Raw genomic sequence first — 144,179 nt, 5'->3', positions numbered from 1 at the left:
CATCTATACATTTCTCTCTGATTGTTCTCTCTTTATAGCCTTTTCACATATATGTGCCACATCCATATGTGTATTGTATAAAATGCATTGATTTTCATTTTTGTATTCTCTTGTATACTCCCATCACTTACCAAATTATTCCTTACATTTCCCTTTTCGTTAACATTTGTGTCTTTATTGCCTTATTTTCACTTATTTGACAAAGTGCTTCTAGTGTTGTTCTCTTGCTATTACATTCTGTCCTTATTGTTTGTCTTTCTATGTCTTTCACTGTTTGGACTACCTTATTATTATTATTATTGTTGTTATGTGGATAGTATTGAACAATTGTCCCAAGCAACAAAATATAGGTCCACAGGAAGACTCAACCAAGCTTCTAAGAACTACGGCACTGCGAGCGTCGTAACGGGTGACATTAGCTTACCTACGTACAATAGCAGTTGTCGCACTATACACTCCCACGCCCTACACAGCGGTCTTTTGACCTTGGAGTACACAAGGTCTAGGTTTCTGCTTTACACTAGCAGCTGATATGAATACATAGTCGGCATATTATGTTAAAGAAATATCTCACTGTTCATTAGGAATGTTCAACAAAAAATGTAAAATTGAAATACTATCGTGAAATATCTGTGTTCATTTCGCTCATACAATTACTTCAAATTCGGGGCTGCACAATCGACGTGGTCAATTTGCACTTGCAAGGATGCCTTGCCGACGTGTCCTCACCGGTTTTCAATATATGAGCAGAACATGATGAGATCTTTACCGGTTGAAATTACAACCCGTAACTCTCGCTCACTTTCGAGAAAAAGGAATTTAAATGTTTCGAGAGTTCTTCTGAGGACAACTCCAACACATAACATTCCCACAACGACCGCACAGCGCAGTGAGAAAGCTGTCAGTCAGTTTCACAAACATGTGATCCATGGATCGTATCTCGCCCCCGTAGTATTAATTTCTGGTTACTGTTTTTCACAGGTCCGAGGTATTCCTCACTCCTACTAGAAATTACAGACAACAAATGAAGGGTACAGGGGGAAAATAATGAATGTAAAAAAAAAATTGGAAAAATGAGATGAGTATGCACTCTATGAATAAAGGAGAAAAATTTTATTCTGGTATGGAAAATTATAAATGGCTTATGGTTTTTGGTGCCGGGAGTGTCCGAGGACAGGTTCGGCTCGCCAGATGCAGGTCTTTTGATTTGACACCCGTAGGCGACCTGCGCGTCGTGATGAGGATGAAATTATGATTGAGACGACACATACAACCAGCCCCATGCCAGCAGAATTAACCAATTAGGGTTAAAATCCCCGACCCCGCCGGGAATCGAACTCGGGACGCTAACCATTTAGCCATGGAGCCGGACTTTGGTGTGATAAAAAGAGCTAAATCCATTTTGGTCGTCCCAAAAATGAGGGTGAAGTAATCGGTGTGCAGGGGATGGAATAATGAATGGCATCATGTTGCAATGACATTATCTTTCTTCACTGTATAGTAATGCAACAATTGGCAGCATGGAATGTGACAGGAACATGTCTTTGCTGAACCAGAAGGCTAACACTGAGACCCCATCAGGGTGGAATGACAAACTTTTGAAAGCACGTACGAAACAGTGACCATTTAGGGTTGTTTCTTGTGAAAGCCAATACACATTTTTGTCGTGGATTAAATTTCTGACACCATTGTTCATAACAAAGTGTCCTTTCCCAACAAGACCAATAAGACGTTTGGTCATAAAACAGTACCAGCTGAGTTATAGTGGTGCACGTCTGACTGTAGCAATTGCTCCAAAGAAAAAACGCCTAAATCTCTGTGTTTCATCCTCATGAGTTCAGGCTGCTGGATCCTCTGTATGACGAACTCTTACCCATTACTAATGCCAAGTATAAGGACCTTATGGTGTTGAGAAACTTCTACGGCAACGATGCTAAACGCAGTTTAGAATTAGCATCATGTACCTCATTGTGGGCAAGTGCAAGATGACTGAAGATGCAGTTTCAACGTTCATTTCCAAACTTTCAATACACTGACAGCGTTATTAATCATTGTATTAGTATTGAATTCATTGTTTTTGTTCAGTTTAATGTGACATTCATTGTTTTCCCTCTTTACGATCCGGTGTTACAATGGATAAAACATTAAATAATACCTTATAAAGAGATTGTCGTTGTGTTGTCATCGCTTATTGCCGCTCTTCGTATTTAAATATTGCATTGTTGGCTACAGTAGTGGACAAAGGGTATAGTGTAGTCAAGAAACTATAAACAATAATTAGTTGATTCCTGTATTCCGATCATTTGTAGTTCTGAGTAGGTAGTTCAAGTTTCCGTAATTTATACTTTGCACCCGCGATCTTTCAGTATTAATAATAATAATAATAATAATAATAATAATAATAATAATAATAATAATAATAATAATAATATTTGCTTTACATCCCACTAACTACGTTTACGGTTTTCAGAGACGCCGAGGTGCCGGGATTTTGTCCCGCAGGAGTTCTTTTACGTGCCAGTAAATCTACCGACGCGAGGCTGACATATTTGAGCACCTTCAAAAACCACCGGACTGAGCCAGGATCGAACCTGCCAAGTTGATCTTTCAGTATTTAAGAGCAGTTAGCATGTAGGAATAAAACAAAAGGATTTACTTTTAACTACATTTCTGTTTCAATCATCTAATTTGTAATTAGGATACATCTAAACGCAGTTTAGAATTAGTATCATGTACCAATTATTTAGCGTTAACGCCAGTCCTATTGTTTCAGTTAAAACTGTTATAATTAGGATACCACACGTGCTTATGTTACTCTCTGTATCATTGTGTGATATTTGTCTAGTGGCGAAAATCTCTGTTCTGTTAGCACGTAGGTGCTAAACAAATAAACTGAATAAATAGGGCCTCTCAGGTAGTTTTAATTCCAGCTGTATTGTTTCACTTAAAAACCAAACCAAACCTCGTGGCACTACAGCCCTTGAAGGGCCTTAGCCTACCAAGCGACCGCTGCTCAGCCCAAAAGGCCTGCCGATTACGAGGTGTCGTGTGGTCAGCACGACGAATCCTCTCGGCCGTTATTCTTGGGTTTCATTGTTTCACTTAACCTGTTTTTAGAACTAGCTTAAGTGGAGTTGAGAATTAGTGTACCGGTACCGGTAGTTATTTTATTAGACAGTACCTTGCCTGCTATATTCGTGGGTTATTCTAGTGTACGATAACCCCTTCCGATATTTCAGCATTTAACTAACGGCAGTTTACATCTGAGGCGTTCGGTTGTAAAACATGGCAAGTATCAAAAAGTAAATTTGCGGGAAACATGATTCCAGTATTAGGGGAAAATATATACGTATATCACTTTCAGAATATTAGGTAGTGTTTTTCTGAATATATTTTCTATAAAACATGTAATATGAATAATAAGATTACTACTTTTTCCCAGAATGTGAAAGTTATTGTTTTACTTGCAGAAATAGGTCGCATCTTACCTAGTTATGTGCCACGTACCATGTTTTACATTATTACAAGTAGAATTACATTTACACAGACAAACCGTGACAGTTTGAGGGGATAATGTTAATGTTTTACTTTATGTGCTGAATGATCTAACTTTGTAATTAAAGGAACGCGCATGCTTCCCGCCGGGAATAGAATCAGTTTAATATAATGTAATAAATACAAATATATTTAAGCAGAACTTGTGACACGAACAAAAGGAAACTCTCTTAATTTACTTAGAAAACTACACTTAGAGAACAAAATAGTGAACTAAAAAACAGCTTGAGTGAGATTTGTGAGCTTTGTTGAAAGAGACCATGTATTTCTGGCTGCAATGGAGTTGTGTAGGGGCTAGTATGTGTTATTGGGGGCAGAGACCTCTATAGTAGCTATGATAGACCTGAGTATGTATTGCAACAAACTGAGAACATCATCCAATTTTTTCTTGTTAACTGGTCGAGGCCTGTTGTAAAGAGGTAGCAGTTCATAATTAAATTGTTGTAAAAATTCTTGTTGATCAAGAAGACCACCTTTCGTCCTTATTGAAACGTTTTCTCCCTGATCAAAGTATGTATTGCTGACATTAATGGAATTTGGATTGTCATAGGAGATGTACAGTTTAACAGCTGCTATACCAAATGAATGGAGAGTTGCTGTAGTAGCCCCTGTCTATAAAGGTTTGGTGATAGACATAAAGCTGAAAATTACAGGCCAATCGGTTTGACATGCATTGCATGTAAGCTTTTGGAAATTATTCTTTCTGATTATATTAGACATGTTTGCGAAATTAATAACTGGTTTGACAGAAGGCAGTCTGGGTTTAGGAAAGGTTATTCCACTGAAGCTCAGCTTGTAGGATTTCAGCAAGTTATAACAGATATCCAAGATTCAGGAGGCCAAATGGACTGTATTGCATTTGGCCTATCTAAGGCATTTGGTAGGGTAGATCATGGAGACTACTGGCAAAAATGAGTGCTATTGGACTAGAAAAAAGAGTGACTGAATGGGTGGCTATATTTCTAGAAAATAGAGAATTGGAGTAGGCAAAGCTTTATCTGACCCTGTAATAATTAAGAGGGGAATTCCTCAAGGCAGTCTTATTGGACCTTTATGTTTTCTTATATACATCAATGATATGTGTAAAGAAGTGGAATCAGAGATAAGGCTGTTTGCAGATGATGTTATTTTGCACAAAGTAATAAAAAAGTTACAAGATTGTAAGCGGCTGCAGGGTGACCTCGATAGTGTTGTGAGATGGCCGGTGGGCAATGGTATGATGATAAACAGGGTTAAAAGTCAGGTTGTTTCACAAATAGGAAAAGTCCTCTCAGTCTTAATTACTGTGTTGATAGGGTGAAAGTTCCTTTTGGGGATCATTGTAAGTACCTAGGTGTTAATATAAGAAATTGGGGTATTCACATAAATATGATTGTTAATAAAGGGTACAGATCTCTGCACATGGTTATGAGGGTATTTAGGGGTTGTAGTAAGGATGTAAAGGAGAGGGCATATAAGTCTCTGGTAAGACCCCAACTAGAATATGGTTCCAGTGTATGGGACCCTCACCAGGATTACTTGATTCAAGAACTGGAAAAAATCCAAAGAAAAGCAGCTCGATTTGTTCTGGGTGATTTCCGACAAAAGAGTAGCGTTACAAAAATGTTGCAAAGTTTGGGCTGGGAAGACTTGGGAGAAAGAAGACGAACTGCTCGATTAAGTGGTATGTTCCGAGCTGTCAGTGGAGATATGGCGTGGGAGGACATCAGTAGACGAATAAGTTTGAGTGGTGTCTTTAAAAGTAGCAAAGATCACAATATGAAGATAAAGTTGGAATTCAAGAGGACAAATTGGGGCAAATATTCGTTTATAGGAAGGGAAGTTGGGGATTGGAATAACTTACCATAGGAAATGTTCAATAATTTTCCAATTTCTTTGCGATCATTTAAGAAAAGGCTAGGAAAAAAACAGATAAGGAATCTTCCACCTGGGTGACTGCCCTAAATGCAGATCAGTAGTGATTGAAAAAAGCTGAAGCTATGACATTTTTGGTGACCTAAAAATTGCTTAAGTGAAGAAATTTTAAAGAAGTCCTTCCTCTGCATACGATACGCATGAAAGGGATGAGACTTTTGAGCATTCTTCAGTAGCTCTCCCCATTTCTCTGGAGAGTATACAAATTGTATGTGGTTCCTTACATATTGCTCCACTCTTCCGAAGTCCCTGCCTTATGGTAACACAGTATGCCCAACAGTGGGGAAGACATGTTGAACACTTTTCACTCTTCCACTTGCTAATAATTTTAGCCAAAGTGCGACAATAGCCCAGTTCTTATTTTGGCCGCAACAGTTGTCAGATATTACTACTGTATTAGTTTGTCACAATGTATGTTCTGCTCATCGAAGTGTTTGAAAATGCATCTGGCGATATCATCACTTCCTCTACTAGCAGTAGCTTCATCCCTGTAATAGAAATATCCTGTGTTGCGTGAGCAGTCGTGAATGCTACGGTTATAGCAGAAACACTTCCTTTTATAAAATGCAGGACCTGTTGCTAGCTTTGGAAGTGGAAGAGCTTGCTGTAAATCAAACGTAAGAACGAGAGCGTCTTGCCCTTTGGTGCATCTTGAATGAACTTAAACCCAGCAGCAGCCTTCAAGTGATGTTTCTGTATGCTTATACTGATTTCTTTTATTTTTGTTTCGTCTTTGTCCTTTTTCGTTTGTTCAAGATCGATTCTCATAGAGTCACAATCCTTTACATATATCTGTTTTTGGTTTCTTGAATCCGATATTACATTCTTTGGTAAATATTCTTCTAAATTTATCAGAAGATACAGGAATGTAACCAGCTTCGGAACAGAAAGTGGTGTATTCTTTAAAACATCGGTCCACAGTGTACTCCATGGACATGAACATTTTATAAGGGTTCTTGTGACGGGAATAACGACTTTCGTACTTTGGGAGTCTATCTATGAAGATATGAACATTATTTATATAAGTTTCAGTGTTTTTTATTGTGGTGAGTAGAGGAGTAGAGGATCCCTTGTTTTGTTTTTTGTAAAGTTTCAATTCTTCCCCGGTTTTTTTGTAAACCATGGATACTTAATAAGGCCTTTTTACAAACTCTAATTTCTGTATATCCACCTACCGGTATAAGGAAACATAAAGGTCCAATAATACTGCCTTGGAGAAACCCCTCTTACTCATTACAAGATCAGATAATCTTCATCTACTATACTTCTGTGAATGCTATGTTCTCGAAGTTTAGTCACCCAGTCAACCCAGTCTAATCTAGTCCAATACCTCTCTTCGTCACTAGTCTCCCACGATCTACCATATCAAAAGACTTGAATAGGTCAATAGCCTTACAGGCTATTTGAATTCCTGAATCTGAAATATCTGCTTCTCTGAATTAACATTTCCTCAACTCGAACTGCATTCTAACAAACGAGTTAACTAACTAAACTCGTGAGGTGGTACAGCTCTTTAAAGCCACACCCCCAATGGAAGTGAGCTGCATGTACCATTTTAACCTCATACCAGCCCTCCTGCCATTCTTAAATTTCTGGAAGTACCGGGAATCGAACCCGCGCCGCCAAGTACGGCAGCTAATAATGCTAACAGTTACGCTACGGAGGCTGATAACCACTTAGTAATTTTGCAAACATGTCTAACACAATCAGAAAGACAGCTTTCCCAGAGCTGACAAGCAACACATATTAAGATGACCGGCCTTATTATTAGCTTCATCACTCCTTTCTTTGTCCACTGGGGCAATTATTGCAGCTCTCCATTCATTTGGTATAGCTTCTTCCACATAAGTTGTGTAAGTCCGTTGTGAAATACCGATGTCTTGAAGCATGATCGTTGCAGTATAGAAGCTTCGTATAGCAACAGTCCTATTACATAAAAGACATCACTTGACGTAAGCGACTGAGATGTACTGTCTTGTAACTTTGGATATAGATACTATCCACGAAAGTTTTACTGACACTTCGTTTCAAGACGTTGAGGAGCAAGAAGGGAACTCAACTCTTCCAGTAGACCTGCCAAGTGAATGGAATTGAAATATGAATTGAATCGATAGTGTGATCGATATGAATTTTTCAAATCTTTATTGTCTAAAGTGCAAATTGCGTCACACACGCACACGCTCATATAATGTCTTGTGTGATATTTTTCTTCATTATCAATAATAATATCAATCACAGTGAAATAGAGTGGCCTACCTCTTTTTACTAGGGGTGTGTGGAGTGGCAGGAAATGTTTGAATTCATTTAACTGTAGAAACAGCCGTTTCCGTATATGCGGCAGATTGTTCAATCGATTTGCTGATGGGAAGAGCAACTGTTTATTTTCTGTTTCCTCTATCACAGCAGTCTTCTACGTCTGCTATTACTTGAGCTAAGCTGAAGGAGGTTATTTCAATTCCTACCTGCTAACACAGGCAGGCGGGCCATCAGCTAAACTGGTAGCTCTTAGGCAGTATGAAAATTCATTAAAATTATGAATCGTGAAGGAATGTGGAGGAGGTATGTATCGTACATACCAGGAATGGGAAGGAGTCTTTTAGAACGTCTGGCGAAGGGGCAACAGCAACAAGGGGGACCGAGAAAGAGACCCGCATCCCACCCCGGATAGGCAACCCCCACGAGACCCCGTTTGTTGGTAAAAGAACAAGATACATATATACATGCTTTAAATACAGCAAAAATTATTCTTGGGTATTCAATGTCCATAGAATTTCTATTCACACACAAATAAACAAAACCGTTCATCTTGATGTTAAAAGAAATATCAACACAAAACTAATCTTCTGAATGTGCGTTTCACTCGGTAATGAGTCCGAGTAAGAATGTAAATATTTACAAGAGAAAAAATATAACAAGAAACATGGGATATAAACCGCACGAAATAAGACGATGAAGAATACAACAAGTAAATAAAAATATAAACACAAACAATTGGAGTGCGTAAATCACAGCTTATTTAAAGCATTCTTGTGAGAGGTAGTTTTTAAAGTCAGCTGTGCTGAGAACTAAATATGAGAATTACGAAAAGAAATAATCTTAATAATATTAAACGGAGGACGAGATAAGCACTACACTTCAGTGCACTATCACAAGATGTAGAAGGCGCTTGTGACGCTGCTATTACTTGTCTGCCCTCGCTGTGTATTGACCGTGATGTCCTTTTCCAGTAGGAGTTCTAAGGTATTCATGTTATGTACTTGGATTCTCCTCAGCTATTCCAATAGGTTTCAAAAGTTCATTTTTCACCTACATTTCTTCACTTTATTGTAAAAATAACAATGGTACTCAAAGTTTGCGATTACACTGCCAGATGTCTTACGGCGATGCATAATCGATTCACTTTTGGTGTCATAGGTTGCCAACCCGTATCTCGAAGATAACCGAGGTCTACCGATTCAGCACTAGGGAGCCACAGTGTTACTAAAAGTTTCGCGGACAGTATGTTTTATGGATGGGGTGATCTGAAAATGTTCATTACGAAAGTTAGCGTCACAAAATGTGTGACGGAAGAGTAACCCTAGTAACTGTGCAAACTGTGATGATGTGAGGTATGAATGGATGGCCAGATAATGTTACCTAGCAACGTTGCAGGCGATATCTTATCTGAAATTAGCAGTCGTTTATGGATGGCCATGACCGAGAAATATATTTATGATTTTCGCAAGGGGAAAAGTGGTTTATTTTAACATAAATATATGTCTTATGGCTCGGAGTCATCCGAAAATATGTGTAACGTAACGCGAGAAAATGTGTAATGTAAGTGTAACCATAACAACCCTGCAGGCAGTGACGTAAGGTATGGATGAACGGTCAGTCAGTGTTACCTAGCAATCGTGCAGGCCAAATCGTATGGCTGTTGGACATTTGAAATTAGCAGCCGTTGATGGATCGCCATGACCAGGAGACATATTTATGATCATTTGATTTTGTCAAAGGGAAAAGTAGTACTTTTTATGAATTAAAAGAGTGACTGTCAGATACAAATGATCTTTATTTTGTACCCCTGGGGAGTACCTGCTGGGCCGTTCAGGAGTACGCGGAAAATAATCGGTAATGACGTTAAAAAATAAGTCAACAAATCAAATCCACGAAAATTATACGAACTCCAGAACATAAAAGAAGAAATGCCCAACATTTCGGAAGCAGAGTTACGTGTTAAAATGTGTTTACAGACTCTAAAACGTTTGCGAACGATGAACTGCTTCCAGGATTTCTGCCGTTTACTAGTACTGAACTAATGGAGACGGTTGTTTTTCTATACCGGCATAAAGAAAATAACTACTGCAACAAGTTTAATATACGTCCGGATTTAAGTCGGAACCTTGCATATTTTTAGCCTGATATCAAGAATCTAAGTACACCAAAGGAAGCCCATCGATCTCATTAATTATGTTTCCATTGCCTAGCCATATGTGCAACAATTTACAGACTTTTAAGAAAACACAAATTAATTGTATTATAAGAGTTTAACTATTTCATCATCAATATTTAATATGAAATTACAATTTTGTGTTTTGAATATTGAAAAAGTTAAGTCCATTGTTTGTACTTGCATTGTTATAATTCTCATTTCCCAACACATTTATTTCTACTATTTTACGTTAGGATAGGCACTGAACAAAAGTATCAATATGTAAAAAGCAACTGCTGTTTTTAAAAACAAAATTGCTTGTAAAGAGTATACAAGTGTGAAAAGTTGAGAAACACTGGCAAGGAGGAATAGGTATTCTGCTAGAGAACATCTTCTGATGAGCAGATCTGATAACTTAAAATGTCAACATTAAGCTAATTACCATGACTTTCGTGTACGTAAGTGATACCGAACATTACTGAGTTACTACACCGTGCATCAAACATGTGGAATTACTGCAAAGTTACGTGAACTCGTGGACATTAGGATCGGCATAGAATCTTCTCCATTGTGCCATTTGATAAGCTACTGCCTAATCGTACGACCTGAGAGGGAAAGCTCATTACGTCCCCAACAGCGAACGCTTGTCATTGCTTTCAAACACTTCTTTCCTCGCCCACTCCCGAAAAGAGCCAAGGAACGGATAGTGGGATCGGGATCGGCTTTCATTTGATAACTCTGATGAAAGGTGCACACAGGTAGCAATTGTGGACACTGGAGTACGTGAATGCGTAGACACGTTTGCTTATACAGTTAATTTGATTTTCACATTTCTGCTTTCACTTCGTTTAAACAAACTGTATGAAATGAAAACATTGTGTGTGTGTGTGTGTGTGTGTGTGTGTGTGTGTGTGTGTGTGTGTGTGTGTGTGTGTGTGCATCTTTCATCTGTTGGTAAGTGTCGTAACTACTTTGCTATAGTCCAAAGAGCACTCTAACGCCGAATCCTGTCACGGTGGTTTATTGCCACTTGAAAAAGTGATCAGCCAGGCGGACTGAACAGTGCCTCGTTAGGTTTCACCTCGGGACTTCACCTCTTTTCCTCGGTTCACGGTTAAAACCCAATTAATTTTCGGGGCCTAGGTGTAATACCTCAGTTAGAGGGATGTATCCCCATTTATTTTGGGTTGATCCCTTCACTTCGAGGATTCCATCTCTTCTTGCTGCCTAGGTTCGAGGGTAGAATCCCCATTTCTTCTTGGGTTGAACCCCCCACTTCGAAGCTCCCAGTTCCACTTTCGAGCACTTCTCCTCATTTGAGGACCGTTCAAGCTCCCTTCCATCAGTCGACGTCTTTGTTCAATATGTACCCATACCGGCCGCATTACCCGGTCACCTCGATCTCCACCATCACTATCACCACTTCTACTACCACTACAGTCACCACACAAGCTGTGGCAGACACAGCAGCTGTTGCTTATTGCACAGCTCTGATGTCCCCTCACACCAACCCTTCATATTACGCTCGGTATCTCCTAGAGGTACCGGCCCCCAACGTGACGACTCGCAGGTGCAATACAAACGCACCTCGTCACAGCTTTCCCGCGAAGCAGAGCCCGCTACACGTGCCTCGCCTTGGATTCTTCGGTGGCACTGGCCCCAGCCATCTCACCAGCTGAAGATCACCCTATGGCAGATAAGCGTCATTCCACCACTCCAATCCCTTCTGCTGCATCCGAACTCCCGATATCGGGAACACGCCACCCTATCTCAAACCCCTGTACTTTTCAATTAACTCCACAAGGCCCCCATTCCTACCTCTTAAACCCCACAGCAGAGTTCCGTTCACCGTCCAAGATATTTACTACACTACTACGTTACAATATGAGGAGGGAGGAGGTGGCTGACAGCCGTCCAACATCCAACGGCGTGATAAAGTCAACGGAGATGGTGCAGCCAAGAAGTTAACTCAATCGATAGGCTCAGCACACCTGGGCTCTAGTAAGGAATTCCCGCGAGGAAGTCTTTCCGCATAAAGAACAGCTCTGGGCCCACTTATATGGTCAAGATACTGCTTCCCACTTGTGAGGACCTTGACAAAGTTCTTGCGAGTGGGGTTGCAATTGATTGCCACCACCACAAGGTGGAAGCCTCTCGTGGACCTGCACTACAGCCTATTCGCTGTGAGCGCTGCCCATCTTACAACAGACATACCACATCACACTGCAATTCTGAACATCTTGTATGCGGTCACTGCACCCAGCGCCACCACACCTCTCAATGCCCTAATGTATCTCTATCTCCCCGGTGCAATACCCGCGGAGACCAACACGCAACTTACTCGAAGCGTTGCAAAGCCAGTCCTACCCCTCCCAGAGACAGAGCAGAACCCGTAGCGCCTATGCGTACCATTGACAAACCCACCGCCCCAACACGCTCATTGTTTTCTCCACCGACCATCGAGGATGTGATAAGATTTACAGGCAGCAGCCAACCAAACTTTGAATCTGCGTTTTCAGACATCGCACTCAGGACTGAATATACATTTCACTTTCACACCGCTTGAAACTATGGTATAAATAACTATCCCCAACCCCCACTACCTCCAACCCTTGCCCCTTCTGTCATAAATAAAGTTCCATACTTCTCCTCAGTCCCTCCTCTATACACAGCATCTTCAGCCATTCAAACATATATCCTTTCTAAATAAAGCGGGAAATCTGGGTGGGTTTTTTGTTATCAGCTGAGGGGACTTGGTTTGGTGGGTGGGAAGAAGAAGAAGAAGAAGAAGAAGAAGAAGAAGAAGAGACAAAATGCTCACTCGTTCCTACTTCTCACCTCCAGCCACATCCTCCTGATTCACCACAAAAGAATTATAATGCTGTAATAAAAATTGCCCTTCCATCTTTCATACTTCCCACTTCCAATCGTTTACCCCATATTCTTAGCATCCCCAAATTATTCCATACCACCACAACAGAAAAATAAATTAATTAAATAAGAAATAAATAAAATGATTTACCGCCTTTAATTAACTGATAAAATACAACAATACTTAGCCTAGAGGCCACATATCCCGTCCCATCTCCTAACTGTCCAAATCATTTACCACCGAACTCGATAGCTGCAGTCGCTTAAGTGTGGCCAGTATCCAGTAATCGGGAGATAGTGGGTTTGAGCCCCACTGTCGGCAGCCCGTGGTTTCCCATTTTCACACCAGGCAAATACAAAGATTTGTATGCTCGAAGCGGAACATCTATGATCAAGAAATAAGTTAATCCTTGTCTCAGCGCTTAGAGGCGAAGAAACGAATTAAATCTATTGATCAGGATAGTCTTGGAGGTAAACAGAAAAATAGTTTAAGTATATCCAGATCTTTACTTCAGGTTTCGATAGATGTTGCGAAGTTTGAAGTAAGTGATGATCAACTTTGACCGGGCGAGTTGACCGTGCGGTTAGAGTGGCGCAGCTGTGAGCTTGCATCCGGGAGATAGTGGGTTCTAATCCCACTGTCGGCAGCCCTGCAGATGGATTTCCGTTGTTTCCCAATTTCACACCAGGCAAATGCTGGGAGTGTACCTTAATTAAGGCCACGGCCGCTTCCTTCCAATTCCTAGGCCTTCCCTATCCCATCGTCGCCATAAGACCTATTTGTGTCGTTGCGACGTAAAGCAAATAGCAACTTCGTTTGCCCCCAATATCAACGAATGGCAACCACATCAGTTGAATGAATCACTTATGAATTTAAAGCAATGATCTAATACTAGAATAAGGCAGGAAAGCTCCGACAAAAACGCGAGACAACTGCGTTCAGCGCCTCTAGCGGCAGTGAAGTAGGGGTAATAGTTTGATAGCAGCCTACTGTGGATTGTGATGGTGATAAAAGTAGAGTTGTGTTTTTTGTAATTGCCGGGCTGAGTAGCTCAGAAGGTAGAATGCTGGCCTTCTGAGCCTAACTTGACATGTTCCATCCTGGCTCAGTCCGATGGTATTTGAAGGTGCTCAAATACGTCAGCCCCAAATCGGTAGGTTTACTGGAACGTAAAAGAACTCCTGCGGGACAAAATTCCGGCACCTCGACGTCTTCGAAAACCAATAAAATATAGTTAATGGGACGTAAAACCAATAACATTATTTATTTATTTATTTATTTATTTATTTATTTAATTTAATTTATTTATTTATTTATTTATTTATTTATTTATTTATTTATTTATTTATTTATTTATTTATTTATTTATTTATTTATTTATTTTAAATTTGCTTTACATCTTACTGACACGCATTGGTCTTATGGCGACGATGAGATAGGAAAGGGCTAGGAGTGGGAAGAAAGCGGCCGTGGCCTTCATTAAGGTACAGCCTGGTGTGAAAATTGGAAACCATGGAAAAACCATCTTCTGGGCTGCCGACAGTGGGATTCTAACCCACTATCTTCCGGATGCAAGATCACAGCTGCGCGACCCTCACCGTACGGCCAACTCGCTCAGTATTATTATTATTATTATTATTATTATTATTATTATTATTATTATTATTATTATTACCTCAGCATGGTTGGCAATATATTTTCAATGTATGAATATTTATATTATGGCCTAAAAATCTATTTAAATCTTATTTTCGTTTTCCAGAAGACTTGAACGGGTCCTACCTATATTTTACATATTACCTACACACATTTTCGTTATTCCTGACTGTCTGATATTGGGCTCTATTAACTTATATTTTATGCACCTGTTGGTTTCTTCAGCCAACCCCGCGATCTAGGAGTATCGTGCCTGCCTCTCAACCGGAGACCGGGTATCGATTCCCGTCAGGTCAGGGATTTTTGACCTGAAGGTTAATTCGAGTTGCACTTAGCCTACGTGATTACAGTTGAGGAGCTATATTACGGTGAGATGGCGACCCCAGTCTACAAAGCCAAGAATAACGGTCGAGAGGATTCTTCACACTGACCATGCGACACCCCCTAAACTGTAGGCCTTCGGGCTGAGCCGCGGTCGCTTGGTAGGCCCATCAGGGCTGTTGCGCCATGGGGCTTGGGGTTTATTTGTTTCTTCGTTTCTTCTATTTGCTCATTCAGAGGTAAATGAAGTCTACATTTATGTTGCTGGAAGGAATATATTAGTTATTGCGTGTTTCTGTGGTGGTTTGTGGTTTGATGTTTTGTATGTAAATAAGCATTAGCCAAGGAGACGGACTAGGCAACTTCATATTCAGTCAAAGAACACAGTCCAGAAAAAGACAAGTAATCTGCAGAAATGAATATTTATTCCCATCCCGTTATTTTGTGGTTATCATCTAAATTACAGTGAATGAAATAAATAAACCCCATTTCTTAAAGGTGAACCTACGAAGCGACCGCTGCTAAGCCCGAAGGCCTGCAGATTACGAAAAGATGCATGATCAGTGCAACGAATCCTCTCAGCCGTTATTCTTGGTTTTCTACACCTCTGTAGCCATCTCAGCGTCAGATAGCACCTCAATTATAATCACGTAGGCTCAGTGGACCTCGAACCAATCCTCAGATCCAGGTAAAATTTCTTGACCTGGCCGGGATACGAACCCGGGGCCTACAGATTAGAGGCAGGCATGCTACCCCTAGACAGCGAGATCGGCTAAAATAAATTTATAATGCCATTGGATCCCTTTCTGTTATATCCCTGAATCCTTTAAATGAAAAAATTTGTAATTAACATCCGTGAATTACCAGAATTACCATTATAGAAATCCTCTGGATGGCAGCTATCTGACGGTGAGATGCGGCCCCAGTCTAGAAAACCAAAAATAACGGCCGAGAGGATCCGTCGTGCTGACCACACGACACCTCGTAATCTGCAGGCACCGAGCTCGATAGCTGCAGTCGCTTAAGTGCGGCCAGTATCCAGTATGCGGGAGATAGTAGGTTCGAACCCCACTGTCGGCAGCCCTGAAAATGGTTTTCCGTGGTTTCCCATTTTCACACCAGGCAAATGCTGGGGCTGTACCTTAATTAAGGCCACGGCCGCTTCCTTCCAACTCCTAGACCTTTCCTATCCCATCGTCGCCATAAGACCTATCTGTATCGGTGCGACGTAAAGCAACCAGCCAAAAAAGAAAAAAAAATCTGCAAGCCTTCGGGCTGAGCAGCGGTCGCTGGGCAGGCCAGAGCCCTTTCAAGGGCGTTAAGTGCCGTGGGGCGGGGGGTATGTTCAGTTTACAAGCTAAAAGCCAATTTTCGACTTCTTAGTAAATCGATTCCACAAATCTGTTAGTTTTACAATTATGTCTGAATGTTTGTGTAGTTTATTGTCAGTTTCTGTTTTTTTTAATTTTTGTAAAAATCCCATGGATGGGGCTACGCCGCTGGTTTCTCTGTAGAGATCATCTGATTCTGTCATCACCACGTCAAGAATATGTTTCCCTCCAGTTTGTTCCATCACTCTCTGATTCAGTTGTCCTTGCCATATTAACTTTGTGGCGGCATTTTGTTAATGGTATTACTGTTACTATTGTCCATATTATCATATTATTGTCATCAGTAGTTATTATTAAGTGTTCTAGGTTAAGACTGGTTAAGTGTAAGAAAGGGAGTACATCCCTAACTTTGCCAGGATAAATAAAACATATTACTTACTTACTTACTTACTTACCCCATGTACAGAACGAAGGCACCATTGTGCACTATGTAATATTGCATCATGTTTTATATAGACTTTTGAACTAGAGTCATTCGGCTTCGTTGAGTGTGTCTGTGCTACACGTTCTCTTTTTGTCTGTGTATCCGATTCATCCTGCATGGCTGTACAGACTTCGTACGTGGTGACTACGTTGTAATTAAATCTGTTACCCATGAGAACTGATTCATTTATGGTGTTGCATTACCAAACATATTTAATTTTAATGAACTCTCTTCAGATTTAATATTTATAACAACGCCGAGTACGTGTCCCCTCCATAATTCAGCTTTCCTTTTAGAAAACTAACATAATTTGTTAGCAGCAGTCATTGCGTCCTGAGAGACATAAGCAGTAAGAAAGTTAGTACCGATAATTTGATCATCAATATCAGACAAATTGTCAGTTTTAGGAATTTCATCCCGAAATACACACACATAAATAATCAAGCATGCTTCGCCTTTGTCACGTAAGTTGGTAACTTGGTCCTAGAACCGCCTGTTAAATCTGCAGACCAAGACTCCAGAAAAAAGGCAAGTAATCTGCAGAAATGAATATTTATCCCCATCCCGTTATTTTGTGATTATCATCTAAATTACAGTGAATGAAATAAATAAACCCCATGGCTTAAAAGATGGACCTACGAAGACTTGAACGAGTCCTGCGTGTATTTTACATATACACACATTTTCCTTAATCCTGACTGTCTGACATTGCGATCTATTAACTTATATTTTATTCACCTGTCGGTCATGCGTTCTGTCGTTCGCATTTCCTTCCCAGTTAACATCTGGTAGGTTCAGATCACCCACTACAATAACGTTCCTTTCTGTATCGTTCCCCTACATAGCTGATTATCCTATAAAATAATTCTACATCAGTGACAGCGCCAAACACCCCCAAAACATCAAGTTGCCTATTATCTTTACAAATAAGTATTACACCTAGAATTTCATGTTCCTCACCCTTTTTCGTAGCTCACAAATTCTTTCACCAGAATGAATACTCCCCCTCTTGTCGTTCCTAATCTATCTCTGTGATAAACATTCCAGTTCCGTGAGAAAATTTCCGCATCCATAATATCACTTCTCAGGCATGATTCAATTCCTATTGCAACAACTGCTAAATATATATATTTCAAATTATGTAATTCTATTCCTTCTTTTACAATACTTCTACAGTTTAACACCAACAATTTTATGCCATTCTTACTTTACATCAAACTTCCTATTCTGTAGCGTATGTATTTTCACAAAAGAAACGACGTCAGGTTCTTTGAATAATATTTATCTAATTCATGTGTCGAGACCTACAAATTCCATTTTTATACCACAATCCAAAGATTTTCCTGTCAAATATTTGTAAATTTTCTTCACTTCTCTTTGTTAATGCCCATGTCCCAGACCCATTAATTAGGCCTACTCTAAACAATCTTTTAAATGGGTTACATTTGTTTTATTTGCAAGAAGGCGAGTTTTTAATAGTTGTTGCAGTCCATAAGAACATTGGTTGAACTTATAAATCACTTCTTCAATTGCCTTACCTATGTTGTTATTGAATATTATGTGAGAACCGAAACATGAATTCTTTCACCAGTTCTATAAAATATTTACTAATTAATGAATTAAAATTAATTAGTGTCTTCTATTTATTTATTTATTTATTTATTTATTTATTTATTTATTTATTTATTTATTTATTTATTTATTTATTTATTTATTTATTATGATTTTTTCAGAGGATCAACGTCTCGACGGAATTCAACTTAACTGAAGTCCTTTGAAAATTTTCCGAATGTGACTATTTGTGGGAGGAAAAAGTAGAAGATTGTCTTCGTATTATTTATGGAAGGAGCATCCACTGCTCTTGACACTGACATGAAGTGCCTGGCGGCTACAGTTGTTTACGCAGAAGCCATGTGGCACTTTCACTGCACTCAAACACACTGACGATACTTCCCAATGATAAGCTGACTGGCTTATCGCAGCTCTCATAGCGGTTACAAGTGAAGGACTTGTTTGTTGATAATAAAACATTAATTCCTGCAGTATCATAATACGAGTCATTCACTCAAAGTGTAGCATACGTGACTACTTAAGCCCGAATCAGAAACCTGTTAACTAGAATGAATAACCGATACTATGACGGCAGATGATGTCACTACTACTCACCCTAATAATAATAATAATAATAATAATTAGAGAGCTTTAATTGTATCGTATGTATCTAATGCCCAGATCCATCTCTGGCGAGACGCAGTGTGTTTTACTGTGTCTCCTGGTATGGGCTAGATCAAATTTGCTACTTTCATTTTCATGTCTCAGTCTCATCCTTGACTTTGACAGTATGAAAGTGACAGGTATGAGCGATACTAGTATTGCCATTCCTTATCAAGCCAGTGCCTGTGACGACAAATGGTGCGAGAGTGTTGTTCACAGGGTTGATTAGTGTATGTTTGTCAGCAGGCTTAGTAGGCTGATATGTGACGGCAGCGTCCAGCTCGGTGAGGAAAGCAACGAGAGAAACTACCTCACTTTTTTAAATACTTGTTTAACGTCGAAGGTTTTCAGCGGCGGAGGGATGGGAAAGAGCTAGGATTGGACCGAGGCCTTAATTAAGGTACAGTCCCAGCATTTGTCTGGTGTGAAAATGGGAACCCATGGATAACCATCTTGAGGGCTGCCGATGGTGGGATTCGATCCACTATCTCCCGAATGCAAGCTCACAGCTCCACGCCTAACTCGCTCGGTCTACCTCACTTCTGATGTCAGTACGCCTATGTGGTCTGACTCCGTAACGGTTGTACCAACATAAGAAACTGAATATGTTGGCGCTAAGCGTAGAGTGAGCGCAGGATCTTTATTCTGATAAATATGTGATTGATTTAGAGCACGTATGTTCAACGCGTCGATCGCGATCGCGTATGCCTGGTAGGAATTAAGAGTCGACAATGTTTGACCAGTGTGTATTTTCTCCTAAACGGGACAAGAGAAAATATATCGACATGTCCTTGAAACTTCTTGAATCATATTTTGCTGACTTGTGCCTATTGTTTTGTGCGACAACTAGTTTGGATGACGACCTCTTGATAATCACACAAACGAAACTCTTTAGCGTGACTTTGTTCGTGTTATTTATACCTAGTGATTTTAGTGTGCTATAGTACGTGATATTAAGCTATTTTTAAATTATTATTAACTAGCAAATGTACCCGTGCTTCGCTACGAATATCGAAGTACATTACTGTACACGCAGTACCTATATAAGATTTTTTAAAAATTGCATGTGTCTCGGTGTTATCCGAGAGACAGCATGGTGAAGTCCCCATACGTTGTTTCCGATGTAAAGTGCGAGTTGCGGAGTTGTGATGATAACGTCAGGCTCACTTGTCTACTGTCATTCACAATCGAGTAGAGAAGTTCTCATTATAATAGCAGGCCCCTTTGCCTACTGTGCGGTCACAATCGATATGTGGAGTTTTCGTTAAAATGGCAGCCCCCTTTCCTACTTCCAGACACATTACAGTTAAGGAGATTTTATTAAAATTGAAGGCATCTTCCGTGCTGCCAGTCAAAATTGAATTCTACTGTCATCATTATGATGACAGGCCCGTTTTCCTAATGCCAGTCAGCTTACTGCCAGTCACACTCGAGTTGGTGAGTTTCGATTATAACAGCAGGCCATTTTGCCTAATGCCAGTCACATTTTAGACGGGTATTCTTTTTTTTTAATGGCGGGCACACTTGCCTGCTGCCAGACACAATCGGGTAGGGGAGTTTTGAACAAAACTGCATGCTCTCTTGCCTTCTGCCTGTCGAATTGAGAAGGGAATTATCCATTACAATGGTAGGCCCTCCTTACTAATGCCAGTTACACAGAAGTTCGAGAAGGATCCCATTTCTACTGCCAGTCAAAGACGATGTGGGGAGCATTGATTAGCAGATGCACTCTTACTGGCAGTCACTGTCGATTTGAAAAGTATTAATTATAACAGAAGACATCCCCTTTCTTGATCGCTACGATAGACTTCATTGAACATTCGTATATAGATCGACATACGAGTATACAATATTACAGACTTTCATTTACAGATTAACTGCTGCTAAACAGTACGTCATATCGACTAACGGGTTGTACCATAAGACGCCACTTTTAGCGGTCTAAGTGGCTGATCCTATGACATTTCCTCGTACCTCCTGTATGGGTTAGATTGAGTTAGTAACGTTGAATAGGGAAAAATTTGGACAGACTTTTCGAACAGTTCATTACTTTTCCAATACATGTGTGACAGCCAGAAACATAGAATTTATCTCACATATGGCAACTGGGTGGGCCAGTGTTCGTGATGAATTCGATGCTTCTATTTTGACTATAGGTGTGTCAAACTATGAATTATACGTGTAAAAAAATGCAAAATTTACGTACAATCGAGAAATACATGCGTATACGGTATAGATGTGCGACAAAAAGTCATAGGACCAAAGTTGTAGATCATTCCAAATTGAATGGACGTTGTGCCATCCATTTTTTGATACGACTTACCGTTTAGCCACCAAATACCTCGAAACGAAGGTCTTTAAAATTGCCTCGATATTCCGGTATTTTTCGTGGGTAAAAGATGAAAAATTTAAACATCTCGTAATTTGTTGCCATTGTTGTCTCTGCGAAACGTATAGAATTTCCCCGCGAAACGTATAGAATTTCACCTTATTTCCTTGATACGTCATAAGCCCCAAAGCCTATATCATGTCTATCTCGTAACTTTTCGGTCGTTTACAGGCTAAAAGCTGTAATTTTGCCAAATTTCAGTTTTCTAGCTCGTCTGGCAGATTGTGCCGCCATCTTGATTTGGTGGTGGTGGGGGGTTAAAATGAGGACTTTCAGGAAACTTTTAAACCCATGCCTTTTGGATAAATATATCCGACTGCGTTCTTTTGCTGAGCCTCAAAATTGAAACCCCAGCGTAGCCCCCCTCAGGAATTTTGAGAATTTTCGATATTTCTAGGTATCCTGAAGTCATCAGCTTGTCTGTTATGTCTGTTATGTTTCTAAAACGCATGGAAATGCCTCATTAATCCACGTCTATTTTCATTTTTATACCTTAATTTATATATATATATATATATATATATATATATATATATATACAGTATAGTATATATAGATTGCTCCAAACCGACTTCCATTTATTAATATAGATTATTTTTCATCCCCTTCCCTAGGGGTTTTAGGGGTGTCTTATCCTCAGAGTATTTTTTCTAGATAGTACGTAATAATTGTACGCCCCCCGCCGCAAAGGGGCTGAAGTTGGACTTTAAAAATGTCCGGACTGTCACTAATCATCTCAGCGACCCCGAAATATATGGATTCGACACTATATCCGTTTATTTTTATATATCAGTCCCCCTCGCCTCCACCCCAAAGGCGGCTAAACTTGGAATTTTAAAAAATCCCGAGTGTCTGAACTCATCTCAATGACCCCGAAAACTACAGATTCGACACTATTTTCGATTAGTTTTATTTCTCACTTCCCCCCTCAACCCCCACCCAAAAGGAGGCTGAACTTCGACTTTAAAAATCCGAAGTGTCAATATCCATCTCACTATCTTCGATTATTTTTATAAATCAGTCCCCCATCGCCCCCCACCCAAAGGGGGCTGAACTTGGAATTTGAAAAATCCGGGGTGTCACTATTCATCGCAGCAACCCCGAAAGCTACATATTCGACACTATTTTCGATAATTTTTATATCTTACTCACCCCCACCCAAAATGGGGCTGAACTTGGACTTTAAAAAAAATACGGAGTGTCACTATTCATCTCAGCGACCCCGAAAACTATGGATTCGACACTATTTTAATTTATTTTTATACCTACCCCTCTTGGCCCCTCAACCCCTAATGGTGCTAGGAATGGTTCACCCCCACAGTGCTCGTCTCCAGATAGTAAGTCATAAGTGTACCAAGTTGGCTTGATATCACTCCAGTGGTTTTTTTTTTTTTGCTTTTTTTTTGTTTTTGCTAGGGGCTTTACGTCGCACCGACACAGATAGGTCTTATGGCGACAATGGGATGGGAAAGGCCTAGGAGTTGGAAGGAAGCGGCCGTGGCCTTAATTAAGGTACAGCCCCAGCATTTGCCTAGTGTGAAAATGGGAAACCACGGAAAACCATCTTCAGGGCTGCCGATAGTGGGATTCGAACCTACTATCTCCCGGATGCACTCTAGTGGTTTAGGAGAAGATGTGTCATATACATGCATGCATACATTCACTTTTAATTATATAGATTGTTTCAATACAGTGAACACGAGAAACCAAACCTTATCATTTTCACGACGAATGGGAAGGTGAGGGTTTTGTTTTTGTTTTGTTTTGTTACGTTACGGAGAAAGGCAAATACTGTTTATTTGATTTGTAACGCATCAGTAGGCCTATCCTTAAAAAAATGGAACGTCAATATAGTGTTACTCCTGTGGGTGGGGGGCGCAGATGAAGAATACGCCCACAGTATCCCCTGCCTGTCTTAAGAGGCGACCAAGAGATGATGGATCTTGATCCATGAGATTACCTGTGATTAGTACCATCACGAGAGGAACACCGTGCGTCGACTTTACTTACGATTAGTACCACTATGTGAGGAACACAATGGGTCTGTGATTAGTATCATCGTGGGTGAATCACTATGGATTTATAGTACCCTCGATTAGTAACACTATATGTGGAACACGACGGGTTTAAGTTGCCTGTGATTAGTACCACTATGTGAGGAACACTACAGGTCTGGGGGTTGCCTGTGATTAGTACCACTATGTGAGGAACACCATGGCTCTGCGTTACCTACGATTAGTACTGTTATGCCCGGCTCCATGGCTAAATGGTTAGCGTGCTGGCCTTTAGTCACAGGAGTCCCGGGTTCGATTTCCGGCAGAGTCGGGAATTTTAACCATAATTGGTTAATTTCGCTGGCACGGGAGCTGGGTGTATGTGTCGTCTTCATCATTTTTTCATCCTCATCATGACGCGCAGGTTGCCTACGGGCGTCAAACTTGTCCTCGGACACTCCCGGCACTAAAAGCCATAGGCCCTACGCCATTTCATTTTTTTAGTACTATTATGTGAGAAACACCACGGATCTGGGCGTTGACTGTGATTAGTAACACCACTATATGAACGACACCATGGGTCTACGTTGCCCATGATTAGTACCATTATGTGAGAAACATCACGGTTCTGGGCGGCTCCTGTGATTAGTACCACTATCTGAGGAACACCACGTGTCTGCGTTACCTATGAGTGGTGCCATTTTGTGAGTACCACTACAGGTCTGCGTTACCTATGAGTACATTACCTGTGATTAGTACCACTATGTGAGGAACACCATGGTTCTATTTTACCAGCGGTAAGTACCACTATGAGGGGCAGGTGACGTGGATTTTGGACTCCTTTCGACAACAAGCATCATCCATTTAGGATTTTGCTGTGGAAGCAGTCCCTTGTTCAGTTTATATCATTGTTTTAAGGCAGAGTCATCCAGTCATTGCGCTCAGGGAGCACTGGGCAGGCAGACTAGCGCTCCTTTCCCTACCACCACCACACTGTGGCAGCGTGGAGACCTGAGACAGATAGACGATGTTCGGACTACTATTATAGTAGATACGTACGTACAGTCGTGCGGCTGACGGCTTTTGTGGGATTCTGGACATCATATTGATCGGGCTGTTTTGCCATAACAAATACACCGCATATACAAATCGAATGGTACTCCGATGTATGGAATGTGTAGGAAACGAACTCAAGTATTAAGTAAAGAATAATGTGATTTATTCAAAACTGAACTTTGAACATATTTGAGAGGAAAATTCAATAAAATGTTACCAGTATGAACAGATAGTACAGACCTTGAGTGACTTTTGCTCAGTCGTTTTTACGAGCTTTCAGTTTCGGAGCAATATTTTCCAAATTGCGTACAATATTTTTGGACACAGCTATTCTTAAACAATTGCTCAAGTTTCTATCGCTCATCGTTGCACGATGTTTACTTTTGGTAAGCTTAGCAACCGAAAAGAAACGCTCACAAATGTACGTTGAGCCGAACATTGACAGAACTGTACATGCATGTTTATACACTGACTGACAGAGCAAATGCAACACCAAGGAGGAGTGGTTCGAAAGGGATGAAAGTTGGGAAAAAAACAGAGACGGCACGGACGAATAATTGATGTTTATTTCAAACCGATATGCAGGTTACACAATGCGCACGGCATCGACTCAGTAGGATGTAGGACCACCGCGAGCGGCGATGCACGCAGAAACACGTCGAGGTACAGAGTCAATAAGAGTGCGGATGGTGTTCTGAGGGATGGTTCTCCATTCTCTGTCAACAATTTGCCACAGTTGGTCGTCCGTACGAGGCTGGGGCAGAGTTTGCAAACGGCGTCCAATGAGATCCCACACATGTTCGATTGGTGAGAGATCCGGAGAGTACGCTGGCCACGGAAGCATCTGTACACCTCGTAGAGCCTGTTGGGAGATGCGAGCAGTGTGTGGACGGGCATTATCCTGCTGAAACAGAGCATTGGGCAGCCCCTGAAGGTACGGGAGTGCCACCGGCCGCAGCACATGCTGCACGTAGCGGTGGGCATTTAACGTGCCTTGAACACGCACTAGAGGTGACGTGGAATCATATGCAATAGCGCCCCAAACCATGATGCCGCGTTGTCTAGCGGTAGGGCGCTCCACAGTTACTGCCGGATTTGACCTTTCTCCACGCCGACGCCACACTCGTCTGCGGTGACTATCACTGACAGAACAGAAGCGTGACTCATCGGAGAACACGACGTTCCGCCATTCCCTCATCTAAGTCGCTCTAGCCCGGCACCATGCCAGGCGTGCACGTCTATGCTGTGGAGTCAATGGTAGTCTTCTGAGCGGCGGCCGGGAGTGCAGGCCTCCTTCAACCAATCGACGGGAAATTGTTCTGGTCGATATTGGAACAGCCAGGGTGTCTTGCACATGCTGAAGAATGGCGGTTGACGTGGCGTGCGGGGCTGCCACCGCTTGGCGGAGGATGCGCCGATCCTCGCGTGCTGACGTCACTCGGGCTGCGCCTGGACCCCTCGCACGTGCCACATGTCCCTGCGCCAACCATCTTCGCCACAGGCGCTGCACCGTGGACACATCCCTATGGGTATCGGCTGCCATTTGACGAAGCGACCAACCTGCCCTTCTCAGCCCGATCACCATACCCCTCGTAAAGTCGTCTGTCTGCTGGAAATGCCTCCGTTGATGGCGGCCTGGCATTCTTAGCTATACACGTGTCCTGTGGCACACGACAACACGTTCTACAATGACTGTTGGCTGAGAAATCACGGTACGAAGTGGGCCATTCGCCAACGCCGTGTCCCATTTATCGTTCGCTACATGCGCAGCACAGCGGCGCATTTCACATCATGAGCATACCTCAGTGACGTCAGTCTACCCTGCAATTGGCATAAAGTTCTGACCACTCCTTCTTGGTGTTGCATTTGCTCTGTCAGTCAGTGTACAAAAGGGGGTATTATTCTTGCGGAAAGCCGGCGTAAAATTATTCTACACTTCGTGACATTAGAAAGCGGTCTCTAAGACGAACATTGCACTGCAGTTCAATGAACTCTAATTGAAATAGCTGTGGAACACTGTCTGCATTAAGAGAAAATGGTCAAACATATACATTTAAAACCGCTTGGAGTTCTGATAATTCTGAAAATCTCTTTCCAAACTCTTCTTGTAATTGGCGAATTACCTCCAAGTACTCTTCAAAGTCGACACCTTCTTTCACTGTTTCAAGCAATGGAAAATGTCCTGTGTTCCTTGCACGCAAATGGTTTTCCCACAAAATCAATTTTCTTTTGAATACTTGAATTTTTGCCACCAAATCGCAGATATTGTGCTTTCCGCCCTGAAGCGAAGTGTTCCAAGTATTCAGATAGACAGTAATGTCACTTAAAGATGCCAAGTCCGCCACCCACTTAGGATCACGCAAAATAACTTCGGGCCGCCTTTTTATGTCACAAAGGTATCTATTGCTCTCCGCAAGCAAAGAAACACGATGAAGCACCTTCGCCTTGCTCACCCATCTTACTTCTGCACGGTACGGGATATTCGGATACTCCACTTGGATGTCAACAGATCTGCTAAAATGAAATGCAATCTTTCTGGTTTAGTGTTCTCTTTTGTTGGTTGGAATCGAACCTGTGATCATGGGTCGGACACCACCACTGATCTCCCGAGGAAGCTAATTAACCAGTGAACGATGGGTACGACCGCTGTAATATTTAATAATAATAATAATAATAATAATAATAATAATAATAATAATAATGGTGCATGGCATCTGTATAGGCCTAATGAGGATAAAATGAATTGCGAAGACGTCATAAACTCCCAGTCCCCAAGGCAGGGGAATTAACAGTGTGAGGGGCTTAATTCTGAAAATTGAACCGGAGCCATCAGACCAAACACAAGCATTCTATCCATTTAGCCACAAAGCCGGACTTCAATTTGCTAACCCTTAGGCTACATTCTCGACTGATCAGGTGTTGAGTATTGGCATAGGCAGAGATCTGCCACTTGTGAAGCAGCCTTGACAACACAGCAGGCTTCTCCATTGGCTATTGGCTGCAGCTCAAAATGCCTAAGACTCGACGTTCACTAAACCAACTATCGAAAAGGGGTAACGTAAGTCTAGTGATAGCCCACGTCTTTTTCCCAGTATACGCCACTGAGGTGGGGCATTGCAGGTTGGATTCATTGATTGTTTTAGGTTCATAATCATTGTTCATCATCGTCTTTTTGAATCCTAGTCAGTGGATGGATTCTGGAATTATTTTCTTCTTCCTCCTCCTCCCTTCTTCTTTATCTGCTTACCGTCCAAGGTCGGCTTTTCCCTCGGACTCAGCTAGGGATCCCACCTCTACCGCCCCAAGGGCAGTATCCTGGAGCTTCAGACTCTGGGTCGGGGGATACAACTGGGGAGGATGACCAGTACCTCGCCCAGGCGGCCTCACTTGCTATGCTGAACCGGGGCCTTGTGGGGGGATGGGAAGATTGGAAGGGATAGATAAGGAAGAGGGAAGGAAGCGGCCGTGGCCTTAAGTTAGGTACCATCCCGGCATTTACCTGAAGGAGGAGTGGGAAACCACGGAAAACCACTTCCAGGATGGCTGAGGTGCGAATCGAACCCACCTCTACTCAATTGACCTCCCGAGGCTGAGTGGACCCCGTTCCAGCCCTCGTACCACTTTTCAAATTTCGTGGCAGAGCCGGGAATCGCACCCGGGCCACCGGGGGTGGCAGCTAATCACACTAACCACTACACCACAGAGGCGGACTTGTAATTGTTTTAATTTTCAGTATTGTGAGTTGGATCCGCTGATTATTTTAAATTTATATTTATTCATTCTCATCATCATGTTTTGAATTCTGGTCAGTGGATGAATTTTGGAATTTTAACTGTCATTACATTTCCTCTCATCTCGTACCATTAGAGGCCGATGATCTGGATGTTAGGCCCTTTAAACAACAAGCATCATCATCATCATCATAGTGTTCTTCATCGTAGTAGTTGTATTTCCCACCCGGAAGTGAAATTTAAACTCGAAGTCAAAGACCTTAAATCGAAACTACTCGATAACACATGCTAGCAAATATATGCAACAATTTCATCCTTCAAAGTAAGCAATTTGATAGTTTAGAAATCATTCACTGGAAGGGAGTTGGTTAAGGCGTATTTTCTTGAAATCGCTGATGCTCTGTCGAAGGATTTAAAAAAGAACGAAATAACATAGGGTGCTGTCTCAGAAATTCTCTCCAGAAATACGGTCGTACGACGAATGAAAAAAGAAAGAGTGAAAATGAGTGAACAGCTTTTGAGAAATGTGTTCAGTTGCGTTGTATGAATCGACTGGTGTCAATGACACGGCACTGTCATTAGTAGTGCCCGGAAGTTCAGGCATTTATTTTGTCTAAAATAGGCAGGCAAATAAGCACTTAAAATTTATAAAATAAGAAGTAAAATATAGGCATTTATAATGACAAAAATGGGCACTAAAATAATGAAGATCGTTTAATGTAGGGATTAAGCTACGTAATGCACATCTGTATCCTATTTTACTGCTTAATTTTACGTCCCTCTCTGGGTGGGGGAGATAGAATAACATCAACGGTATCCCCTGCCTGTGGTAAGAGGTGACTAAAAGTGGCACCAGGAGCTCTCAACTTGGGAGTATGGGTAGCAATCACAGTTCCCCTAGGTCATTCTGGTGTTGCTTCCACTTACTTGTGTCAGGTTCCTCGCTTTTATCTTCCACACCCGAACTCCTTTGGTCAACTCTTGTTCTTTTCGGACCCCGTCGGTATTAGGTTTTCGACGATTGGTGAGTTATTCATTTTCATGCCCTTCGAGGTCTTTCCCTTTCTTTTGCCGATATCTTCATTTTTCGAAGTGTCAGACCTCTTCCCTTCTGATTAGTGTTAATAGAAGATGGTTACCAAGTTGCTTTTCCTCTTAAAACAATTATCACCACCACCACCACCACCACCACCGCTTAATCTTACGTAGCAGGGACGGGACCTGGCAACCCTCTCTACCATTTGGCTTGTGGAGTGAGTTTTCAATAGAGATTTGTGCGTGTGTGTATTTTTTTTTTTTTTTTTTTTTTTTTTTTTTTTTGGTATTTGCTTTACGTCGCACCGACACAGATAGGTCTTATGGCGACGATGGGATAGGGAAGGCCTAGGAATGGGAAGGAAGCGGCCGCGGCCTTAATTAACGTACATCCCCAGCATTTGCCTGGTGTGAAAATTGGAAACCACGAAAAACCATCTTTAGGGCTGCCGACAATCGGGTTCGAACCAACTATCTCCCGATTACTGGATACTGGCCGCATTTAAGCGACTGCAGCTATCGAGCTCGGTACCGAGAGATTTGTGTAATATTAAACTATCGTTTATGTAAATGTTATTTTTTATCTATTAAGTAAGATAGAGTCCGCCTCTGTGGTGTAGTGGTTAGTGTGATTAGCTGCCACCCCCCCGGAGGACCGGGTTCGATTCCCGGCTCTGCCACAAAATTTGAAAAGTGGTACGAGGGTTGGAGCGGGGTCCACTCAGCCTCGGGAGGTCAACTGAGTAGAGGTGGATTCGATTCCCACCTCAGCCATCCTAGAAGTGGTTTTCCGTGGTTTTCCACTTCTCCTCCAGGCAAATGCAAGGTTGGTACCTAACTTAAGGCCACGGCAGCTTCCTTCCCACTTCCTTGTCTATCCCTTCCAATCTTCCCATCCCCCACCAAGGCCCCTGTTCAGCATAGCATGTGAGGCCGTCTGGGCGAGGTACTGGTAATCCTCCCCAGTTGTATCCCTCGACCCAATGTCTCACGCTCCAGGACAAGTAGAGGTGGGATCCCTCGCTGAGTCCGAGGGAAAAATCAACCCTGGAGGGTAATTAGATTAAGAAAGAAAGAAAAATAGAAATAGTCTTCTGTACTATTGACACAGTATACTGGAATCATATTTTATTTTCTTCCAGTCTATTAATAAATAGCAGCAGAAAATATCCATAACTCAAAAAGGCAGAAAAGGCAAAAAAGGCAAAAAGGCTTAAACTATCCAATAAGCAACGGGAGCTAAAATAGGCAAGAAATAATATCTGGTCCTACCGAAAATATACGGAAATATATATTTGTTTATATTTGAAACTTGCAAATAAGAAAGGAATTTTGCCTAACTGGCTCTAGTCATTAGTTTTTATCCGAATGTGTTTTGAAGATTTCAATGTCAAAGAAGAACTTCTTGGGATGATTTCATTAAGAGGCAGAAAAACAGGTCAGGAAATATGTGGTTATTTCTATTGTTTTTCAGAAAGCTTGACCTACTAGTACATAATCTTGTTTCCATCTCTGCTGATAGAACAAAAGCCATGACAGGTCACGCTAATGGATGTATTGCTGTTTCAGGACATCATGAAGGTTCCCCTGGTTTCATTGCTTACCACTGTATATTTCAGTAACAAGTTTCGGCAAGCAAGATACTCAATACAAAAGAGTATCTGGGATATTACACTTAACATTGTAAATTATACTCATGCAATTATGGTAACTGACCTTTAAAAAAATGTTCACTTTCCCACCACGCAAGATTATCTCGAAAAGTGTCCTGAATTTAATTTTCAGACGCAGAAGTATGTAGTCAAAACAAGTTCTGTTGTTAAAGAGTTCGAAAAAAGCTTCTGCGATTCGCAAAATAATTGAAACAGTTGTTTACTACATGTACGAATATCCATCCGTAATATCCATTCAAATCAGATTTACAAGAAATTGCTGCTACTATCATTAACATTTATTCAATGAACAAGTTGTACCTTGAAAACAAAGATGTTCTTTCTGAAAGCCTGCACAGAATAAGTTTCATTTTGGAAGTTAGTGGCGAGAGAAGAATGTCCCAACTTGAGAAAGCTAAAATAGAATACTACGGTCGTGTTTCGGTTCAGTGTAATTGTATTTAAATTGTAACAGCCGCTGAAAGATTTTCTTTTTATAATTTGTTGTTTTACTTCGCACCGACACAGATAGGTCTTGTGGCGACTATGGAACAGGAAAGGGCTAAGCGTGGGAAGGAAGCAGCCATGGCCTTAATTTGAGGTAGAGCTTCAGAATTTGGCTGGTGTGAAAATGGGAAACCATGGATAACCATCTTTAGGGCTGCCGAGAGTGGGGTTCAACCCACTATATCCCAAATGCAAGCTGACAGCTACGTGAACCAAACCGTGCAGCCACTCACTTGGTACTGCTGAATGATCTGCAGACACAGATGTCGCAACTAATGTACAAGGTATGGATGCACATCCTATTCAATGCATGCTAATTTTATTACAATCGTTTTAGGTTCTGTAGTAAAGATACATCTCATTAGTTTTATCTGTATATATCTCTCTCTATTTATACAGTACTAAGGAATGATGAGGAATGTGGTACATCATTTTCAGGTTTGATAACAGAGAGTCGTTTACAGCTGTTCAAAGTTGGGCATGCCTGGTTTGCAGGAATAGCTTATTTTCAAACCGTCATTTTTAGAGAAGATTAGACACATTTAGGGCCGGCCCCACGGTGTAGGGATAGCGCGCCTGCCTCTTATCCAGAGTCCCCGGGTTCGATTCCCGGCCAGTTCAGAGATTGTATCTGGAACTGAGGGCTGTTTCGAGGTCCACTCAGCCTATGTGATCACAATTTAGGAGCTATCTGACAGTGAGACAGCGGCCCCGAACTAGAAAACAAATAATAAGGGCCGAGAGGATTCGTCGTGCCGACCACACGACATCTCGTAATCTGCAGGCCTTCGGACTGAGCAGCAGTCTCTTGGTAGGTCAAGGCATTTCGGGGCTGTAGTGCCATGGGGTATGTGATAGTAATATACTAAATGTTCACACGGCATACTTTTAAACTATTTTCCAGATGCTTCAGGGGGTGGTTTGGATGTAGGCAGTCGGGCAGTGAACCACACGACCCTCAGTCGCTGATGGACCGTTGGTCGCCAAGACGTCGCCTGGTAAGCAGGGTACCAGACACGCACCTTATGGCGCGTTTATCATTGTTTGACGCCTTAAAATGCATTTTCTTTATTTTTCTGCCGTCTACTAAGTAGTCATCGATATGCAAGATACTTCAGTAGGCCGATGTCAATTTCGAAACAAACAAATTATGTTAAAAAAGTTCTGCTATGGCATTGTCGCTATCAGATGTAGCGGGATGATTTGGACTTATCTTACTGCAAGAAGTAACAGGATGACACTCCGCCCCAACTCAACCACTGATTAATGTGGCTTCTGCTGTAAGAATAGATGAGTAAATAGATAACTAGGAATGAAGGGGGGACAAAAACAAAAACTTAAGAGCGATTACAAAACATCGCAAGAGGATACACTTGTGCCAAGAGTCCTAATCTCGATAAACATTATATCGTAGCTCATCTTAACGCGGGATACGTGCCAGCTGACACACGTTATCATCTCGACTACGGGTATCGCCAGGGGCGGCTGTCACATACCTTTCGAAAATAATGATCATAATGTGATGTTTAACCTCTACTAGGGGATATGCGTTCTTCTAAAACCTGTTTTATTGCACAGAATGACATGAATTTCCTTAGTGTATTCCCTATTCAAACAATACATAGATCTATCCATCATTTCAAAACGAGTCCTAAGAGATCGGAAGGATACGACAGCGGTGAGGTTACAGACACGACCAAACTTGGACGCGGTATATCGAACGACCAAAGCAAAGCCTCCGTCGGGCCTACAGGGCACAGGCACCTCAGCACCAAGTGGGATAGAGTTGTTAGCCCTATTCCCGGCCACCTTTGCTCCATGGAATTCACCTGGAACTCATATTCGATACAGGCTGAGCGAACCTCAGGGCCATGTACATCTCCAGAAGTAGAAATCTTGTTTCTATTTTTTCTTTCCATTTTCTGGTAGGGAATCGAACCCACTTCCTTTTGGGTGAACCGAGCACGCCTTTACCGCTAGTCAGTCCCTACATTGGACGAGATCTGACCAATTTTTTCAACCTTGAGGCCGGTTTCGGTGTAGGCTGCCTACCCTAGGAAGTAAAGGACAGCTCATTTCATCCGGAAAGACATAGGTTCGATTTTCCGGCACAGTGTCGACATTTTTAGAAATGAGATTTTTACTTCCGGAGATGCTGGGATTTCTGCAGTGGGAAATGTGTACCAGGTTAATTCTAGGGGGCAAAGATGGCCGATCATTGAACTAACCACTCTATTCCACACAGTGCCGAGGTTAAGGTTACGATTAGTGGAAGCCTTTTAAGTTGTACCGCTCTAGGGGCCCCCAATGGCCAGTTCGGAAATGGCTTTCTGCTCTCATAGGTGCCGCGTGTCCCATATATTACGGAATGTCTCTTAGTTATGATCAGACAAACCTGATCCATTCTGAACCTTTTCGGAGACTCAAGATCACGTGAAAATGGACGTATAAGAGACGACATGTTAATTACTTTCCTTATTTATATTGAAATGATGCTATGTACAGTTACTTCACTTTTAAGATGACAAAGCCGAGAACAAAATCTCACCTCATTCAATATGTGCAGGCCATAATATCTTCATTAGCTGCAGAATGTACGGCCGTGAACTAAGTGTCCTATTCGTTAGTTTCTTACAGTGGCGGCCGTGATTCAAATGCAGGTGGGATTTTCGAAATGGAAAGTCACATCAGATTCTACTTTAAACTGTAGATACCGTGGCTTATGGCTAAATATAAACAGGCACGTAATTCACCAAGCTAACAGCAGTCCAATGGACCTCTTCCCTCCCTTTCTTAAAAAGAAATATTTACAAATACTTCGCGTTGAAAGTCTAAGGCATTAGCTAATCAACATCTATCAGAATTGAAGGGTCAAAGAAGTACCTAAAATGAGATATCAGTAGAATGGGAATTACAAGATGCTCATCTCTCTATGTATGTATGTCCAGTCCGTCAGCGATGCCGCTGGTGGGATCCTCAACAGCTCTGCCATCAGCTGTCATAGATGGCCTAGGCATCACTGAAGAGGCGTACTAGGGAAATGAGGAGTGAGGTAGTTTCCCGTTGCTTTCCTCACCCATCTCTCTATAAACATCACATATTCTACAAAATCAGCCATAGTCACCGAGTTACAGGGGTATAGAATACTGTATTTCTGTAAAAACGACCAATGTCAGTTGGGTTTCCAGAAAGAGTAACCATAGCCCATGTTTTTGCTAGCAAGCCATAACATTTTCCGCCATTTTGTATTGTTGTTATTGTTACTGTTGCATTATGTCGAAAATTGGAGAGGGATCATGAGTGCAATGTAGCATGGCCACTAAACCTGTTGTATGGAAGTCTCATTCCTCTTCCACCAGCAAAGTTGCAGGGCTTCAAATAATTGCGTGCATTCCTTCAGAATCCAAAAAGTAGGCTGTTCTACACACAGCTGGAAGAGAGTCCAGAATGTAAGTTATTACTGATGGTGATATTGATGTAGATTGCAACACCATTGCAACACCACAGCGATGGATGCACCGAGTGAAAACGTTCTAGAGAAAAAAGACATTACTGTGACATATTCTTAATCCGTTTTCAATACCAATTCATGTAACAAAGAAAAAAGTAAGAAAACTACTAAAATATTATTATCTTTTCGTTACAATTTCAAGCAAAAATAACCAATGTCAGAATGTTTATTTTTAATATTTAAGAGGACTATTTAAACTTTCAACCTAAGAACTTCAACAAACTGTTTCTTTCTTATGAACAATGTATGAACATTTTGCCTGGTTTCATTGTAACAGAATCACATTTAGACAGTTTATTGTTTTTCCTCAAAATTTCATATTTTTGACGATGGTTGTGTTGACAGAAACTCTTCACTTAGCGCTGTCTGTATGATCATGTAACAATGCGTATCGTAATACATCTTTCTTTTCCTTTCTTAATCGGTTTACCCTCCAGGATTGGTTTTTCCCTCGGACTCAGCGAGGGATCCCATCTCTACCGCCTCAAGGGCAGTGTCCTGGAGAGCCAGACTTTTCAGACTTTGGGTCGAGGATACAACTGGGAAGGGGGCCAGTACCTCGCCCAGGCTGCCTAACCTGCTATGCCGAACAGGGGCCTTGTGGGGGGATGGGAAGATAGGAAGGGATAGACAGGGAAGAGGGAAGGCAGCGGCTGTGGCCTTAAGTTAGGCACCATCCCGGCATTTTCCTGGAGGAGAAGCGGGAAACCACGGAAAACCACTTAGAGGATGGCTGAGGTGGGAATCGAACCCACTTATACTCAGTTGACCTCCCGAGGCTGAGTGGACCCCGTTCCAGTCTTCGTACCACTTTCAAATTTCGTGGCAGAGCCGGGAATCGAAACCGGACCTCGGGGGGTGGCAACTAATCACACTAACCACTACACCACAGAGGTGGACCGAAATACATAATATTTAATTTACAGGAAGAAAAGAAATAGTGCGCCTATGTGGTGTAGTGGTTAGTGTGATTAGCTGCCAGCCCCGGAGGCCTGGGTTCGATTCCCGGCTCTGCCACGAAATTTGAAAAGTGGTACGAGGGGTGGAACGGGGTCCACTCAGCCTCGGGAGGTCAAGTGAGTAGAGGGGTGTTCGATTCCCTTCTCAGCCCTCCTGGAAGTGGTTTTCCGTGGCTTCCCACTTCTCCTCAAGGCAAATGCCGGGTTGGTACCTAACTTAAGGCCACGGCCACTTCCTTCCTTCCTTCCTTCCTTGCCCATCCCTTCCAAACTTCCCATCCCCCAGAAGGCCCCTGTTCAGCATAGTAGGTGAGGCCGCCTGGGCGATGTACTGGTCACCCTCCCCAGTTGTATCCCCCGACCCAGAGTCTGAAGCTCCAGGACACTGCCCTTGAGGCGGTAGAGGTGGGATCTCTTGCTGAGTTCGAGGGAAAAACCGACCCTGGAGGGTGAACAGAAGAAGAAGAAGAAATTGAGTTTAATACGGTCATAAAAACTCTCTACGGAGATTCATCTCACTTCATACCCTACTCCGTAGAGACACGAGTCAAGAGTTGGACACACGCACACACTGCTATTGCAGCGTACAGGGAGCTGGGATGGATAGGATCACAGATCAGTAAGGAGGAGTTAGTAAGGGCTGGGAAACATAGCATATTGCAAACTTTAATCATAGTAGCGTCTTGACTGGATGGTCAATGTAGTGGCATTCGGTTCAGAGTGTCCCGGATCGATTCCCGAAGATTCGAAGATTTTAATCTTAAACGACCAATTCCCATGGTTCGGGGACCGAGTGTTTGTGCTGTCCGTACCATCCCTGCAAATGAAATAGCGTATGGCTTTTAGTGCCGGGAGTGTCCGAGGACATGTTCGGCTCGCCAGGTGCAGGTCTTTTTATTTGACGTCCGTAGGTGACCTGCGCGTCATGATGGGAATGAAATTATGATGAAGACGACACATACACCCAACCCCTGTGTCCGCAAAATTAACCAATGATGGTTAAAATTCCCGACCCTGCCGCGAATCGAACCCGGAACCCCTGTGACCAAGGGCCAACATTTTAACTATTTAGCCATGGAGCCGGGGACACCATCCCTGCAACTCGTAGGTCTACATCACACATTAATACTAATGGTAGTAGTATTTATATGCAATTAATAATCATAATATGTCGGTGCTTGTGTACCCGTAAATCCAGGAAAGCATCGATATCGCAAGACACCTCACCCCTCCGAAACAAATTCCTAATACTTGGTCTCTGTGTGGCTGCCCATGAGGAACATAGGCTTGACAGCTTCCCTCAACGTTTAGGTCATTTATCTTGACTTCAGGCTTGCTATCCTGGAAAATATTTCCTCACACCACATCGGAATGAATTTCGAACCCCTCTCATTCCTTTAACAATAATGCATAGGAATTACAGATTTGTCCATTAGGGAAGTTTTAAAATCCAACTGCTAATCTCAGTGGCGCATCAGTCATTTGTTGTCCTTTTATTCCCAAGATAGCGGGTTCGATGCCGGCTGAGGTCATAGTGGTTGGGTGATTGGGTATAAACGTCCCACTAACTCACCACTCCCTCCCCGACTCCACGCCAAATTTCGGTTGGCCATTGATAGTACAAATCTATATATATAGAAATTTTGAGGACACATTTATATTATAATGTAAGGTGCTCTCCAAGGGAGGATTTTTGGATATTCCGTCGCTAAGGGGGTGTAAAGGGGGGTGAATTTTAAAATGAGTGTATCTATATCTCAAAACTTTAAAAGTTTACAGGTGTAAAAATAGGTATTTAGAATCTCCTTTAAAAATAAAGAAACACGTATTTTTAGTTTTCGGAAAATCCCACTAAGAGGGGTGAAAAGGAGTTGAATGCCTTTAATGAGGATACTTACTGTATATCTCAGAAACTGAAGATATTACAGACCTGAAATATGGTATTTGAATCTCCTTTAAAAACATAGAAGAACGCATTTGGGGGTGGGGGCCAAATCATCTTGGAGGACGGGGGTGAAAAGGAGTTGAATTACTTTTATGAGGACACATATCTCAAAAACTGAAGAGTTTACAGTCGTGGTAATTGGTATTTAGAAGATCCTTTACTAATAAAGAAACAAGTATTTTTTCCGGAAAATTCACTTAAGGGGGGGGAGGGTGAAAGGAAGTGAAAAAGGTGAATTCTTTTTATGGAAATACTTATATCTCAAAACTGAAGGTAACAGACGTGAACATTGGTATCTGGAATCTCCTTTAAACATAAAGAACCACGCCTTCTTTTTCTGGTGTGTGTGTGTGGGGGGGGGGAATCAACTTAACAGTGGTGGGGTGAAAAAGGAGTTGAGACCAATTGATTTTACTGTTCATAAGGTACTTGATTCTGATCATAAACCGACCATTTTTAATCTTTTCTGGGTTCGTTTTCAAGCGCCATCTTTTCATTTGGAGAACTTAAAGTTAGGTTACAATAGATTCTCTTCGCATATAAATAAAAATTTAAACACATTTGATATAAACGATAGGAATGATATTGACCGTGCAATTGTTCACTTCTATAACAACGTCAATAATGCATGGAAGCATATCATTCGTATCGCCAGAAATCCCGCTCACTTGCCTACGCGCGACAATGGTGCTGGTCACATTGTCAGCAATGACAATGGCAGCAGATGTAATTTACCGAAAATTAGCGGTCTTGCATCTTGCTGCGGGATCCAGAATAATAATAATAATAATAATAATAATAATAATAATAATAATAATAATAATAATAATAATAATAATAATAATAATTAGGGGAGGATTTCTATGACGAGTCACATTTTTCCCTTAACATTATATCTTATAGTCTTGTATTTTCAACGCGTTTCCAGGCATCATAATCAAAATTAAACAAGTTGTATTGGGCATATAAATGCATGTTTAGGCTTTCTTAAGTTTTATGGCATATTTTGAACACAATATCATTATAACGGCATATTTAAGTAATTTTCATTTGAATTTCGTCTTATAAAAATCAGAATAAGCTCTGCAAATTATTTTTCAGGATAGACTGGAATATACTACTGACGAACCATTCTAAAGTACTGTACGGAATGATTCTAACAGGTAGGAGCTATTGTTTGCTAGAAGGGTCAATTCATGGAAACCGGGCTATTGTTTACACGGAAGCAGAGGTAATTTTGCAGTTATTTGTCATTGTTCTTATCTCTCTCCTTCGCCCTTCCCTCTTCCACCTTCAACACACTGAATGACCTTGGCCATTAGGGAGCTTCAGTCATTCAGTTCCTTTCAATATGCCTAAAACGAAAGTTTCAATTTGTGGGAAGTTGCGAAGTTTTGTTTGCGAGTTCGGTGAAAACATATTCAGTACGGATGGAGTGATATTATTCTGTAAATTGTGTGAGGTAAAAGTTACTGCCGAAAAATGCTTCTCTGTGCAACAACACTGTAATACTGTAAAACATAAGAATTGTGTAACTAGATATTCTGCACTCGAAAATAGGCAACGTCTGCTATTCAAAATCCCGACATCAAGTTCACAGCGTTCACAATTTTCACAAGATCTCTGCAAGATGATGGTTTCGTCTAATATTCCTTTAAAGAAACTTAACAGCCGAAGCTTCAGACAGTTTCCTGAAAAATATACAAAGCATCCTGTTCCCAATGCATCTACTCTCAGGAAGGACTATCTGACCCCTTGTTGTGAAGAGATGTTGGATATAATAAGGCATGACGTGGGAGACAGTAAGATATGGGTTTCAATAAACGAGACCACAGATGTGGATGGAAGATATGTAGCAAATTGATCGTTGGCACGCTGACGGAAGACCGGCCTGGAGGTAACGTGAAGTGCTAGAGAAGACAAACCATTCCACCATTGCAGTTCTCTTCGACAATTCAATGAATCTGTTGTGGCCAAACGGGCCAAAGAGAGAGAGCACATTTTTCTATTTGTAACTGACGCTGCTCCGTATATGGTGAAGGCAGCCAAGGGACTTAGGCCCGGTTTCATCAACACATGTTAGTATTTAACAAGGTGTTAAATCATTTTAACATACGATTTAAGAAAATTTGCGTTTCATCAACAGCTGTTAACATTAACAAATGTTAAACTGCGTATTAACGTTAACATCAGCCATTTCCAATGTTAACTGGCTAACATTAGCATTTAGCAACCTGTTCCAAAATGGCTGCTGTGAATCTCGCTTTCGATGCGGAATTGCTCTATTTAGATCTTTTACAAAACAATCCTGATCGAAGAAGAGTTCAGCGACGTAATGACTTTTGAAAATTTGACGGATGCGGAATTTCTTCATAGATACAGGTTATCGAAAATAGTCGTTGCTAAGGTTGTTGACGAAATTCGAGTGAGGTTAGAATATCCTACGAAGAGAAACTTAACCTCTTTCTCCAATGTTGCAGGTACTGATAATATTACGATTTTTTGCTACTGGTTATTTTCACATAATGGTCGGAGACAATGCTGGAATTTCTAAAGCCACTGTTAGTAGAGTTGTTTGACGAGTGTCTGCAGCAATAGCATCCATGAGGAGGAGGCATATAACATTACACTCCCTTCAGTAGAAGAGCGTCAGCAAATTATCCGCGACTTCTATGAAATAAGCCGTTTTCCTAGTGTTTGTTCTAGGTGCAATAGATTACACACATGAAAGAATCCAATCATCTGGACGCAATTGGGCCGAAATATATCGTAATCGGAAGGGATATTTCTCTGTTAATGTTCAGGTGATTAATGAGCCTAACCTCCAAATCAGGGATATACTTGCTAGGTGGTCTGGTTCTGCACACGACAATACAATATTTAATAACTCCCATATCGGAGCACAGTTTGAAGTTGGACAATTAACGAAGTAATTTTGTTAGGTGACAGTGGATACCCGCTAAAAAAGTATCTGTTAACCCCATTGAAACCATCGCGGACTTTCTCCCACGCCTCGACCTTTTTGTTTTATCGTCAAGCCATCCGTGCGCTTGCACTCATTAACTTATATACATTTACTAACTAATTCAATTAACAACTCTTTTTTCGAAGGAGGAAAAATTAGAACTACGATTCCGTTTCACTTCTCGCGCCATATTTTACAGCTGTACGCAAACAAAAGCGCATCGGAGCGCACTGTAAAACAGCATGTTTGTACCATTGCCTCCTTGATTCGCACCAGTTCGCAATATTGTGAGAGTTAACAGTCGATTAGTTAACATTTCATAAGAAAAGTTTGATGAAACGCAAGAAACCCAGCAAGATGTTAAAATTTTAACTCCGTATTAACTAACTACTTGTTAGTATATATTTAATATGTGTTGATGAAACCGGGTCCTAAAATGCTATACCCGAAAATGATACATGTGACATGTCTTGCACATGCCTTGCATAGGGCAGCTGAAGAAGTTAGAAGCAGCTGTCCCGAAGTTGATACATTACTATTAAACTGTAAGAAAGTGTTTATAATACAAATATAAATGATCCGTTATTGGACATTTTTTTCCAGCTAACTCATTCCTGGGTGCCAGCGTTTTGGCCCCCATGTGCTAACTTGAGGCCACTGCGTAGGCTACTTGAAACCACCGACAGTGCCAATGCGCTATGAGAGACTTTGTCTCCTTACCAAAAATTGATGCCTGCTTGGCCATCAGATGATATAGATGCTGATTCCCATAGGGAATTTCAATTCAATGCACTAGCCTTGCTGGGTGTGCTAAGTACCAATTGATGAGCCCAACTTAGCACGTGGAGGCGAAACGCTGGCAACCAGGAATGAGTTAGCTGGAAAATTTATAATGTCCAATAACGGACCATTTATATTGGTATTATAAAAAATATTTCAGGTTCCCTATGGAAATCAACATCTATATCAAGAAAGTGTTTGTCAAAGCTCCACTTCACATTCAGAAATTTCAAGGAGAAGCGCCTTCACTACCTCTACCTCCCCAGCCAGTTATAACGCGATGGGGGACTTGGCTTGATGCCGCAGCGTAGCTACTACTGCAACAACTTAGATGTCGTGGAGAAGATCGTGAAGTCTTTTGTTCCTGCAGAATCGCCCTCGATAAAAACCTCTCAAGATTTATTTTCAAGCACCACATTAAAAGCGGAGCTGGCTTACATAAAGTCCAATTTTAATTCCTTATCTGGAGCAATCACGCAACTGGAAGTTTCAGGTGCAGAACTAAGCGATGCACTGGATGTTGTAAAGTGCATTGAACAGGAATTAAAGCATGCAAAAGGAACAATAGCATCTAGGGTGTGTAAGAAAATTAGAAAATGTACTGAAAAAAAATAGCAGATTTGTGTACCTGCGTGGAATAAGTGACATTCTTTGTAGAAACCCTTCATCTGCAGATTTCCAGGAATTTTCTCCAAGTGATTTAACTCTATTCAAGTACGCTCCCGTTACATCGTGTAATGTCGAAAGAAGTTTTTCTTGCTACAAGACGATACTCAGAGACAACAGGAGGGGATTCTCATTCAACAATCTTAAGATGCATGTGGTCATAAAGTGCAACAATTCTGATAATGGAGACTAGATTCATTCAAATAAATATGTTTTGTGTATAAATTAAAACTGATTGAATACTGAACAGTGAAAGTAACTAGTGTTCATGTCTTCCACAGAGTCTATCCTTGCCTAGGAGTATGCAGTATAACCTTAAAGAGTTCATGAAATATTCATCATTTTAGTTGAGTTTGGGTTAAAGATGTCAAAGAATTAAAACTTTTTAAACTCTAAATTAATTACAGCCTGTAGCAATTGTAATAAAAGTGTTTCTATGTAACATAGATGCTATTCATTAAGTCAAATTTAGAATTTTATAGGTCATACTTATATGTTTTAGGTCATAAATGCATACATATTTCATACATTTTTAGGTCATAGAAATCCCCCTGATAATAATAATAATAATAATAATAATAATAATAATAATAATAATAATAATAATAATAATAAGAGCCTCCGTGGCTCAGACGGCAGCGCGTCGGCCACTCCCCGCTGGATACCGTGGTTCAAATCCCGGTGACTCCATGTGAGATTTGTGCTGGACAAAGCGGAGGCGGGACAGGTTTTTCTCCGGGTACTCCGGTTTTCCCTGTCATCTTTCATTCCAGCAACACTCTCCATTATCATTTCATAGCATTTATCACTCATTAATATAAATCACCTTGGGAGTGGCGACCCCATTGTAATAACAGCCTATATATGTTTCATTCATTATATCCCTGACCCGGTCAATGACTGGAAAACAGGTTGTAGGTTTTCATTATCAATAATAATAATAATAATAATAATAATAATAATAATAATAATAACTTAAATTTAACTAATATCACCCACCCTAATAACAAGAATGTTCTGGACCGTCGTCAAATGTGTGGACCGCGCCGGAAACGGGTCCCGGTCGGGTAATGACTACGAATGCAGCCCGGCCGCGGGTTCAGAACCGCCAAGGCACCCAAGACGACACCACGCCGGATCTCCTCAAGGATTTGATTCATATTTAAAAATGCTTACAGGAAAAGATGGCAAAGATGTAGGGACCCAACTGACCGGGCGGAATACCTCGAGCTAGCCCGAAAAGTACGAAATCGATTGCTGATTGCTGGAAAGAAAGGTTGAAAAATGGGAGGAACTTTGCCGTCAGATCGCGAATTTTGGCGGATTATATATAAAATGTTAAGCATTCCATTATAAATTTCAGTACAATACCGTAGCGAAGCACGGGTATCTTGCTAGTTATAATACAATATAGCTAGGCAAAATTCTTACTCATTTCCCAGTCTTTAAAGAATAATATAACAACGAACATTGTGTTTCTCCAAATATATAAAACTTAAATGTAAAATTACATATTTATCGTGGTTACATACTGTTCCTTTTTTTTCTATTTGCTTTACGTCGCACCGACATGGATAGGTCTTATGGCGACGATGGGATAGGAAAGGCCTAGGAATCGGAAGGAAGCGGCTGTGGCCTTAATTAAGGTACAGCCCCAGCATTTACCTGGTGTGAAAATGGGAAACTACGGAAAACCATCTTCAGGGCTGCCGACAGTGGGGGTCGAATCGCTCCTTTCTTTTTTAGTCTATAGACCTACTAAACAAGATTCCCCCACCCTCGCCCCTGAGTTGGTAACAATACTGAGACCATCGCATTTTGGTATTATAAAACACGGTAGCCCTAAGAATTGCAGTATTTGGTAAATAAATATCGTGACGATTAGTTTAGATTGCATTGCTTCTCACGGGTTGGCAAAAATCTCTAAGAATGACATCATGAATTTGTTTGGCCTCCTCGTCAGGTTTTAGATATCTCGAAGATAAATAAATTAAGTAACAATCTTCCTAGCACACCAGCATAGCCCTACAGGCACCCTAGAATCCCTCGCCTCTCGACAGGGATAGACCTATGTTGTGAAGTCGTTCGTCTCGGTCTTTGCTGAAATGGGTCAAACACAGTGGCGTAACGTCAGGGAGCGCAGGGCCTGCAATTGAAGCGGACCTGGGCCTTTAAGAGCACCGCAGATTGCTCGCAAAAAAAAAAAAAAAAAAAAAAAAAAAAAAAAAAAAAAAAAAAAAAAAAAAAAAAAAAAAACATAAATTATATATCGGTCACTCTGCACAGAAATGATCAGGAAGGTTTTGTAGAATCGGTAAAAATAGTTGTTGCTTTTTGTTTCGTTTTTTACTATTTGCACGTGGAGGAATTGCCACTTGGTTGCATTTAGTAGCAGTTTATTGTGTTGAGTGTAACAATACATCACAGCTGTAAACAATGCTTGCCCTTGTCATCTCTTGCAACACCGCTATACGCTCCTCACAAAGGTAAGGTAAAGGTTATTCTGCCCGAAGGCAGGTCCAAACCTCTGCAGAGGTGTTCCTGAGCCGGAGTTTACGTGCGGTAGGGTGGCTAGTTCCTTTCCTCTCCTCCATTCCCTTACCCCCCACCAACAGCGCGTGGCAACCCATCCAACTCCAGACCACGCACAATGTTGCTTAACTTCGGAGATCTCACGGGATCCGGTGTTTCAACACGGCTACGGAGGTTGGCCTCCTCACAAAAGAACTCACTAAATTATTTCAACAACGAAAATTGGTACCAAAATATCATAGTTTAGTTAGAAAATTATACTTTATTAAAGTGTAGTGAACCTGATATCGTATTATGCACAATTTTTTCTGAGCGTTTAACTTTTGCCATACATTTATTCGACAAAAATGTAGATATAATAAGAAGTGGGGGGAGTAGCAATCAGTCAACTCAGCTTCGAACGAACTCAATCAATCAATCAATCAATCAATCAATCAATCAATCAATCAATCAATCAATCAATCAATCAATCAATCAATCAATCAATCAATACTGATCTGATTTAGGGCAGTCGCCCAGGTGGCAGATTCCCTATCTGTTGTTTTCCTAGCCTTTTCTTAAATGATTTCAAAGAAATTGGAAATTTATTGAGCATCTCCCTTGGTAAGTTATTCCAATCCCTAATTCCCCTTCCTATGATAGAATATTTGCCCCAATTTGTCCTCTTGAATTCCAACTTTATCTTCATATTGTGATCTTTCCTACTTTTAAAGACGCCACTCAAACTTATTCGTCTACTAATGTCATTCCACGCCATCTCTCCGCTGACAGCTCGGAACATACCACTTAGTCGAGCAGCTCGTCTCCTTTCTCCCAAGTCTTTCCAGCCCAAACTTTGCAACATTTTTGTAACGCTACTCTTTTGTCGAAAATCCCCCAGAACAAATCGAGCTGCTTTTCTTTGGATTTTTTCCAGTTCTTGAATCAGGTAATCCTGGTGAGGGTCCCATGCACTGGAACCATACTCTAGTTGGGGTCTTACCAGAGACGTATATGGCCTCTCCTTTACATCCTTACTACAACCCTTAAACACCCTCATAACCATGTGCAGAGATCTGTATCCTTTATTTACAATCCCATTTATGTGATTACCCCAAAGAAGATCTTTCCTTATATTAACACCTAGATACTTACAATGATCCCCAAAAGGAACTTTCACCCCATCAATGCAGTAATTAAAACTGAGAGGACTTTTCCTATTTGTGAAACTCACAACCTGACTTTTAACCCTATTTATCAACATACCATTGCCCACCGTCCATCTCATAACATTATCGAGGTCACGTTGCACTTGCTCACAATCTTGAATCTTGTACCTTATTTATTACTCTATACAAAATAACATCATCTGCAGAAAGACTTACCTCAGATTCCACTCCTTTACTCATATCATTTATATATATAAGAAAACATAAAGGTCCAATAATACTGCCCTGAGGAATTACACTCTTAATTATTGCAGAGTCAGATAAAGCTTCGCCTACTCTAATTCTCTGAGATCTATTTTCTAGAAATATAGCAACTCATTCAGTCACTCTTTCGTCTAGTCTAATTGTACTCATTTTTGCAAGTAGTCTCCCATGATCCACCTTATCACATGCTTTAGACAGGTCAATCGCCATACAGTCCATTTGACCTCCTGAATCCAAGATATCTGCTATATCTTGCTGGAATCCTACAAGTTGAGTTTCAGTAGAATAACCTTTCCTAAAACCGAACTGCCTTCTATCGAACCAAACATGTCTAATATAATCAGAAAGAATGCCTTCCCAGAGCTTACATGAATCGCATGTCAAACTTATTGGCCTGTAAATTTCAGCTTTATGTCTATCACCTTTTCCTTTATATACAGGGGCTAATATAGCAACTCGCCATTCATTTGGTATAGCTCCTTCAAGCAAACAATAATCAAATATGTACTTCAGATATGGTACTATATCCCAACCCATTGTCTTCAGTATATCCCCAGAAATCTTATCAATTCCAGCCGCTTTTCTAGTTTTCAACTTTTGTATCTTATTGTAGATGTCTTATCATATGTAAATTTTAATATTTAGCAATAGTCTCCTTCTCTATCTAGACATTATCCTTGTATGCAACAATCTTTACATACTGCTGACTGAATACTTCTGCCTTTTGAAGATCCTCACATACACACTCTCCTTGTTCATTAATTATTCTTGGAATGTCCTGCTTGGAACCTGTTTCTGCCTTAAAATACCTATACATACCCTTCCATTTTTCACTAAAATTTGTATGACTGCCAATTATGCTTGCCATCATGTTATCCTTAGCTGCCTTCTTTGCTAGATTCAATTTCCTAGTAAGTTCCTTCAATTTCTCCTTACTTCCACAGCCATTTCTAACTCTATTTCTTTCCAATCTGCACCTCCTTCTTAGTCTCTTTATTTCTCTATTATAATAAGGTGGGTCTTTACCATTTCTTACCACCTTTAAAGATACAAACCTGTATTCAAATTCCTCAAAACTTGCTTTAAACCCATCCCAGAGTCTGTTTACATTTTTATTTACCGTTTTCCACCGATCATAGGTAGTTACTTTTTAAAAACTGCCTCCTGCCTGCTTTATCAGCCATATGGTACTGCCTAAGAGTCCTACTTTTAAGACCTTCCTTTCTAACACATTTATTTTTAACTATGACAAAACCAGCTTCATGATCACTAATGCCATCCATTACTTCGGTTTCTCTATAGCACTCATTGTTTTTACCTGCAACACATCCAGGATATTTTTCCCTCTAGTTGGTTCCATCACTTTCTGAATCAGCTGTACTTCCCATATTAGCTTATTTGCCATTTGTTGGTCATGCTTCCTGTCGTTCGCATTTCCTTCCCAGTTGACATTTGGTAAATTCAGATCCCCCGCTACAATCACATTCCTTTCCATGTCGTTTCCTACATAGCTGATTATCTTATCATATAATTCTGAATCCGTGTCAGCGCTACACTCCAAAGACATCAAGTTGCCTATTATCTTTAGAAATGAGCCTTACACCTAGAATTTCATGTTTCTCGTCTTTAACTTTTTTGTAGCTTACAAATTCTTCTTTCACCAGAATGAATACTCCCTCTTCTACCATTCCTATCCTATCTCTACGATACACTCTCCAGTTCCGTGAGAATATTTCTGCATCCATTATATCATTTCTCAGCCATGATTCAACTCCTAATACAATATCTGGTAAATATATATCTATTAAATTAATTCTATTCCTTTCTTTACAATACTTCTACAGTTCAACACTAACATTTTTATGTCATCCCTACTTAACTTCCAGATCTCTGTACCCTTATCACCGCTTCTAGACAACCCCGTTTCCCTGAATGTACCTCCCTATTACCCCTCCAATCAAATTTCCTAAATTATACGCACCACTGCGGTTTAAGTGAAAGCCATCTGAGCGCAGATCCCTATCTCCTACCCACTCATTAGGATCTAGAAATTTCACTCCCAGTTTCCCACATACCCACTCCATAGTAGCATTTAAATCCCCAATCATCCTCCAGTCAGTATCCCTCCTACACAGTATTCCACTGATAACAATCTCTGCTTCCTTAAACTTCACCCGTGCTGCATTTACCATATCCCACACATCCCCAACTATATTGGTACTTATATTAGCTTGCCTTACGTTGTTGGTACCAACAAGAAACACTACCACCTTCTCCTTCCCCTCCTCCCTCTCTTCTACTTTCCTCAACATCTGCCTCAACCTAATTCCTAAACTCTCTCTGCCCGAAGGTAAAAATAGAATTAGGCGTATCATTTAAGCAGTTTGATACTTTTCAAACTTTATTATAACATTTTTTTTAAAAGAATAAATTATTATAACCGAGGCTAAGGTATCGGTTACGAATTAAGTACGAACATGTAAGTGGTGCATGCATATCCGACTCGTTGGCTTCGGTTCAGAGAGTCCCGGGTTCGATTCCCGGCCGGGTCGGGGATTTTAATCGCTTCTGATTAATTCTTTTGGATCGGGGACTTGGTGTATGTGTCCGTCCCAACACTCTCCTCATCAACTCATACAACATACCACACTACCAATCACCACAGAAACACGCAATAGTGATTACATCCCTCCATATAGGGCTGACGACAGGAAGGGCATCCAGCCGTAAAACAGTGCCAAATCCCCATGTGCTACGCAGTTCACACCCGCGACGCCACAGGTGTGGGAAAAGCGGTAGGAGAAGAAGAAGAAGAAGAAGAAGAAGAAGAAGAAGAAGAAGAAGAAGAAGAAGAAGAAGATGATGATGATGATGATGATGATGATGATGATGATGATGATGATGATGATGATGATGATGATGATGATGATGATGATGATGATGATGTAAGTGGTGCATGGTAGGCAGTTCAGCAGCTCAGCCCTTAAAACACGGAGGCAGTCAAATAAAACCTATTAAACATTATGTTTTAATAAGCCTTTGCTGGCAAGACCTAGTGTTTACAGTGCACTATGTCTTCTGGTATAGGCTAGAGCAATTTTGTTACTTTCATTGATCTGTCTCTGTCGTATACTTGGCTTTGACGATATGAAAGTGACTGAGGTATGAGCAATGCTAGTAATGCCATTCCTTATGCAGCCAGTCCCTGCTATGAATGGTGTGAAACTATTGCTCATAGGGTCGATTGGCGCATGCATTTCAGTGGGCTTGGCAGACTGATATGTAATAGCAATTTCTGGCTCAGTGAGGAAAGCAACGGGAAACTACCTCACTCCTCATATCCCTAGTACGCCTCTTCAGTGATGCCTAGGCCATCTATGACAGCTGATGGCGGAGCTGTTGAGGATCCAACCAGCCTTCGGGCTGATGACTAAACATACATACAATCTTACAATAACGAATAATTCCTTTGTTTATAATTATAAATTGCCAATATATTGCATTACTTCTACCTGATGTAATTAATGGCTTTTATTTGAGGGGGCCCGTATTGCATTCGTTACGCCCTAGTCAAACAAGTGAATTACAATTTCACTAGGATAATGACCGATGGTAGAGAACATTATTCAATTCAGTACCACATTCCGACTCAAACTCTTCTGACCTTGGACGATTACGGTAGACTACACGCAGCAAAATTTTGGTCACATGACGCCAAGGTTGATATACTTTTGTACAAACAAGTGATGAGAAAAGTACAAGGAAAAAGTAACTCGGCTGAACTGCAGTTGCCTGAGAAATATTTTACCCAAGTACAATTACAAATTAATTTTTTTACTTAGTAATCAGTAAAATTACAATTACTTCACAGAACGCCAGTCTTAAGGGCTTGGAATGACATCAAAGTTAGCAAAGAAAAATATTTTGTGTCTTTTTTAGCATAGAGGGTTTAAGTGGTTATCCTCACTAAGTGAGAATAAACGTGATGCTTCGGTACCGGTACTTTCAAAATGTTTTTTTCCCCCATAATGTTTATTTTAATTATTGACTTTTAGTATTGTCTGCTTCTGTGGTGTAGTGGTTAGTGTGATTAGCTGCCACCCCTCAGAGGCCCGGGTTCGATTCCCGGCCCTGCCACGAAATTTGAAAAGTGGTACGAGGGCTGGAACGGGGTCCACTCAGCCTCGGGAGGTCAACTGAGTAGAGGTGGGTTCGAATACCACCTCAGCCATCCTGGAAGTGGTTTTCCGTGGTTTCCTACTTCTTCTCCAGGCAAATGCCGGGATGGTACCTAACTTACGGCCACGGCCGCTTCCTTCCCTCTTCCTTGTATATCCCTTCCAATCTTCCCATCCCCCCGCAAGTCCCCTGTTCAGCATAGCAGGTGAGGCCACCTGGACGAGGTACTGGTCATCTTCCCCTGTTGTATCCCCCTACCCAGAATCTGAAGCTACAGGACACTGCCCTTGAGGCGGTAGAGATGGAATCCCTCGCTGAGTCCGAGGGAAAAAACGACCCTGGAGGGTAAACAGATAAAGTAGAAGAAGAAGACTTTTTGTATTTAAAATAATTTGCCATTTTTAGTTCTTAAAATTCTCATTGCTAAGCCTCGACCTCTTGGGGGCAAAGTACATCGAAACATTTGTTGAAACGACGCTCTTCAGGGGCACTTGAAGGAATGTCTGCATTTAATTTTCTTTGCTATTGGCTTTACGTCGCACCGACACAGATGTCTTACGGCGATGATGGGACAGGAAAGGGCTAGGACTGGGAAGGAAGTGGCCATGGCCTTAATTAAGGTACAGCCCCAGCATTTGCCTGGTGTGAAAATGGGAAACCACGGAAAACCATCTTCAGGGCTGCCGACAGTGGGGTTCGAACCCACTATCTCCCGAATACTGGATACTGGCCGCACTTAAGCGACTTGCAGCTGTCGAGCTCGGTACATTTAATTTTAAGAACGGTGATGGATATTGTTACATTTTGAAACATTTATCTATACTCATCGGAATAAGATTTAGTCCGAATCATATTTATGTTTTAAGTTTTGTAGGAATTATTTTTCTTATAACTTTTTAAATGATTTAAATGTTTTGTACCGAGCTCGATAGCTGCAGTCGCTTACGTGCGGCCAGTATCCAGTATTCGGGAACCCCACTGTCGGCAGCACTGAAAGTGGTTTTCCGCGGTTTCCCATTTTCACATCAGGCACCTTAATTAAGGCCATGGCCGCTTCCTTCCCACTGCGAGCCCTTTCCTGCCCCATCGTCGCCATAAGACCTATCTGTGTCGGTGCGACGTAAAGCAACTTGCCACTAAATGTTTTTGTAGCTTTAATTAAAGCTCACTAATGTTTTTTTTACAATAACTTCACAATCTGTTTCGAGTTCTTTACAGAAAAATATAATAGGTATTCACTGTATTGTGTATTCTTTGTCTTCGGTCAGCCTCTGGGTGGAGGAAGAATTTATAATAAAAAATAAGTTTGATATGATTTTTTCCCCTTTTTGCTTCCTTGCAATGTATATCGATTCCTATAAATTAAATATTTCAGTTTTATGTAAAGAAGTAAATTGAGTAAAATTTACTAGAAAAGTATTCAGTACAAGTACCGTAATTCGATTACTTTTACTCAATTACTTTAAACCCATTAGAGACCACGTCAAGTAACTATAACGCATTTCTGTAAGCCTTTTTTGCACCCCAAAACGTTGCATTCTTTCTCTGGCCGCCTGTCTTCTCTCTTCTATCCAGCCGCTGTTCTGTTTTTGCTCATCGTGGAAGCCCTTAAAGTTGTTGATCACTGATCTGAATTTTGATCGGTTAGAGATGTCCTGATTCAGTCCCATGTTCTTGAGGCCCTTTCATATTTCCGTGAACCATTTATCCGAGATATTACGGTATAATTTTGATTTCTCTGCAAATAATGAGTTCGTCCGATTCCTACTGCAAAATATAACGTAGCAAACCCGTGATTCAGTTTGGGTATCTCCTAGAATGCAAAAAGTGTCTGTGCGATTTATTCTTATTGATTGCTTCGAGGACTAACTTTAATATTTTCGCAAAATACTGTGTATAAACAAATTAAGTACTCGACATAATGTGCTATATTTAATTTATGAGAATGGCCCGAGCGCCGGTTCCGCGTCCCGCTTATCACTTCAACATCGTACCTCATCATACCCGCCCTCGCTGGCCTTCATTGATGAAAGCTCGAAACCTAGCTCGAAACCCGCGCTGCATTAGTTGGATATCTCTCGCTAGTAGCGCGACAGTGCTCAGTGCTCCTTGATGCAAAACTAACTATTCGACTACAGCTGAAAACGGAAGCTCGGCATTATTACGTAATTGAGATTCTTTGCAATTTCATGACATTTCCGGCCTTTTAATCAAAATTTTGTATTGTAATATGGTAAAACTGCAAATGTTACTTCTGAGCTGGGAAATTGCGATACCGAATTGGGCTTTAGAGCAAATAAATTAAAATACTTTGAGCTCATTGAGGACCACGTTTATTTGTTTTCTGATCAGGCATAAAGTTTATGTTCGCCGTGACTTGCTGAACATTTTCCTTCACTCGTCGAGTGTGGTGGTTAGGTGTCGACCTACATTTAGGTATTAATGCTTGTGTAAGTGTAAGTGACAGTAGTTGTTGAAAGGCAGTGCTCAACAAAGACATATTCAGCGTGTCAAGGGAAGTGTCAATATTTCCAAAACAGACTATTATGGACATTGATGAATATGAAACACTTCCAACTAAGAACGTTACTGTCCATATGACGGCGGGCGCTGTGGCTGGTGTAATGGAACATTGCGTAATGTACCCGCTCGATTCTGTTAAGGTATGGTTTAGTGTCACTCCCTTTGTTGATGGCACATGAGGCATTTAACAACAGATAAATTTCATAGGATTTCATTAAGTCGTTTTCAGCTGTTATGCGTGGTGATTTTCCCTTGATATCCTTCACACTGCTACCGTAGTGATACCCATGTGACAACTCATATTTTGAAGTGTTTACATATTGTATCTACATCTTCCGTCATTATGAGAGTTTTAATACATATCTAATTGTTTGTAGACGCGGATGCAAAACCTGTCACCATCTCCAAATGCTGTGTACCGAGGAGTTGGAGAAGCTTTATTTCGTATGGTGAAACATGAAGGTGTTTTAAGGCCTGTTCGTGGAATGAGTGCAGTTGTCATGGGCGCAGGACCTGCCCATGCACTGTATTTTTCATGCTATGAGTTTTCTAAAGACTTTCTAACTCAGACGTCGCTAAACAATCACATTGCAATTGGTGAGTTAATCACTGAAGTGTGCAAAGTAAAATGATTTTAATTGCTTTAGGTGTGATTTTGTGAGTGCATACTACCGCTTATCCCTTTGCCCTGCGGAAGTTATTTTTAATATAACCAAAATTCTTCGATCTCAGATCTGTGGTTGGTGGCTAAACAAGGTTTAAGGATAGTGAGGTTATTAAGCTAAGGATATTTAAAGGTAAGTAATAATTTTGTTAAACCTTGTGTTTAATTATAATTATTTGTGGGGGGAGAAAATGAGAGAAGGTGTATTTATGTTACATTATGAAAACGAAAATCCGCAGCTTGTTTCCAGTCATTCGACCAGGTCAGGAATGGAATGAATGAAGCCTCCATCTAGCGGCGAGGATAGGAATTGTGCCGGCTGCCGAAGCCTGTCGCACTCCTCTGGGGCAATGATTAATGAATGACAGATGAAATGAAATGATAGTGGAGAGTGTTGCTGGTTTGAAAGATGACAGGGAAAACCGGAGTACCCAGAGAAAAACCTGTCCTGCCTCCGCTTTGTCCAGCACAAATCTTGCATGGAGTGACCGGGATTTGAACCACGGAACCCAACGGTGAGAGGTCGGCGCGCTGCCGCCTGAGCCACGAAGGCTTCTTGTGTTACATTATATAGAGCAAGATTTTATTTTGATACCATAAGAATATGTAACTCTTGGCACTTTACATGTTAGGTGCAGTTTAAATATTTTTGCTATTTTGCTTTACGTCACACAGACACAGATGGGTCTTATGGCAATGATGGGATAGGAAAGGCCTAGGAATGGAAGGAAGTGGCCGTGGTCTTAACCCTAGAATGCTTACCTGTTTCTGCTACTCATGAACGCTTACCTAGGGTAATGCGTCACACCATTAGTTTCTTTACTGTTTCTCAGGTATATGAACATATTTTGTTCTATGCACTTGCATATAATTTACACAGAACCCATAGAGCAGTAGGGTATGATGGGTGAAATTAAATAGAAATCAGGAACACAATCAATACACTGGAAGGTATACTTCCTTTTAATCTACTAAAATTCACACCTGCAAAATTCTTAATACTTCGAATAGTGTCAGGCACTCTAAGAAAGGTTCCATACCCATAAACTCTAATTATGATAACTATAATAAAGCATACTGAAACACAATCTTGGGAAATAGCAGTATGAAATTCAGGGGAAAAAGGACTCAAATAGCTCTACTCGTTTCACAGTTTCCATATACGTAAGTCCGGCATTCTAAATGTACCTCTGGTAAACTGAACAAAAGTCACGTTTTCACCAGTAATCGAATTATTCATTACCTTTTGCTGCACATTTTGTACAAATGTCACCCTGTGCTGGGAGCACACATGTCTGTCACATAAAACACAGCTGGTTTTCGTTTTCCTGTCTTGAGCTCGTGGGGAGATAGCTCAGCACCTTTGTTTTACTTCCTTTGCTTTCAGTCGTGGTTCTGTGTCAACCATTTCTGCACCTAACACAGTTCTGATAATAGTAGCGAGCTCTTTAGAGATTGCTTGAGTCAGTCGTCGTCCTATATAGGACCTAGCAAGTTCACTTCCAAGAGTTTCTAAGTAGGAACGGCTGTTCAGCTTCTCTGTTCGTTTTGCATCAGTAGAGTACAACAATATTGCGCGCAGCAGTTTGGGTCCGAGGAGGTGGAGTAGATGACCAAACGTGACCATTCTTCCCCTTCAGAACAGTCCCAGGAATGTCAGTATCACCGTCAGAATCCTCTGACGCGCTAGTTTCAGTACGATTATCGGAATCCACCTCAACATTATCTTCTGTCTCACTTTCCTGAAATTCACTGTCATTTTCACCTTCACTTTCTTCATGAAGTATGGCGAGAACCTTATCAGTTAAGTTAGTGTCAGTCACACTAATTTCCATTACAAAGACGGTTATTACTTCCAATGCAGTGAACAATATATCATATACGTAAACGCTTACCGGGGTGGCTCGTAACCCCACAACGCACCTCGATTTAATTACACTCAGTGCGTGCCTACGCAACACTGATGGTGTCTCTCGGCTTGCCTTTATTAGAGACTACTGAGAAAGGGAGAGTCCAGTGCGTAAGTGCAGCCACGCAAAACAGAATAAAAGAACACATTGGGGTGGCGCGCACCTTGGTAAGCGTTCTAGGGTTAATTAAGGTACAGCCCCAACATTTGTCTGGTGTGAAAATGGGAAACCATGGAAAACCATTTTTAGGGCTGCTAACAGTGGGATTTGAACCCGCTATTTCCCAGATGCAAGCTCACAGCTGCGCGCTCCTATCTCCCAGTTTAAATATTAAGGACTGACGTATGTAAGTTCTCACTGATAGTATTATGGAATAATAAAAGGTAAGGTTTTGGGTACGTAACTCTTTTCGCTTACTCTGATTTAGGGTGAATTATGGCTTGCACCATATTTAATATCGAAATGTACTTTACTGCTCGTATGACCTGCACCTGGCGAGTTGAACATGCCCTTGGACACTCCCGGTACTAAAAGCCGTACGCCATTTCATCTCTTAAATTCAGCATGTGTAGTTCCAAGGTGTGAGCTTGAATTATTTTAAAGAAAGCAAGTCAGTTGCATTGCGTTCATCTAGCTTGTTGATGACATTCATCGTTAATGGTGTGGTGTAACCTGATATGGCCGATTTTAATGAGAGTTATAATTCAACATGTTGCTGGCAATCGTATGTTGCAGTACCACTGTATATTGTAGCATCCTTTGCCTCAGTGGCTCTTAACTTGGGAGCGTGGGTTGGCGACCATGGGGCCCTTAGCTGAGTTCTGGCATTGCTTCCACTTGTGACAGGCTCCTCACTCTCACCTATTCTATGTAACCTCCCTTGGTCAGCTCTGGTTCTTTTCTGTCCCCAAAGGTATCAGCTGTTTAGGCCTAGGAAGTCTTTCATTTTCATGCCCTTCGTGGCTGATACCCTCATTTTTCAGAGTGTTGCTGTTGCTCACACTGATTTAACTCGCACTCATCACCAACTCATTTTTCAAAGTGTTGCTGTTGCTCACACTGATTTAACTCGCACTCATCACCAATATGATTACTGCCATAACTTTTTCCGTCTGATTTGTGTTGGTTGAGGATGGTTGCCCAGTTAAAGAGACTAAGAAGGAGGTGCAGATTGGAAAGAAATAGTTATAAATGGCTGTGGAAGTAAGGAGAAATTGAAGGAACTTACTAGAAAATTGAATCTAGCAAAGAAGGCAGCTAAGGATAACATGATGGCAAGCATAATTGGCAGTCATACGAATTTTAGTGAAAACTGGAAGGGTATGTATATTTATTTTAAGGCAGAAACAGGTTCCAAGAAGGACATTCCAGGAATAATTAATGAACAAGGGGAGTGTGTATGTGATGATCTTCAAAAGGCAGAAGTATTCAGTCAGCAGTATGTAAAGATTGTTGGTTACAAGGATGATGTTGAGATAGAGGAGGAGACTAAGGCCAAAGAAGTAATAAAATTTACGTATGATAACAATGACATTTACAACAAGATACAAAAGTTGAAAACTAGAAAAGCGGCTGGAATTGATCAGATTTCTGGGGATATACTAAAGACAATGGGTTGGGATATAGTACCATATCTGAAGTACTTATTTGATTATTGTTTGGTCGGAGGAGCTATACCAGATGAATGGAGAGTTGCTATTGTAGCCCCGGTGTATAAAGGAAAGGGCGATAGACATAAAGCTGAAAATTACAGGCCAGTAAGTTTGACATGCATTGTATGTAAGCTTTGGGAAGGCATTCTTTCTCATTATATTAGACATGTTTGTGAAATTAATAACTGGTTCGATAGAAGGCAATTCGGTTTTAGGAAGGGTTATTCCACTGAAGCTCAACTTGTAGGATTCCAGCAAGATATAGCAGATATCTTGGATTCTGGAGGTCAAATGGACTGTATTGCGATTGACCTGTCTAAAGCATTTGATAGGGTGGATCATGGGAGACTACTGGCAAAAATGAGTGCAATTGGACTAGACAAAAGAGTGACTGAATAGGTGGCTATATTTTTAGAAAATAGATCTCAGAGAAGGTGAAGCTTTATCTTACCCTGTAATAATTAAGAGGGGAATTCCTCAAGGCAGTATTATTGGACCTTTATGTTTTCTAATATACCGTAGGCCTATATAAATGATATGAGTAAAGAAGTGGAATCAGAGTTAAAGCTTTTTGCAGATGATGTTATTCTGTATAGAGTAATGAGTAAGTTACAAAATTGTGAGCAACTGCAAAATAACCTCGATAATGTGAGATGGACAGTATGCAATGGTATGATGATAAATGGGGTTAAAAGTCAGGTTGTTTCACTAATAGGAAAAGTCCTCTCTGTTTTAATTACTGTGTTGATGGGGTGAAAGTTCCTTATAGGAATGATTGTAAGTACGGTAGCTAGGTGTTAATGTAAGGAAAGATCTTCATTGGCGTATAATCGCATAAACAGTATATTAAATAAAAGGTACAGATCCCTGCACATGGTCATGAGGGTGTTTAGGGGTTGTAGTAAGGTTGTAAATGGAAGGGTATATAAGTCTGGTAAGACCCCAACTGGAGTACCGTATAGTTCCAGTGTATGGGACCCTCACCAGGATTACTTGATTCGAGAACTGGAAAAAGTCTGAAGAAAAGCAGCTCGATTTGTTCTGGGTGATTTCCGACACAAGAGTAGCGTTAGTAAAATGTTGCAAAGTTTGGGCTGGGAAGACTTGGGAGAAAGGAGATGAGGTGCTCGACTTAGCGGTATGGAAAATTTATGTCTAATACGGGTCCATTTATATTGGTATTAGTGAAATTTTCCGAGCTGTCAGTGGAGAAATGACGTAGTAGACGAGTAAGTTTGAGTGGTGTCTTTAAAAGTAGGAAAGATCACAATATGAAGATAAAGTTGGAATTCAAGAGGACAAATTAAAGCAAATATTTGTTTAAGTTATGGATTCGAACAACTTACCAATTTCCAATTTCTTTGAAATCATTTAAGAAAAGGCTAAGAAAAGAACAGATAGGGAAACTGTCACCTGGGCGACTGCCCTAAATGCAGATCAGTAGTGATTGATTGATTGATTGATTGATTGATTGATTGATTGATTGATTGATTGATTGAATATTCTTCACCACCACCTGTAGCATCCTGTAACCAACAAAGTATGTCACGTAAATGAAAGTTGGTCTTGAGTTTTTGCGAGATACAATCGTGTATGATTGGTGGCGTCCCTTTGTTCATCATTAGCCTCACTGTTCTACACTATTTTAATGCATACGCTTTGGTTGAAGAAAGGTAGGCTATGGTCTCAGCATTAGACGGCCATAAGCAAGTAGCTCTTTTGTTATGTTAAAGATAGGGCACTATGAGCAGAGGGTGGCTTATTTTGTGATAGAAGTTGCAGTGGTAAATAGAAGCAATTTTCAAAGCTCAATCAGAAACTTACCGCATTGTCCATCAAATAGGTGAGTTCTTCAGATAAAGGATTTTATTTTAAAATTATTCCATTCATATAGAGATTTTTTTCTTTTTGAAGCTTCTGGAATTGTCATTTGGTGTTGGTCAATATCTTTAACTTAAAACGTGCAAGCAAATTATTAGGGATGTTGAATTTGTCTCTAGAGCAAATCATTTCAGTCTTGCATTAAAATTTTGTACAGTTAATTAACTATACTTGATCTAATTAATTTATTTAGCACACAGGGGCGAAACGCTGGCGTCCAGGAACGAGTTAGCTGGAAAATTTATAATGTCAAATAACGGACCATTTATATTGGAATTATAAATTTACTCATTCGGGACAAATATTTCTGATTCCCTATGGGAATCAGCATCTGTATCATCTGATGGCCAAGCAGGCATCAATTTTTGGTAATGGGACAAAGTGTCTCATAGTGCATTGGCAGTGCCGGTGGCTCCAAGTAGCCTACACAGTGGCCTCCACGGTATGCACTAGCCATGTGTCTTGGTAGATGTGCTAGGTACCAACTGATGAGCCCAACCTAGCACACGGGGGTGAAACGCTGGCATCCAGGAATGAGTTAGCTGGAAAATTTATAATGTCCAATAATGGTATTATAGCCTACAGAAATCGACGGAGAGAGCAAGCAGAGAGCTGAACATACCACAGCCGATCGTTTGGAAAATCTTACGGAAATGACTAAAGCAGAAGCCTTACTGCTTACAATTGCTACAAGCCCTGACTCCCTATGACAAAGTCAAACACATTGAATTTTCGGCGCGGTTGCAACAGTGTATGGAAGAGGAAGAGTTTAGTACGAAAGTTGTCTTCAGTGATGAAGCAACATTTTTTGTTAATGGCGCAGTGATCAGACACAATGTGCGAATCTAGGGGGTAGAGAATCCTCACGCTATCATGCAGGACATTCAAAATTCACCGAAAGTTAATGTATTTTGTTCAGTCTCACGGTTTAAAGTGTACGGCCTTTTCTTCTGCAAAAAGACTGTTGCAGGACACGTGTATCCGGACATACTAGAAAATTGGCTCATGCCGCAGCTGGAGGACAGCGAGGACTTCATCTTCCAATAGGATGGTGCTCCACCCCACTTCCATAGTGATGTTCATTAGTTCTTAAACAGGAGATTGCCAAACTGATGGATCAGTCATGGTGGAGCTGATGATCAGCAATATATTTCATGGCCTCCACGCTCTCCTGACCTAACCCCATGCGATTTCTTTGTGTGGGGTTACGTGAAAGACTCAGTGTTTACGCTGACTCTCCTAACAAACCTGCCAGAACTGCGAGCTCACATCAACCATGCTTTTGAATCTATTGATAGGGACATGCTGCGCCGAGTGTGGGACGAACTTGGTTATAGGCTTGACGTCGGCAGAATCACTAAAGGGGCACATATCAAACATTTGTAAATATCAACACAAAAAAAACTTTATGGAGTTTTTCTATGTGTGTGTGCAAAGCCTTGTGACAATTTGTCAAATAATAAAGTTATTGTACAGCTTTGGAATCTGTCAATCATTTGTAATAACCCTGTACATACTAGACTGTAATGTGCACATGTCAAATACAAACAGAATTGTTTCCTAAGGAAGAATTTTTAAGGCCTTCAACTTGGAAAAATCTTACCTACTTAACTGCTTCCTGCTTGCTTGTCTCGTACTGGATAATGTAGAGGCAGCAGCGGCATGTCTTCTGACTCGTAATTAGTTCATTGCCAGAAAGTTAGGACGTACCGGTATATTGAGTATTCAGCCCAAAGGCTGGTTTGATCCTCAATAGCTCCATCAGCTGGCATAGATGGTCTAGGCATCACTGAAGAGGCATACTAGGGAACTGAGGATTGAGGTGGTTTCCCATTGCTTTTTTTTACCACGTCAGAAGTTGCTATTAGGTACATATCAGAGTACTAAGCCCACTGAATGCACCCACCAACTCACCCTTTGAGCAACATTTTCATACCGTTCATAACAGGGATCGGCTGCACAAGGGATGGTATTACTAACATCGCTCATACCTCAGTTGCTCATGTCAAAGTCAAGGATGAGACCGAGAGAGACAGGCAAATCAGTGAATGTAACAAATTTGTTCTACCCCTTACCAAAGACATAATGCACTGTAAACACTCAAATCATGCCAGCAAAGACACAAAGTTAGGATGTTACCTGACTGTTTGTACTCTTTTTTTGTTATATAACGTGACATTCTCAGCATTCAGGACTATTTCCGAATGTCATTTAGTTTCAAACTGAGTAGGTTTTATAATTAAAGTGTATAGATTACATTTAGATTCATCTAAATATTTCTTTTTATAATATGGATAATATATTAACATTTACTATTTATATAAATAAAACTTAAGGGGAATCCAGCTGAGATTGAATTATGCAAATTTTCAAATTAGCCAAATTTTACTGCACCAACAAACACATTTGATAGGTTGCATTTCATAGCCTGTGAGCGAGGATTCATTATGAGAGTATTGTAGGTCAGCTGAACAATATGGTAATTTTTGTATTTGCAGTATATTTCCCTCATCCCTGACCCCATATCAAGAAACTGGACTAAGGGATAGACATAGCCTACACAGAATCTTCCCCCTTTGTCTGCTGTCATCTACCCATTACCTGATTATTTTGCTTTTGTTGGGTTCTAATTTTCATTGTATTGAGTGGCCTGTTGCTATTTATTGATTATTATAGAATTTTGGCACAGGCGAGAGTAAAATTTAGCTTTGAGTGAAGTCTCTCTCATATATGGCTGTAACAGTATGGAAGCTGCTGAGATATGGGTGGTGCTGAGTAAAGACAATTGGAGCACAACCAGTGCTTGTGGATGTTATGAAAGTGCTACTCATGGGTCGTTTGTGTTGCAATAGCACTTCTCTAGCCTAGTGAGGAAAGCATGGCAAATTAAATGCCTTGTACGTCCTGTTATAGTGCTGCCATCAGTTTTTGCAGTTTCCGTATAATCGCATTACCTTAGTGCAGAAGAGAAGGTAACAGGTTCTGAGACATGGAGTGAATGATTGTGGAGTATGAATCAATGTCTCAGGTACATTATCCTATCGAAAGTATCTGGACACTTATCTGAAATTGTACCTAGACTTTACCGATGTCATGTTCCCTGTTATTGGATATTAATATGGGGTGAGTCCACCTCTTGTCTTTATATCTGCTTTAACTCTGTTGGGGACACTTTCAGTGAGGTGTCTGAATGTTTGTGGAGGAATGGCAGCACATTCCTCCTCAAGAGCCGAAGCGAGAGAAGGTAGTGATGTTGGACGCTGGGGTCTGGAGTGAAGTCAGTGTTCTAACTCATCCCAAAGGTGTTCCATTGGGTTCAAGTCAGGGCTCTGGGTAGGCCAATCCATTTCAGGAATGTTATTGTCCAGAAACCATTGTTGTACAGAAGTAGCTGTATGGCTGTGCATTGTCGTGTTGATACAATCAATCTTAAGTCTCTGAACTGGTCCTCTCACTGTACGCAGTACACAATGATTTAAAATGTGTTTATATCCTTCTGCATTTAGAGTTTTCTTAAGTGCAATAAGGGGATCACACCCTAACGCTGTCGAGCCCCCGTCCAGTGGCATTGCTCTTTACAACACCTCAAGTGTTGCTTAGCATAGACTACAGAAATGTTTAGCTTATGAGCAGCAGCTCGATCATTGTACCGTATTCTTTTTAACTTCCGACACACAGTCATTGTGCTGGCTGGACTACTGGTAGCACTTTGGAACTCACGAGTGATTCCTTTTGCTGTTCTCTTGCGATTTTCTACAATCACCCTCTGCAATACTCGACGATCCCTGTACGTTATTGAAGTCTGCCTGGTCTCGATTTAGCTGCTGTTGTTCCTTCGCGTTTCCACTTCACAATCGCTTACCAACAGTCGACTTGGGCAGATTTAGAAGGGCCACGAACCTACTACTCTGGCGTAGCAGGGGGAGAGGTGATACTCCCATGTGGCATGTCCCGGGTGGAGGATAGGGGGATCCTCACCGGCTTGCCGGCAGACTTGAGCGAAATAAAACAGCTCTTGTAGTCCAAACGCATATCCCCCTGTGGGAGGGGGCGGAGGCGAAGAATACACTCACGGTATTCCCTGCCTGTCGTAAGATGCGACTGAAAGGGGCGACCAAGGGATGATCGAATTAGAACCATAAGATTACTTGTAATTAGTACCACCGCACACATAAGGTTTGTGATTAGTAGCGACAGTGTGTGAATCAGGGTAGGTTTTACAGTACCTGTGATTAGTACCACTTTATGAGCAACACCGTGGGTCTGCCTTGCCTATGATTAGTGAGGAACACCATGGGATAGTCAGAGCCCCTGTGATTAGTACACCTATGTGAGGAACACCATAGGTTTGCGTTGCCTGTAAATGGCGCTGCAATATGAGAAATGCCATAGGTCAGTGTTACATGTGTGTATTACATAACCTGTGAGTAGTACCATAATGTGTGGAATACCACGAGTCTACGCTACTTTTGATTAGTACCGCAACATGACAAATACCATGGTTGTACTTTCCTAGCGATAAGTACAATTATGAGGGACTGATGACCTGGATTTTGGACCCCTTTAGACTACGAGTGTCATAGATTCAGTATTGTGCTTTAGAAGCAGTCCCTTGGTCAGTACTACTATTGTTTAACACTAGTTTCTGGGAATGTGGGGCATGCGGGTTGGATCTACTGATTGTTTTAAATTCATATCCATCCAGTCTTAGTTATCGCGGTTTGAATTCTGGACAGTGGATGATTTTGGACTTTTAAATTGTCATTACATTTCATACCATTAGGGGCCAATGACCTAGACGTTAGGCCCCTTTAAACAACAAGCATCATCACATCACTTTAGAAGGGTTAAAATGTCCCTGGTGGATTTGTTACTTGGTTGACATCCAATGACTAGTCCATGTTCAAAGTCGCCAAGCTCTCCTTACCAACCCATTCTGCTGTTACTGCTTCTCTACTAGCGGGTCCACCTCTCAGATTCATTTCCGCATTACATAGGGGTTTCTGGATTCTTTTGATCAGGTAGTGTGTAATTTCTTTGTTTTATTAAAAATTATGAGTTGTGTGTTTAAGTTATGACCTTAGAATCTACTTTTAAAAATTGTCATATTAAAATTTAAAAGAAGATTCAGTTCAATATTTTTGAGTGTTATATTTTATTGACCCATTACCTCCTTATTTTTCAGGACAGCCTATTATACTATTATATCTGTATATTTCTGTATAGGATTCAGCATTTTTGTGTTTTATGGTTTTGTTCACATTTTTTCTTAGTGAAGTTGTACCTAATAGTTTATTACAAATAAGTTTTCAAAGGTCCTATTTCTTGAAGATCCTTGCCAGAATAAAGGATTGACATATAATCCTTTAAATTTGTTATGGTAAAGGGTCTGCATTTTGATGAACAGCAATCTTTTTACATAGTACACATAGTTGCATATCAGCTTCGTGACAGTTAAGTGTATTCTGCAATAAATAATGTTAGATATGTGGGTTTTTTAAAGGTCATCAAAATGCATAAATCATTTTTATAGTATCGGTAAGTTTTTCTAGCTATAAAATACATGCCAGTCTAAACATCCTTGGACTAACTCATAGATACTGAATGTTCTGCTCTGCTCATCTGTTTTTATTAGCTGTTTCGTATCTACGCAGCAGTTTTAATCTTTCTTGACTTTGATGCATTTGTGTGTACAGTTTGTGTCACTGATTTCTTTATGTGCATGTGTGGATTCAGTCAGTCTCAGGACAGAACCTGAGGTAATCCCCCCAGCGCCGTATGATTTGTGTTGAGTTTTGCTTTATTAGAAGTGTAGACAGCTCTGATGTAGGTATGGTTGTTCACTCAGTTAGCCAGCAGCTATAGGACTTTGATGTGTGTGGGTTGTAGGTGTGTGTCATTTTGTTTTGCAGAACAATTGAAATGCCAGAACGAAAACGGTAAACTGGAAGACGTTTAAAACAATGTGTGTCAGAATTTGGTGAAAACACATTCTCAACTGATGGAAATACGTTGTTCTGTAAAGTGGGCAATATTGAAGTCGCTGCAGATAAACAGTTCACTGTACAACATGTCAGGATGAAAAAAATTTAAGAGTTTTTGAAAATGTGATAGAAAGGAAAGTGTCACAATTACTGTTAAAAGAAACTGCTTTGACATCAAGTAATAAATCTTCCTTTTATAAATAATTATGTGAAGTGTTTCTTTGTGCAAATATTCTGCTAAGAAAACTAAGCCATTCCAAATTACGTGATTTCCTTGAACGCTACACTGGTCTTACTATTCCAAACAAATCAGCATTGCATAAAAATTACCTATCAGAATGTTACAAAGATGCATTAAACCAAATACGTGAATATGTGAAAGGAAAAAAAAAAAAATGTATCAATTGAAGAGACTACAGATTGAGAAGGACATTATGTAGGTTATATAGTGATACTCTAGAAACTTCAGGTTTTCGAGGAGGTTAACCACACTCAGATTGTGCAAACTGTTAAATCCAAATAAAACATGAGAATGTGCTCTTCTTTCTAACGGATGCAGGGCCTTACATTGTAAAGGCAGCAAAATCTATAAAATCATTTTATAGTAAGATGGTGCGTGATACTTGTCTGACTCATGCTTTTCATCAAGATGCAGAAGGGATCAGATCAAAATTTTCAGGAGTAGATAGATTAGTTTCCACAGTAAAGAAAGTCTTTGTCAAAGCACCATCCCAAAAACTAAGGATTTCAAAGGCAAGGCCCCTATATAGCTTTGCTCCCAGCACCAGTTTTAACATTTTGGGGTACCTGGTTGACTGCATGCGTATACCAATGTGACAGAATTCAGATAGTGAGAAAAGTGGTGAATATCTTTGATAGGACAGATGGTAAGGCAATTGGGAGTGCACAGGACCTGTTTCTTGATCCTCAAATGGAAGGTAAATTGGCTTGCATAAAATAAAACTTGTTCATTTTTTGCCAGAAATCTTGACCCGCCTAGAAGAAAGTGACATTGGACAAGTCAGGAATGCTGAAGTTGTTGTCCAATCCTTGTCCCGTTTGGCATATGCCTAGTGTAAGCACTCCACTCATTGCACACAGAGGCATGGAGGTCAGTGATGGTTTTTTATTTCTGTTCTCTGCTTAGTTCACACGATTGCTAATAGGGGCATCTTTACGATTTGCGAATGTTACCAACTGTTAATGAAATGTCCAGTGAAAAGCACGGGAGCTATTCCATCCCGGCATTTGAAAGAAGGTTACAACCACTAAATTGCTCTTTTTTTTTTTTTTTTTTTTCTTTCTTGTCGTGCGGGCAGTATGCACCGTGGCGATACTTTAAAGCCCCTTGAAGGGAGTGTGGCCCCACTGTTCTCATGACAGAGCTTCGCCTGAATTTGCAAAGATGGGTTAGAGCTACTAACAATGCCATTTCTTGTGTTTTTACTTTGCACAGGTTGGTAACGGAAGCAGTGAGTTAGGAATTCTGGGAATTACATCTCGGCCAATTGCTGTGCTCGTAGCTGGCCGGCTAATGGACAATGGCACCGTGAAATCTTTGATTAGGTATTTCTTTGTGAAGTTATGTGTTAAATGCTGGGGACCCTGATATCAAATTTATCAGAGGAGTTAATGAGATGAAATGAATGAAGTGACATATGATGGTTGGAAGCGAGGGGGTGAAAATCGGTGCTGGCAAGTAGCCTACTCCTGTCGAATAGCACCAAGGGGTGTGCTCAGAGCTGAAAGTCTCCCATCCGACCAACGAATCTCCATCAGCTGCATTATGTCCTCTCTCCATATGAACACTGCAAAGAGGTTTGGAGTGAACTCAAACTTTTGGCTCACAATCTAGTGATTATAGCTAGAAATTGTACTCCACCACCACTCCAATCCTGCTGGCCAACATTTTAATGAAGATTTCTTTTTTTTTTTTTTTCCACCAATGGGACTCAAACCAGTTAACCGCGGTGTCGGATCATATCGACTTGACACCTTAACGATTATGGCTACCACATGGGCTCAGCTGAAGATTGTATACAAAATATAAAAGGTGAGTTTGGGGACACAGACAACATTTTTTTAATTGGAAAAAAATAAAGGGTATCTGACAGCGTGTTAAATAGCCAGTATTTTATCAGGAGAAGACTTCAAAATTGACATTTGTGTTTTTCAAATATGCTCTCAGTACATCTGTGGAAGTGGATAGAAGTTTCTAAAAGTATAAAACATTTATTAGCTGCCATCTGCCACTCCTTCATTTTGGATACCTTTAGGATGACTATGGTGGTCTGTTGCAATGCTAAGGTATGTTTAGTTAGTAATATATTTTTTTCACATTATTTAAGTAGAAATGAAAATGTTCCAGTGATGATTGTTAGTTTGTTGATTAATAGTTTAGTAGTAATACACTAATTCTACTTGGAATGTTTGCTTTACAATAGTTATTCTGAGCACACATTCATTATTTCGTCTTAAGAAAATTATTGTGGAATAACTTAATTTTCATTAAGTCAGGTTTTCTAATTTGAGGTCATTTAAAGAGAATTATGAGAGCATTTTTTAGGTGTTCAATAGGAGCCAGATTCTTATGTAATTACGTATTTCATTTCTTTACTTGTAGGCTTGTTAAAATGAAAAGTGTCGACGAGTTGTGGTTCTGATGTACTTGTGTTTTAATTTTCATATTTTTACATACTATTTTATTTACTATTTTACATATGTGAAGAATGTAACATTTTTGTACATATAAATAATATTTACTTGGTAACGCTTATTTACTTTATTTCCAGGGGATGAGGGCAGCAGGAAATTAGCAACAACAATAAATAGTGTAAAATTGTGTAAAATGCTCCACCTGAGAAGATGGACTTCAGAAAGGTGGAAGATTGCGGAAGAGGCAGCCCAGTACTTGGGGATTAGTATGAGCACTTTCATCAGCAGTGTTTTTCCCATGTTAGGGTTGGCTGCAAGAGCGTCTGTTCCCCATGTACTGAGTGAGTTGGCCATGCGGTTAGATTAGGGGCGAGCAGTTGTGAGTTTGCATTCGGGAATAGTGGTTTCGAATCCCACTGTCGGCAGCCCTGAAGATAGTTTTCAGTGCTTTCCCATTTTCACACCAGGCAAATGCCAGGGCTGTACCTTAATTAAGGCCACGGTCACTTCCTTCCCACTCCTAGCCCTTTCCTGTCCCATCGTCGCCATAAGACCTATCTGTGTTGGTGCGACGTAAAGGTAATTGTGAAAAAATAAATAATAATAATAATAATAGGGGTGGCCTGTATAATTGCTGCTAGTAGCTCTAAAATGCCTTTGGGAGTGGCGACCCCATCGTAACAATAGCCTAAAATGAGTGGTGGTAATTATCAGCCTCGGAAAAGGTTAGGGCGTACCCTGCTGAAAGTGACGCTCAGTTCTTTTGCTGGGGGGGAGCTGTGATAAGTGGGCAACCAGCATTTAATATTATGAAGGTGGGAATAATAAATGTTATGACCCTGACAGGAAAATCAGAAGAGTTGATTGATTTCATAGAAAGGGAAAATGTTGCAACAATGGGACTGAGTGAGGGGAAGAGGAGTGAGGACAAGTATTGTGTACACCCTATACTGGAGTGGGGGAGGTGAGGCAAAGAATGGAGTAGAAGTGATTGTTTACAAAATCCTGGATGAAAATTTGGATAGGGTATATTACGTTACTGATAGAATAATCAGAGTAAGACTGAGGATGAAAGAAGGAATGAAAGATTTCACCCAAGTTTATACACCCCAAACTAAAAACAGTGAGGAAGATATAGAAGAATTCTTGAAGACACTCGAGGAAGTAATCACCGATGTGGAAGTGATAGTCGTGGGAGACCTCAATGCACAAGTTGGAAATGACAGAATTGGTAAAGAAGTAGTGATTGGTCCATTTGGATATGGAGAAAGAAACAGTGAGGGAGATGAGTTGATTGATTTTTGTGAGAAAAATTGAATGAGTGTGGGTAACACTTGGTTTAGAAAGAAGAGAGGATTATTGTTGTCAAGATAGACACCAAACCAATGTCCACTACAATAGTGCAGGTCTATGTGCCTACTAGTTCATCAGATGATGAGGAAATCAAAAGAATATATGAAGAGATAGAATATTTAATACAATATGTAAAAGGTGACGAGAATCTAATTGTGATGGAAGACTGGAATGCAGTGCTAGGCCCAGGAAGAGAAGGTAATGCAATAGGAGAATTCGGATTAGGACAAAGGAACGAAAAAGGAAGTTGGCTGGTTGAATTCTGCACCAATCACAATTTACTCCTTGTTATACTTGGTTCAAACACCACAAATGACGGCTGTACTTATGGACGAGACCTGGAGACGTTGAAAGGTATCAAATAGACTTCATTATGATTAGGCAGAGATTCAGAAACCGGGTATTGTATTGCAAAACTTTCCCAGAAGCAGACGTGGACTCTGAGCACAACTTGTTGGTAATGAAATGCCATCTGAAGTTGAAGAAATTGAAGAAGGGAAGGAATTCAGTGAGATGGGATGTAGAGAAGTTGAAAGAAAAGAGTGTGAAGGATTGTTTCGAGGAACATGTTGCACAAGGACTAAATGGAAAGGCTGAAGGAAACCCAGTAGAAGAAGAATGGACAGTAATGAAGAATGAGGTCAGTAGGGCTGCTGAAGAGATGTTATGAAGAAAGGAAAGATCTTCTAAGAATCAATGGATAACTCAAGAGATACTAGACCTGATCGATGAACGACGAAAATACAAGAATGTAAGAAATGAAGAGGGCAGAAAATAATACAGGCGATTAAAGAATGAAGTGAATAGGAAGTGCAGGGCAGCTAAGGAAGAATGGCTGAAGGAGAAGTGCAAGGATGTTGAAAGTAGTATGGTCTTAGGAAAGGTAGATGCTGCATACAGGAAAATCAAGGAAACCTTTGGAGAAAGGAAAACTAGGTGTTTGAATATTAAGAGCTGAGATGGAAAACCACTTCTAGAGAAAGAAGACAAGGCAGACGGATGGCTGGAACATATCCAACAGTTGTATCATGGTAAGAACCTAGATGAATGGTTCTGGAACAAGAAGAGGCTATTGATGCTGATGAAATGGGTGACCCAATTTTGAGGTCAGAATTCGACAGAGCTTTGAGAGACCCAAGTAGGAACAAAGCACCGGGAATTGATGATATTTCCTCTGAATTACCGACTGCTGTAGGAGAAACCAGCATGGCGAGTTTATTCCATTTAGTGTGCAAGATGTATGAGACAGGAGAAGTGCCATCTGATTTTCGGCAGAATGTTGCTATACCTATTCCCAAGAAAGCCAGAGCTGACAAGTGTGAAAACTACCACAACAATAGTTTAGTATCTCATGCCTGCAAAATTTTAACACATATTATTTACAGAAGAAATGAAAGACAAGTTGAAACTGAGTTGGGAGAAGTTCAGTTTGGCTTCAGAAGAAATGTAGGAACATGTGAAGCAATCCTGACTTTACGTCTGATCTTAGAAGATCGAATTAAGAAGGGCAAGCCCACATACATGGCGTTCATAGAACTAGAAAAGGCATTTGATAATGTTGATTGGACCAAGTTATTTGAGATTCTGAGTGTGATCAGGATCAGGTACCGAGAAAGACGAATTATCTACAATCTGTGTAAAAGTCAGTCTGCAGTGATAACAGTCGAAGGCTATAAAAAAGAAGCAGCAATCCAGAAAGGGGTGAGGCAAGGCTGCAGTTTGTCCCCCCTCCTTTTCAATGTTTATATAGAACAGGCAGTAAAGGAAATCAAAGAAGAATTCGGGAAGGGAATCACAGTCCAAGGAGAGGAAATCAAAACCCTGAGATTTGCTGATGATATTGTTATATTTGAGACTGTAGAAGTTGCTGAATTGTGTGGATGGAGTGTTGGGTGAGGAGTATGGGATGAATATACCCAGTAGATAAGTCCAAAATAGAAGTAATAGAGTGCAGTCCTACAAAGTCAGGTGAAGCAGGAATTTTTTTTCTTTTTTGCTACTTGCTTTACGTCGCACCGACACAGATAGGTCTTATGGCGACGATGGGACAGGAAAGGCCTAGGGGTGGGAAGGAAGCGGTCGTGGCGTTAATTAAGGTACAGTCCCAGCATTTGCCTGGTGTGGAAATGGGAAACCACAGAAAACCATCTTCAGGGCCGCCAACAGTGAGGTTCGAACCCACTATCTCCCGAATGCAAACTCACAGCTGCGCAACCCTAACCGCTCGGAGGCAACTCACCCGGTGCAGGAAATATTAGATTAGGAATTGAAGTCTTAAAGGACGTGGGTGAATATTGTTACTTGGGTGGTAAAATAACTAACGATGGCAGAAGTAAGGAGGACGTAAAATGCAGGCTAGCACAACCAAGGAAGGCCTTTCTTAAGAAATTTGCTTACTTCGAACATTGATACAGGAATTAGAAAAATGTTTTTGAAGACTTTTGTATGGAGCGTGGCATTGTATGGAAGTGAAACATGGACGATAACTCACTCAGTGAGAAAGAGAATAGAAGCTTTTGAAATATGGTGTTACAGAAGAATGCTGACGGTGAGATGGCTAGATCGAATCACGAATGAAGAGATACTGAATCGAATTGGTGAGAGGAGATTGTTGTGGCTAAATTTGATGAGAAGAAGAGATAAAACGATAGGCCACATTTTAAGACACCCAGGACTTGTGCAGTTGGTTTTTGATGGAAGTGTAGGCGGTAAGAATGGTAGGGGTAGACCAAGGTATGAATATCACAGGCAGACATAGAGCAGATGTAGGATGGAGCATTTATGTAGAAATGAAAGGTTAGCACATGATAGGGTGGCATGGAAGCTGCATCAAACCAGTCTATGGACTGATGACTCAAACAACAACATATTAGAATTGACTGGGTGGACCTTATAATAAATGAATAAGAATTTAATGATCTTGAAAAGTTGGTGGTGTATAGATATTACGTGGAGGACTGAGGTAAATATGGCAGGAGTACCCATTTATTCTAGTGACTGCCTTTGAATTGTGACATTGCTGCAAGGTGGATGCGTCTGCTCCTGTTGGAGTGAGTCAAAGTGATGTCTCCAGATTTTGGAAAAAGTTTAGGGAGACATGCTTGGTATCTGATTGACGCGCAAAACAACTCGTGGGGAGGATCAGTATTTGTTGCTTTCAGCACATCATATACTCACTGCCACCTCATTCCATCAGTATCTTCAAAGGACCATCGGTGTAAATATGTCAAATCGGATGGTGCGAAGTATTTTGAGGCGACAGAGGACCAATATCAAATAAGCCTGTGCCAAAAGCTCCTCTTAAACCATACCGTAGGACAGCTCATGTGAGGTGGACAACAACTCAGCCATGGTATCAGGAACAGTGGAAGCGTACACTCTTCTCTGATGAGGTCACCGTAAGCTTGCACCCATACATCAGAAGCATTAGAGTCTGGAGACGATCCTGTGAGTGATGGGGTGAAGCCTTCATCGTTGAGCGCCATCAGCAATAAAAGGGGTCAGCCATGTTTTCGGGTGGGATCATGTTCGGTTAATGTGCACCTCTTAATTCCTATCCAGGGTAGTGTGGCTGGTGTGATATACGGAGATAGCATCCTCCAACCTGTAGTTACAGGATTTGCTGTCTGTGGGTGAAGGCTTTACGCTAGTGGATGACAATGCTTGTGCTCATCGAACCAGAGTGGTTAATTGGTTCCTTAAACGAATGGTGTGGCCAGCATATTCTGTGGACATGAATTTTGATGAACGTGCAAGGTATGAACTGAAGGGAGCAATTACCCACCACTCTGAATCATCCTGCATATATTCTTAAGTGACTGAAGCTGCTATCTAAGAGTGGGATTCTTTGGTGCTGAGTATGCCTCGTGTTTTAGCATGGCTCTAGGTCTGAGGTAGCTATATATATTGATCTGCTACACAGTGAATGATAATCTTGTTTTCAAAATCCTGCAATACTAACTTTGTACTTTGGTAGTGATTCTGTTGGTTTTGCATAGCTGACTGCACGTTTTTCTTTGTATATATCCTTCAAAATCTATAATGTACATATACACTCATAAGAAAGTGAAAAGTGCACTAAATCAGAATATGCAAAACTTTTTCCAATACTGTTTCAAAATGCATTCAAAACTACATCTAGGAATGTGGTTTACAAAGAGTGTATCATGTATCCTTAACTAGTTTAATATAAATATTGGTGAGGAACAAACAAGTGGTAATAAATTCGTATTAAGATAGGACAATCTCCATATCTTGATCCACTGGCAGCCCCTTGAGGGTGGGCGCAGTAGAATAACACCTACAGTTTCCCCTGTAGGCAAATTAAAGAGGCACCAGGGGCTCTTAACTTGGGAGCTTGGGTTGGTGACCACGGGGCCCTTAACTGAGGCCTGGCATTACTTCCATTTACTTGTGCCAGGCTCCTCACTTTCATCTATCCGATCCAATCTCCCTTGGTAAACACTTGTTCTTTTCTGACCCGGACAGTATTAGAGCATTTTATGCCTAGGGAGTCTTTCATTATCATGTCCTTCGTGGCCTTTGTCTTTCTTTGGCAGATACCTTCATTTTTCGAAGTGTCGGACCCCTTCAATTTTTCACTCTGATTAGTGTTAATAGAAAATGGTTGCCTAGTTGTACTTCCTCTTTAAAAAAAATATTAAAGATAATTGCTTTACGTCCCACTAACTACTTTTACGGTTTTCGGAGACGCTGAGGTGCTGGAATTAAGTCCCGCAGGAGTTATTTTACATGTCAATAAATCTACCAACACGAGGCGACGTATTTGAGCACCTTCAAATACCACCGAACTGAGCCAGGATCGAACCTAACAAGTTGGGGTCAGAAGGCCAGCGCCTCAACCGTCTGAGCCACTCAGCCTATTACTTCCTCTTAAAACAATCATCACCACTACTCACACTCTGCCATCTTTGAATAGGCTCTCTGCTCATCAATCCCTGTCTTACATCCATCTCTTCTCATCCCCCAATGAGCTCATTTTTGCTTCTCAACTTCATCAGGACAATGAGCATCAACGATCATTGAGGGCCATCTTGACAGATCTTCAGTCATGATGCGGTAAGTGTAGGATAAGAAGAAAGCTGAATAAATACAGGGGATGGGAAGTATTTATTTATTAATTTATTAAGAGAGATGAATACAGGTGGTAAAGGATTAGGAACACAGGACAAACACAAGAGGAGAACGTGGAGATTTTCCTTGTCCTTTTGCGTTTTCATTTTTGACCATTTTTGTCTTTCTATTGCTCCCTCTTCCTACACTGGCATGCCATTGTGTTCTTCACATTATGTATTACTTTTCATGTTCCTATATTCATACGACAAAAAAAAAAAAAAAGTACATCAGCCCGATGAGCCTTGCTTACCAAGCGAACAGATTATGAGGTGCCAAGTAGTCAGTGCGGCAAAGCCTCTCAGCCATAATTCTTGGCTTTCTAGAAGGTGGCTGCCATCTTGCCATTGGATAGCTTCTCTATTGCAATATCGTAGGCTGCGAACCAGGCCTCAGGTCCAGGTGAAAATCCCTGAGCTGGCTAGGAATTGAACTTGGGGCCTCTAGGTAAGAGTCAGGCACGTTATCCCTAGACTGCAGGGCTGGTTATCTTTATACAATTAGTCTAATTGTTTCCTTTAGCAACTTGTCATACAAGCGCAGACTTAGTCGAGGTAAGTCTGCACAAACCAGTCTCTCATAAGACATGTCTCTGTGTGTAAGGCCGTTAAGTCTGCCGACAAAAATATGCAGGCAAGTCGCTGACATTCTGGCGCTGCTTGAATTCAGCCATAGACTTTGCAACGAAAGCGCTCTCTCAGAGATGCAGCAGAAAATGTAAACGTGGTTGGTAGCCTATGAATATGAAACTGCAATCTTTTCCTTTGCGTGTCTTTTTTTGTGCAGAGCACACGTTAAGTCCAAGTAACAACTCATCTTTCATACAGACTACTTAATTAATTTCAATCCGTATAACTTTTCCAACCATCCGAAGCACATAAACAGGAAACAGCTGAGTGCGTATTCAACTACCTCGGTAAATAATTTAGTCTGAGCAATCGCATATTTCCAACTTACCTCCTGGAGGCAAGTCTTTGCAAGTAAGTATCCCAGAAGTCTGCACATGTTTGGGGCCCTTAACAGTGCTATTTTAGAACTGAATTGTTCATCAAGAATCAACTCTCAGTAGACCTATCAATGAGCATAACACTTGGTTCTTGTCTGTATGCTATATCAGATTAGTTTATTGGGGGTTTATGAAATATTGTTGACTGCATTCAAATATTGATTACACTTACATTTTTTATTACAGAATTGGTCTGTAAACATCTGAGGAATATACAGGGCCTCAGTAAAGTTATTATCAACTGCAACTTTCCATACATTAATACTGAACTGTTGCTGATGAATGGTGTTATGGCACTTTGTAGCTTACGAGTCTCAGCTATTTCGTTATTGGTATTGTGGAAATTGATTCCACATTTCTTTTGAAGTGTGCCCCATCCGTAAAGCTCCAATTTTAAAAAAAGTGTTTATCGTGATCATACACAAGTAAGAAATGTGTAATTTCCACTTGTAATGGGAAGTCAGCATCAGTAAGAACCTGAAATTTCTAAATGTGATATCACAGCCCAGCTGATCAAAACTATGTTATCTTTTAGTTTGTGAATAATGCTTGGAAGAATGTCAAAATACTTTGTGGCTTGTGCCTCTTTTTTGTAAACTCTTTTCCCCTTCATTTATAATGTTGGCCTGCTGAGCTAGACTCTTCATGTTTGACGTAAGTATATCTTATGGCTGGGGTTCATCTGTAACGTGGTGCGACAAAATGTGTAACGGAAGTGTGACCATAGCAACCGTTCAGGCAGTGATGTGAGGTATGGATGGATGGTCGGACAATTTTACCTAGCAATTGTGCAGGCTATGTCTTATGGCTGGTTGCCATCTGATATTAGAAGCCGTTGATCTATGGCCATGACAAGGAGTCACATTTATGATCATTTGATTTTTGCAACGGGAAAAGTGGTTTCTTTTTATTTAACAAAGACATGACGGAAAACAACTTGCAAACAGTTCTGATCATACTGGTAACACAATACAATACACTTTAGGCTGGCGTTAATACTGTACTGAAAAACAAAGGCAAGTAACCTGACGTGACACACCTGTACTGCAAGCACTTTACTAGAAATAAAAGCAGTGTACATTCCCCTATTAGTTTTGGGTCAGTACCAAAGCCTAGCCCTTGTTGCTTAATCCATCTACAATTACCATAATGACCTATATTACAAAGTGTCTCATTTCATCTGCTCACAGCTGTAAATCAATTCCACGTGGAGTTCTGAGTTTAGGCTTAATGAACAGATTTTCCCAGATTGAAAACTTGAAGTTCACTACCTAGAAGACTATTCAAAAACATCCATCAGATGGTGAAGAGCTTGAACCTTTTCCTCACTTTGGAAAAACTACAGTTCTGTTTTCAATACCAGCACAATTCTAGAGTAGGCTACTTTTCTCTTCCACATAGGATGTGTTCCGTCATCCTTAAACACAATTTTTTGAAAATATTGAGAGTTCTTTGGTATTTTTACTTTGAATTAAACAATATAATATTTGAATCAAAGAATTTTGAACCTTGTGTTTTATACGACTCTCAAGGGACCATACGGAAAGTTCAAATTATCCATGAATTCAAATTTAAAGTATTTGAATGGATAAAGTTGCAGTGTATAATATCTTTCCTTCTTATTAATGAAGTCGTTCTTCATGAGGTTTGGATTCCATGTAAATCTGATGATCGTATGGCTATTGTTAGAGCCCTGCGCGGATATACAAAATAATATCCGCATCCACACTTCCTTCATCCACATCCGCAAATGGTTATTTGCAGATATTGTAAATATTTACTGTTTACACCCAAGGTATTGAAATGGATAGATCTGTTAATATAATAGGCCTGATACCTGGCAACAGCCCCCTACAGTGACAGGTTTATGAAAGATTTTCTCTTGCGACAACTACCGACTTATTGACCTTTGTTCCTTCCACTAATTGCGGGCAGGAGCCAGTTAGGCTTAGGTCAGATTTACGGTTGTATGGTCTCAAGGCTCTTTATATATATCACCATTCTCCCATACGAATGTCAAAGGCAGCCTAACCACCAGCAAAAATAAGAGTATACCTGAATGAAAATTAAATTATTTAGAAATCATCGGAACATTATTCGCGCTGCCATCAAATTTGTACCCGCCAAGACACTAACTTCACGGATATCTGCATCCATGCAGGGCTCTAGCTGTTGTCATGCTACAAACAATAAGTGTATGAAATTGCGAGTTTGCTTATGTATGTCGTATGTGGTAGATAATAATTTGTGAGGAATTGTGGGTACAGATGTTTCAGTCACCATGTTTCAGTTGACCCCTCTGTACAGCTAATTCCAAAATAATTGGTCCATTATTGGAAATTATACATTTTCCACCTAACTCATTCTTGGTTTTACCATTACCAGTGCTCAACTTTCCTTAAGTTTTTAACAACATGCCATTTGACAATAAAATGGAATATGCTTTCTGATTTTTATCTTTATTGTAATATCTTTTAATATCAAAAACCAACCACCTATGTCATAATCCTCAAATAATAGTCATGTTTTTAGACTCAAATATTAACACAAATATTGTTAAGTAATAGTATATAGTGAAACCTCGGAATGCAAGTAACTTGGTCTACAAGTGTTTTGCAAGACGAGCAAACTTTTTAAATAAATTGTAACTTGATAAGCGAGTGAGGTTTCGCAATACGAGCGTCACGTGTGCCTACGTTTTCCCCCTCCCCTATTCGTTTTTTGAATGGATAAATGAGGTCTTTGGTCCTGTCGTGAAGAAATACCTGTCAGAAAAGAATCTGCCGCTCAAAGTCTTGCTGCTTACGGAAAATGCTCCTGCTCACCTCCAGGCCTTGAGGATGACTTACTGGCGGAATTCAACTTAGTTAAGGTTAAGTTGATTCCTCCCAACACTACTCCAGCCTATGGATCAGCAAGTCATTTCGAACTTCAAGAAGCTATACACCAAAGCACTATTTCAGCGTTGCTTCAAAGTGACCAAAGCAACAAACCTTACCCTCCGTGAGTTTGGGAGCAATCATTTCCCCAACGTGAACTGCCTTAAGATCATCAGTAAAGCCTGGGATGGAGTCACCAAGAGAACTCTCACTTCCGCTTGGGGAAAGCTGTGGCCTGACTGTGTTCTTGGACGTGACTTTGAGGGGATTGTTGGTGACAATGAGCCACCGATTTCCAATGAAATTGTGTCCTTAGGGAAGGGGCTGGAGGTGAATGACGTGGACATTCAAGAGCTGGTGGAAGAACATAGCCAGGACTGACCACCAACGAACTGATTGACCTGCATCGCGAAAAGCAGGAGGAGGTTATGGAGATCTCATCCGGGCAAGAGGAGGAGGAAAAGTCAAACGATTCTCTCACTTCAACTGAGATTCGGAAGAAGTGCAAAATGTGGGAAACAATGAAAAATTTTGTAGAAAAACACCACCCGAATAAGGTTGTAGCAGTGCGAGCGATGAGTCAGTTCATTGACAATGCAATGTCACATTTTTGTGAAATCCTCAAAAAGAGGCAAAAGCAACAGTCATTATACAGTTCCTCGTTAAAGCTGCAAGAAAAGAAAACAATTCCAGTGAGCCAACACACAGCAGTGGTGAAATTCGTGCTACACAGTAACTCTTCTCATGTCATCTCTCTTCTCCCTCACACCAACAATGATTCTATTGTAAGGAAAAGTGCACTTTAATTTGTTTTACGTTATATTTTGTTTTAGAAGTGGTAAGCGAATAAATATTTTTGTGTTGTGGACGAATCTTCCGCATTTCAATTGTTTCTTATGGGAAAACTTGCCTTGATATACGAGCGCTTTGGATTACAAGCATGTTGCCGGAAAGGACAAAGTCCTAATTTTTAAGATTGTATTGTATTGTATTGAATAGGTGGGTGAACAATAAAAACATACTAGTGTCATTCTTGGTTGCCAGTGTTTCACCCCATTGTGCCAATTTGGGCTCGTCAGTTGGTAACCATATTGCAGTCTACATCAGAATTATTGATATACAACTAAGGCAAGTAAATGTCTTTACCTACTTAGGAAGTAAAATCACTCCAGATGACAAAAGTTCAGTCGACATAAAGAGCAGAATTTCCCAAGCAAACATTGCTTTTTATAAGAAAAGGACACTACTTACATCAAGGAATTTAAATGTGGAGACCAAGAAGAGATTTATTAAGTACTTTGTCTGGAGTGTGGCCTTGTATGGTTCAGAAACGTGGACTATTAGTGCAGGTGATAAGAAACGTCTCGAAGCATTTGAGATGTGGTGCTGGAGGAGGACGGAAAAGATCTCGTGGACAGCAAAACTCACCAATGAAGAAGTTCTTTAGACGAATAGATGAAAAAAGATCCTTTTTAGCAACAATAAGAAAGAGAAGAGACCAATTAATTGGCCATCTCTATAGGCACAATGGTTTCATAGTTAATGTCATGGAAGGAATGATTCAGGGTAAAAGAGGAAGAGGAAGACCTAGACTGCAATATTCAAAGCAGATCAGAGATGACGTAGGAACAGGCTCATATGTGGAAATGAAGAGATTAGCTGATTACAGAGAAGAGTGGAGAAGACGAATTGCTGCCAACTAATCTTAGGATTGAGAATTGAGAAGAAGAATTGGTAACCAGCACACCTACCAAAACGCATGGCTAGTGCATGTAGTGGAGACCACTGCACAGGCTACATGGAGCCTCAGGCAGTGCGGGGGTGGTAGAATAACAGCCATGGTATCCCCTGCCTGTCGTAAGAGGCGACTAAAAGGTGCCCCAGGGGCTCTGAACTTGGGAGCTTGGGTTGGCGACTATGGGGCCCTTAGCTGACTCCTGGCATCGCTTCCATTTACTCGTGACAGGCTCCTCACTTTCATCTATCCTATCTGACCTCCTTTGGTCAACACTTGTTCTTTTCTGCCCCTGACAGTATTAGGTTTCTGAGGCCTAGAGAGTCTTTCTTTTTCACGCCCTTCATGGCCCTTGTCTTTCTTTGGCCAATACCTTCATTTATTGAAGTGTCGGATCCCTTCCATTTTTTCTCTCTGATTGGTATTATATAGAGGATGGTTGCCTAGTTGTACTTCCTCTTAAAACAATAATCACCACCATCCCCCTCAGGCAGTGCTAGTGCACTGTGAAAATAAAAATAGTTGCTTGCTAGGCCATCAGCCAACTCATTCTTGGTTTTGCCCCGGTGTGCCAGTTAGGCTCATCTGTTGATAACTAGCACACCTACCAAGATGCGTGGCTAGTGCATATAATGGAGGTCACTGCACAGGCTACTTGGAGCCTTAGGCAGTGCCAGTGTACCATGAGTCAGCTGGAAAATGTATCCAGTGCATCTGTGACCTTTCATGAGCTCAGAACTGTTCTACAGTTGTTGGGGCAATATGCTGGATGGATTAATGGTTCTAATCCAATGATGCCATCTTCTCACAGAAGGTTCAACCTTACTAGAGTTAGTTTTTCCTATTTTGAGTTTTCCATATCAGAGTTGCTGTTTTGTGGCTGTTGAACCACAGTCAGAGGTTCCACGTTCAGGGTATTCTTACCTGCCCACATTTATATTTCACCGAGCTCGATAGCTGCAGTCGCGTAAGTGCAGCCAGTATCCAGTATTCGGGAGATAGTAGGTTCGAACCCCACTGTCGGCAGCCCTGAAAATGGTTTTCCATGGTTTCCCATTTTCACACCAGGCAAATGCTGGGGCTGTACCTTAATTAAGGCCACGGCCACTTCCTTCCCACTCCTAGCCCTTTCCTATCCCATCGTCGCCATAAGACCTATGTGTGTCGGTGCGACGTAAAGCAACTAGCATTTATATTTCACTTCTATCTTGCTTTCTGTGATCAGTTCAGGCTGTACATGTCATTTTTGAAGATGTGACCAAAATAGGCTGCTTTATTGACTTTTTGCAAGGGTTAAGACCAATGACTGTAGTGCAGATAAGTGGGTGATCTCAAACTTTCATCGAACCATCTGTGAAAAATGGTGACTGAAATCTGACGCATTTTTCTGACAGAGGGGAATGAAATGTAAGTAACAAGAAAAAGTATTTCTTTATCACAATCAGGGAACCCCTTGTGGGTGCGGGACACAGACAAAGAATACACCCATGGTATCCCCTGCCTGTTGTAAGAGGCGACTAAAAGGGACGACCAAGGGATGATCGAATTAGAACCATGAGACTACTTGTAATTAGTACCATCACGCAGGGAACACCATGGATCGCTATTACTTGCATGTAGTACCATTATGTTAGGTACAAAATAAATTTGTGATTAGTAGCGACCAGTGTGAGCTTCCGGCTGGGTTTTACAGTACCTGTGATTAGTATCACTATATGAGTGACGCTATGGTTCTGCCTTGCCTATGATTAGTACCCACCATGTTAGGAACACCATGGGATAGTATGAGTCCCTGTGGTTAGTACACTTTTGTGAGGAACACCATAGGTCTGCGTTGCCTGCAAATAGTGCCGCGATGTGAGAAACACCCTAGGTCTGTGTTACATGTGCGCATTACTTTACCTGTGAGTAGTCCCATAATGTGTGGAATACCGCGAGTCTACGCTACTTTTGATTAGTACCTCAACATGACAAATACCATGGTCCTACTTTCCTAGCGATAAGTACCATTATGAGGAGCGGATGACTTGGATTTTGGACCCCTTTAGACTACAAGCATCATTGATTCCGTATTGTGCTTTAGCAGCAGTCCCTTGATCAGTAATACTATTGTTTAATGCTAGTTTCTGGGAATGTGGGGCATTGCAGGTCGGATCCACTGATTGTTTCAAATTCATCCATTCATTCTTCATCTTCACGTTTTGAATTCTGGTCATTGAAGGAGTTTGGACTTTTAAATTGTCATTATATTTTGTACCATTAGGGGCCAATGACCTAGATGTTAGGGCCGTTTAAACAACAATCATCATCATCAATAATCAGGGAAATCTCTTGCATGCACACTCATCCACTCTTTCAGTCAATCTTTGAATTATGGCACAGCTTGGGCATTCTCCTGATTTGAGTTAAGTCGATCTATTTGGTTTTCTAGTTCTCCACTACCGAGCTCGATAGCTGCAGTCGCTTAAGTGCGGCCAGTATCCAGTATTCGGGAGATAGTAGGTTCGAACCCCACTGTCGGCAGCCCTGAAAATGGTTTTCCGTGGTTTCCCATTTTAACACCAGGCAAATGCTGGGGCTGTACCTTAACTAAGGCCACGGCCGCTTCCTTCCCACTCCTATCCCTTTCCTGTCCCATTGTCGCCATAAGACCTATCTGTGTCGGTGCGACGTAAAGCAAGTAGCAAAAAAAAAAAAAAAAAAAAAAAGTTCTCCACTGGGCCATATATTAGACTGCTCAGATATAGAAGGAAATCCATAATCTTTTCCAGTATGCAAACAGAATTTGGGTACTTTGAACCTTTTTGCTCAGATTGATGAGAATTTGTCATGCTTTCTCTGGAATAGGATGGACCTGTTGTCCCTTCTTCAAAATCAGAGTTTGGTATTAATTAATAATGGCTACTCTTCTGTACATATGAGTTATTCTATCAGAAAATAAATAGGGTGGTGATAGACTTCTGTTCGAGTAGTTGATCCACCTCCCTTGAAAAGAAACCATTGAAGCCTACAGGGAATTTCTAAATGCTTTACCCATAGACAGAAGTATTTTAGACGAGTTGTAGAATAAGTTGTTGTTTTTCTCTGTGTTGTCCAAAAATATTTTATCGTATTAATTTTGTCCTTTTAAGACATTATTAGTCTCTGAATCATTCCTTTCAAATCAAATACTGTATAGAGATCTGTATTATAAAGTTTAAGTTTTATGTAGTGATTAAGGCTTTTTCCCTCCATCTGTGTTATTCCTTGTGTTCAAGGATACCATTTTTGTCTTTTCAGGTGTGTCAGGATGTGTGGCAACATTGTTACATGATGGTGTTATGAACCCTGCTGAAGGTAAGATTCCTTCTGGAAATGGAGGCTATTGAACTCAAACAATGTGTGACTACTATATGTAGCTGCCATTTTCGTAGGACATTATTATAAAAAATGAAAAGTGTCTTATAGGTCCCACTTTAAACATTCCGTAATGCTTCAAGTTTGTAATTCTTAAGGAAATGACCCTTATTTTGATTTTACCATGGACTTGGACTTTTGAATTTCATTCCTAGCAATTTTTATTAACAACTATTTTGTTAACTCCTTTGATTGATATATGTTTTGAAAAAAAACTACATTTGTGAATGATACTGATTGTGTGAGCTGTAATTAGTTTTCTAGAGTTTGGGAAGTTTGGATCAGTTCATTGTCAGATGAAGTATTTTGCTTACAAGTTTGTTACTCTTTTAGAATTTGTGTATTTTGAGTAATGCTTGTCAGAGAGAGAGAGAGAAAAGTTTACATAGAAATTTGTCTTTTAAATTGGCTTCCAGTGTTCATTCTCTATTCTGTTTAACCATATAATTTTTAAAAATGTATTTTTGATCATGTCTGAAGGCATTTCTGCCCCTAGAACAGTTATTTAGTCAACATGCATGTATATTGTGACCAACACAAGAATTGTCTGTGTATTAAACTGGTAATTTATTCACATTTAATACCAGACATTCTAGATGCAGCTGGACTGAGTGACTCGGACTTGGTAGGTTCGATCCTCGCTCAGTCTGGTGGTATTTGAAGGTACTCAGATACGTCGGCGTCATGTTGGTAGATTTACTGGCATGTAAAAAAACTCCTGTGGGACAAAATGCCGGCACCTAAGTATCTCCAAAATCCATCAAAAGTAGTTAGTGGGACGTAAAAACAATAACATTATTCTAATGTTGCCATTGATGCTTTTACGGCCCGTACTTATAGACATTATACTGTATAGACTTTTGGGCTTATAGCCTTGTCAAGGTGAAATTCTTTGCGTTTCACAGAGAACTGTGCTCTGCATCATCAGAAGAAAATTTCGACTGTCCACGAGAAAGGCTTCCTAAACAATGATATTTTTGGAATTAGATGTTATAATATAAGTGGAAATGGTATGTTCATTCATCACCAGATGGCTCCCCAGACGTGGCACAGCGCTAGCACTCGAAGCGGAAGCTGACTGAACCATCAGAATCCATCTAAGAGGGTCCCATTGTGAGCAACTGCAACGTGACCTCGAAAATGTTGTGAGATGGACAGCAGGCAATGGTATGTTGATAAACGGGGTTAAAAGTCAGGTTGTGAGTTTCACAAATAGGAAAAGTCCTCTCAGTTTTAATTACTGCGTTGATGGGGTGAAAGTTCCTTTTGGGGATCATTGTAGGTATCTGGGTGTTAATATAAGGAAAGATCTTCATTGGGGTAATCACATAAATGGGATTGTAAATAAAAGGTACAGATCTCTGCACATGGTTATGAGGGTGTTTAGGGGTTGTAGTAAGGATGTAAAGGAGAGGGCATATAAGTCTCTGGTAAGACCCCAACTAGAGTATGGTTCCAGTGTATGGGACCCTCACCAGGATTACCTGATTCAAGAACTGGAAAAATCCAAAGAAAAGCAGCTCGATTTGTTCTGGGTGATTTCCCGACAAAAGAGTAGCGTTACAAAAATGTTGCAAAGTTTGGGTTGGGAAGAATTGAGAGAATGAAGAAGAGCTGCTCGACTAAGTGGTATGTTCCGAGCTGTCAGCGGAGAGATGGCGTGGAATGACATTAGTAGACGAATAAATTTGAGTGGCGTTTATAAAAGTAGGAAAGATCACAATATGAAGATAAAGTTGGAATTCAAGAGGACAAACTGGGGCAAATATTCATTTATAGGAAGGGGAGTTAGGGATTGGAATAACTTACCAAAGGAGACGTTCAATAAATTTCCAATTTCTTTGAAATCATTTAGGAAAAGGCTAGGAAAGCAACAGATAGGGAATCTGCCACCTGGGCGACTGCCCTAAATGCAGATCGGTATTCATTCATTCACCCATAACATGTGTGCGTAACATATGACATTTACAGGTGTATGACAATGACACAAGCCTGGAATGAAACATCTGGCGATGAGGAACGTGCGAATTTGGAAAACACCGAGACAAAATAACAATAGGGAAGGGAACGACCTACGTAAATCCTTAATGGCTTGTGACTAGGTATTAATTGATAGCCATTGTCTCTGTTGAAATTGTTAGAATTTCTACGTATTTCCACAGCTTTCTGTATAATCCTGGACATGTAGTATCTAGTGTGGGTAAGAGCTCGAGTATCTTGGAACATGACATCATGACCCGACGATAGAGCGTGCTCAGCTATTGCTGATTTGTCTGGCTGATTGAGACGAATATTACGTTCGTGTTCCTTGATACGGGTACCAATGGACCAGCATGTTTGGCCGATGTATACCTTACCGCAAGTACAGGGAATTTCGTATACCCCAGGATGTAAACGTGGAGACAATTTGTCCTTGGTTTTACTCAGACTGTGAGCAATTTTAGTGGCGGTGCCAAACACGGTTTTTATATTATGTTTGCGGAGGACCTTGGCAATTTGATGTGTGGTGGTGTGAATGTAAGGCAAGTAGGCAATTCCCTTCACTTCTTCCTTCTGTGAGCTTTGCTTGGTCGTTTCTCTGGGATGCAGGGCTCCATGAATCTGCAAATCACTGTAACCATTACCCTTGAATGTGACTTTGAGCGTGTACATCTCCACCTGGATGTTTGATGGTTCACAAATTTGTGTCGCCCTCTTGGCGAGTGTCGTGAGAATGCCTTGTTTTTGTGCTGGATGGTGGTGAGAATCTGTATGAAGATAGCGATTTGTGTGGGTAAGCTTACGATAGATGGTATGTCCTAAGGAGCCGTCCGGTTTCTTTCTTACTAGAACATCCAGAAAAGGAAGGCATCCGTCCGACTCCATCTTGATAGTGAATTTAATTGAAGGGTGTTGCTGATTTAGGTGGTTTAGAAATAAATAAATTTTCTCAGGACTTTCTGTCCAGACCACAAATGCATCGTCAACATACCTCCACCATATCATAGGTTTGACGGGCACCGAAGCAATAGCCTCCTTCTCAAAATGGTCCATAAAGAAATTAGCCACTACGGGCGAAAGTGGACTTCTCATACCCACTCTGTTCGTCTGTTCGTAAAAATTTCCACCCCACAAGAAATAGCTGGAAGTCGTGCAGTGGTAAAATAGCTTAGTATGTCCTCAGCGAACAGGTGTGCAATGAGAGACATGACCGAGTCAGTCGGCACTTTAGTGAACAAGGACTACACATCGAAACTCACCAAAAGTGCATTAGGTCAAAGGGTTATGGTTGACAGCTAGTTGACGAAATACCGAGAGTCTCTGACGTGTAATTCTGTACGTCCTATGTGTGGCTGAAGCAATTTGCTTAGATATTTAGCCAGAGCATACGTAGGTGAACCTATCACACTAACAATAGGTCTGAGGGGAACATATTTTTTATGGATCTTACACAGTCCATATGATCTAGGTGGCACTGCATCCCCCTGGGACAGATGTTTAGCCTCCTCTTTTGGAATTGAAGATTGCCTTAAGAGCTTCACAGTGGCGTTGGACACACGAGTGGTGGGGTCACGTGAGCTCAGTCTGTAAACAGGCTCTGACAGTATAGCCGAGATCTTATTCTTATACTCGTCACTGTCCATAACCACTGTCGCATTACCCTTATAAGCTGAGAGAATGGTCAGTTCAGAATCATCTCTAAGTTCCTTCAGAGCTCACCTTTCACCTCTTGTTAAATTGGGCGCGGGTACAACAGGGGACCTTATGAGTCTCACACATTTCTGTCTTAACTCCTCAGCCTCATCCATAGGTAGTTTGTGGATGGCTGCCTCAACGGAAGTAGTTAATTCCTCAGGGGGAATTTTAGAGGGAGCGACAGCGAAATTAAGACCCCTAGCTAGAATTGCCGTTTGGTTCTCGTCCAAGGATTTCTTGGAAAGATTGACGACAGTTTTACTAGCATCTGGGTTCGTGCGAGAGACCGTCTGTTTCTGAGCTAGTCGGATGAACTTCGATTTCTGTCTGAATGACACCTGGTTGAATTTTGGTTCAGCCTGTATAGCAGTAATGCGATCGAAAGTCAACCACAATTCGTGCAAGAGAGTGTTGCTTAACAGCAGGTGTAAACGAAACAACTCTCAGGAGACTGAGTCCACTTCCCTACGAGTGTAATGCACTCTCTCGATCACAACAGCCTTGTGATATAGATGTTGATTCCCATACGGAATCTGAAATATTTGTCCTGAATGAGTAAATTTATAATACCAATATAAATGGTCCGTTATTGGACATTATAAATTTTCCAGCTAACTCATTCTTGGTTGCCAGCGTTTCGCCCTCGTGTGCTAGGGTGGGCTCATCAGTTGGTACCTACCACCCTAGCACACGAGGGCGAAACGCTGGCAACCAAGAATGAGTTAGCTGGAAAATTTATAATGTCCAATAACGGACCATTTATATTGGTATTATCACAACAGCCTTGTTAGCGCATTGATATATTCTCCTGGCCTTCGGTGTATTTAACATGTGCTTCAGCTTCACACAGTTGGGAATGATGTGGTCCCTGCATCTCAGTAGAAAGCACAAAGAAGATGCACTGAGCAACTCAGCTATGTGGTTTGGGTCACGTAGGTTATGAGATGGGAGATAGTGGGTTCGTACCCTACTGTCTGCAGCCCTGAAGGTAGTTTTCCATGATTTCCCATTTTCACCCCAGGAAAATGCTGGGTCTGTACGTTAATCAGGGTCACGGTTGCTTCTTTCCTAGTCCTAGCCGTCTCATATCCCGTAATTGCTGTAAGACCCAACAGAGTGGGTGCAATATAAAACCAATAGTAAAAGAAAACAATCTAGATGCACATTCGTTAAATTCAGTGTAGCACTCTTCGGTTTTGGATACAGCTGCTCACTTGACCTCGTGGAGTTCATGATTGGACCTTGGAGGAGTGGCATTATATATTGTGGTTCAGTGTATCATTGAACTAGTTTTAGAACAAATGATAGGGATGTATGTGGTGTAACTCTCACGAGGCTTTGAACCCCATTTGTCAACAGGGCATGATATTTAAAGAAAGTCAGATAGCTCAGTCATAAGAGTGTTTTTCCCCAGTGTGACTTAGGCTCATCAGTTGGAAACCACACCTCTCCAGACAGTGGTCAGTTGGTATATCGTTGAGCTATGATTGAGCTACATGAATTTATTTAGCCTAATGTTCTCAATCAGAAGCAATAGATTAAAGTTTCCTTATGCATTGCTTGATGACTATCTGCAGCCCTTCGTGGACCCGTGTGTCATGTATGGGATATTCTGTTTGGATAGTCTGGCGCCATGGCTAATTGGTTAGGCTGCTAGCCTTTGGTCGCAGGAGTCCTGGGTTCGATTCCAGGCAGGGTCAGGAATTTTAACCATAATTGGTTAATTTTGCTGGCACAGGGGCTGGGTGTGTGTGTCGCCTTCATCATCATTTTCATCCTCATCATGATGCGCAGGTCACCTACGGGCGTCAAATCGAAAGACCTGCATCTAGCGAGCCGAACTTGTCCTCGGACACTCCCGGCACTAAAAGCCATACGTCATTTCATTTCTAGTTGGATAGTGCTTTGTTTTGGGCCACAGTATTCAGAGCTTCTTTAAGGAACTTTCTGGACAGTTCTGATTAATAGTGTTACAACTGTATTCATCTAACATGAGCCTGCTCAAGTTTCGGTAGGTTGTTGTGTAGAGCTCCAGTTATGGCTGAAGTACTGCACCTACAAATAACAGGGCTTTGCTGGCAGTTGTCGAAATTCAAAATGTGTCTGATGAGTAGGCATTGTATCATTTTTGTTACATGTAGGAATCCAGTCCCTGAAAGATGATGATGATGATGATGATGATGATGATGATGATGATGATGATGATGATGATGCTTGTTTAAAGGGCCTAACATCTAGGTCATCGGCCCCCAGTCCCTTAAAGCAGGATGAAGTGGAGATAATTTAAAAAATTCTCTGCATTGAAGTGGAAAGTATATTCTATAACAAGAGAGAAAGTTTAATTTATATGCTCTAAAATTTGCATGCAACGACATTGCAAACTTTGTTAAAATATGCACATACAGTATTTCTATAGCACATGACTTACCACATCTTTTTTTTTTTTTTTTTTACATTGTCACAAACAAATAACTGTATTACACTTCTCAGCAGCCAGAATTTCTGCTGCCAATATAATTCCACAGACAATATGCCTCATTATTCTCTTTAAGTCTTTATTCGACTGTTCAGTCAAGAACTGTATGTACATGTATAGGTGAGGGTGATTAAGTGTAGTTCTTTGTTTTCATTACAACCAATATGAATATTAATTGCTGCCAGTGAATCGTATGAAGTACAGTTGACTGTATGAAGGTTTATTTAAAAAAAGATAAGTGATAACAAATTGGGAATATACCTGTATTTTTTGCTCCTGAATTTTAAAACTGTATGGTTATTCTTTTTTGTGGCCAGAGAAGAAGTGAATTTTGTTACAAAGGAAGCCATACTTTCAGTGTCCAACAAAGAGTACCTAGCAAGGAGAGAGGAAGCACTACTGGAGCACTTTATTAAGATAAGTTCTAACTTGCAAGTAGTAAAGGGTATTAACAGAATTGAAACATAAATGTTTCTACATTTCTAAAATAATATTCATCAATAAAAAGAAAAAAAAGGCTAATGTGATTTGATAGAATCTGCTGATATTCTTTCAAGAGCAAATCATTTCAGTTTATAATTAGGGTTCAACAGACTGAAAAACTTCAGAGCTGCTTTGCATGAAAGAGGTGAATGACACCACACTATTGTATTTCTGAATGTTTTGGACAAAATTAATGCTGTTGAAGAAGTACAGTAATTCTTTGTTCTGTATTTACGTGCCATTCTGGAAGGGGAATTAGGCTGTTACAGCAACTGGAATTGAAATAACCATTTGCTGCCTCATTAGTGGAATGCAAGGCATGCAATGGGCATACAGAATATTCATAGCACCCAAACGATGCTAAAAAATTGTAGATTCTTCCAAAAAAAAAAAAAAAAAAAGGATTTCTGAAAAACAGTCAGTGTATGATGTATCTGCCTTTCAACGTCTGTGCACGAGATTCCTACATTCAGATTCATTATGAAGAATATGGCTATGTTTTTCTGGTCTTCCTCACATAACACTACTCATCATAGGTAATGTAGACTGAACCCAGCTCTGTTTGAATTCCCTGGACGTGGAATGTCTTGAGGCATCCACCCAGCCAGTGAATTGAAAATCAGAAGTTTTAACTCCTTTGCTGACCCTGTGGTCTAGGGGTGGAGGCCTTGGGTTTGATTCACGGCCAGATCAGGTGGTTTTTCCTTGAATCTGAGTGCTGGTTTGGGTTCAATTCAAACCATGTGAGAATGATAATTGAGGAGTCTGATGATGAAATTGCAGCCCCAGTGTAAATCAAGACAGGAGTTATGCAACGAGATGGACTGTCACCTCTACTCTTAAACTGTGTCCTTGAAAACGTCATCCGGGAGGGGCACAAATATTTGAATAATCAAGGAGTTCAAATCAAAGTTAGGCTAGGGTGCAAAAGGCAAAATGTTTATGTTGACTGCCTAGCCTTTGCAGATGATCTTGCAATTTTTTTACGATTCCTTAAACACAGCCATGAAACAGGATTTTCAGCTTAAAACACAAGCAGTGAAGGCAGGCCTATAGATCTCTTTTGAGAAAACAAATTTTTTAACTAATATCAAGCTGGCACCCAAAGAGCTTACAATGGGATAAGACAAAATGATATGTGTAGATAAGTTCAAGTGTCTGGGAGAACTGATAACACCAAACTTGTCAGAGTTACGGATGAACAAAATGAAAATGGCTTACCATTTAACCAAAGGCATCTACAACAAAAGGTCCATATCTTTCAAAGCAAAGCTGAGGAATTACTGCAGTGTCGTCCATCCAGAGATCATAAACACTTCAGAATGTCTTGCAATGAACAAGAAAGGCCTGATCGAGAAAATGGAGGCCAAAGAAAGGAAGATTTTGAGAAAGATCTTAGGTCCCGTCAAAGACAATAGGGAGTATAGAAGACGGCATAATGACTAACTATACACCCATGTATGCACGTAGAGAAGATTACCGATACCATCCAGAAAAGAAAAATTATCTTTTATGGGCATGTGACATGAATGCACCCAATAAAACTGACCAACAGCATCATTACCTTCTTTCAGCAGAAGAAAACCAAAGGGGCTTGGTTCACTGAGGTAAATGGAGACCTTGAAGAAGTGGGTATTGCACATAATGACAATCAGGAGCATGTCCCACTTAAGAAGAAACTTCAAGCGTCCCAGGGTTTCCGAGACGAGCCAAAATTAAAAATTTGAAAGGCATGGATGCTGAAGAGGAAAGAACGGCACTGTGAATGCATGGGGAAGCACTGGACAGACATCAAAGTCAGAAGTAACCAGTTGAAATGATGTGGTCCAAAGTTGGCCAATACGACATGAATGAATGAATGATGATGAAAATAATAATACTATAATAATCGTATGGTCTGAGATATCATATGCAAGAATTTTAATTTGATGCCATCTAGCTGCCTGCTCATCAATTTTGGCATTCCATTTTACTCTAGGCCTACTAGATGGCAGAGCACACCAAATCTCTCTTAGACATCTATGGCTGAGTTTTTAATGAAGTTTGTTTGGTGAATACAGTCACCAAAGATCTTTTACATGCTGACATACAATATGGAGTGTCTGATGGACTTCTTTTTGCTCTTCAAGAATTAGACTACCTTTGCCAGATTTAAACGTGCTATCATGGGATCCAGAGGGTGACACTCTTACTATTGATCCCCAAAGGGCCTCATTGTAGAAATCCAAGAATAATTGCCAAGAGGATTCATCGCGCTAACCATGCATAGCCTTGTAACCTGTAGACCTTCAAGCTGAGCAACGGCTGCTTGGCATGCCAAGGCCCATTAGGGCTGTTTTGCTATCAGTATATACAATTCTGTACTAGTTAGTAAAATAAAATGCATCTACCTAAAAAGGTAGTTAGTGGGACATAAAACCAATATTCTTCTTCTTTCTTTCTTTCTTTCTTTCTTTCTTTCTTTCCTTCTTTCTTTCTTTCTTTCTTTCTTCTTCTTTTGAGATCACATTCAATCACTTTAATCAACCCCTTGGTTTGTCGATTTCTTGGTAAGAAATGTCCGAGCCTTGCGGTCCTCCCAGTACTTCTTCATACGTGTTGATATTCTTGCCCTTTCTTGTGTAGAGAATATTCTAGGTGAGATTTTCTAGCCTTTGCAGATGATCTTGCATTCTTTTTCCAATTCCTTAAACACAGCTATGGAACAGGATTTTCATCTTAAAACACAAGCAGCGAAGGCAGGCCAACAGATCTCTTTGGAGAAAACAGATTTTTTAACTAATATCAAGTTGGCACCCGAAGAGCTCACAGTGGGACAAGACAAAATTATATGTCTGGGAGAACTGATAACACCAAACTTGTCAGAGTTATAGATGAACAAAATGGAAATATGACTTTCCACTTTCTACTCACAAAACCAATATTATTATTATTATTATTTTAAAATCTTTTAATAATATTATTTGCTTTACACCCCACTAACTAATTTTTTATGATTTTCGGAAACGCCGAGGTGCCAGATTTTAGTCCCGCAGGAGTTCTTTTATGTGTCAGTAAATCTACCGACATGAGGCTGACTTATTTGAGCACCTTCAAATACCACCGGACTGAGTCAGGATCGAACCTGTCAAGTTGTGGTCAGAAGGTCAATGCCTCAACCGTCTGAGCCACTCAGACTGGCAAAATAATCTTTTGAACTGATATTAAAATTTAAAGCCTCCATGGCTCAGACGGCAGCGCGTCAGCCTCTCACCGCTGGATACCGTGGTTCAAATCCCAGTCACTCTATGTGAGTTTTTGTGCTGGACAAAGGTGAGGTGGGACAGGTTTTTCTCCGGGTACTCCAGTTTTCCCTGTCATCTTTCATTCCAGCAACACACTCAAATATCATTTCATCTTTTAGTCATTAATCATTGCCCCAGGGGAGTGCGATAGGCTTCAGCAGCCGGCACAGTTCTGCCCTCGCTGCTAGATATAGGCTTCATTCATTCCATTCCTAACACGGTCGAATGACTGGATTTTAGTTTTCATTTTGATGCACTTATTCACGTAGCTAGTCAGTCGCCTACGTAACCCTGGAATCAAAAGTCCGTGTCATATTGTAAGTTACTTTTAAAAAAATCATTATTATGGACAATTATCTAATTACAGACAGAACCAAACGTCATCATCACCTCATTAATTTGAAAGAACAAGTCAGTCCAACCTGTTATCAAGAGAGTAATTAAGTGTAAGAGATGGCGAAGAGCCCTAACTTCACCACTTGTAAGGGCATAAATAAATAAAATTCTGGGTGGAAAAAAGTGTGCAAATAAATGCATTGAAGTTAAGGAAGGTTGGAACTTTCCTCCTGATATATCGCTAATGAAAGAAACTAAATGGATGTGGGCCAAAATACACTAGCCTCGTGTAAGTAGATTTACTGGCACATATCAGTTCTCCTTCTTCTACTTCTTCTTCTTCTTCTTGTCATATATCCTCATTGGTTCTTGTTCTCAGCAAGTTGTAAAAGATCAATTCTCATAGATTCTGTAGCCAAGATTTTCTCCTTCTTCTCAGACTTCTCTTTCCTTCAGTTTTACCTTGTATGTTAAACTGAAGGAGTCTATATTTATCATTTCAAATGATATGACCAAAGTACTCAAGATTTTTCTTTTTGATGTTGCGCATGACCTGTAGCTCTTTATTTAGGCATAGGAGTACTTAAGTGTTTACGTATTGTCAACCCATGATATTCTGAGCAGGCGTTGGTAGCACCACATCTAAAAGGATCGAAGTTTTTTTGTGGTGTTCTCTGTTAGGGTCCAAGTCCTGGCACCATAAAATAAGACAGAAAATACATAACACTGAAGTAAACTGAGATGAATATTGATCTTAAAGTCTTTGTTACAGGGAAGTTTGCTCATTCTCTTGAATGCAATCCTTGCCTGTTCAATCCAGGACCTAATTTCAACAGCATTGTTTCATCTGTGATCAAGTACGCTGCCAAGATACTTAAAGCATTGGACTTGTTCCAGAGATGTGCCAGCTGTTGTCAACTTAGCAGGTTGAATGACTTTTTTGTTTATGACCATTACTTTTTTTTTTTATTTGTGTTTAAGGGCATACCTGCTGCAGCACTGTGTTCGACCACACAGTTTAGTAATGTCTCCCGCCCTTGTTGCAAGCAGAACAGTGTCATCTGCATATTGCATATTATTTATTGTGATCCCATTAACAACGGTGCCCTCGTGTTTTCCTTCTAGTGCTTCAGGAAATACTCTTTTCAGAGTAAATATTGGAACACGAGTGGAGATAGAACACAGCCTTGCCTCACTCCTTGCTTTAATTCAATAGCACAAGTGTTTGTGCTGTCAACCTTAACTGATGCAGTCCGATTCCAATACAGGTTGGCAATAATTCGGATATCTCTACTATCCTACCAATATCATGTGGGATATGCAGTAATGTTTCATTTTTCACATGGTTGAAAGCTTTATTGTAATCGATAAAACAAGCATATACATCCACAGACATACCTAAAGCATCTTTGTACCAAAACCTGCATTATCAGCAATGCCTCTCTGGTGCCAAATCCATTACGGAAACCAAACTGGGTACTTCTATGTAGGATTTACATTTGCTGTATATTCTTGCATGCATTACCTTTAAGATTTTGAGAACATGGCTCATTAGGCTTATGATTCTGTAATCTCCATGAGATTTATTATTATTAACAAAAATGCGTACAATGTGCAAAATACAAAAGCTATATTACATTACTCTAGTCCTAGTTTTGTTATTGATATTTGTCTTTTGCTGCAGATATTTACATGATATCTTTCACAGTGTTCATTGGACAATTCACACACACACAGTTTTCATTCGGGTGATGAAAACCTATGTGTTGCATATCGCGTAATTATGTGTCTAAGCTCATAATTTGTTCATTTCCAATCATCTGTCATTATGGCATCTGTTGAATAAAAGTCGTTCCAGATATAGCAGGGTTTTTCTATGAGAGTTTGGGATGTGTTCTCGTAGGTCTTAGTATTTGGCGGGTGTATCTGCATTCTAAAGTCTTCTGTGAAGAAAGTTTCTTTTAGTAAAATACAGGCCAGTCTTGATGGTGCTGTCTTCCCGATACCCAGGATTTGTTTCATATAATGAGCTTTAACTTTCTCTAGCATTATCAGGTTGTTAATTTTAAGTTTATCCCCGATTATATGGAGCTGTTAAGTTGCTATTGGTGCTATAGCTGTTTTAAATTTTTTTGGAAGTTTTTTGTGGTTGTTGAATGTTGTAAATTGCTTTTATTGCTGATGTTCTTTCTTTGATATGATTGTTGAAAGATGTCAATGTTGTTTGAAGAGTAACTCAGAGATATTTGTAGTTTGGTACTACTAGAGGTTTATTTTGAAGGGTCAGTGTATCTTTAGGAGAGAGTTTACCACCTCTTCTGAAAGTCATTTGTTTAATTTTGTCATGATTTCTTTGTAAGTCATTTTTAGGGCCCACAAAGTGATCTGTTTAGTACCTTCTGGAGCTCTTCTCTGCCTTCTGCAGCTATTACCAATTCATCTGCATAGAGTAGAAGTATCGCTGAACTGTCCTTTACCGAGCTCGACAGCTGCAATCGCTTAAGTGCGGCCAGTGTCCAGTATTCGGGAGATATTGGTTTCGAACCCCACTGTCGGCAGCCCTGAAGATGGTTTTCTGTGGTTTCCCATTTTCACACCAAGCAAATGCTGGGGCTGTACCTTAAGGCCACGGCCGCTTCCTTCCCTCTCCTAGCCCTTTCCTGTCCTATCATCGCCATAAAACCTATCTGTGTCGGTGCGACGTGAAGCAAATTGTTTTTTAAAAAAGCTGTCCTTAATGATATTTGAATTGTCTGCTGCCATGATATTGAACAGTAATGGGCTAATTGGATCTCCTTGGATAAGGTGATGTCATCAGAAATTTCGATAAAATTGTATTTTAAGATGTCTGAAAGTATTTTTCATTAGTTGGTATGCTTCGCCAATCAACAGACTGAGTTATCGGATGAGTGTTTCTCTATTTATGAAATTGAAGGCTTTTCTGTAATCTATGAAGACTACAAAATATTTTCTCCCTGGGTGTGTGATTGTATCTTGAGCATGTTCTAGTAAGCAGTTCACAGCATGGAAAGTGCTTCTTCCCTTTCTGAAACCAAATTGGTTTTCTGGTATTAGGACATCTATTTCATCAGTAAGCCTGCCGTTTAAAATTTCCACTAATATTTTGAAAGACGTATTTTAGAGGGCTGTCCGTCTGTATGACTGGGTTACAGTTTCCCCTTTCCCTTTGAAAAGAACTTTTATTGTTGATGTTCCCCATTGTTCAGAAATTTTTCCTGTATTCAAACATGTATTGAATAATTCTATCAATAATCTTCCATCAGATTGTTTCTTTGAGATGTTCTGTATATATGCCATCTGGTCCTGAAGCCTTGTTGTTTTTCGCTTTTGTTATTGCATGATATATTTCCTATCTCGTTATCGGGATGATATTTTCTGTTGTTTCCGTAGCATAATATTCATGTGCTGTGTCCTTATGTTCGATGTTTAGAATGGTGTCAAAATGATTTTTCCCTGTGTCCATGGAAATTCCTCTTATTATTGGTGGTCTTGGTTTTCCGAGTGTTATGGAAGGATTTTTTTGAGCAAGTTCTGCTTGTCTTCTGGCATCTAGATCTATGCGGTCTGCTTTTTTTCTGTTTAATTAAAATTTTGTATAACATTCTATGTTGGGTGTATAATGATATTTCGTGTTTTTGCATTGTGGTTTTGGCCTGATGTACCGTTGACAGGGTCGTCTTCTGTTCATCATAGCATTCTTTGTTAAACCATGGTTGTGATTTCCTATTCTTTATTTGTGTTTGACATGATTGCAAAGTCGTTGTGCATAGTTCTACTGCTTTTATTATTTGATGTCGCAGTAGTAGATGTGTTGCTTCTTCTATTTCTCCCTAATTTTCTTTCAATTTTTCCAAATTTAATTTCCTAGATATTCTGGTTGCCACAAGGTTAATTGAAGATAATGGAAAGTTCTTATAACTGGTATATGTTTTCTTATTGGTGTTATTGTTGATGTCCAAAGTGCTTTCTGTTTAATTACTTTTATGTCTTCTTTGAATAATACAAGGTCTATTGCGCTAGTGCCATTCGTTGCTATGTCAAGTTTGTCAATGAGGCTATATCCTTTTTCTTCTAGTGTATCCAGAATTAGATCTGTTTTTTGGCTCGGTTTATCAATTCGTGCATTGTGATCGCCTACAAATATTACTCGTTTATCAATCATTGTTCGTGTTAAAGCTTTTGTTATTCATTCAATGACATCATCTACAGTCATCTGAGGTTGAGCATATAGGGCCTATGCCTATTATTTTATTGTAATATAATTTGTTTTACTATAATTTTCGTCTCTTATTATTTCCTTTATTAATCCTAGAGAAGGTTTAAGAAAGATGGAAACTTCTCCTGCTGGTCTACCTAAGCTTTGGCGAGCAAAGAGTGGATTCCATAGAATCCTTTTATAGTATATTCTTCTGTTAGAAAGATTTCTGTTTCTGTTGGAATGAATGGTTTTGCGTTATGTAAACCTTCGTTGTTCCATAATAAATTATTTTCGTGCTTATAATAATTCTGCGCCACTGTTGTATCAAATCTTTCGTAAACGAAATCTCCTTACCCCTACGGTCAGAAATCGGGTCGGTCTTTGTCTGCGAGAAAACTGAACAGAAATCCTATTTTGAAGGCCTTTATGTCTCCCTGGGTAGGTAGTTCTTTGCAATCTATACTTTTAATTCCTTTTTTTCTCTCGAGGTAACGTCTTACATTTTCCGTAGTTGTGTTTATGTTTAGGTTACCTAAATATAGCCATGCCGTCTTTTCCGCAGATTCAAGATAAAAATTCAGGTGAGGCATTTTACACTTTTTATTACACATTCAGTACACCAAATTATTGTAAGATACACTCGCCAACAGAACTGCGACTCACTCGTTAAAAAAATCTTTGAATTTATTCCGCACTTCAAAAGCTTCAGCTGGAGCTGCGTTGTTTCTCCTCGACGGGGTAGCTCTTGGAAGTACGTCTTCGTAGTATAAGTGTTCAGCCCCTCTATATCTATAATCAAATTATGCAAAACACGAACAGCCTTAACTATCAGTTCCGCTGTTTGGAATTTTCAACTACACCTGAGACCTGCCAGCAGCGTGCGCGCGGATCTGCTGCAGTGTAAAAGCTCCATGGCGAGCCGCCTGGCTATAGCCAGCCGCGAGGGGCTAGGGTGAGCATCCATCTGCCAGCAGTGAAGCTGCAGCATAAACGTACCCTTAGTTTGCTATTGGGAGATGGTGAATTCAGACCCCACTTTCAGCAGCCCTGAACAGTCGCTTCCTTTAGAGTTGTAGCCCTCTTGTATGGCATTGTCGCCATAAGACCTCTTGAGTCGGTGCAATGTAAAACTAATAGCAATTAAGAAAATAATAATAATATGGCCTGTCTGTAGGATACAGACTTCCCGATCCATTGCCATTCAGGCAGTCTGCCTTAATTGCTTTGCTATTTGAGAATTACGACATGCAGTGACAAAATTATTGACCCCTCTTCAAAAAAAAAAAAAAAAAAATTCCCTGTTGAAATGAAACCTACAATCTTGTGATATTGTGTTGGACTCCCTCTCTACCGCTGATCCACCGATTCTGCTACCTGTGTTATGAGAAAATCAAATGATTATAGTAATGTTTATTTTTCACTTAATTATTATTCTCTAGTAGTGTAATCCAGTAGTTGTACTTTTCCCCAATTTAAAATAGACTTCAGTAGTATCTTCTCCTTACCTCTTAATTCACGAGAAAAGCTTAGTTTTCTCTATTTTAATACCTGAAAATGTTAATCAAGATGTTAATTTTGGATAACTGTTCATTTTGGAAGGTGGATATTATAAGCAAACTTGTGTGGTAACACTAACATTTGCATTATCGTATTATATGCGAGTCCAGAATTAAAATCACAATTTATACACTGTAGAATGGACATTAATTAATATATAGTTCCAGCATGTGTGTGGCAATTAAGCAAGAATGATGACCTATACATTAACAGTGTTCTAAACCTGGTGTACTTTATAATTAGAAAAACAAAAGTTTGCACCTCTGCAAGTTGTTAAACTAGTATTAAATAGCTGTCTTCTAGTTAGTTACTGCTAGTCACAGTGACACTTGGAAGACTACTAAATGAAATCGCACAGTTGTGTTGAATACAACCTTTTCGAAATCCAGCTTGGTACTCGCCGATAGTGTGTGTGCTCATTGTTCTAAAACCGAACCCCATGGCACAAAAGCCCCGAAGGGCCGTGGCCTACCAAGCGACTGCTGCTCAGCCCGAAGGCCTGCATATTCTGAGGTGTCGTGTAGTCAGTGTGACGAGTCATCTCGGACGTTATTCTTGGCTTTCTTGACCGGGGCCGCCATCTCACCGTCGGACAGCTCCTCAGTTGTATTCACATAGACTGAGTGGACCTCGAACCAGCCCTCAGATCCAGGTAAAAATCCCTGACCTGGTCAGGAATCTAACCCAGGGCCTCTGGGTAAGAGGCAGGCACGTTACCCCTACACCACGGGGCCAGCGCTCATTCTAGATGTGTTATAACGCTTTAGAAATAATTTTATAAGCTATTGGCTGTAAGGAAATATTTCTATAATTGTTGGGTTTTTTCTTATCCTTTTTCTTGTGTAAGGGGTGGATTATGGCCTTTTTCCAATCATGTGGTATTGTTCCTTTTTCCCAGCAATCTCTGATAACTTTGTGTAAAGCTTCAGCTGCCAATTTACCACAGAGTTTAATGTTTCAGTTAGTATCTCATCTTCACCAGGTGCCTTATAATTTTTAAGATAGTCAATATATTGCTCTATCTGCTGTACAGTTGGTGGTTCCGATGGAGTGTTTTCCCGTTGTGGCGATGTAAAATGTAGTCTTTCTAAGGATTTTTCACAGTTAAGGAGTTCCTCGAAGTATTTTGCAAGTAACTCACAGTTGTCTTTATTATTAGTGACCCGTTTCCCTATTGAATCCTTGAAGTGAAGGTTCATTGGTTTGTAACCTTGCGTCTCCTCTCAAAATACTTGTAGAATTATCTAGTATTGTTCTTTTTAAAATCTTCATCCAATTCTTCCAATTATTGCTTCTTATCATAATTACGTTTCTCTGTCCGAATGATTTTGGATGTTTGTTTTCTAATCTCTACAAAATTAGTCTAGTCAACCACTTTCTTGCTCAAATTCCATAGCTGCCAGGCTTTGAGTCTAACATTCAATCGCTGTGTCTCCACCACAGGTGTTTCCTTTCTTTTGTGGCTGTCTCAATTCTTTTGGTGATTCTCTCATTAAATCTCTGATCTCTTCCCATTTGCTCATGCTTTTTGTATGGAGTTTATTGGTGAATTCGGTCTTATTATTGGATGAAACTTTTGTATCTATTTGAAGAATTTGTGGAAGTTTAGGTTTGGATTTATTTGGCTAGAATTTTGTTTTGACCTCTGTCAAAATATGGTCAGAGTCAATGTTTAGTCCTATTCTTACTCTAATATTCAGGATTTCTGTAAAGTTCTGTTTCATAATTGCCATATAATCTAATTGGTATGAACCTAAATGTATATATGGAGAGAACAAAGTTTTCTTTCTTGCTAATTTTCTGAAAAACGTTGACATTAATTTAAGATCAAATAGTCTGTAAAAACTTACGAGTCTCTCTCCGTATTTATTTGTATGGTTGTGAGTTGGGAAGTCTCCAGCTATGCCTCCATGTTTCTTTTCTTGCCAGTGTTTGCATTGAAGTCTCCAACTAGTAATTTAACGTGATGATGAGGTATCTTGAATGATTCATGTTCTAGCATTTCCCAAAATTCCTGAACTTTTTCTGGATTTTTCTTATTATCTTCATTAGTAGGAGCATGTGCATTGATGGTATAAACCAGTGGTTCCCAACCTTTTGTGGCACATCTCCCCTTTGTGGAAGCTGACTAACACCTGTCGCCCCCTTTTCATTTCCATTATATGCCTAATTTTAATTTGAAGTAAAGTGTAAATAATAAAGCAGTTCTATTATTTTAAACAATTTATTATCGTATGTAAAAACAACCAAAGCAGTTATCCGGTCACGCTTAAATGGAATAGAAAAAAATTATGTACATTTTTACCGATTTTTTTAAGAACAAATAATTGAAATAATTAATTAAGATCATTGACGTATATTTAAAACACATGAGTACATGTTTTCATTTTTAAATTGGAATTTGGAAAAATTAAGAAAGTTGACAGTTAAAATTTGAAAAAATAAATGAAAATTTGAAAACTTTGTTATTGTTTTACTTTACCTTTTCAATGGCTGCTTTGTGGATTTCAGTTAAAGTTTGAATATCCAGCTTTATGTTCGTCAAGTTCAGGTGCAAGTCTCATTTGAGGCTGTTACGCTGAGCAACAACACTTCAGTGACCTCTGGCACTTCTTTCTTAAGGTGGGCTAGAAACCCAGCATGATGACCTGACATGGCAGGAGCACCGTCTGTTGCGCAAGCGCTCACATTTGTTAGGGGAATCTCTTTTTCCTCAAAATAATATTGCACTACTTTAAATTTCAATGATCCCTTCGTATCAGAGATCATAGTTCTAGCTAACAACATTTCCGTGGTAATTTCCTTTTGTTCATTGATATACCTCACATAAGCTAATAAAATTGCTTTGTTATCAATCACAGTTGTTTCATCAGTCTGTAAGGCAAATTTATTTTTTTTTCAACAAATTGGCTGAGTTTGGATTCAACGTCCGTGGCCATTTCATCAGTTCGCCTGGAAACAGTATTGTTGCTCAAAGGAACCAATTGATCTTATTACTAGGGCCCTCGCCTAGCATGATTTCAACATTTTTTTTGGTAGCCGGTAAAACAAGAGTTTTGCCAATTGTGTGAGGTTTACTACATTTAGCGATCAAATAAAGACACCTCGTAAGAAGCAAGAAGACCTTTGTCAAGATCGGTTGATGGTTTTTAAAATAATTCACTCACATTAGGCCGTTTATCAGCTTTTGCTTTGAGGTGTTGAAAATAACGAAGTTCTTTACTCGCTTTGTCACTGAGTACTCTTGATAAATGATCTTTCATTCCCGAAGGCTTCATAGCTTCATTACTAGTAAATGTTTCATTGCACAATAGACAATTTGGAAACTGCGCATTTTGCGGTGACGCGATAAAACCAAATTTTAAATACTCAGCTGAGTATTGAGGAACACTTCTTCTTTTTCGAATCCATTGTGGATGAACTTCTACACTTCAAAACAGACGCAACAAAAACAGAAAAGACACGCACAAAAACTGATGGTAAGGCACACAAATGCTAGTTAAGGCTGAAGACGTATTTAGGTCAATGGCAAGTGTGTTGTATGGCAGGAGTTGAGTCACCAGTCGGCTGCGCTGAACAACAACAGTTGGGAACTGTGGAGAAGGGTGAGTGCAGTGAAATCGCCGGCTGAGAATAGCCAGTGACTCGTGCTACCTGGCAACTTCTACTGTACAGTACTATTTTACTTTTCTCCCTTTGAATACTCATCGCTCCCCACTTATTTATTGCCCCCCTGATAACCCAACCACTGGTACAAACTGTTTCCTGATATAAATGAGAGAACTGAAATTTGTTGTGATGGTGACATAAAATTTGTTATTAATTCTGTTAGATTTTGTTTAATCATAAAAGTTGTTCCAAGTATTGTAGCCTACTATTTTGTCTGATTTTTATTCCTGTTTTTTTAAAATCCTGTATCCCTCAGATTCAAAAGCATCTTCGATATATCTAGTTTCCTGTAAAGCAAGGATGAAGATATGATGTCTGTTCAGCACATTTGTCAGTTTCAGTTTACCAGTTTTCATGAGAGTATTGATATTCAGTATGCCTAACAGATGTTCTTGCTTAGTTCTTATTCATGAAATTCTGGGAAACTGACTCTTCCCCATTTTATGACTTGGGCTCTCCAGACCCCATAGCCACAATTGCATCACAATTTCTAGAGATAGAAGATTGTTTACTTCCTGGAGTATTATAATGTCCATTGGTGGTGTTCACCATTGTGTGTTAAGGTTGAATTTATTATTATTATTATTATTATTATTATTATTATTATTATTATTATTATTATTATTATTATTATTATTACCAGGTTTATCATTGTAATTTAAGAGTTATTAATATTTAGAAATTTCATGATCCGTACTGAAGTGTGATTGCAATATTTGAAATTAAGAGAGTTCCTCCTATTCAATACAAAGATATTTATTAACGTGAAAGAATCACATATCGTTCACATGAGGTAATAGTTTCGGCACCAAATATGTGCCATCATCAGCCACAAAGTCAAATCGGGCAAACACAATAAATATGAATATAAAATAAAATATGGTACATGATGAATTTGTATTTCATTTTAAAATCCGTTAAAATTATGACTCCGTTGTTGTATACCCATGGCACATGCCATATATTCATCTGTGCAAGTGTTATAGTGTGTTTTTAAAGTTGTTTTAAAGTCATATTTCATATTCATTCATGCAGGTGTTATAATGTGTTTAAAGTTGTTTTAAGGTTTTTTTGTGTTTGCCCGATTTGACTTTGTGGCTGATGATGGCACACATTTGGTGCCGAAACTAGTACCTCATGTGAATGATATGTGATTCTTTCATGTTAATAAACATTTTTGTATTGAATAGGAGGAACCCTCTTAATTTCAAATATTTAAGAGTTGTACATAGGAAGATTTGTCATCCTAAAAGAGAAGCTGCCTATCGATTTCATATTATTTTAACATATCCTTTCAAAATTAAATTCTTCATTTTAAAAAAAATTTAGAAAACTATAAGTATATTTTCAATTATATGTTTTCTTCGTGATGCAAAAACTGAGCAAACTCATAAGTGAGAGAATCTGTGTTCCACTTCCTCGACCAGTCTTTCATAATAAAAGTATTTCATGTTTCACTCTTTAATACTGTATACTATACATCTGTCCAGTATATACTGGTAATTTCTGCTTGCTTGCTTGCTTGCTTCTATCTTGACGTATTGTTTCAAAACTTGAATCCTCTTTCTTGTCTCTTTGTTTCTGATTCTTTCTTTCTTTTCTTGTCTTCTCTATGATACCTCTAAGGAATTTTGTCTCGGCCATCTGAACTCTAGTCTCATCTCGTTTTGTTGTTCATGTATCTTCTGCATATGTCAATACAGTTGAGCCCCGATTATTTGAATTAATGTGGACCAATGGCACCTCGGATAATATTAATGACTACACATACAGATTACATCACAGTCACTTCGTCAGCACCTAAGTCATTGCCAGTATTTTGTTTCTTATCTTCATATAAGTAGCCATGCAAGCTCACACAATTGCAAGGCATAGACGAGAAAGAGGTAAGACCAAAAAGCACACCAAAAAGCTAAGGGCCCAAGAGGAGGTTGATGTCGGTCGAGGATAAGAAATAGGACATCATAAAATGAGTGTAAATTGTATTACTCCTTGAGCTAAGTGAAAGGGGAACTGCTACATAAATTGTCCAAAGCAAAGATCTTGTCAATTAATGTGGAATGGGAATGATAAACCATACAGAAAATAATTTTCTATGTATATGTTTTCATTCTTTAGATCTGAAGGAACTTACTAAGAAATTGAATCTAGCAAAATAGTCAGCTAAGGATAACATGATGGAGAGGATAATTGGCAGTCATTCGAATTTTAGTGAAAAATGGAAGGGTATGTATAGGTAATTTAAGGCAGAAACAGGTTTTAAGAAGGACATTCCAGGAATCATTAATGAACAAGGAGAGTGTGTGTGCAAGGATCTACAGAAGGCACATTGTGAGTAACTGCAAAAAGACCTCGACTGCGTTGTGAGATGGGCAGCAGACAATGGTATGATGATAAACGGGGTTAAAAGTCAGGTTGCGAGTTTCACTAATAGGAAAAGTCCTCTTAGTTTTAATTGTTGTGTTGATGGGGGTGAAAGTTCCTTATGGGGATGTTAATATAATATATTGAAAAGGTGGATTTCCTTACGCCAGCCCCGTGGTGTAGGAGTAGTGTGCCTGCCTCTTACCCGGAGGCCCCGGGTTCGATTCTCGGCCAGATCAGGGATTTTTACCTGGACCTGAGGGCTGGTTCGAGGTCCACTCAGCCTACGTGATTAGAATTGAGGAGCTGTCTGACGGTGAGTTGGCGGCCCTGGTCTAGAAAGCTAAGAATAATGGCCGAGAGGATTCGTCGTGCTGACCACACGACACCTCGTAATCTGCATGCCTTCGGGCTGAGCAACGGTCACTTGTAGGCCAAGGCCCTTCAAGGGCTGTAGTGCCTTGGGGTTGGGTTTGGTTTGGTTTGGTTTGGATTTCCTTACATTAAAATTACTTGTGTAATATAATATAAGGAAAGATCATCATTGGCATAATCATATAAACGGTATTTTAAATAAAGGGTACAGATCTCTGCACATGGTTATGAGGGTATTTAGGGGTTGTAGTAAGGATGTAAAGGAGAGGGCATATAAACCCCAACTAGTGTGTGGTTCCAGTGTGTGGGACACTCACCAGGATTACTTGATTCAAGAACTAGAAAAAATATAAAGAAAAGCAGCTCCGTTCCTCCCCCCCCCCCCCTCACCCCTCCGGGGCGATTTCCAACAAAAGAGTATCATTACGAAAATGTTGCTAAGTTTGGACTGGGAAGGCTTGGGAGAAAGGAGATGAGCTGCTCGACTAAATGGTATTTGTATTAAATTATTTTTATCACATGTAATAAGTGATATTTTCCGAGCTGTCAGTGGAGAGATGGGGTGGAATTACATTGGTAGACGAATAAGTTTGAGTGGAGTTTTAAAAGTAGGAAAGGTCACAATATGAAGTTGGAATTCAGGAGGACAAATTGGGGCAAATATTCATTGATAGGAAGATGAGTTAGGGATTGGAATAATTTACCAAGTGAAATGTTCAATAAATTCAAATTCTTTGCAATAATTTAAGAAAAGACTAGGTAAACAACGGATAGAGAATGTGCCACCTAGGAGACTGTCTTAAATAATAAATTTAATTGCGCACAATGTGCAAAATTTGCATATTACATCAAGTAAATTACATTTCATTCAAGGAGAATTTTGTTCAGAGCAGAATTGAGTCGGAGAGACTGTTCTCTTCTTGCACTTTATTACTTGATTTGTGTCACACTGTTCATTGCACAATACATATACACTCTCCTGGCTGGCCCGGTGGTAGGATTTCTTGGCACAGATACGGTGGTGAAAGCCGTGTATTGCAAAGCGTCACCAAATGTCTCAACTCATATTCCTGTTTCATCCAATCCTTATTTATCAGGACTTTCTTCGATCAAGTCCCCTTTCTCTTTTAGTTCTCGTAACAGTTCCTTGGATGTCAGAGTTTGCTGTAGAGGCATTTGCAGTCTTAAATCCTCTATCAAGAAAGTTTCCCGGTCTAAAGCATATAGTACCGGTATGGGGTGAATTTAGATACCCCTAGAACCCTCTTAAAGGTATCTCGGTTTCATGCTTTCCAGTTCTCGTCGCTGTTTACGTGATAGGTACTCCCATATTACTTCTTATCAGTATGTGAGCGTTGGTAGCACTCTCACATGGAAAAGTTTCATGGACATCTCCAGTTACATTCTTTGTAGATGTTTGATGTCACTTATGCTTCTAAGTACAGCAACTAGTCTCTTCTTTACATGTACTGAGAAGGTCGTCTCGAGACTTGTAGTGTGATCCCTAGATATGTGAACTGGTTTTTCGGTGTTAATGTATGTCCTCCACATACAATGTAGTCCCCTTTCCATAAGCGTCCTCCTCTCCTGAATACCATTAATTCTGTCTTCTTTAGATCCATCCTTAGCTCATTGTCATCCGCCCATTGTGTGATAAGCTCCATTCCATTTTGCAAGTCTTTTATGTTATCAGCAGCTAGTGCCATATCATCCGCATATATGTATATGTTACATTTTGTGCTCCCTCTTTGACTGCTCTAAATGCAGATGAGCGGTCATTGATTGATTGATTGATTGATTGATTGATTGATTGATTGATTGATTGATTGATTGATTGATTGATTGATCTTTTCAAATACTGAAGAATAATGAGATAACAAATCCATGCTTTACAACAATGTGGTGGTGGTAATTTGTGGTGATTATTTTAAGAGGAAGTACTACTAGGCAACCATCCTCTTTTAACACTAATCAAAGGGGAAAAAATGGAAAGGGTCCAGGACTTCAAAAAATGAAGGTATCAGCAAAGAAGACAAAGGCCATGAAGGACATGAAAATGGAAGGTTCCCAAGGTGTTGAATGCTCTAATACAGTCAGGGTGGGAAATTAACAAGAATTGATCAAGGGGGTTAGATAGGATATATGAAAGTGAGGAGCCTGGTACAAGTAAGTGGAAGTAATGCCAGGACTAAACTAAGGGCCTGTGGTCGTGAACCGACGCTCCCAAGATAAGAGCCCCCGGGGCCCCTGTTAACGCCTCTTACGCGTATCTAGGGATCACACTACACGTCTCCGAGACCACCACTCCCACCCACAGTGGGATACAGCAAGAGAAACTAATTTGGAAAAATTAACAAACTAGTGTAGTAGCACCAATAATAACAGTAATAAATGTCTATGAACAATATGACCATCACCAGAAACAAATCAAATTTTTTAAATAATAATAATACATGCTATAAAATAATCTCAAACACAAAACTTTAAAGGTGACTGACAAAAGAAGAAATTGATATAATACCTTTTTTTAATTTTTCAGTCACAAGAGGGCAGTTGTACCCAATCGGAGACAAAACAACTTTACAGTATTCTTCTTTTCTCAAAATCTTTGACAGTGTTCAATATTTGGACCAAAACCAAGGTACTGGAAATCGCACGGCTTCACAGTTCGCAAGAGACAAGCAAATACCACAGAGAAATGAGGTGCACAATTTTGACAGTTTTTTTTCAAAATATCTCTTAGATATAGCAAGTAAAATGTTGTGAAACCCTTGCCCACATATCAGCAGGCTGCCCACATACAGCTGAAGGAAATAAGTGTGAGTTATAACTATAAAAAGAAGGCAATCACTCACAGGAGATGAACAACTCCGAGTGAATAAGTCTGGCCTGATGTTCAGGGGCAGGAATCCATTGAATCCTTTATTTAGGTAAGAAATATACTGTCTTGGCTTATTCAGCCTGCATATGATGGGTTGATCTCTCCCTTGTTTAGTAGCACAAAGTTATGAATAATGGCCGGGGAATAAGTCAGCCTTTCAAAATAAAGGATTAAATCGTAGAAAGGTCAAGAGCATAGCAGTGACTTGACGTAGCAGATGTTACAAGCTGTGGTTTCAAGAACAATCCAGAGCGTGGAGAGTTAGTTCAAGAGTAGAATCTGTGATGTCTGGAAGATCATACATATGCCAGTGTAGTGTAGAAATAGTCGATTGTAATCATATGGTGTTCACAGCTGCGGCTTGGAGAATGAGTGGAGCAACTTTGTTGGAAGGTAGGTGAACTTGCTCAAGAAGATCTCTTCTCATAAGAACTCTCCCTTGTACGATGCCCTACAACACCCACCAACAACTCGTCTGAAATCACGCAAACCACCCTGGACTGATTTTAAAAGTATCAGTTCTTCCGACATGACCTCTGAGTGGTGACAACGTTGGCATGAACATTCACCCAACAACGCTCGCTTGGTTCAAGATCCAACAAAGAAGGTTGAAGGATTCCAACTGCCATGTCAAACCTGGTCGAAGCTGAACCGAATTAGGACGGGTCAAGGGAGGTGTGGCTACATGTTGAAGAAATGGGGTTTCCGTTCATCTGCTGACTGTGACTGTGGAGCGGAGGTGCAGACAATGGAACACATTGTTAAGGAGTGCCCACTTCGAGCATTTAGCAGTAATCTGAGGCTTCTACACCAAGTGACTCCGAGTGCTCTTGACTGGTTGTCAAATTTGGACGTTTCCATTTGATATTAGACTTTTTTGTGTACTTGTAAAGCCATACGATATATATAAATTCCCACTGTGGAATGTGTGTGCAGTGGCAATGCTGGAGTCGCACTGATAATGGTGGGGTGAAGCTGGTGAAAGATGGGAGAGACACATCCGCTTGCTATCTCGATAATTAATCTCCAAGAATGAGTAGCAAATGTTGGAGCTAAGCTCACGCACTTTGAAGTAACTATTGTATATTGTTGCTTTTTGATGTGAACTACATTAGATAGCCATGCAAGTATGCTATTTCTTCTTAATTTGCCACTCAGAAAAGCTGTAAGATATATCGTATCATTCATAGTTATCAGATATGCGCAAACTATTAGTTGATTTCATCCCTACTACCCGCATAACACGGTATAGGTACTACCACCAGTGTGTTGTGCACAATCGTAAAAAAAAAAACACAATGTCTCGGAGACCTGTATTCATGCCCTCATTACAATACAGTAGTTATGGAAAATCTTATGAATTGTAAGATAAGTAGTGTATTGCTCTTGTAGATTAGCCTCTGATAACACAGAATGTCAGATAATTGGGGTTCTACTATATTGCTACATAGTAGATCGAATACAAAATTAATTTTCTTTGCTTTGGAACTTCCATTTTCACACCAGGCAAATGCTGGGGCTGTACCTTAATTAAGGCCACGGGCGATTCCTTCCCACTCCTAGCCCCATCCTGTCCCATCGTCGCCATAAGACCTATCTGAGTCGGTGCGACGTAAAGCAACTAGCTTTGGAACTTCTTGGTTCTACAGGTTATCGCTCATACTCTGGTGAAAGCTATTTGTTTGTTGTATTCATTCCAAACTCTTGTATCATCTGATCCCATGCATTAACTTGTTTTTGTACAGTAAAACCTTGTTAATCTGGACTATTTGGGGGGGGGGGGATAATTTGATCAGATTAAGAAAGACTGGATTAACTGAAATAACTTTAATTAGCAGTAGAAAGTGCATTAAGACCTTGTTAACAGCCACAAAACAAATTTATTATGGTACCTTTAAAGGGCATAGGTCTAAATTTACTGTACAGTAAAATGTAACGCAATATATACGGAGCAGTACAAGTGATGCCCATATTATGATGATTTGCCAGATAGATCTGCTCAGCATCACTCAGAACTCGTACTCCAGAAATTGGTTTGAAGTGCATATCTATATTCTGTTGGGACAGTTTGGAATGTATTTCCTTCACTAATGATTGACAGAGGTTTCTCAGGTGTTCGTAGTACGCAGACATGTTTTCAATGTCTCTTCCTTCAACAAACTGGATTACAGGGTTTAAATGGTCTTTCAAATCACCCAGCTTTGTTTCACCAAACTGATTGCTGGCCTCTTCTTCTCCTTTGTTGTCAGAGCTCTCATCTGCTGTCACAATGTCCACAACCTCTTCCTTTGTTAAAATATGATAATCAAGGCCATCTTTATCAGCTTCCAGCACTGTGCAACTTCCTCTGGTAGAATTTCCCTTTTCACCTCCTTGAAGCATGGCTTTGTGAAAATCTTAAGTCTGACACCCATTTTCATCTGGTTCCTTATCTTCATCCAATAAAAGTTCCTTCAGTGCATTCACCAATGTTGAAGTTTTTATATCTTTTACAGCATCAGCAAAATTGTTGATCATGGACCGCATGTTGTAGTTGCCTAATTTCTGCAGAATTTGTTGCCCTCTGTTATCTTCTCCATCGGTAGCTTCTCTTCAACTTCCAGGACTTTGTTAAGAAATCTCTTTTTATACAGTCTCTTGGCCGTGTATGGTATATGCTGTATATTGCTTTGGTGCATGCATTTTATCCTCTCATCTTTGCTAGAAGGATTCTGTGCATCTTGATAAGCTGGAACATGTCCAGTAGGATTATTGCTCTCACTTCATCTGCAGGTATCTCTAAGTCTTTCTCTTGATATTTTCTAATTTTACTTTGTTGTGAAGCTAATCTAGCATAATTTCTCTTTTAAACTGAGCATTTTTTGAATGTTAATAATGAACAGGCAATTCCTGCATTATGATTGCTCATGGTTGTTTATTTTTCTCTACAATAACAGGTTTTAGCATTTGGCTCCTATTGGCATTTGCGCACAATAAAGCAGTCACCCATTCTTTACTAATTTTTCTTCCAGTAGGTGTTATTTTTCCACCCATACATGCAAGAGTATTCTCAGGTGTCAGCCTTGTGTCGATAGATTTACTGGCGCTTGAAAGAATTCCTGCGGGACGAAATTCTGGCTCCTCGGTGTCTCTGCAAACCGTCAAAAAGTAGTTAGTGGGACGTAAAAACAATAACATTATTATTCTCAGGCAAACCTCGCCAATAAAGGTCCGTTTCATCCGCATTGTACAGTTGGTTTAGTTGTACAACTTGCTGCCTGATAAGTTCATTCAATTTTTTGTGAACATTTCAGCAGCTTCAACATTGGCACTGAGACTCTCACTACAAACTTTTTTTTATTTGCTGTGTTATGGTATCTTTGAAATCTGAAAAGCCAACCTGAATTTGCTGAAAAGTTTATTCCAAACTGCTTTGCTAGTCTTTCCACCGCAGTTTGAATTTGTTTCTTGACTGCCAGTCCACTTGAACGTAGTTGTGTAAACCACTTCACATTTTTCTTTTTCTACATTTTAACACAAATGTTAACAGTTCACTTTTTTTTATTCCTAATGTCAGAGACAGTTTGTTTTGCAATTCCATACTCAGTGCAAATATTAGCTACAGACATACCCTTTTCAAGTTATTCTATTGCAGCTAATTTTTCATGTACAGAAAGACTTGTGTGCGGTTATGTTCCAGAAAGGGCTTACTCAAAGACATTTTGTAATGATAACCCATTAAAAGACTGTACACAATTCTGTTCGAAGAATTTGGTACAACAGCTTAGTTTTAAGTTGTTACAACTTAAAACTTGCAGACTCTGGATTAACAAGGTTTTACTGTACTTCCATTTCATTTCCTTCTTGTACTACTGTGCTACAAACAGTAGGGCCTTTGCTGTGTTTCTTTCCATAGAAGACAACGAATAGGTAATAATGAAGAATATGAATGCCCACATAGGAGCAGGCGAGGTGAAGAGGGGATAATTGGTTCCCTTGGATATGGAAAGAGAGATATGGAAGGAGATCTTCTAATTGACTTTTGTAGGAGAAATGGTGTGTGTGGGAAATACATGACTTAGGAAGAAGAGCAGCCAAAAAATAACAATAAAGCTATAATCAATCTCTTAAACAAAACGCAAGCAGGTGGAAGGCATCACAACTATGGCAAGAAAGGATTTTAAAGGAGATCATAAAATTATAGTAGCTAAACTAAGACTTGGTAAAATATTAGAGTTAAGAGAGAAAAAAAAACAAAGTTATTGAAAAGGAGAAGGAAATGAATAAATTTCAAGATATGAAAAAAATTCCCAAAGAAGAGTTAAGCAGTACAGAAATGGAGTGAAAATATTTCAAGCATGGATTTGTGAAATGTACAGAATACACTTTTTGTAATCATATAAAAAGAAGGAAAAGGGACACCCTTGTGGAATGGCAGGGTAAGGAAAGCACTAAAAGAGAAGAAAGTGGCTTTGAGGAAATAAAAAGGATGCAGAAATACACAGAATGAGCAAAGATATCAAGAAACCAAAATGATGTGCCGAAATGTTGTGCAGGAAGAGAAAACAAGATAGTGGAGAAAGTTTCAGACACCCGGAGGATGATAAAAAGGTGTTGTATGGATTGGTAATGAACAGAGTAGAGAGAAGAGGGGACACAGTTTGTAAAGACAGAAGCAGGACAAATTTTGACTTGAAAAGAGATATACTACGCAGATGAGAAGAGTACAAAATAACTGAATATTAGATCCACAGAACTAGCTGTTGAAAGGAAACATGAAGAAAGTCATTGAGGAAAGACAAATCCATGGTAGAAAGAAGCTAAAAGGAAGAAGTAGTGTGGCAAAGCACCTGGAGTAAATTAGATATCTATGGAGACGAGAGTCTAATAATTATTATTAATAATTGTATTATATATATATATTATGTATTGAAAAAAGGTTGATCAATCAAATTTCCCTCTATTGTATGTTATCTCCTTTCAATACAGACCAGATATGTTTTTAATGTTGAAGGTGATTAGAAGGCATTCAGTAACTATAGAGGATGACATAGGTGCAACGATGTAGCATTCTTTTTCTTTCTTTCTTTCTTTCTTTCTTTCTTTCTTTCTTTCTTTCTTTCTTTCTTTCCTTCCTCATATTGGAACGTTGCAGTATGGAAGCATAAAAACTGAAAATTTTCTGTACAAAATTACAATTTTATTTATTTACTCGTGTCAGAAGCATACTTAATCATACAGTTAAAATAAAGTGATAATTAGACTATTTACAAAACTTACAAAAATGGACAAACAAAGGAAAATTGACCAAATTTACTATACATCTAGATGGTGTTTTTCCAAAACTGAGCCACACCTATGGCATTGTCATCAGCAAGCATTAAATCTTGCTCTGAACATGAAAATGGGCAGAGAGGACATTCATACATGTGGATTACTGTTTGTTCTTCACCGCAGTCGCACTTGCTGTCCTCTGATGTGAAGCCCCATAACTTAAGTGAGGACAGCCCTGCCGACACCAGTTCTTAATTGGTTAAGGGACCTCCATACACTTCAGTCTTCATTGTAACCAGCCGGAAGATGTTCACGCGGCTCCATCCATTCTTGCTGCTTAGATTTCCACAAGGAAAGGCTTGCCTTATCTGATGGTCCTTTCAAGGGCTTTGATGTCTGGAGGAAAGTTTTCCTGGATTTCAGCCTAGATTGAGATTGATGATGACCAAACAGCAGGTGAGCTTCAACGTTCTCAACCTTCAGTCGTTCTTGATCAGCAGCGATTTCTCGACGAATACTTGGAGGTGCAGTGCCAGCAAGACAGTGTAGCTTCTCAACAGGGGTAGGTTTCAGGCATCCTGTGATTAATCTACAAGCTTCATTCAGGGCAGGGTCCACAGTCTTGGCGTGGGATGATCTATACCACACAGGGGATGCGTATTCTGCAGCAGAGTAACACAGAGCCAATGCAGTGGTTCTAAGAACTTGTGCCTTTGCACCCCAGTTTGTACCTCTCAGCTTCCTCAGGATGTTCTTTTTGGCACTGACTTTGTTTGATGTTGGAACAGTGTTTCCTGAAAGTGAGAGAGCAGTCCAGTGTTACCCCTAGGTACTTTGGGGTGAAAAAATGTTCCAAGAGGGTTCCATTCCAGGAGACATGTAATTTCATTGATGCCTCTCTGTTTTTTGAAGTGGAAAGCACAAAGCAGAGATTTTGACGGATTCGGCTTTAGGTGGTTAGCCTTGTAATATATGCCTAACTCCTTCAGAGCACCGTCAAGAGTGAGTTCTACCTCTTCAAAAGTAGCACACTGGCAGGCTAGTGCAAGGTCGTCTGCATATATGAAACTTCTTGTTTTGTTAGGGAGTGGTTGGTCATTAGTATAAATATTAAATAGCAATGGAGCCAGTACGCTTCCATGGGGCAATCCATTTTTCTGTGATCTCCATCTGCTTCTTTGCCTTTGAAAGTCAACAAAAAACCTGCGGTTCTGCAACAAGGTTGACATCAATCTGGTAAGTTTTGAATCTTTCGTGAGTGTAAAGATCTTCTGAAGCAGTATACGGTGGTTCACTGTATCATATATATATTAGTAATCTAACAGTAAAATACTGAGTTACACTACAGTATGTCGGCCCAGAACTGCGCTACTTGCAGACATCGTACCTTAAATCTTCCTGCGTGCAGGTCACAGGAGCCAAAGGGCATTGAATGAGATGGATCATAATCGGGTTTTCTCCACGTGCATGTAGTGCAGTACAGTTATCTTCCAGATATCCCCATTTATGCAGGTTTCCTCTGCATCTTCCCACTCCCGTTCGAAAATCTGTTTAGGGTTTTCCAATCAAATGTGACCTGGAGGAAGTTGTTCTTCCAGTAGTACCTGTACGGACAATTCCGTAGATTGGGAGCTCCAAAGTCATATTTTGGTTCTTTCTGAGCTTTCGTTGATATAACTGAAGGATTTGGAAAGAAACTCCTTCGAGATTTTAGTCTCGCATGTTATGGAATATATCCGTACAGAGGGTGCTTTTCATTTGTTTTGGCTTTAGTTTTCTCCTGGCGTGCAGCAACTTTCCTTCTAATCAAAGGAGGAGTTATTCCAGCCAGTCATTGTACTTTGTCAGTTGGTGTTGATCTTAAGCAAACTGTGATGATCCGGCATGACTCTTTTAGAGCCTATCTTACCAACTTGGCATGCATGGATCAGCACCATACAAGGCAGGCATATACACCAGTGGACAAACGTTAAGATAAAGCAGTTTTTTGAACTGTTTGTGGATGTGCACCCTATCTTGAGCCGACCACCTTGCGTACTATGTTGTTACGTGCAACAATATTGTGTTTTGACTGTTCTTGTACATGATGCTATAATCTAGTGTTACTCCAAGGTTTTTGGATGATAGAGCTGTGTTGCACTATGGCACCTTCCCAGAAAATTTCAAGCTGCTGTCTTGCCTCTCTGTTTCTGAGGTGGAATGCACATACTTGGTTTTTGCTGGGGTTAGGCTTCAAATGGTTCAGACAAACTATTGCCTACCTTCCCACCATGCTATTTCACTTAACCTGCATCGTTCTCCAAGTTGCAACTGTGAATACCGTATTATTACCATCAATTATTTCCACACTGGCATGTGTATCATCTTCCTGCTATCACCGATTCTACTCTTGAACTGACTCTCCATGCTCTGGATTGTTCTTGAAGCCACAGCTTGTAACATCTACTAAATCAGGTCACCTACTATGCTCTCAACCTTTCTGTGATGTAATCCTTTCTTTTGATTGGCTGACTTATTTCCCGGTGTGTGTATATAAGCTGTCAGCTTGCATTCGGGAGATAGAGAGTTCAAACCCCACTGTCGGCAGCCCTGAAGATGGTTTTCAATGTGGTTTCCCATTTTCACACCAGGCAGATGTTGGGGCTATACCTTCATCAAAGCTATGGTCGATTCCTTCCCATTCCTAGCCCTTTCCTGTCCCATCGTCACCATAAGATTTATCTGTGTTGGTGCTACATAAAACAAAATTGTAAATAAAATAAAAATCTATATATATAAAAATAACTTGTCCTGACTGACTGACCGACCGACCATCGCCGAGCCAAAACTACTGGACATAAAGAAATGAAATTTTGGGGATACATTCATATTAAGATGTAGGTGCTCGCTAAGAGAGGATTTTTGGATATTCCGTCGCTAAGGGGGTGTAAAAAGGGTTGAAATTTTAAAATGTGTGTATCTATATCTCAAAACTTTAAAAGTTTACAGATGTAAAAATTGGTATTTAGAATTTTCATTAAAAATAAAGAAGCACGTACTTTTTTGTTTTCAGAAAATCCCAATAGGAGGGGTGAAAAGTGTGAAAAATGGTTGAATGCCTTTAATGAGGATACTTATATGTCAGAAACTGAAGATATTACAGGCCTGAAAATTGGTATATGGGATCTCCTTTAAAAATAAATAAACACGTATTTGTTTTGTTTTTGGAAAATCCAATTAATGGAGTATAACAGGAGGGACAATTTGGGGTGAATTTTAGAAAGACTATATCTACAGTATATTTCAGAAACGTTAAATATTACTGACGTAAAAATTGGTATTTGGAATCTCCTGTAAATGTAAAGAAACATAGGGGATTTGTTTCTGGAAAATCCACTTAAGGGGAACTAAAAAGAGGGGTGAAATTTTAAAAATGAGATTTTCTACAGCATATCTCGAAAACTTAACATGTTACAGAAGTGAAAAATGGTATTTTTTATCTCTCTTAACATAAAGAAACATGTATTTTTTGTTTTCGGTAACACCACTTGGGTGAGTGGGGGTGAGGGTAAAAGTGACTGAAAATGGGGTTGAATTCTTTTAATTAGGATACTGATATCTCAGAAATTGGAGTTGTTACAGACGTGAAATTTAGTATTTGGAATATGCTTTAAAAGTAAAGAAACACGTATTCTCGGAAAATCCAATGAATGGGGGGGAGGGGTGAAATAATTAAAAAATTAATTGAATTAATTGTATGAGGATACTTACATCTAATAAAGACTAAAGTTGTTACAGACATGACAATTGGTATTTGAATCTCCTTTAAAAGCAAAGAAAAACGCGTTGGGGGAACACCTTGGGGGCGGGAGTGAAAAAGGAGTTGAATTCCTTTTATGAGGACACATCTCGAAAACTGAAGATGCTAGAGTCGTTATAATTGGTATTTAGAAAATCCTTTACTATTAAAGAACAAGTACTTTTTGCTGGAAAATTCACTTAGGGGGTGGGAGAGATTGTGAAAAGAAATGAAAAAAAATAATTATTTTTTGAGGGGATACTTACATTTCAAAACTGAAGGTAACAAACGTGAACATTGGTATTTGGAATCTCCTTTAAGCATAATGAAACACGCCTTATTTTTCTGGGGATGGGGCGTAATCGACTTAACTTCGGTGAGGTGAAAAAGGAGTTGAGACCAATTTATGTTACTGTTCATAATGCACTTATTAGGAGCCTCCGTGGCTCAGGTGGCAGCACGCCGGCCTCTCACCGCTGGGTTCTGTGGTTCAGATCCCGGTCTCTCCATGTGAGGTTTGTGCTGGACAAAGCAGAGGTGGGACAAGTTTTTCTCCTGTTACTCCGGTTTTCCCTGTCATCATTCATTCCACCAACACTCTCCAATATCATTTCATTTCTCATTCATCAATCATTGCCCCAGATGAGTGCGACAGGCTTCGACAGCCGGCATAATTCCCATCATCGCCGCTAGATGGGTGCTTCATTCATTCTATTCTTGACCCGGTCGAATGACTGGAAACAGGCTGTTGATTTTCAACGTACTTATTCTGATCATAAACCGATCATTTTAAATCTTTTCTGGGTTCGTTTTCATTTAACGTATTCAATTATAACTTTCAGTATAATACTGTAGCGAAGCACGGGTGTCTTGCTAGTATATACATATATCTATATAAGGTGTCCCTCCCTGGCCATTATCATTCATAACTTTCTGGTACCAAATGAGGGAGAGATCAACGTATCACCTGCAGGCTGAACAAGGTAGGTCATTCAATGGGTTCCTGCCCCTGAACATCATGGACATATCTTGCAGTTACCATCATGCCGGACTTATTCACTCGTAGTTGTTCACCCCCTGCGAGTGAGTGTTCTTGTTATAACGCGGACTTATTTGCTTCAGCTGTGTGTGGGCAGTTTGGTGATATGTGGGCATGGATTTCACTAAACCATTAAGCTTAGAAACCTTTAGTTGGCTAAATCCAGGAGATAATTTGAAAAAAAAAGTATTGAAATTGTGCAGCTCATTTCTCTGTGGTATCTGTTTCTCTCTTGCGAACTGTGAAGCCAAGCAATATCCAAAGCCCTACAACTGTGTTCCATGCAGAAATTTCCTTTACACTTCGAACTATTTAATTTCCAATATTACACCTGTGCATTGAACCCTCCATGGCTCTGGTGGCAGCGTGTCGGCCTCTCACTGCTGGGTTCCATGGTACAAATCCTGGTCACTCCATGTGAGATATGTGCTGGACAAAGTGGAGGCAGGACAGGTTTGTCTCCGGGTATTCCGCTTTTCCCTGTCATGTTTCATTCCAGGACCACTTTCCAATATCATTTCATTTCATCTGTCAGTCATTAATCATTGCCCCTGAGGAGTGCGACAGGCCTCAGCAGCCAGCACAATTCCTAACCTCGCCGCAAGATGGGGGCTTCATTCATTCCATCCCTGACCCGGTCAATGACTGGAGAACGGGTTGTAGGTTTTCATTCATTACACCCATGCGTGTGTTAGACTTTATTCTTCTGAAATGTATTTAGACTTGATATGCAGGCCACTTTGCTGTGGACCTCATGTGGAACAGTGATTTTGTGAATTCCCCTAAGTTATTTCACAATGTTTTTCTTACAAGACGATTATTATCCTGTACCTTGCTTAGGGTCCAAATATTGAACATTTTGAAAGAAAAAAAGGAATAAAATCATTTTGTCTTTGATTGGGTAGAATTGCCTTATTGTGATTGGAAAAGAAAAGGGTTATGATATCAATTTCCTCCTACGTCATCAACCTTTGAAGGTATTGTATTTTGGATTATTTTGTAGTATGTATTATAAAAAAATGTTTGGGTTTATTTCTGGTACTCGTCATGTTTTTCATAGATATTTATTACTGTCATTATTGGTGCTACTACACTAGTTTGCTAACTTTCCAAATTGGTCTCTATTGCTGTAATGGCCAAATGCACAAACCCTGTTTAGCATAATCAGCATTTAAGATTCTTCCCAAACCTTGTTTAACTAAAACTGCAGAGCATCATTCCTGATTATTATTTAAACTCCTGAAATGAAATGTCGTATGGCTTTTAGTGCCGGGATATCCCAGGATGGGTTCGGCTCGTCAGGTGCAGGTCTTTCTATTTGATACCCGTAGGCGACCTGCGCGTCGTGATGAGGATGAAATGGTGATGAAGACAACGCATACACCCAGCCACTGAGCCATTGGAATTAACCAATTAAGATTTAAATCCCCGACCCGGCCGGGAATTGAACCCGGGACCCTCTGAACCGAAGGCCAGTACGCTGACTGTTCAGCCAACGAGTCGGACATTTAAACTCCTGATTATTATTGGTTAAACAGTCAAGCTTGAGCGGTTACCAAACATAAACAGTGATCTACAGTGAATATAAAATGGCAGCCAGATTTAAAGATGAAGATGAACTATTATATCTGGAACAGAATAGAAATGACTGCAAATGTATAAATAATAGGAGAGAGAAGCGATCCTTTTTGAAGAACTAGGTGATTTGTGGGAAGGTTTCATTTCTTTTTAAAAAAAAATATATATATATATATATATATATATATTTCTTTTGGAAACTGTGTAAAATAACCTACAATTTCTAGCACAGAGAAATCGTCTTATTGCTGCTATCAATTTTTAATTTTTAAGTGATTTTCTTCTGTGATTCCTAATTTTCTTTGTGGTGACTCCATCTGTCTTTTTATTTTCAATACCAGTTACGTCTTTGTATCTGATAACTAATTCTGCTACAGTACTGGTTTTAAAATCTGAAACACTTGACGACTTTTTTGTTCATCCATGTTGCTAATAAATACTATCAGCAATAAAGAAATGAATATTCTTCTGACTAACAAAAGAAACACAAAATCACTGTACCTCTGACTAACAAAAGAAACACAAAATCACTGTACCATGTTTATTATTCTCCGTTTGCAAGCAAAACTTCACACTAGTATTTAATTCCACTGCCAACTAAACGTGCTTAAATAATCAGTGACTAAGAATGGTGCTCCACGATACATTGTAACCAGTCTTTAAATTTAAAACAAGTTTACATACACACTAGTTAACTGAATCTTAAACAAGGTTGGTGCACTTGGCCATAAGCATTGGATTTGTTATATCTCTGTTATTCTTCAGTATTTTGAAAAGACCTAATTGAGAATGAAAATTCCCATTCCATGTTAATTGATGAGATCTTTGCTTTGGGCAATTTATGTAGCAGTTCGCCTTTACGGAGCTAATGGAGTGATACTATTTACATTCATTTTATGATCAACTTCTTATCTTCAATCCACGTTGACCTCCTCTTATTCAGTGGGTTCATATCGGGTGAACGAGGTGGCCACAGTAGCCATTAGAACTCTCCAGACAGAGCGAGTGGCTGTGAGGTTTGTGTCACTTAACTGTCAGCTTGCATTGGGGAGATAGTGGGATCGATCTCCACTGTCGGCAACCCTGAAGATAGTTTTCCATTTCCACACCAGGCAAATGCTGGGGCTGTACCTTAAGGCCATGGTTGCTTCCTTCCCACTCCTAGTCCTTTTTTTATCCCACCATAGCCATAAGATCTGTCTGTGTCAGTGCGACGTAAAGCAAATTGAAAAAAAAAAAAACTCTCCATAATGCTTGTTGAACCATTTCTGGACATCTTGGGCTCAATGACATGCCATTTTATCCTGTATTTTACTCTATGCCGTCGACTCTCATGCACCTGGTTCTAATTTTGCAAGAAATGTTCCATTTAAAAAAATTTAACTGTTTAAAGGAGTATTTTTATAGTTTACTAGAGTACATTCATAGTCTAAAGTTGTGAGCATTATACATACAGTAGAAACATTCTGTGTAATCATTTCTTCACTATCTTGTTCCATTGCTGAATTATTTCAGCTCTCAAACTTGGGTGAACATTTCCTGTAAATAGTACGGTACTTTATGAAAACTTGCATGGCTTCTGATGGAATGAATGGGCACAATTTCAGAATTCTCTTGTAACTTCCAGGCTAACTGGTTTGGGTGATAAGAGGGCTGGCTTTCTGCACTTAAAGGTGGTAGTTCAGTCCCAGTTGTCTGTTGGTACTTTAAGATACTCGGATACGCCAGCTGCCTGTCAGGAGATTTGCTGATGTATGAAAGAACTCATATGGAATAAAGTATAATTAGTTTTAAAACCACTAACATTATTATTTTCTTCCAACTTTCATTTTCACTTCAGATTTGCTCTAAGTAGCTACCCTCATATTTTGAGGACATTTACACAATCGTCGTCATTTAATTCACAAGGTAACTCTGCCTCTTTTGAATGTTCACTTCATTAGATTCAGAATCGAGTTGTGATTGCATATTGTAATTATGACAACATATGGATTGGGAAGCATTGAGAGTATGTAATTTATGTTTTATTTCTTATAGTGAGGTAAAGGTTTGTGACACATCTGCTGTAGGTAGTGGCAGTGGACAATGATTATATGTATGGAGTGGTTAACAGAATATTCTCAGTTAATAAATAATTTCAACTGTGTTGTGTATGAAGTATTTTTTTAAATGTACGTCTTGGCTTCCAAGAGCCCCTTTCATGTTTATCAGTTGGTTCCAGCTGTTCTTACAATAGTTTTTATCATTAGATACCTCTGAAAACATTTTGACCGAGCGAGTTGGCCATGCGGTTAGGGGCACGCAGCTATGAGCTTGCACGTGGGGTTCAAACCCCACTGTCGGCAGCCCTGAAGATGGTATTCCGTGGTTTCCCATTTTCACACCAGGCAAATACCGGGGCTGTACCTTAATGCCACGGCCACTTCCTTCCCACTCCTAGCCCTTTCCTATCCCATCGTCGCCTTAAGACCTATCTGTGTCAGTGCCATGTGAAGCAACTTGTTAAAAAAAATGAAAAGAAAAGCAAACATTTTGCTGCAGCCTAAGAGGTGGGATCTATATTTGTTGGTTGGCTGGGCTGAGTGGTTCAGATGGTTGAGGCACTGGCTGTCTCACCCCAACTTGGCAGGTTTGTTCCTGCTCAGTCCAGTGGTATTTGAAGATGCTCAAATACGTCAGCCTTGTGTTTGTAGATTTACTGGCACATAAAAGAACCCCTGTGGGACTAAATTCTGGCACCTTGGCATCTCCGAAAACAAGTACTTAGTAGGACATAAAGAAAATAACATTTATTATTATTATTATTATTATTATTATTATTATTATTATTATTATTATTATTCATACACTTCTCCACAGGAAATATGGGTAGTAATGGGGCACGGGATGCACCGAGTGCCTTACATAATTAAAGTATTTACACATTATAATACAAACGTTGATGTACAGGTATATACAAAACTGTTGATCACGGGATCTTCATTCTTGCGTGAGGAACGATCGCACAATGTTGCGTGTTGACAGGAGGACAGAATGTTGCATAATTTTGTAGATGTTCGGTGGAAGACCCAGTTCTCGCAGACTCTTGTGAAGTGTGTGGAATGAGGCCGTTGACTGACAGAATCACAGGAACTATTTGTACCAGTTTCATCTTCCAGATCCTCCTTATCTCTTCTGCAAGTTCTTTGTACTTGGAGATTTTTTCACTGTACTTCCTGTCAATGTTGGTGTCATTTGGGATAGCGATGTCAATAATGAAAGTCGTCCCAGTTTTCTTGTTTACCAGTATGATGTCTGGTCTGTTATGGTTGACTGTTTTGTCTGTCACTACAGCAGTGTCCCAATAAAGCTTAATCGACCCGTTCTCCAGGAGTGGTGTTGGATGGTACTTGTAATAAGGGATACGCTCCTGAATTAATTGGTTTTCCTGAGCAAGTGCCTGGTGTATGATTCCCTAGACATGATTGTGTCGTCTCGTGTATTCTACGGGGGCAAGTACTGGGCAGCCCACAGTGATATGGTCGATGGTCTCGAGATGAACGGAGCATCGTATGCATTTTTCGGAGAGTACGCTGGTGTCTTTGATGTACTTTTTGTAATTGTTTGTAGCTATTACTTGGTCTTGTATAGCAACTGCAAATCCCTCTGTCTCCCCAAATAAGCGCCCAATTTGTAACCACATACACGACGCATTCTTGTCTATGCTCTGTTGGTTTAGATTGCTGTAGTATTTTCCGTGGAGGGTCTTCTTTCGCCATGTCCTTTCTTTCTCCTGCAGGGATTCTTGGTGATTTGTATGTGGGTCAGAGGCATTGTATGGATACAGAACAGTGTACTTGTCAGCAAGTACTACTGCTTTATGGAGAAGGCTGTTTTCTTGCTTTTTATGGAAGTATCTCCGTAGGTTCTTTATCTGATTCAGGAGCATGACTTGAAGATCCAGTATTCCTCGGCCTCCCGATTTTCATGGGAGAGTGACCCTTTCCTGGGATGATGTAATCTATAGGTGGTGAGCAAAGTTCTCGTTTTTCTTTGTATGCTGTCTATTTCTGTAGCAGACCATTTCAGAATTCCGAATGAATAAACAAGGGTTTGAATAGCGTACGTGTTTATTGCTTTAATTTTGTTCTTGGCATTTAGGTAGCTGCGCAAAATCTGATGCAGCCTCGATGTATATTTATCAGTGAGTTCCAGTTTGATTTTCTTGTGCTCCAGAGTTGCATTCTGGGCAAATCCAAGGTACTTGTATGTCTCTGTTTGTGTCATTCCCTCAATTAAAGATCCAGTATGGAGCTCATATGGTTGGGAGTTTGTGTACCGACCACGTTCAGTTGTTAGCAGCCAGTTGCGAAAATGGTCTGTTTAGAATGTTACTCACAGAATTCAGTGTTTTAGAAGATCTACAAATTTTCTGTATGTCGCCTAGAGGTTATCATACCTATGAGTGCATTTGTGATATTCCTTTTATCTCTCTTTATTGGAATATTATATATGTATCCACATACTGCGTGCGACAGATTTTAACTACATTACACAAAATATTATGTAATAGGATATTGACTAATTTCATTAGCCATCATACCAGGCTTCTCAGACGACTGATTTGCAAAACTTGCATTTGAAACAGATGTCGGACTCAGCACGATAAGAGTTAGTGTATTTTTGTCGCAGGGCTGGCTTCGCCAATGTCTGTATCTCTCGTTCTCTGCATGTTAAGAAATAGTAGATTCTACGCAGGCATGAAGCAAACTTACCCAAGAAAAAGTATCCAGAGAAGGGCAGAGGCTCAGCTTGACCAGTCAGCAAGCCAGAGGAAGCGAACTGCACGTCTGATGAAAACATTGCCCCGCTAGCAGCATCCTGTTCCTAGTACTACAACTAAATGCATAATCATTTAATCATTCAAAGTGTCAGTACTTTTAAAACCATGCAATAATTCAATTACTGGAGGGGCACATACCCTCCTGCCCTTTATTTACATAAGACAAGAATGTGAACAGTTATTATTTTTGTGTAATTTATGACCTTTTTAGACAATTTTGCTGTATCCTCATATTTATATGCTTATTCCACAGAAAATTTTGACAATTCAGTTTGAGATCTGACTTGCAAAATTGATGATCCATGCCCTGCGTCTTGTAAATCTTGGACTGAAAACATTTGTAACGAAGTTTTTACTTGAACAATGTTACAACATTGCATGTTAGAAAATATATGGTTACTGCTATTTAACATCATGCTTTCAATTTACATTGTGCCACCATAGCTTGGGCTGTAAAAGTGTTCTCTTTTTTCCTTGTTTTTTTTACATGTTACCTGTGTTGATTTTGTGAAAGAAGAAAAAAAATATTGTAATTTTACATATCCTCAGTGTTCATAAGCTTAGTGTGTTATCACACTATGCTAGTATAATTGTTACTAACATTATTATCTTCATTTTCAGTCAGCATTTGTAAACTGAAGTTGTCTTTTTTATGTTTTTTAAGTGGCTGATTCCTTCTTTCTCATTTTTCATGTTTGAGTGCTATATGTGCTTTATATCGTGTCGTTTTCGTAAACACCCTGGTATGATGTTGATGAAAATATGCTAACCTACATAAATTCTTTTCTATTTTTTTCATGTGCTGCCTGGCCATCGTCTTCACATGACAACCTGTGTGATATAACGTCAACCAACCATTGACAACATCAAAAATACTGAAATGGAATATATGCTGTTTTTTAAATGGTCTATCACTAGTGGTTAAACAGCGTATACAAATGTATAATTCGCCATACAAGTCGTGCTGGGATTGTTTTGTGAAAGTGCTTCGAAATGAGGGTGGTAGGGCTTTTTATCGATCTTATACAACTCAACTGACAATGAATGTTCCGTTCCAAAGTATCCACTTCATGACCTACGAGTTTGCGCAGGGGATTACAAACCCTGAAAGACAATATAATCCTCGAGCGCATGTGGTTTCTGGAGCTATTGCTGGAGCATTTGCTGCTGCTGTAACTACACCACTTGATGTGTGCAAGACACTACTTAACACCCAACCTGCTATGGGTTCCTCTGGTTTAGTACATGCAATTCGGACGGTTTACAAGCTTGGTGGGCCTACAGGGTTTTTTCGTGGTATCAAGGCTAGAATTTTGTATCAGATGCCATCCACTGCTATTTGTTGGTCTATGTACGAGTTCTTCAAGTATTTTCTGACGCAGCACAATAACGAAACAGGGAAAAATGCAGAATCAAGTGGAACTGTTGTCACCAGTTTGCCTCTTCGTTTAGTTGTTCCACAAGCATCACTTGCTGGTGAAACATCAGAACATCAAAGGACATGTGATGAAAAGGGAAATGGGAACTCAGAAACATGGGACTCAAGAGGAAGTGGAAGTTCCAGCATCACCGTGAAGACGAGAGAGTTGCCTTCTGTGTCTGGAGCGGGGCTGTACGGTGCCCTGTCATTCAACACGGTACACAGTGCAGATGCTACCATCACCCAGAGCAATGCACTGCTCGACGTTACTCATAGTTGAGCAGTACATTCTTCTTATTGAAGTGTTTTAGCAGTGGTCATGAAGAAGTCTGTAGTGGACTGTATTCGTGAGAATGTTTGTTACTTGCAGTATTACTTTCAGCTCAAGACTCATTGTCGAAATGCAATAGTCAAGTATTAAGAAAGTAGTAACTGCATTTTTCTAGCGACTTGTTGGTTGTTCTCTCTCAAGCATTTCAGGACAAAGTATCTTACTTGCCTTTGAGATGAGAACGAATTCAAAAAAGACTGATTTCTCCATGTTCACTGCTTGGGGTGAAATGACCAGGCATTCATTGTTGTCCCTCTTCACATTAACCACCACATTATAGAGTTTAGTGTAGACCAAATTGAGCAACTCGAAGGAAATCGACACGAGCTTGAGTCACGCGAAAATTAACGAAACGAATACGATTTGTAACTCATGTGCACTAGCTTTCTCAAAGCTGGCAATATTTGCCTGTATATGATAAGATCCTTAAATGGTACAAAAGTCTACCTATGTGGCAGTAATCTTTGAGAATAAAACATCTAAATTATTGATATTATTGCGTTCCAATTGTATATCAAGATAAATATTATACGAAGTTATATATATTACTTGTTTTAAGGATAAAATAAATGTATATTTCCCAGTTAATGCCTGATCATCTTGATTAGATGGAATTATTGTATAAAGAAAATGTACAGAACCAGAGTTATTTATGATGAGGGGCATGTGTGCATGGAATGTTGATATTTTGGGAGGGAGAATGACTGGAAAACATTCTGGAAATGTTCTGGTGATGCCTTGCTAAGCTTTTGAGAAGTACCTAGTGAATTCTCATTTATTGGCATTCCATTTTCTAAATTTAAAGTATTACACTCATAGTCTCTTGTTCAAACATTGCCAGTTCACGCTAATTTCTCAGATAATTTTATCAACTCTTCTTGTTAGTCATTGCATTATAAGAAAGGGAAAAATATATTTTTAATGGTGTTAACTGGAATTAAATTAATGTTTTCCATTTATCATTACATTGAAAAGTTGCTTTTATTACAGGCCATACATACTTCGTCCCTTGTAACATTAATTTGAACATGTTTCAAAATTAACTGTTCCTTATTATTATTATTATTATTATTATTATTATTATTATTATTATTATTATTATTATTATTATTATTATTAGAGATTATTTGTAATGTCTAAATCGGTATGAGCTAGAACCTCACTTCTTTTTGTATTTTATTTTGTTAAAATGATACCTTGCCTACATAAAATAAATATCTCAATTGTGTAATACTTGAAGACTTAATAATTTAAATACTTAGCCTTCTTACATAACTTTTATCAGCAGTGCAACATAGTTACAATTAACTTTTGTGCTTTTTACTTTGCTTCATTTTTTCATTTGTTATTATATTTTAAAGTAAAATATAAATAGTTACTTTACACAATAAAATTCTCATCCTTATTCCACAATGTTTATGTACAGTTTGCAGAGCAACTTTAAAAAAAATTGTTTATAATATTTGTAAATGCTTACAAAGTTTTTAAAAACTTCACTGTTAATCTTAGTTTTAGTCATTAGAAATCCCAGTGAGTGGAGTTGCAAGTTACGTAGAAAATCAAGTGAATCATTCAATTCGTAAGAATTTGTGTATACTCAAAACTGATTTAGACATTATCCAAAACCTCTTGTAATGCAGTAAGAAAGACTGTATCTTTCAGGACCTCAATCTGTGATGTCTCAAACATGGGAATGTTTGGCCAGAGTTGAACAAAACACGTTAAGTATGTACTCATATATTGAGTAATTCCCTTTTTTTTTTAACATCATTACTAATATTTTTCAGTGAAAACTGCATAAATTGTATAAATCATTGCGATCTTCAGAGCAGAAATTTAAGGAAGTATCAGTTAATTGTTTAATTTTTTTTTTTTAAAGAAAGGATTGAAATGTGGATGTCTATATCACAGGCCCTGACAAACTTGTTAATGAAAATTTGAAATTATTATTGGGGAGAAGGGTTAAGAGCCTAATGTACTTCTTATGTGAAAAGATAAATCCTTTTGACTAATACATAATTTTAAATTTATACAAGCCCAACTACTGTTTTTGTTTTGACCAATACTATCTTCATATGATTGTCAGCTATAGGAAAAAATGAAATTAAATTCATCCCAATATCATTATCTGAATAGTGTGAAGATGGTCATAGAGTATTTTTATGAGTAGGAGGCACTTACTTTAAGAATGCCTGGTTGTTATAAATTGAAATTAAATAAGTTTGTAACTAAGTTTTACACACTTCCCCTCCCACACCATAAGTTCAATTCATTCGTGTTATATTGCAATTGGTAAAAGGGCAGTCATTCTCTTCACTTGTGCTGTTCTTAGCTTAACAAAACTGAATCATGAGCTTTAAGTGTTGTAGTAACCTATATTATGTTGCCTAGCTGTATTGTATAAGCTTATCATATGATTTGACCTTGAAACTTGACTCCTTTCAATCTTTTGTATGTAGATACAAAATAAACCTACTAATGTAATTTTTTTTTTTTTTTTTAATATCTGTTTCTGTCTTGTTTACAACAATTAGGCCTATGTCTCATATTGCAGTGTCTGCTGTAAAGCATCTTATTTGGTTGAGAACACAAAACAATATGAGAAGTAGCAAGGACTACGTTCTCTCCTGTTCCCAGTTGTTGTTCCTATGTAGCTTATTTTACATGGAAAGTTGCATTATTTTAGCAAGTGTGATAATCTCTGATATGTATCAAATGAACCTGCATCTGTTTGACTAAATTAACAAATTAAATTAAGATGTTTGTTCAACAGCTGGTCTGTTGTGTGTAATATGTAAAGTGGTTGAAATTAAGGTAATCATAGCAGGGATTGCTTTGAGGAAACTGCCAAGGTGCAGCTAACACACACAAAAGGATAATTAATACCTGTAGCCAGATAGGTTCGGCAAATATCTTAGTTTTCTAAGATAGACCCAGTTTTCACTGCCAGGATTCACTACCTGAAGAATACTTTTTATATGCATATTTATCTTCCTTTGTTTACCTTGAGAAATAGAAGGATTTTTCAGTTGGAGCTTGTAATCTTCCATATATTAAAAATTCACAAAAGTTTGTACACAACTGCAACATGCTGCTAACACTACGACCACCACCATCATCATTATTATAATATCTTAAACCTTATGTTTACTCAAATTCTGATTGGCAGTCAATTTCATTATGTTAACTGCATTTATTTAGATATAATTATATAGAAAGAGTAAATGATGTTCTCATTATTGACAGAACTATCACCATGTTTCTGTCAACCCCACCTGTTGTAACTGAGATTCTAACGCACTTACATTGACAGCCTCTCCCTATCAGTGGCTTGTTGTGATTTACTCTTCTTCTGGCTCTCTCTGACCCTGTGCAGTTTCATCGTTTTTTTTTTAAATCTCTTCCTTCTGGTATAAAAACAAAAGTATCAGGTTAATATTCAATAAAGTACAGAGAGATTTACAAAGCATTTAAAACATTACCAGTATGATATCCATAGAGTTAGTTCTTGGACTTACACTTCCCAACAATCACCCCTGATATTTCCCTTGTTTTTCACTGTATCAGAAAAAAAGTTTGTAATAATATTTGTAATCAATTTTGTCATCGTGAATATTTTATTCCTGTAAAACCATCTGTAAAAGAGATACCAATATAATGGGTCCGTTATTGGACATTATAAATTTTCAGGCTAACTAATTCCTGTTGCCAGCGTTTTGCCCCAGTGTGCTAATTTGGGCTTGTCAGTTGATAAATAGCACACCTACCAAGACACATGGCTAGTGCATACCGTAGGAATGCATATAGGCAAGTTCCCACTCTTTCATAATCTAATTTTAAATACCAAGTTTCATGACAATATCTCTATCCATTTTTCTGTCATGCTGTGACACAGACAGACAGACACACACACACACACACACACACACACAGAGAGAGAGAGAGAGACATAGACCAAACTGAATCTGACATTACTTGTTTTGTCTGGTATAAAAAACAAGTAGGTTAATATTCAGAAAGGACAGGCGACTATTTTATATATACAGATGGGAACATAAATAGAAACATAGTTATGTTCCTATTTCTTTGTGTATGACCACATTTGTCATTGTTCGTTCCTTACTGTTATTTACATTTAACTAGGCCTTTCCTATCCCCTTGTCGCCCTAAGACCTATCTGTGTCGGTGTGACGTAAAGCCAGTTCAAAAAAAAAATATACATTTAAAAAATGTTACATTTTGAATTTGGCTTGTTACAGTGAGAAACTTCTCAGTTTTATAAATAGTTTTTACATTTTCTTTATTCTTTAATATATCCTTGTCTTTACTTACTTACATATTCTGACATTAGCACCATCAGTCCATGTATTGGAACATTCTTTAGCATAAATGATCATAAAAACTTAAGGACCGAGAGAGTTAGCCATGCGGTTAGGGTCGCGCAGCTGTAAGGTTGCATTCGGCAGAAAGTGGGTTCGAACCCCACTGTCGGCAGGCCTAAAGACGGTTTTCCGTGGTTTCCCATTTTTACACCAGGCAAATGCTGGGGCTGTACCTTCATTAAGGCCACAGCCGCTTCCTTCCCACTCCTAGCCCTTCCCTGTCCCATCATCGCCATAAGACATATCTGTGTCGGTGCGACGTAAAGCAACTAGCAAGAAAAAAAAAAAAAAAAAAAAAAAAAGGCTATTGATCAAGGTTCATACATTCTCCAGAGAACACTTCATTTTCATTCACATCCCATTCTGTATGTATGTATGTATGTATGTATGTTCAGTCCTCAACCCTATGGCTGGTTGGATCCTCAACAGGTCTGCTATCAGTTGTCATAGATGGCCTAGGCATCACTGAAGAGGCGTACTAGGGAAATAAGGGGTGAGGTAGTTTCCCGTTGCTTTCCTCGCCAACCCAGAAGTTGCTATTACATATCAGACTCTATGAGCAACATTTTCACACCATTCATAGCAAGGACTGGCTGCATAAGGAATGGCATTACTAGCATCGCTCATACCTGAGTCACTTTCACATTGTCAAAGCCAAGGATAAGATTGAGACAGGTCAATGAAAGTAACAAAATTGTCCTAGAAGTTGAAAATCCTTTCTTCATTCGGTTTGTAAATCTTGCTAATGAAACATTCTCTCACCAGCAAGAGTAAAGGCAGGAAATTTTTGTGCTCATTTGCCAGGGATCTCATTTGATCAGTCAATATTTTAACTGTAATACAGCTGTTATTTACCTAAGACTTATCCCCATATATATACTCTGACCTGTATTATAAGGTGTTCATGAAGTACATAGTTTGAAGTTCTTTCCTGGCATTATTAATTGCTAGGCTGACCGTACACTATTTGTCCAGGTTGGACTGTGCTGTAATCTTATGTGCATCATGTACAGGTTGCATTGTTTTGAATAGATTGCCAGGCTGAGTTGCTCAGAAGGTAGAGCACTAGCCTACTGAGCCCAACTTGGCAGGTTCAACCCTGGCTCAATTCGGTGGTATTTGAAGGTGCTCAAATATGTCAGCCTTGTGTCAGTAAATTTACTGGCACATACAATAACTCCTGCGGGACGAGCACCTTGGCATCTCTGAAAACCGTAAACGTAGTTAGTGAGACATGAAATCAATAACATTATTTTTGTATAGATTGCAGGTTCATTATTAGCCTTGGTATGCTCCTCCTTAAACCGAAATTACAAGTCTTCCCCTATCACTAAATATAATGCATACATACATTGGCAGGTTCAACCCTGGCTCAATCCGGTGATATTTGAAGGTGCTCAAATTCGTCAGCCTCGTGTCAGTAAAGGGACAAGCACCTTGGTATCTCTGAAAACCGTAAAAGTAGTTAGTGGGACATAAAATCAATAACATTATTTTTGTATAGATTGCAGTGTTCATTATTAGCCTTGGTATACTCCTTCTTAAACCGACATTACAAGTCTATCCCTATCACTAAATATTAACTGCATTGATAAAGCATAATGCATACATAGGCCTACATCAACATACATCATTATAGACTGTTGTGTCTTTCAGAGTTCAGCCTGCAAACCTATGTGAATATACTAACCACCGCCACAATCCTTTAGTTGCAACTAATTCTGTAGCCATGTTTATTTATATACCTCTTATATTTAAATCATTAGAAACAGAGTCCAAACATCATTGTCTTGATCTCCCTCTTATTTTTCTGATGACTTGGTCTTAATGGCAGTATATTTTCCTGTTTCATAACTGGGTATACAGTGCTGGAAATTAAGTTTCTTAACCCTCCATAAGAGTCCATTTTTCTCCTAGGCAACCTATCCTCCTCCATTCGCCTGAAAACAGACCAATGTAAAGATAGTTTCATCTGGGAGCTTGACTTCCTTCTTTTAAAATACTGTTGATCACAACTGCGAGCTCACTGCATTATCTTTGTTGCACCTTGATTCAATCTCGCTTACTATGTTACCATCCTGGGAGAACACACATTCCAAATACTTGAAATTCTCTACCTGTTCCAGCTTTGTATCCCCAATCTGACATTGAATTCTCTTGGATTTCTTACCTACCAAGATAAGTTTAGTCTTTGAAAGGCTAATTTTCATACCATACTCATCACACCTATTTTCAAAGGAACAGGACGGACTGCAACAACTATCAAGGTACCAGTATCTCATTAATCAGTATAACAAAGTTTTCACTGGCATTTTGGAAGGGAGGGTGCTGAAGTTTCAGAAAATCCATAATTTTCAGTGGAAGAAAATATTATTCACAAATGGAAAATACTTATGAGATTTTTAATCTTGGAAACAGCCCCCCGCTCTGTACGCGCGCGCACACACAGAAAGAGAGAGGGGTCATTATTCTCCTTCTTCTTATTCTTTTATGACCACATAGGATCACTTTAGTCAGTCTGTCGTTCAGGTCTCTTTGAAGGGATTGTTCGGGCTTTGCGGTCCTCCCAGTACTTCTTCAGACGCTCCGATCTTCGTGCCCTTTCCTCAGTTGAAAATGTGCGTGTTGTTGGTTTGTTTTGTGTAAGGGTAAAGCGGAGATTTGTATTCTTGAGTTTTGTATTCAATTTTATCTTATTTTTGGTGTCTTCTGTTGTAAGGCCTATTTCCTTCAGATCCTCTCTTACTTCTCTGATCCATTTACATCCTGTTGTGGTATTTTTTGAGACGAGATTGTGTTGTACTAGTTGTTTCAGAAGTCTCGAGTCCTGCATCCTCATGATATGTCCAAAGAATCCCAGTCTCCTCTTACGCATAGTATCTGTAATGGGTCATTATTTAAGAGTATTACAAAAATGGGGGATTCAGATTTGAATTACAAGATTGCTTACATTTTTAGCTGTTCTATCTTTATACAACCAAGACATGAAGGCTATCTCCATAGAGGACTTTAAATTATTCAAGTTGCTTAAGGGCAGTGCTTTTTTTTCTGCCGGTATGCAGCGGTATGCAGTACCATCCGCTTTTTACCAAGGTTGTAAAAACAGAACTGTGATTTATTTACAGACATTATTATTGTAAATATTCCAGCAGATGGTACTGTGTTCATGAATTGAATTTTTAGTTTTCATTCTCACAAGTTGGCTAGAAGCCTGATCGTTAAGACGTCAAGTATATATGGTCTGACACCGTGGTTAGCCGGTTCGAGTCCCGATGGTCGAAAACGTTTCACTGTTGGAATGTTGGCCGGGCCGGTGGGGTAGGAGAAATGGTGGTATACAATTTGTATTACTAGGTTGTGTGCCAAAAGTCTGGATCAGTTATAAACTTCTCCGCAGTGTTCACATGGAGTAAGAGCATATGATGCTGTTGAATGCAATTCGTCCATAGGATGGAGACATTAAGCCTTGAGCAGACCCGTGGTGCTATTCAATAGGAGTAGGCTCTGCCGGCACCGGGTTTCACAGCCTTCCTACTATCGTGTGTCATGTCAGTTATTTCATCTCATTAACCCCCTCTGATGAGGTTGCCGTCAAGAAGGGCATCCAGTCGTAAAAGCTCTCTTCATACCCGACCCTGTAAAGAAATGGAACAAGGGTTGGACAAAAATTCTCGCATGTTGGTGCTATGCTTACATGTTTTATAGCCTTCATAGGGTGGTAACAGCCGAAAAAGCCAAGTTATGTTTGCTTTCAGATTGTTTCCAGACTATCAGGTCTGTATCCACTCTGCAACATTGAGGTGTTCATGTAAAGTTTTAATAAATCCAGTATAAGTTAAATCAGTGTAATCATTGTTTGAAATGAGTAAAATAAGTAGTTACTTTATGTCAGTGAGCAAAATAAGGAAGGTCAAAGAAGTAGAAATTGTCAAATCTACTTGTGATCATGTAAAACACAAAACCTAGCACCAAATACACGTGAAAAGGATCAGGAAAAAAAAAAAAATAAAGAACACATCTGCGAAAGAAAGGAGTGGCTGGTGGCAACGACAGTATATCAGAGTTTATGTTTGAGGTGTGGAAGTTGCTATACTAGCACCTACATGGTGAGTACAGGCACCTTTTCTCCTAGGAAAAAAGTGTGCTTAAGGGTAATTTTCTGAAATTATAACATAGTTACTTAATTATTTACTTTAATGTCTTTTTTTACATACAGGCTTGAGTTTTAGACTGACAAATTTTAAAGGGTATTTTAATATCAGAAAAGAAGTTGAAACCAAAATCACCACTGAAGAGATATATGGCAGGATATATGTGATGAAACCTCTGGAGGAATGAGGATGTAATGAAAGAACTGAAAATGCAACCTGAATTAAAGTACCTTGTTACATTTTGAAGGAAGGGAGGCGTGATTAGCTCAGTGGCTTAGCTGCTGGTTTTCCACCTGGAAGACTTGACGTCCAAATCTCGGCTAATCCTGGGCTGAGATTTTCGTCTCAAAATTCATGTGGCGTCAGGAAGGGTATCTGGCCTTAAACACCCCCGGCCAAAACCAAAATGAGCCTGGGTGGCTCTAGTGACCCCGGAAATAACTTTGATAAGTTGAAGAAAATGGTACATTTTGGAAGAGCTGGAAAAAACCTTTTTAGCAGAATAATAATGGAAAATTCCTAGGTAGGTGGATCAAGACTATCAGTAACTTGATCTAGTACCTGTTTTGGTGATATTGATGGTGGTATATTTATCTAAAGAAGCATTTATTGAATGTCTTTAAAACAAAGAATGTTAAAGCACTGGCCTTGTTGTGACCCCTTCTGGGTTCAATCCTGGTTCAGTCTGGTGGTCTTTGAAGGTCCTCAGATACACCAGATTTGTGTAGGTAGATTTATCAGCATGTAAAAACTCCTGCAGGACAAAATTCTGGCTACTCAGCATCTTTAAAAACTATATAAGTAATTAGTGTGACATAAAATCAAAGACTGTGATTTTAAAAGATACTAAAAATTACAGTTCTGGTTTAAGAATCGGTTATAATTTCAAAACGTGTATTGTCCTGTAATTTTTAGTTAAGAACCTTCGTAAATTTGTTCATAATTTGCATGGAAAAATACAACAGTAGACATAGTTTATATGAAATGAGCTGCAGTTCCTAGTTGTATAATTATATTTTTGCTTAAATATTGAACTTAACAAGCAGTTTCAGCCATTGAAATTTTTCTTCAGATATCCCTAATTGTCATAGTAGAACGTGTCATAAAAACCAGAATGCTAAAATAAAATGAAGTAGACCATCGAGCAAATTAATAATTTGTTGTTATTATTATTATTATTATTATTATTATTATTATTATTCATTGTGCTCCTTTAAAGAAGTAACTTGAAGGTCTGCAGAGATTTCGAACAAAACCTAAAATGAAGACAGACAAGATGTAGACTGAAGAACGGAAGGAAGTTCACCAAAGAAGGCTGTGGGAGTACTGGGCGAGTGTTAAAGCTCAAGACAGAAAACTGTTGAAATAGTGTGCTCTATAGCTGGCCGAAACGAAAGAGTAATAATAAATACTAGCTGATATGTACCCGTGCTTCGCTACTGGATTCTCAGAAAGACTGACTTTATGGTTTTCCTAACTGAAGTCAACATAGGTCATTACAAAAACGTCAGTAGGAACGTAGCGATTAAAAGCAATGTTATCATATAAAACACACGATCAAATGAAAAACCGCACTTTTTCTCACTTTTACGAACAGTACTACAGTGCCGATCTAACAGTCCAAAGTTCCAGAACTGGAATGACCAGGCCACAGACAGCCGTGAACATTCCTCTGCCCTTATTCTGTTAAATATGCACATTGCTCATTCCAATCAGTGCCTCAGAGTAGGGACTGAATAGCTCAAATGCTATGAAGAACCAGTGTGTTACGTACCAGTAGTATCTGAAAATTTATGAACCAGAGAAATGACATGCTAAAGAAGAAAGTTATCTAACTCTCCAGCTACTTCCTGCCAATATTCAGGCAGGCTGTTATACTCGGTTACGACCGGACAAGTTGGCCGTGTGCTTGGGGTGCTCAGCTGTTTACTTTCATTCAGGAGATAGTGGATTCGAACCCCACTGTCGGCATCCCTGAAGATGGTATTCCTTTGTTTCCCTTTTTTCACACCAGGCAAATACTGGGGCTGTACCTTAATTAAGGCCAAGGCCGCTTCCTTCACACTCCTAGCCCTTTCCTATCCCATTGTCAACATAAGACCTATCTGTTTCAGTGTGACGTAAAGCAAATTTTAAAAAATACCCGGTACGCAACAGTAATCCTATCTGTCGCAGGTGAGTGGCAACAGAAGACACAAAGCACATCACAACGAACAATGGTCAATGTAATGTTATTGTTGATCAGTTTTATGAGCTTTCTATATTGTAGGCCTTCACATTTAATTTTCTTTCGACTGTGATATTAGGGCGTGTTATAAAATTATTTATAGCGTAGACTGTAGTTCATTATTCTCCGACTTTACATACTGATTTTCATTAAATGCTGTTTACCAATTTTCTCTTGTCTCGGCGCTGATAGACTCGGCGTAGTAACAAAAATCCAAATTCATGAATATCTCTGTGATCATAGCCAGTACGGTAACAATTTATAAGACATAAATAATTGCAAATTTAATACTATATCACTTTAGTTATCTAGTATTGATCGATACGACCATTAATAACATAAATATTTGAGAATAAACTTTTAGGCCTTCCCCTAAACTACCATTTCACTCGGCATGAATAAAATCATTTGTGGCCTAGATTGTAGTGACTTATTCCCCGCTTTTTGCATACCGATTTTCATTATTTTCTCTTAAGCCGTTTTCTCGTAATGCGTGTACAGACAGACAGAAATTACTGAAAATTAAAAAGTGCATTTCCTTGTTACTGTGGACACGTCTGATACAGAAATTCCATCCTTTTTAAATTCTGATCAATGTACAGACAAAACTATATAATATATATAAATATATAAATATTTTGAAAATCATTTTCTGAATAATGCTTTATAATTCAATATAATATTAGACTTGTACTTTCCTTATGATCAACAATTTGTAACCCTTGACCGAGCGCGCCAATTTCTGTCACACTACCAGGCGCGCGGTTGACCTTGTCAACCAGTTACGTTTCCAGTCATTTACAGGCTTCCAATCGCATAAACATTTTATTTAACGGCGTTTTATCTTTTGTTTCAATGTTAATCTCCAAATAAAATTAAAAATTTGTTTTGGTGGTTAATATTAATGTACTTAAAATGGATAATTATGAACATGTGAACTAATTCTGATAGGGACATGAATATTGCGCCTGTAATGAGTAAGCAGTGGATACATAATTAAATTAAAATAATGGTCATATTTTAATATTTGCACAATTATACAATGAAATGATCAGATATAACAGCAAGAAAATGACTGGATGAAAAATAAACTTTGTTGCCATGTCCAAGAAATCTTTCACACCTTATCCCCCGAGCAGTGCCATAATTTCACTGCGGTTCGCAAATTTAGCATCGCGCTCTCTGCTGTAATTCACTTCCTCCTGCTTCCTAGAAATATACAAATTAGTCCAGTATAATAGTTCATCAACTGCATGAAACAGTCAATTTCTGTTGATACCTTCCTCGCCTCCCCTTCCGGTCCTGGCAGTATTTTTACAATATTCCTTGGTTTTACCCTCGAAGTAAGTTTTGAAACGGACCACATTGTTTCTCCATCTCTCCCGAAGATAAATTCCTTTTCGTTATTGTCTTCATAGATCTCGCGTTCCGAATCGGCCTCCTGCACCGTATCACTGTTATGATCCTGATCCGATACATTTATAATTTCCTCCTCCCCATCCGAAAAATCTGAGGCAGAGTTTTCTATTTCATCAGACAACTGGCTCAAAATGTCAGATATGTCTTCATCATTGACAAAACAAGACTTAAAATAGAAATATGCTACATGTAATTACGCCTGACTTTGCCTAATTTCCCGAAAAGTACAGATCAATCAATCAATCAATCAATACTGATCTGCATTTAGGGCAGTTGCCCAGGTGGCAGATTCCCTATCTGTTGTTTTCCTAGCTTTTTCAGAAATGATTTCAAAGAAATTGGAAATTTATTGAACATCTCCCTCGGTAAGTTATTCCAATCCCTAACTCCCCTTCCTATAAATGAATATTTGCCCCAGTTTGTCCTCTTGAATTCCAACTTTATCTTCATATTGTGATCTTTCCTACTTTTAAAAACGCCATTCAAACTTATTCGTCTACTAATGTCATTCCACGCCATCTCTCCGCTGACAGCTCGGAACATACCACTTATAATACCAATATAATGGTCCGTTATTGGACATTATAAACTTTCCCGCTAACTCATTCTTGGTTGCCTGCGTTTCGCCCTCGTGTGCTAAGTTAGGCTCGTCAGTTGGGACTTAGCACACCACCCAAGACGCAAGGCTAATGCATACTGTGGAGGCCACTGCATAGGCTATTTGAAGCCACCAGCAGTGCCAATGCACTATGAGAGCTATGTCTCATTACCAAAAATAGTTGCCTGCCTGGCCATCAAATGATGTAGATGTTGATTCCCATAGGGAACCTAAAATATTTGTCCTGAATGAGTAAATTTATAATACCAATATAATGGCCAGGCAGGCAACTATTTTTGGTAATGAGACATAGCTCTCATAGTGCATTGGCACTGCTGGTGGCTTCAAATAGCCTATGCAGTGGCCTCCACAATATGCACTAGCCTTGCGTCTTGGGTGGTGTGCTAAGTCCCAACTGACGAGCCTAACTTAGCACACGAGGGCAAAACGCAGGCAACCAAGAATGAGTTAGCGGGAAAGTTTATAATGTCCAATAACGGACCATTATATTGGTATTATAAATTTACTCATTCAGGACAAATATTTTAGGTTCCCTATGGGAATCAACATCTATAACATACCACTTAGTCGAGCAGCTCGTCTTCTTTCTCCCAATTCTTCCCAGCCCAAACTTTGCAACATTTTACTAACGCTACTCTTTTGTCGGAAATCACCCAGAACAAATCGAGCTGCTTTTCTTTGGATTTTTTCCAGTTCTTGAATCAGGTAATCCTGGTGAGGGTCCCATACACTGGAACCATACTCTAGTTGGGGTCTTACCAGAGACTTATATGCACTCTCCTTTACATCCTTACTACAACCCCTAAACACCCTCATAACCATGTGCAGAGATCGGTACCCTTTATTTACAATCCCATTTATGTGATTACCCCAGTGAAGATCTTTCCTTATATTAACACCTAGATACTTACAATGATCCCCAAAAGGAACTTTCACCCCATCAACGCTGTAATTAAAACTGAGAGGACATTTCCTATTTGTGAAACTCACAACCTGACTTTTAGCCCCGTTTATCAACATACCATTGCCTGCTGTCCATCTCACAACATTTTCGAGGTCATGTTGCAGTTGCTCACAATCTTGTAACTTATTTATCACTCTATAGAGAATAACATCATCCGCAAAAAGCCTTACCTCCGATTCCACTCCTTTACTCATATCATTTATATATATAAGAAAACATAAAGGTCCGATAACACTGCCCTGAGGAACTCCCCTCTCAACTATTACAGGGTCAGACAAAGCTTCACCTACTCTAACTCTCTGAGATCTATTTTCTAGAAATATAGCAACCCATTCAGTCACTCTTTTGTCTAGTCCAATTGCACTCATTTTTGCCAGTAGTCTCCCATGATCCACCCTATCAAATGCTTTAGACAGGTCAATCGCGATACAGTCCATTTGACCTCCAGAATCCAAGATATCTGCTATATCTTGCTGGAATCCTACAAGTTGAGCTTCAGTGGAATAACCTTTCCTAAAACCGAATTGCCTTCTATCGAACCAGTTATTAATTTCACAAACATGTCTAATATAATCAGAAAGAATGCCTTCCCAAAGCTTACATACAATGCATGTCAAACTTACTGGCCTGTAATTTTCAGCTTTATGTCTATCACCCTTTCCTTTATACACAGGGGCTACTATAGCAACTCTCCATTCATCTGGTATAGCTCCTTCGACCAGACAATAATCAAATAAGTAGTTCAGATATGGTACTATATCCCAACCCATTGTCTTTAGTATATCCCCAGAAATCTTATCAATTCCAGCCGCTTTTCTAGTTTTCAACTTTTGTATCTTATTGTAAATGTCATTGTTATCATATGTAAATTTTATTACTTCTTTGGCCTTAGTCTCCTCCTCTATCTCGACATTATCCTTGTAACCAACAACCTTTACATACTGCTGACTGAATACTTCTGCCTTTTGAAGATCCTCACATACACACTCCCCTTGTTCATTAATTATTCCTGGAATGTCCTTCTTGGAACCTGTTTCTGCCTTAAAATACCTATACATACCCTTCCATTTTTCACTAAAATTTGTATGACTGCCAATTATGCTTGCCATCATGTTATCCTTAGCTGCCTTCTTTGCTAGATTCAATTTTCTAGTAAGTTCCTTCAATTTCTCCTTACTTCCACAGCCATTTCTAACTATTTCTTTCCAGTCTTCTTAGTCTCTTTATTTCTCTATTATAATAAGGTGGGTCTTTACCATTCCTTACCACCCTTAAAGGTACAAACCTGTTTTCGCATTCCTCGACAATTTCTTTAAACCCATCCCAGAGTCTGTTTACATTTTTATTTACCGTTTTCCACCGATCATAGTTACTTTTTAGAAACTGCCTCATGCCTGCTTTATCAGCCATATGGTACTGCCTAACAGTCCTACTTTTAAGACCTTCCTTTCTATCACATTTATTTTTAACTACCACAAAAACAGCTTCATGATCACTAATACCATCTATTACTTCAGTTTCCCCATAGAGCTCATCTGGTTTTATCAGCACAACATCCAGGATATTTTTCCCTCTGGTTGGTTCCATCACTTTCTGAATCAGCTGTCCTTCCCATATTAACTTATTTGCTATTTGTTGATCATGCCTCCTGTTGTTCGCATTTGCTTCCCAATTTACATCTGGCAAATTCAGATCTCCCACTACAATCACGTTTCTTTCCATGTCGTTTCCCACATAGCTGACTATCCTATCAAATAATTCCGAATCCGCATCAGTGCTACCCTTTCCCGATCTGTACACTCCAAATATATCAAGTTGCCTATTATCTTTAGAAATGAGCCTTACACCTAGAATTTCATGTGTCTCATCTTTAACTTTTTCGTAGCTTACAAATTCTTCTTTCACCAGAATGAACACTCCCCCTCCCACCATTCCTATCCTATCCTATCTCTACGATAAACACTCCAGTGCCGTGAGAAAATTTCTGCATCCATTATATCATTTCCCAGCCATGATTCAACTCCTATTACAATATCTGGTAAATATATATCTATTAAATTACTTAATTCTATTCCTTTCTTTACAATTTTAAAGAAATTAAAGAAATAATTTTTACTTGTATGACCAGGCGCGTGGTTAACTTCGTCAACCAGCTTCGGGTTCCAAGAGTTCGCTCGAAATAATTACACACGTACCGCTTCCACTGTTGTCGAAACTCGATTGAACTGAAGGTCAAGAGTGAGAGTAAAGGTATTAGTTGCGAGGTGGTGAAAGACTGACAGTTCTAGGAATTACGGCATAAAATAGCGCGCTGGTTTACAAAAACAACCAGTGTGCCCGGTCTAGGGTTAAAAAAGGTATTCTGTGTATTAATCTCATCTATCTGCAAAATTAGATTATTTTTACAGCACATACAGTTCAAACTGGAGTTTGTAACCAATGTCTGAAAAACATGACCATACTTAGTACTATGTTTTTTGTTTCACAGAAAATTCATTTCTACACTACATTGCCATAAATGACCAAACACCTGCAGATACAGGCTTAACTGGAGCTGCTATAGTGTTGGTATGACATAGGACCACCCCTTGTCCCTATCACAGCCTCTTCTCTTCTAGAAATACCTAACTAAGAAGTTCGGATAGATGTCTGCATTCCTCCTGTAACATGTCAAACAGTTTTGTTAGTTGTTTTGGAAAATATGATTTTGCTCTTGTCCCAGAGATGCTTAGTTGGGCTTAGATCAGGGCTTTGGGCTGGCCATTCATTTCAACATCACCCATCTTAGGCCTTTGTTTTGTGAACGGGTGTATTGTCATGTTGAAAATAGGAATGGGCCAGTTCCAAATTGTTACCACAGGGTGGGTAGCATAGAATTGTCCAGTGTCGCCTAATAGGCTTCAGCATTCGTGGTTCAAGGAACTAAAACCAGTAGACCAAGACCAAACCACAATAAACAGGCCCACACCATACTGGCCACCTCCACTAAATTTCACAGTTGGAACAATGCACTTCGGTAAGTAACGCTGACCTCCCTATGCGTCCCATCAGACTACCACAACGTGTAATGTGATTAGTCACTCCAGTGCTCTTCCATTGTTCTGGAATCTATGTGATTTTACACCATTGTAATCAGCAGTTAATGTTCAGCTTGGTGATCTTTGGTTTATGTGTCACAACTCGCCCTACCTACTTTCTGGCATCCTTTCAGATGCCAATTGAAAGTATGTGGCCGCAGTTTCTAATGAGCTTGACGGTTTTACTTCATATGACGAAGGCATTGACGGTTCCTGTCTGTAAATTGTTTTGCCTTTCTCGGTATAGGTGGGATTTTATAACTATATGGCATTTCCTTTTCACCATTACAGCACTCACTATTGAATGTGGTACCTGAAACTTACCAGAAATCTCATAGATGAAATGACTGAATAGATGGGCACAGATAATCATGTCCCTTTCAGCCTGGCTGAGCTCTCGCCATATATCCAGTTCAAATCCTGTAGGTAGCAAAACATTTCCGAGTGTTCATGGCCTTTTATGGGCTCGGGTTACATCATGCTTGAATGACGTATGAGATCAGTCTACTTTCCCTTCAGGGATGTCTAGTCATTAATGGGAATGTAGTGTAGATTTCTCATACATGATTGGACACCATCCAGTATGACAAACCATACCAGTTTCGATGGGTTTAGTTTTCCTGCATGTTCCTGCGCATATGTTGGAAACACAAGACTAACAGGTATAAATCCTTTCCTTACCCTTTCCTAGTCACCAGCAACTGCTGATCAGTTTGCTTGGTTATGAAAGATATTCAGCAAATTTATCCATGTGTGAGAAACATTTATAATATTTTATGTTGTCACTTGCGAACTTTTATCAGTCTGACAATAAGCAATATATGCATAATTTTTTTAAAAAAAATGTAAAATGATCTAAACATTCTTAAAAATGCTGTATATTGACCTAAAACCTTCTTCAAATTTGAAATAATGATTGATTATCCCAAATTGGCGAAACATGCAAAAGAATGCAAAA

The 144,179-nt window shown here is 39.7% G+C and overlaps 1 protein-coding gene across 1 annotated transcript; it reads left to right on the top strand.

Annotated features, from left to right (window-relative positions):
• The first annotated feature begins 52,183 nt into the window (after positions 1 to 52,183).
• mfrn (mitoferrin) lies at positions 52,184 to 137,106 on the top strand. Its single transcript, XM_067142907.2, has 4 exons — positions 52,184 to 52,734; positions 52,972 to 53,191; positions 82,726 to 82,782; positions 125,550 to 137,106. Exons 1-4 carry the CDS (start codon positions 52,618 to 52,620, stop codon positions 126,329 to 126,331), a joined length of 1,176 nt encoding a protein of 391 aa, XP_066999008.1. The 5' UTR covers positions 52,184 to 52,617; the 3' UTR covers positions 126,332 to 137,106.
• The last annotated feature ends 7,073 nt before the right edge of the window (positions 137,107 to 144,179 follow it).

The sequence above is a fragment of the Anabrus simplex genome, chromosome 3, assembly GCF_040414725.1.
Source record: "Anabrus simplex isolate iqAnaSimp1 chromosome 3, ASM4041472v1, whole genome shotgun sequence".
Lineage (NCBI taxonomy): Eukaryota > Metazoa > Arthropoda > Insecta > Orthoptera > Tettigoniidae > Anabrus > Anabrus simplex.
Note: the sequence above shows the minus strand (reverse complement) of the source record. Positions and strands in the feature narration are given on the sequence as shown.

Excerpts from the sequence above, each read along its gene's own strand:
- mfrn (XM_067142907.2), top strand. The coding sequence starts at position 52,618 with ATGGACATTGATGAATATGAAACACTTCCAACTAAGAACGTTACTGTC. Across the intron at positions 53,192-82,725 it reads AAACAATCACATTGCAATTG|GTGTGTCAGGATGTGTGGCA; the intron begins GTGAGTTAATCA and ends TTGTCTTTTCAG. Across the intron at positions 82,783-125,549 it reads TGTTATGAACCCTGCTGAAG|TGGTTAAACAGCGTATACAA; the intron begins GTAAGATTCCTT and ends GTCTATCACTAG.